Raw genomic sequence first — 144,179 nt, 5'->3', positions numbered from 1 at the left:
CTCACTCAAGTTTAAAATATGGTAGATGATCCTCAGAGAGTCTCTTTCTCTACCCTCCTTTCCTCTGGCTGCCCTTTCTAAGAGCTCAGGGAAGCAACTTCTATCTTTTGGTTTCTTAGTATCTCCCGCTCATGACAGATGAGTCAAAAAATAGAAAACTTGCTAATGAGGCTTTTCTTAGACAAAGTACAGAGTTTGTGGTATGTTTGTGTACATGCATGCATGTGTGTCTATATGTGTATTCTGGGGCAGGAGCAAGAGAGTATTTACTCTCATAATTATCACAATTCAGTCTTTTTTCCAGCCTGTATGTAAGCCAGTCTCATCTTTAGTCCAATATCCCAAAAGAATTTCCCAACAACTCAGTGAGGGTGGATATTGTATCTGATTACAGAAGAATAGGAGATATTATATATTAAATCATCCATATCATTTGTGAGAAAAAGGGTACAGATTCTGCTTTTCCCCATGACAGTATAGATTTACATTTTATAAATTTTTATTTTTAGTAAATTTATGGCTTTTAAAATATGTTTTATAACAAAACATAGAAAATAAATTAATCCTAAAGCCATAAAATGCTGTGACCGCCTGTGTTTTCAAATTATATGTCCACTTCTAGGCTTCTTCTTTCTTCCTTCCTTCCTTTATACCTTCCTTCTTTTTTCCTTCCATTTTGTTTATATATATAATTTTTTAAGGTCACAGATCTGCTCTACCCAAGGTTAAGACCATGGTTTTCACCATAGAATGGGAAATGAAATAATCAGAAGACTGGCTTTGAGAGAGACAAAAATCTGGAATATCGCATGAAGAGATGGTTGGCTGTGTTTTATAGAGGAAGAATTTAGGAGAGATTGGAAGCAACAGAAGAAGAGTAAATAGAAAACAAATAGGGGAAAGGCCGAGTGACTGGTTGAGACTGTCTGTATCAATGTTGGATTTTTTTCCTTTTTTTTCCCTGATTGGGCCATTGCATGGTAAATTTTTGAGTAGACTTATTGGGTTTGTACAAACAGGAGCAAGAGGCCCATTTGACTTGGGATCACAAAGGTACTGCCAGGAAACTGAGACCTGTGTTTTTTTTTTAAGGACAGGATTTGGATGTAGAAAGCCATGACTTTTGAATCCTGTTTTTAGACATGATCTTGGATGAATTCTTAAGTCTCAGTTGGTCATCTGCAAGAAACCTTGTGAAATAATTAAATGCATAGAAGTAAATGGGATTAGAGTGAGGGGATGCAGCAGGTACCAAAAGGGGCAGGGTGGGGGGGGGGGAGTGATGATCAGTCTTGGAGATTTATCACAAGTTTTGAGAGTCATTTGTGGCAAGGTGACATACCTTTATTTTTGTTATGCATAATTCAATCGGGCATTTAGTAATACTGGATTAATTCAGATCTCTGTATTGCCATCCGTTGGCTCCATCTATTAAAATGGAGAAAACTAGAAAGCCACCTTTGGTTGATTTCATTTGTCACTTCCTGACACTTTCCTGAAGAATCTTCAGGCAGCCAAGTATAGTTAAATGGTAGTGTGATGGTGTTCAAAAAAAATCATATATTCTTTAGGCTATCATCCCAGGGTCAATCCTGAGGGCTTAGAATGAATGAAATTACTCTTCTGAATTGTGTTCATTCCTCAGGATTGACACAGCGTATCTTCTGCCAGGAAGTAAGATTTGGAACTTAGAAAGTTTTTACTTAATGCATACTTTTGATCCCAGAACAATTTTGTTGGTTTCAGCTGTATTCCTCTTGTACATATTCTTCTTTTACCACTATGAATGCTGTCAACCTTCATTTCCAAATCCCTCTCCAATCCATTCTTTTTACTCACAGTAAATAAATATTTTACATATACATATGTATATATATATATATATATATATATATATATGTGCTGATGAACAAGATTAATGACAAGATATTTCATATTAAAGAAATATTATAAAGGGGAAATGTGAAAACACATCAGCTTTTCTTAGATAAATTTTGTAGAATATTTACCCTCTTGTTATTTCTTCTGTTGTTTCATAATACAAACACCTTTCCCAGTCCTTTGATAGAAATCTCATCCCACTGGGAAGTAACATCGAATGAACTCAGGCTCTTCTAAGCTCACTGGTATCAGTGCTGGGTGAGAAGCTTAGATTATTCATGCTCTTCAAGGGATAGGAACTAGTAAAGGGAAAAGAAAGGACCAGGAGAGACAGCAATGTACAGTAAACTTTACTGAGTGGCACTTGGATATGGATGTAGGAGAGACAAATGTTCTCTGAGAACATGAAACTACCCAGAGGCTTATGGTAAGGGAACCAGAATGGATGGAGCATAATGGCACTCCTAGGGGAGATGGAGATAGGAGACAAGGGTTATGTCTAGATGATACTACTCAGCTGCAAGGCAGGGAGTCTGTGTCAAAGAGTTCTGAAGGGCAGGAGTTGTGCCTGGAAGATAGTCTTATCAGTAGTCAACAATGCTGGGTGAGGTATACAAAGCGGGGAGGCTCTCAGTGGTTAAAAATCTGTTTATTGAGTTGTTGTTTTTTTAACATTGGGTGTGTGAGAAATTGAGTTTTGCACCTGCAGGCTTTGATCTGATGGGTCTCAATATGCAGTGAAGAAATAAACAACCTGGGGACCAGTATATTAGAGGCCTCATTTATGTAACAAATTTATAAAGAACTCAGAATACTGAAGCTGAGATCAGGTTCCAAGACAAGGAGTATTGGAAAGATCTTCTGTTCCTTTCATTTTATAATTTTTAAAAAAGGTTTTACTTCTTAATTTGACACAGAGAGAGTGTGTGCAGGTAGGTAGAGTAACAGAGGGACAGGGAGAAGCAGGCTCCCCGCTGAGCAGAGCCCAATGTGGGACTAGGTCCTAGCACCTTGGGATAATGACCTGAGCCTAAGGTAGATGCTTAACAAACTGAGCTACACAGGTTCCCCTCATTTTATAAATTTTAAGAAAAAATAAAAAGGGCACAGAATTTGGAGAAGGCTGGGGTTGACGTATTCTGACTGAATTTTAGGAAAGTGATCCTTTTTTGAATAAAATAAAAAAAAAAAGATTTTCATGCTCTTGTCAATATTGTCAATTAATAACACCCCCTAAAAAGTTTCTGAGTAAAATAATCATGGCATATATACCTGATTCTAACGGGCTATAACTTAAAAGTAGCTGGGGAGCTGAAATACACACTAAATACTGTGACCTTAATTTGGCCTCACATACTTTTTCAGTTAATATTCCTATCATTGCACATCAAGCAACTTGTCTAACAGTCTCAAAACAACCTAGGTAGATTTGTTATTGTTATTTTGGTTTTGGTTTTAAACAGTCTTAGCGCTAACAATCTATCGATACTGTCTTGGGATGCCCTTATGTGTCTTTCTTGGCAAACTCTTACTAATGTATCAAGGTAAACTTAGTAGTTACGTCCTCATAAAGTTTTCTCTGAATATCCCAGGCAAAATGAATAAACACATCCTCTATGTATTCATAACATTTTGCTTGTGATATTTTTATAGAACAACCCTGCTTTGTATTATAATCATTTTGTTATGTTTTCTGTATTGTAGACCCCCCTCATCCCATTTGTTGAAGGGTGTGCCTATCATAACTTTGCATCCCTATCATCTAGCACAGAGTCTGAAACAGTCACTTAGGATTGGTTAGATTAGTAAAGTAAGTGTATTAATTTTTTGTAACATTGCAAAATGTTTATCCATTCTAATGATAGATGACTATATAATAAGTTACACTAAAGGAGAAGCTCTTAAATGATTAATTATAACAATAATTATTACTTTATAGAAAGAATGTGTATACAAATTAACAAGACAAGTTAAAAGAATTCCCTATAAATGCCATGAGTGGATTCCAAAATATATAAAAAGTGTAGGACGATTTTGAAAATTCTGTAGCTCACCATTGCCTCTCTGGAGATGACAGAACTAATTGCCCAGAAAGTTCTATCCCATAGTTTAGTAGGGGAGCTTCTTTCTAGATGGCAGCAATAATTCTCCATGTCATGAAAAACCAATGTCAATGGGATTTGCCCTAGAGAAATCTGACAATTTTCAGAGTAATGGGGAAAAAAAAAAAAAAAAGTCATTCATGGGCATAAACTGCTATAGCATGTTACAGACCTGAGTATACTAACTTCACCTGCACACACTGCTTTTAGATTTTCTTTTAACTTACACCATCTGTTGGTCTGGATCCTGTATTGATTTGTGCATCCTTTTGGAAGGCAGAAGCACAACACCTGCCTTCACAGATGTTTCAAGACTCAACCAGATGCCCAGATGTAAACTGATAAAAAGAGAATTGGCTAAATTTGGGGTGAATAAAAATTAAATGCAATTTAAAAATTTCCATCCACATGTATGTAATCAGGAAATGGTTTATTAAAGGTCTTCAGGCCTAATTAATTTTTAGACTTGGTGCAATTATCTTTTTTCCCCATATAGACTATATTTCCAGATCATAGTTCCCCTTGCTTGATGCCAGAGTTTAAGTCTTTGAGCAGAGCCTTACTTGATAATGCATTTCCTTTTAGATAAATAGTATTTTTGCATAGTTTCTTTTTATGATATGCATGGCTATACAGCTACCTACTATGTGCCATTCATCCCTTTTAGATCACAGTAGACATGACTAATTAAGCCAAACCCTCCAGACAGGCATTACCAGTCGATCATAACATACACACTTATGTTAAAATCTAGTTATTTTCATATATGTGACATATGTGTGTACATCAAATCAAATAGGAAAATCATGACAGTTTCATTCTTCTCCTCTCTATTCAAATGTCCCCTATTCATAGAGAAGTCTTTGGTGACATTATAAAGTAATCCCACTCGCTAGGAACTATCTAACATATCATCCATTCACATGTTATTAATCACTATTTGGAATTAATATATTTGTTGTTTACCTTGCTTTATTCTCCATATGCTTCATGAAAATTAAGCTCTAAAAGATACAGACCTTGTCTTTCTTTCTCTATCACCTTGGTATTCCCAATATTGAGAAAAATACCTGATAACTAGCAGGGATTTAATGAATATTTGCTTGATGTATGAAGAAAATGTAAGACAAAATCCGAGAATAGAAATAAAACTGAGATGTGTCTAATGTATGTCCATTAGTTCTTTTTCTCTAGAAAAAAACTGTCTGAAATAAATATTATGTGATCCATGTATACAATTTTGAATTTCTAGTAGGTGAAATTATTTTCAATAATATATTCTCTGACCCAATATATAAAGAATATTAACATTTTAATATGTAGTTAATACAAAGTTGTTAGACATTTTGTATATTATTCATACTAAGTTATTGAAATATGGTATCTATTGTATATTCATAGCACATCTCAGTTTGGACTAGCCATATTACAAATGCTTTATACCCATATGTGGCTAGCCACTGCCCTATTGGACAATGTGGATCTAGAGTATAGAATCTGTGCAGGTGTCTCGTGAAAAAATAAGATCAGAAAAGTAGGGTTGTTGGTTACAATGTAGAAAGTTTTAGAATGAGATATTTGAAACAGGTAGACAAATGACATTTCAACACTGCACTTAAGGAAAAGCAATGTTATGCATGTAAAGAAAGGGAATAATAAAAAAAAAATTGGAGGTTAGTTGCCATTAAATAAGTGAGAAATAATAAATATTTGGAGTAATCTGGTGACATAGACTGAGAAAAATGGGGCAGATAAGTCTGATTAGACAAATATTCTCAAGTTTGCATCTACTCACTGTTACTTCACAAAATCTTCGTGATAATGACTATTTTATATCAATAAATATTTCCAGGTTTCATTTATAATGATTTGCTATAATAACAGTTAAGAATTATGACTCTTTTCACTCATAAAAGAAGTCTTATTGCACCTTTAAATTATACTCTACTGACAGCCAACCTGCTAAAAAGTAAATTGATAGGTAAAAAATGAACATAACATTAAAAATAACCCTGCACCTCATTATATCAGACTTAGTTGGAGCTCAAAGTAGAAGTATCTTTTGAGACTACATCTTTATGTTCAAAAGAAGATAGACGAGACTCTGTATAGTGATTGCCACCCAAATCCTGCCCCCATCATCTCTCCTTCATCAAAGCCAAGTCCGTAAAACTTACCCTTGTTTCCTCTGTGAATATAGAACATTTTCTGTGGGTCTATAATGCACCTGACAATGTGTACATTATCTGTCACTGTTAAAGATATCCCAGCTCCCCTCTATCATATTGTTTTCTCCCTTAAAGTCTTTTTTATTTTTTATTTTATTTTTTATTTTTTTAATTTGTCAGAAAGAGAGATAGAAAACACAAGCAAGGGGAGTGGCAGGCAGAGGGAGAGGAAGAGGGAGAAACAGGCTTCCCACCTAGCAGAGAGCCCAAAAAGGAGCCTAAAACAGATGCTTAACAGACTAAGCCACTTAGGCGTCCCTCCTTTAAGGTCTTAAGGGATGTTTATGTTCTTTCAATCTGTCCCTTTTTACTTAAAGAAAAAGTTTATATGTGCAGAAGACTTACATTAAATCACTGCATGTGTAAAACACCTAATAAATAGTGTTGTATTTATTCTTTGTAACAACCTTATAAAATAAGCGCTAGAGTTAACCCCATTTTCCAAAGAGAAAACTGAGCCTTGAGGGTGTTAATTGGCTTCCCAGAGTCAGAATAGAGAAAGTCGAGAAAGGTTAAGAACATCATTGATCTGCATTTTTTAAAACAATCATATCAGATACCCTTGAACACTGTAACTTCTATACTTCTAATATTAAATCTAACTTAATGTGGCCATCTTTAGGGGAATACCCATGAGAGTTTGAAGAAGGATGTTGTCAGTAACATCAAATCATACTGAGAAATTAAAGAAAATGAGGACTAAGGACATTTGTTTAATTGCATTTTCTGAAGAGATCAAGTTTATTTGGTAACTTCTGAAACAGTATTTTTGATAAGGAATGAGGAAGGAAAAAAAATGGGCAGTCATTGCAAAGCAGATAGTGATTGAGTAAGAAGGGATGTAAGTAATGAAGTCTCATCATGAACCTCCAAAACTCCTTCCTCCACCTCTATTCAGCTACCTAATTTGACTTCTCAGAGAAGTCACTGAAGATAGTGTTGACAGTATGATTGCATAATAATCACTATCCATTTTAAGCCTAATCTACTGGGTAATCATAGACCTTCAGAATCAGAAGTGATTTTAGGAGCATTTAATGCAACTTTCTACTATAACCTTCCATTTTCTCTGTCCTTTGGGAAAGAACATGAAATTTGGTGTACTGGGTGATCCCCCCACCTTTTTTAATTGTTTTTAATTATTATATAGGTATAAAATCTTTTAACTCTTAAAATGGGTATATGTAACTTTGTATTGCTGCTGTGATATCAAAAGAAAGGCACGATACATACATATGTATTTATATACTGGAAGAGTTACATATTTTGTATAATAGGTAGTGTTTGCCAATACAGTGCATACTTTCCTTTCCCCTTAAATATTCCTAATAATGACACATCCACTTATAAAACAACTCTTTGGTTTCCAGAAATCTTGTAAGGCCTCTGAGTTGCTAAAAATAGTTTTGAAAACTAATATTTCTTTGTAAGAGAGAAAGAGAAATTCAGTAACTCCTATCCATTAAATACAACTGAGATGCCCTTTCTGCAAAACAGAGTAGCACCAAAGAAGTTTTTAAAGTTGAATTTTCTTATGTCTCCACTCCAACCCCAACTCAAAGTGTTTTCTGTCCCAAACCATTCAGAGTAATTTCTATTAGTTCAGTAGATACTCATAATTTCAGAATCAGTTCTCTTCTAATCATTTCTTTCTGGCCACTTATTTTCAGTTTATTTGAGTATCGAGTAATAACTAAGTTGACCTGTTCTCAGTAGTTTGGAACTATCATCCCCTTCTCTGAAGGTACTGGGTTTTATTTAAAGTAAAAAACAAAACAAAACAAAACAGCGCCATTTGTCATGGGCAGCCAAATCAGAGTCATCCCAGTCAATCAACAAGTTCGAAGTTTGAGGTGTATACATACTTACTGAGTGGAAGCTAACCCTCTGAAAATGTTGCACATTAATATTTATCTCAAATTCATATATATAAATGAATTTATGTAAATGAGGGAGGATTATTTCTGTAACAAGAATATAATCACTTACCTGCGTATATGCTAGACATACCTAAGTCTTTATATATTAATTACTTTGTGATATGGGTCCTTCCCTCATTGCCCCTACCTGACCTATGGGGGCTTTGTATCATTGCTCTATCTTTTACAAGTTAATATGTCTCCCTTAGTCCCAATTACTAATATGCACCAAGTGCTATTTAAGGTATTCATGTTCCAGGATCATTGTGAGATGCAAAAGAAGTCCATGTACTACTTCTAGGGACTGTAATTTTCTATATAATTATAAATATTTGCTGCTATTATTAATAGCTATCAGGGTCATATAATAATATGTTTGATATGTAGAAGCTTAGAAGATAGAGCACAAAATTTAGGGCATGTGAAATAAGGGAGGTCACCATAAATGTAGCAGATCCTGTTAATGCCAAGTCTGTGTGACTTAAATTATGTGTTCAATTTTTTTTTGTACAGTCTAAATGAAATTGACATTTAGAAAAGTCACAGTGACTTGACACATTGATTTAGATCGACGTTAAATAAGTTTCTGTATTGACAGAGACATTTTAGCCATTAGTAATAGTTTGACTATTCAAAAAGGTCCTGGCTTCATGTGTGGGGATTTACTTATAAGAAACTTAAAGAGGAATCAAACAGAAGGTGATGATATATGCAGAAGAGGCAGGGGAATTAACAAATGTAGATACCACTTTCCATAACCAAAGCTAATAAATGGGTATTTAAGTAAATCGATCAGTGCTATTATACATGCTGGATGGGCTATCTTTTTTTTTTTTTTAAAGATTTTATTTATTTATTTGACAGAGATCACAAGTAGGCAGAGAGGCAGGCAGAGAGAGGGGAAGCAGGCTCCCTGCTGAGCAGAGAGCCGATGTGGGGGCTCTATCCCAGGCCCCTGGGATCATGACCTGAGCCAAAGGCAGAGGCTTTAACCCACTGAGCCACCCAGGGGCCCCTGGATGGGCTATCTTATGTGAATGGTGTTACTTATAAAATTCAAAAACACTAATCATAGTTAACAAAACAGTCACATGGAAATCAATTAGCCTTTGCACTATAAGAAATTACAAATTTGACTCATTATTCTTGTCTTACAGTCAGTTTATTTCCCAACCTTATATAAAATGACTCCAGTATACAATGAAAGCAATTACAACCCTTAGAAAAAGATTTTTGGGATTGTGTCTGGAAGCAAGCAGAGGTCATGATTATGAATAATGACTTCATTTTGGTCATTATCATTATCTGTGTGTTTTCCTAACTTAAGTTTCAACAGATTTACACTTAGTTTACCTATCAAATGGAACATTGTGTGTGCTGTGATTTTTGTGACTTTAAGTCTGCTTGAATATGAATGCATATCCTTGTATTTGAAATTTAGAGGATTCATAGTATAGCACAGTGAGTAGTACAAGAGGAGATTTTTGAAGTTGTAGTTTAGTTGCTCTTCTCCAGCACAAAAGAACTAATCTTTAACCCAACTTCTAAAGACTCCTTACATTTATATATTATACATCTCTGCACTTTAAAGTTCATGGAAGTGCCTTTATCAATTCTGCAATGAAAATGATGAGATATAATCTCTCTCTTTCTTTCACTCTTTTTCTCTCTCTTTCATAGACAATGGCTGTTCTTTCCTGGGGCAATTTCTGTTTGGTAATAAATTTAGAGACATTTTCAAAGTCAAAAAAGAATGAGGGGACTGGAGGATTACGACGTTATGAAATGCAAGTTGTCTTCTTAAAGCATAAAATGATTGCAGCGCGTGCCACTCCAGGGGAACAGTGCCTTGCTGCTGATTTTTGCTAACAGAAACATCTGAATGACTACAAGGGAAAATGTTGCTTCATGATTACTAGGGCAATGCTATTATTCAAAATCTCAGTCTGATTTTAACACTAAGGACACAGTTTTAATGCCCAGTGATGCTGAGTTCTCTTGGGTAATGAACAACTCTTAAAAAATTCAGCTAAAAAATTCAGATGTATCTGAAGGATCCCCAGCCCTAAAGTCTAGATGCCAGTATATGAACCTTAATTTTTTTCGTGAACTTGAACAAGTGATTAGATTCTTCTGAGCTTTTCGGAATTTTGAAGTTCCCTCCTACTGACAAAACTAGATTTCCTAGTAACCATGAATTTAAGAAATAATTATTTTTGCTGGATTTATTGATTTATTCATTCAGCAAATATTTGTGTAGTGATTTCTATTAGATTAGTAAATGCATGGCAACTCTGTAAAACCTTTACTACTGACTACAAGCTTTGGTTTAATCAATCAGTCATAAAATTTGCTTCAGCATACTGTCACATAACTCTTTGTTTTAACCCTAGTTAGAGTATATACTTTAAAGCTCAAGTATGAAGCCATTTTGCCCTTTGCCAAGATTATAGATTTATAGCCCATAGGAAAGTAAGACTCCTTCTAATACGTTATGTTTTTTTTTTCCTTTTTCATATCATATTTTTACATTATTGATTCTGTGGTATTGGCTATCACTTTAATAAAAATGGTGTCATGGTTTCTATTGAAAGCATCTTATATTATCTCTCTAATATACTGTTATCCATTAATTTCCCACACTCTTTTGATCTACTAAGTACAAAGTGCTGAGGAACATGGTGATATATCTGACATCAACTCTCATTCTCTTTCATTCTCCAAATAAGTACTGAGGACACTGTATGTTTTATTCCAGCCTTAGAGATATAAAGGCTAAAGGAGTCAAGATCTGTATATTTAGAATCTCATGGTTCAAAAAGAGAAGCTAGGATGTTAAGGCCACTACCGCTAATGCAAGGAAGAACATTTTGTTTACATCAGGCGATAATCAAAGAATAAAGATAGTTCTTCCAAAATAAAAAATAAACTGCTCCTGAAATTATTCATATATTTATTTGACATGCCTTACACATTTTAGTCAAATATATCCAACCTAAATAATTGAAAGTTTAGGTAACAAAATAAATCATGTGTATTCATGCGTCTTTCTAAATGAGGAAGTATCTTGGAATAGTCCAATATTAATGTATCATAAACTGAATTACAGATACTCTTTCAGTTTGTAAAATCAGAGAGGCTGATATAGTTACTATCAGTTTAGTTCAAATAAAGCTGCTTTGCTCATTTAGTACAGTATGAAAACCCCCAAAATTATCCTAGATTTCTTTTTATTTTATCAGGGCTAGGACAAACTACATAAGAAAGGGAGATTTTAACAGAGGAGACATTTTATTATTGTTATTTATTGAGCATCAAAAAAAAATTTGTAAATTTAGCCCCAGTGCTTCCCAAACGTACCTGCAAATTCTAAGTGCTTATTTATTTTAAAACATTGTTTTAAATCATAATTACATCGTTGAGTGTGCACTATGTACAAAGCTCTCTTCTAAGTATTTTTGAAGCTCCATCTCATTTAATCCTGACAATCAACATATGAGTCATTTTTTTCTCAGCTGAGAAATCTGAGTCATAGAGAGGTTAGCCAGCCTCCATGCACCCACCAGAGCTTAGCTAAATTTCAGTCTGAGACATTTCTTCCCTGGTAGATGAGCCACAAGATAATAAGTTGTGGAGGAGTTACAAGTCTAAGTTCTTAACCAACTGAAGCTGTTGTGCATGTGAAAATTGACCCAACTACTTTGTAGCCAAATCAGCATATTTCACAGTCACTTCTTTTTTGCTTTCTCTGCAGAATCCACACATGGCTCTGCTTAATGTTAAGCTACGCATGGGAACCTGGTTTAATTGCAACTGAAATGGCACTTTTTCCCACCCCCTCAGTGTTATTGCTACTGTAGTTTCTGTGATCTGTGATGTGCAGCTTATATTACTGTATTATGCTTCTATGTTACAAAGTCCCTAAGAAATTGACAGTGTGCATCCTGATCTTTGATTTGGTACTGAGATAGTGTATGCAGTAGACTTGAATATAATTGAACTAGTAACATAATGCAGCTCAAAAAAAAAAAAAAAAGAAACTCAAATAACCAATTCTTCAATTGAACTGTAAAATATAGTATTGTATATTTTATTACATTATTCTAGCTAAAATCAAAAGGGTGACTATCAAAATACTATTTTTAGAGTAGCTTTATATTAAACTTAGAATTCCATCATATTTAATATTCCTTAGGAATGTGCTTGGTAGAAAAATGACTGCATTTGTGGGAATTATTTTATTTTTATGTGTTAAAATTTGGTGCCAGATAATTTCACATTAGCACTTGATACTGTTCTGAGATTAGGAAAAAAAATCAAAACGTTATTTGGAATCTTAATTGAGGATACAGTTACTTAACCACTTCTGTGTGTATATAATCTATTCAGGAAAATAAGTACAAGGATTCCTCTGAAATCATTTTTTAAATGGTTGAAATATTTAAAAATTTGGAGATAAGTTTAAGAATGTGGCATATGTGAATATCTCTAACAGTACAAATTGAAATTGTCTGGGTCCAAATAAATTAATTAATACATGAGCTTCATATAATCCTTTTCTACTTCAAAAAATATCACATCTAAACTATTATCCAACCCCCCCCCAAAAAAGGTGCTCCAATGAAATGAATGAATTACCTACTTATTTAACTATATTTAATTCCATCTGTAAAAAACCTATTTCTGAAAATATACATAGTAATGTTTGTCACTTTATCATTTTTTTAAAGATTTATTTATTTGACAGTGAGAGAGAGAGAGAGAGAGAAAGAGAGCACAAGCAAGGGAAGCAGCAGGGAGAGGGAAAGGGAGAAGCAGGCTCCCCACTGAGCAGGAAGCCCAAAGCAGGGTTCAATCCCAGGACACTTGGATTATGACCTGAGCTGAAAGCAGACGCTTAAGGGACTGAGCCACCCAGGTACCCCTCACTTTCACCATTTATGAGTGCTCATAGCTAGTTGGGATATTCAAGTGGATTTCACTTTGGTAATTGTATTCTTCAGTTTTCATTGGGAAAAGGGTTAGATTGTTAAAAAAATAATTACTCATAGAGTAGGTAGAAAATCACATAAATTGTCAGATACTGGAATAAATTCTGCCATTCAAAGGTAATGCTCTCTAACTCCCTCGGGAAGGCAGGAGGGAACTGTAAACTTTGAGGAGATACTAAGATCAAGTGTATGGAAGTATATATTATATGAATTATATATATGCTGGACAGTGCTGTCTCCTCTTGGACCGCTCCCATCCAAAACAATATATTCTATTATTTCTCTCCTTCTACATCGTTGCAGTCTCAGATACTGGAACTCACTCACTTAGTTTATCTTACCTTACCTTTCCCAACTATTTAGTGGTGGTCTACATTAGCTCTAGCTACTCCACAGATGAGCATAGACTAGTCATCAACATAACTGATTGCCTTATATAACCAGGAGATAAAGAGTTTTATATTGATTATTGATTGTTAACAATGGTCATTTAGCCATGGTAGCGCATTGGGCTCTGGGTTTTCAATTCCCCTCTTTCAGTGTGTATGCGTCAGTGCATGTACTCACATTTGACTGCCCCAAATCATAATTACAAGTGTACTTTCCAGTTTTCAACAAATATTTTTGTGAGAGTAACATTGATATAAAAGGATGAGTGAATCATACTCATTAGTTCTTATTCCCTGGTTGCCTGTGCAAGTCTCCCTATCAGATTTGGTGGAGTTCCTTTTCTCCTCCTTCCCTACTGACATTCTCCCTTTCTTCTACTGACAGTGGTTCTAAAATGTTGGCATATATATATATTTTTAATGTAAACATAATGTAAATTTGAAACTTGTATACATATATTGAAACTTGTATTGAAACTTGTTGAAACTTGTATACATATTGAAACTTGTATACATATATTTGTGCATATATTTTTAAGTTATACACATATTGTTATACTATTATAGATCTTACTTTAAAAAAAATTCTTGCCTGATACCATGGTTTTACAATCTTAACCATGCAGCTTTGTGAACTTCTGGTATATTCCTTCCAGCAAACTTTTTGTTTAACAATAGCCGTTTAAGGAGTACCTGGGTGGCTTAGTCAGTTGAGTGTCCAACTCTTAATTTTGGCATAAGTCATGATCTCAGGGCCCTGGTACTATGCCCCACACTGGCTCAATGCTGGGTGTGGAGCCTCCTTAAGAATCTCTCTCTCCCTCTCCCTCTGCCCCTTCCCCAACTTGTGTCCATATGCTCCCTCTCCCCCTCTAAATAAAAAAAGAAGAAAAGAAAAAGAATATCTACTTAAGTGACGATTAATTCCTGCTGTACATCAAAAATCTCTTAAGAAATGTTTTCTTGTTTGTTTTTGTTTTGTTTTAAAATATCTATGCCAGATGTTCACCCTAGAAAATTCTCATTTGTAGGTCTAGAGTACCAAAGGTTTAAGCTTTTGTAATATTTTATAATATTTTGGTTTAGTCAAGATTAAGAACCAACAGTAGACTCTGATTATACATTGTTTCTTATATCACAATCCAAAAATTAAAAAACCTCAAAAATTCAGTCTAATCTGCTTTCTCAAATATTATTAGCACCCAGTCAGTGCTAATTATGTTTTTTTAATAAGGATTTTATTTATTTATTTAACAGAGAGAGATCACAAGTAGGCAGAGAGGCAGGCAGAGAGAGAGGGGGGAAGCAGGCTCCCTGTTGAGCAGAGAGCCTGAGCTTGATCCCAGGACACTGAGATCATGACCTGAGCCTAAGGCAGAGGCTTAACTCACTGAGCCACCCAGGTGCCCAGTGCTAATTATTTTCGTAATAATAGACTGACTTGAACTCTCTGCAAGATCTGCTATTAATTACTGCCTCTTCTCATTTAAAAGTTTATCTTATCTCACTTCTTTCTTTCTACCAAGTGACTGAGACATAGACTTGGGTGCAAGTAATTTTGGGGGGAATTTTTTTTTTTTTTTTTTGGAATGGAGTAAAGGCATAAGGATTTTGATTCATGGAAGGAATAAAGCCAGTAAAGGTACATTGTTGAACAATTTCCCATCCTGAAAACTAGGACCCATTCGTATTGCTGACCCACTCTGGAACCATGTAGAATGTCCCAGCAACATGTTACTTAAACTGATCCAAATACAGGGCATTAATCCAATAATTTCTGTATTGGTTCTGTTATTGGTTACAGGTCACCCCCAGAGGCAGTAAGTAAGCTTCCCTACCCACATGCTGTCAGGCTGTGTCTGTGCTACAAAATGTCAATTACTTGACATTGTTGAAAGCCTAAAAGCTATCATAAGTTCCTTGACATGAAATACTGGGAGTTTGTGAGATACTCTACCCTACAGCTATGGAGGCGTATGTTGTGAGTGTCACTTTATTTCAAAAGACTTTCTCTTTTTTCCTTTCCTATTCTTTGTTGTCCTTTCTTCTTCTTCCTGCTTGCACCTGGAAATTTAATCCAGGTACTGTGTAAAAGTTCAAATGGGAAAGACCCAATCATTTGCTATTAATCAGTGAATTAATGATTTACTGGGAAAAGTAGATCATTTCAATCCAGACTGGTAGTAGAGGGAATAAGGCAAACAGGACAGCTGAGAATGTTTTCCCTAAATCATCTTGGGATAGCCCTAGAAGACTCTTTGGATGGGCTTACCTCTGAGATGCATCTTAAATGATGCTTACAAGCAAGCCTATGACAAAAACAAGCCATTTCATTATCATGTACTTGCCATTTTCTTTTCACCTGCCTGAAAAAAATAAATGATTCAATTTTTGACCTTATCTCTTTTTACATTTCTTCACTATCATTATGTACAATTTACCTTTTTTTTTTTAATTTGAGTAATCCTTTGATTAATGTTCAGATCCCATAATAGACTGGAGACCACTAAAACAGATATCATGTCTTTTTTTTTCCCTTATTATCCTTGAATTTCAGGCCCTACCATAGTGCCTAACACACAGATGAAAAAAAACAAAGGAAGAAAAAAGGAAAGGGAAGAGCCAAGAGTTCAGTGCTTAAGTTTTCCCTTTACTGTAAACTTACATATAGTGTTGGGCAGATCATTAGTCTGTCATGGGCTTTAGTTTTCTCAGTTTGTCATTAGACTTAATGATCTAAAAGGGATCTTCTAACTCAGTCTTCTGTGACTGTAAATACTATGAAAGCAACTTGGGTATTTTTACATTTCAGTAAGTTGATGATAGCTATTCTTTGCAGAGGCATTGGCCTTGGAAAAGAAGTGGCTATCTTATGTGTACATGACCACAAAGTTTACTTCCTGTGACTGTTAGTCACCTTTACGAGGTTTTAAACCCCTTCTTCTCCTACCCTCCACATAAACTACACTTCTGTATAATCTTTCTCTAGAAAAGGAAACTTGTATTATTTGAAGGTTAAACGACATAAATATGAGCACACTTCCATTGGCTAAAGTCTTCTCACTCCTCTGGTCCCAAATAGCCATCAAGTAGACATATAATCAGAGTATATTTAGAGCTAGCATATCTTTTTTTTTATTTTAAAATATTTTAGGAAACAGGTGGGGTTGCTAGGTTAATATAAATCAGATAATACCAGAATTGAGACGTAGTGTCTGGGCAAGTCCTCAGCATCTGGAAGAGTCATGAAGCCTTACACCACCGTCACTCGAGCCAGGCATCCTCCAGCCAAGTTAGAGTTAAAACACACACATGTTCTGATAAATTCATTACAACACATGGTAACCACATACTATCATGGGATATTTTCAAAAGCAGAGTGTGTCCTCAGCAGTAGAAAGAAGGTTGCAGGATGATAGTCCGAATAGTCTTATTTCATGAATCCAAACCGCTGTCTCTTTTCCTGTACATCCATTTACATATTTGGAAGAGAGGTTGCACACCCATGCTGATGCTCTGTGTCCTTACCTTTATACAGAAGGGGGCACATGGATGCGTCCACAACTACAGAGGAGAGAATGCACTCTGACAAAAACTATCTAGTGAGCTAAACATTTTCTTCAAACTTTCTGAGTTGTCAGTAGAACACAGTGTCCCATGCTGAAAATTATGTCAGCCTTTCCCCCCCAGAAATCACTCCATAAAAATTTAACTCTGTACCATTTCAAATTCATCTGAGGAAAAGAGAGATAAAGTACCCTTAAATCAAAGAGATTTATGTATTCCAATAAAGCTGCAAGACTTCGTTTTGATAGCAATAATGCAAGAGCCAACAAATTAAATGCTCTTGAGGAATGATTATGGCTACAGGAGTTATTTTGTTTTTATCAGGATTGAATAGCTGTGTATGTTGTCTCTTACAGCTGTACAGATTGCTGTGGTATTGATAAGTGGCTTATGAGAAATGGTGTTGAATTGGGAAGAAAATATAATTTACTTTTAATTTGATTTCATTTAGTAAACCTGACTTTACAGCTTGAGTTGTAGTTATTTATTATTTACAAGCCATGATACAAAGTAACCTGCCACCAGGGTCATCAATTATGCCTCTTGTGAAGATCACTGTCATTGGGAGGAATGGCGCACACCCTGCCTGGGTGTCAGTGATGAGTAAATTTGAAATTGCCTCTGACCTCGGAGGGAGTTTCTGCTTCTACTCTCTGCTGCTGCCAGAGGCTCCTCTGCGTTTGGCATTCACTAAGGAGCCACAGAGGCAGAATGGACTGATCAAGTGATCCGAAGGCCAGTCAAGATAAATTAGATGCTTAATTTATACACCAGGCATTGCAGACAGACTAATTACACAAAGACAGTTTGATAAAGTAATGTAAGACTGTGAACATATTAGGCAGAGCCTGCTTCCAGGGAATTATTGCTGATGTATGCGCTCTGGGTTTTGCGATTTTGCATGCACAATTGTGCAGCAAGCACTATGAAACACGTTCTCTAAGGTATTACAACAAAGTGCTATCTGCCAACATTTTCTTTTGTTATTCGGTCCAGAAACAGACATTTTTCTCCCTTAGCACTGTGCCTTTTTTTTTTTTTTTTTAAGTACTTACTGAAATGGATATGAAAGAGTTAAAGAGGCAATTCTAAGGGTAGCGGAGAAAGGTGCTAAAAGTGAAGCAAAGGCAATATTCATAGAATGGATCACTAAAAAATGAGGAGAAAGCCTTTTGGAAAAGAATGATGGACCCAAAAGTTCTTGTCTTATGTCTTAAGAATTCAGGGACTGCACTAGTGGTCAGAGAAACAGAGCACAGAATGAGAGCTGAAACACAGTGCTAGAGAGAGAAAAGGGCCACAGATGTACTGCAGAATCACAGGATGGAGGACAAGCTTTATATTCTAGAACTTTGTGTTTGTGTGCAGTGGCTAATAAGGGCAACCAAGAGTTCATGTTCTTGGGTTGGCTTTAAGCATAACTGAAATGTACGCTTAACTCAATTGCCTAAGGGGAGACTGGGAATTGACTTCATTTAATATAAATACTAAAAGAAAAGGCCACTTTGAAATCAAGGGTGAGGCACATGGGATAATTTGGGGAGAAAAGAGTCTCAGGGTATTAGAGGAGACATGTAAAGATCTAAATAGAGCTAGAATAGAAGTTCATAATTATAGGTGCGTAATGTTTTTGAAAGTTCCCTGATATGGGGAGTTACCTTCAGAATCACACTGGGTGTTCAAGTTAACATGGCACATGAAAGAAATGTCTTGATTTATTTCTAGAGTAAAAATTTAAAATGAACAAACAGTAAGTATGCAAAAGCTCACTGTAGTCATTGTACTAGGGTACAGAATTTCTAGTTGGGATAAGCACTGCCTCTAGTAAATAGCAAAGGAAACCTGAATAAATTGTCTCAGGTTCTTCTATATGTTTGACTTTGTACAGTGGCTCCTTCCAGGTGAATGGTACCTGGAGTCTGGTATCTGGGTCATTGTATACACTCTCTCCTCAGGTTTCAAGAGACACTTTCATACCTATGTGAGCCTGTTAGAGTCAGAACCTTGTTCTAATTTCAAGTGGAAGGCTGCCTTGAGGTTCATAGAATTCTTGATATTAAAAACTCTCAAAGCAGCTTTCTCTAAAATTTCAGACGAAAGTTCCAGTTAACAATTTCCAATTTCTCTAGCGGGGCAAGGGTTTGGGGATGGGGAAGAATATGCACTAAATTCCCAAACATTTAAAGTCAGCTCTGAAAACTTACTACCACCCCATAATTTAGTCTTTCTAAGATGCTGTCTTTGCTATGGAGATTGATCAAGAAAATAATCATTCTCGTATGTCCCTGGACTTTATGACATTTGGTTTGCCAACAGTTTCCTTGGCAACATGCCTGAGTTATGTGTTCAACTCTATCCTTCCTCTATGACTTGCACTGTGTCATCATGAACTCACTTTAGCAGCAGCAGCAATGAAATCCTACATTTCAATTCCTTTTTGAGTCACAGATTACTGATTGTAAGTGCATATGGGGAGACAGTGTGGCATCCTCAATAAAAATAAAAGGTCTATAGGTTTTATTTAGAGTCAGATGTCTTTAGTTCAAATCCCAGTACTCTATTTTGCCACAGTATAATCTTGGACATGTTATTTTAAAAGTCTCAGATTTGCATTTTGTTAACATATTTGCCTTGTCAAATGGCAATAATCTTTGTATTATTGGACTATAAGGGGAACTAAATGGCATAATATGTGCAAAACATTTAGGGGCATGCTTGGATGCATAGTTGGTATTCAAGTTTAGTATTCTAAGTATTATAATATTAAGTTTATATTTATATATAAATATATACATAAATATTATATTATACATTTATTATATATTTTATATTTTATATGAAAATTACAATAAGTATTCTAAGTTAGTATTCAAATTTACAACTCATGTATACTTCTTACTAAACCATACTTTTCTCAGGAACATATATGGCTCATATTTAAAGTGAACTAGTGCGTACTTTAGGTTCTCAAATGTTCAGTGTTCATGGTTCACAAAACTTTCCATTTCTGTGTACTAGATACATGAATTTGGCACCTATGAGATATTTTTCCTTGCAGTTGACACAGTCTTTAGTTCAGTAATACCATTTTCTGTCTCTATGTCTTAGACATTTTTTATTCATGTAAAATTCAGGTGAAATACCTAATCTTCTCAATCCTTGCTTTTCCATGGGATAAATATTTGTCCTTCAATACTAAATTGGAATACTGTGACTATGAAATTCTGTTGAAATACTATATATTGAAATTCTATGACTTCCACTTAAAAGACTTATAAAACTCTCAGGTTTTTTTAAATCTGAAAATTAACTTCAGTATTTTATCAATTTCTAAAGTATCTTCATTCTTAATGTATTTACAAGTTGAATTTCTAGCCTAATGATATAGAAATAACTAATTCCTCTAACGCAAGAAAGCATCAGAAGCTTAAATATTTTGCCTGTATTCTAAACCTGAAATTGCTTGTTAGAAGTAAGAATTGAATGAAATGTTCGATTACAATCTTTAGTAAATTTATTCATTCATTCAAAACTTATTTGACTGACTGCCTATCATGTGCGAGATACTATGTATGGTAACTGCTAAATATATGTGTGTGTATATATATGTATACACACACACACACACACATAGTCTTTATAGTTCTATAAAGTGCTTTTGATTGAGATTATCTCATTTAACATAATAATCCAATAAGGAAGATGGATGCTCCATTTTAAGATGAAGATAAACTGATTATAGGAGAGACCAAGTGATTTTCACATCATTCCATAGTTGATGGAATGGACAGAAATCAGATATAGTCTATTAAAACTTTGTTATTTCTAATAAAAACATACTCATTCTTTTTTTTTATTTGTTTTACCGCATAGGGGGAAAAAAAAATTAGCTCAATACATGTCTTTCTCAAGACTTAAACCTTAAGATAAATAAAGTCTCCTGCCATTGCCTGTGTCAGCCTTAGGTACACTTTATTTCTGAATGACGAGTTAACACATAGAAAATCAATATGTTATGCAGAGTTGGAAGTCCTGGGAAAACCACTTGGTTTATTTTAGCTAATATATAATGATTTCAGGATGTCTGACTAATGAAGCGTAGAATGCAATGTTTCTCTCTAAATGGTGCTATTTCAACACTCAGCCTGGAACTTTATCAGAAATGCAGATTTAGACAAACAGCACTGTCTATGCACCTGCTGAGTTGAACAGTCTCTGCTTGTACATTCTTTCTTTCAGCAAACCTGTGGCTTTGAGAGCTAGAGAAAATGGTCAAGATCACATATTGATAAGAGATGGGACTAAATTCTGAACCATCGCTCCTCTCTTATAAATCTGAGTCTCCTGATTTGTTCTCATCTCCTTAGAGAGGGGACTCCATTTCTGCATTCTTAGTGCCAAGTGCACTGTGGGTTCTCAGTAACTGAGTATTAAATTCTCTGGGTCTCAGCTTTTCTTTCTACCACCAAATGTGGGCCTTTGCACCATATGTGTGCCATTTCATGGGGCTGCAGGTTTTGAACTGAAGGAGCCAGTCCTGGTTGCCTTGTCACGCTACACTGGATTGACTTTAAAAGGCTGCTTATAGGGCGCCTGGGTGGCTCAGTGGGTTAAGCCGCTGCCTTCGGCTCAGGTCATGATCTCAGGGTCCTGGGATCGAGTCCCACATCGGGCTCTCTGCTCAGCAGGGAGCCTGCTTCCCTCTCTCTCTCTCTCTGCCTGCCTGTCTACTTGTGATCTCTTTCTGTCAAATAAATAAAATCTTTAAAAAAATAAAAAAAAAAATAAAAGGCTGCTTATATCAGCCTAATCCAGTAAGTGTTCCATGCTTAACAAGTTCTCCGTGAACTTGTGATATCTGATGTGCTTGCACCCAAATGCACACACAAATGTGGCTTATGGTTATCTGTTTTAATATTATGAACTAAGAGATGTCCCTTAAAATTTCCATTCCTTCTTGTATATCTTGTGTTGGAAGAAACATATAATTTAATCATTGCCATATATATGGCAATGATTAAATTATATATAAATTTATATATTTCTATATAAATATTAATTTATAATTATATAATTATAATTTATATAAGTTTATATATTTATATAAATTTATATGATTTATGTATGTGTGTGTATGTGTATATATATATATATATATATACATACATACATATATATAAAAAATACAATGTTTTCCAGTTATAGTCCCTTAAATACAGGGCCACAGAGGTACTGTTTTCTTCTAAAAGTATCCTCCTTCCATCCGCATGAGCACAACACCAAAATCAAGGACATCTTCTGTACAATATCTCCCATGAAATTTCAATATCAATGGGAAAAAAAAAAAGATAGGGACAAAAGAGAATCACCTTAAGGGCATGTTAAATATTTAACTAAAACATTCCTTGGTATGTGTAGATAATTGCTAATAAAAATTCGTGAATATTTAAAAGTTCAATTGCCTAGACTTTTTCCAAGGTAAAAGAATGTTATAATGAATTTCCTGTGTTAACAAATTTATTACAGTTAGATATTATTAAATATAAAATTACCTATCAAAATCACAAAATTCTCCATAAATGTATTTTATTATATATAAATGCCTTCTATTATACCCAAATATATGGAGTATAATATATATTACATATATTGTATATATAGATATAGATATATGAATATATGGATATATATAGATATAGATATATGAATATATGGATATATATATATAGATATATATATAGAAAATGTTTCTTTCCCTCAAAGAAGATCTCTTACTTAGAAATTAAATTCCATAAGGGCCTTGATATTTTTCTCTTTTGTTCACTGTTACATCTTCAATGCCTTAAATATGCCTGGTATGTAGTAGATAATCAATATATGTTCGTTGAATGATCCGTGAAACTAAACTTAAGGATTTCTCATGGCAGCAATTGCTTTACGCTAGGTGCTAGCTTGGCACCCGTGATTTGAGGATGAACTTGGCCTGCTCTCTGTCCTTAAGGACCTAACAGGGTGTTCATTTTCATAAATTTCTCTAGGGTAGCAAAGCTTTCAATAACCCCTATGCCCAAATGTGGGAGCCAAGGCTGAGTGAGACTGAGGGATTTGCTCAAGTTCATATATCTAATTGGCTGCAGAGCCAGGAGTGGAACCCAGGCTTTCTACCAGAAATTTCTTCTAAAAATTGTCCTATTTGCCAAAGATTAAAATATATGTGTTTTGAGCCACAAACCTAAATGAGTAAACCTGAAGCAGCTCCCTAGTGGTCTCAGTAAGAGACCAAGTGGATAGTCGAGAGCGTCCTGGGGAAGGCACTCCTGTCACGTGACTTACGAACATTATAGGAGTTCTAGGGAAAGGATTTATCCTCAGAGTCAACAGAATTCTTGAAGTTATGAATAGACATCATGAGAAAGCCACTGAACCAGGGTTTTCAACTCTGGAAGGTCCTGGTCTTGAAGCCCAAAAGAGGGTCATGTGGTTTTATTGATCTCTAAAGATAAGAAAAAATGACTGTTTATGATCATTGCAAATTGAATTATTACTCTTGACATTTGTAGTCGCATCAATATGGTTTTATGTCCCAAAGGAAAAAAGATACTGATAAAATACTAAAGATGGAACAAGTGGTATTAAACCATACCTCTGTTAAGTAAATATGTTAATATATGGTAAATGCCTTATAAATGTACACATATCTTTACATTGTGTGTTTACATTTAGGAGCATAGTTTAAAGAAACAACCTCAAAGAAATTTTTGAGAAAATGGTATAATTTTATATATTATTTAAAAATAGTGGAATAAGATGGGGTGCCTGGGTGGCTCAGAGGGTTAAAGCCTCTGCCTTAAGCTCAGGTCGTGATCCCAGGGTCCTGGGATCAAGCCCCGCATCGGGCTCTCTCCTCAGCGGGGAGCCTGCTTCCTCCTCTCTCTCTGCCTGCTTCTCTGCCTACTTGTGATCTCTGTCTGTCCAATAAATAAATAAAATCTTTAAAAAATAAATAAAAATAAAAATAGTGGAATAAGAAAACATTCAATATAGTATGGCCCTGGTGTTTTCTAAAAAGTCTGTTTGTATACATATGTTCATTTCATGACTACCTAACAACCAACTAAAATAGTTCATTTCTAGAAAGGAAAGTTATCATTTCTTGCATAGTTGTCACTGGCAGTTGAAAATTATTTCATCAAATAAAATTTCACTGTCTCAAGATGCTGCTTCTCAAATTGTAGGTTCCTAGGAAGCAAAGGAAGTGTTTTCAGTGATTTGAGGAAATTATTTATTTCCCTTTGGAAGAGACTGTACATTTCTTAAATTTGAGAAATATTATTTATTATAAAGTGTAGTTCTCTGTGTGCGAGCTAACACAGAAAAACAAATCCAAAAAGGAGATAAACAAAAATATTGACTGCTATTTTATTTATAGAATCTTTTTTACCTTAAAGACTGTATGCTCCCCTACCACCAAAACAAATAAGCAGAAACCAGTAAATGCCATATTAAAGCCATATAAAATGTAGTGGTTATTCCCTAAATGAGATAGGCCAAATACATCCTGTTTGACTTAATGATCTTTTACTTAGGGTCATTTCTAACTGAAAATTTCATGTATAAGTTCTCGTAGCTATAAGTTACTCTTTTCCAGTTTACTAGTTCTAGTTCTGTGGAGAACATTTTATTCCTCTATAAAATTGTAATAGTATTACCTGATTAACTTCATGTTATTTTTACACAGAGTAAGATATTCCATATGGTCTAAATGGAAATATATTATTAAATGTAAATTATTTACTCTATTAATAATAATTTTAATTACAGCTTAATGAATGAGTGACTCTCTACAGGAAAAAGAAAAGGCTAAAAAGGAAGAGGTTTTTATGAATCACTTAACTTTTTATAGGATTTTATTTGTGAGATTATTATTTTTATCTTTATTTTTAAATAAGAATGTGAACACAGAGAAGTTAGCAACTTGGATCAAGGCTATACAGATTATATATAAATGATGCTGCTGAAATTTGAATATGGACCCTCTGTCTTGAAATTGATCCTTTCAATCATTACTGTGTACTTCTGCTTCTCGAATTCCTTTGAAAATAAGTCCAAGTGTCTTGTATTGTGCCATGCAGGCTCATTATTCTGATTGTGGGTTCTGCATACCATATCTCTTCATTTCTCCAGACTGTTCCCACCCAAACCAGCTTCTTCACACTCCATCAGGAGACCCAATCTCACCTGACATTTTTCTTCTCTTTGATTCAATTAAAAATAGTATTCATATATTTTCTGCTCCAGGTTTATCACTATAGCCCACATATATTAGATGGTAAGATAGATACAGTTAGGGTACAGATATTCTTCAGAGATATTTTCATTATCTGTTTTTCTTAAAATTACCTCTATTTTTAGACATTTATTTGTGAAAGAGAGAGAAAGAGAGAGAGAACAAGAGTGGGGGGGGGCACGGAGGGAGAGGGAGAAGCAGACTACCTCCTGAGCAGGGAGCCTGATGCAGGGCTTGATCCAAGGACCCTAAGATCATGACCTGAGCCAAAAGCAGATGCTTCACCAACTGAGCCACCCAGGTGCCCCTAAAATCACCTATTTTAAATATGCTCTGAAGATGAGCTGAATTATAACCTGAAACTTATAAAAGCAGGTTTTTCACTCTGAGTGATTGATAAAAGGGAGAATATCTATATTTCTATCTCTCTGTCTTTATTTCTGTCTCTCTGTCTTTATTTCTGTCTCTGCATGCCTGTATGTCTGTATTTTGCCATCAAACTTGTAAAGGTTCAAATCAGCACTGGCTTCCAGTGAATGTTCCTATGGTACTATTAACAAAGTCTTATTTCTACTGCCTCAGTGGTTATATATATATATATAGGCCAGCAAGACCCTTTCTTCTCATGCTGTGGGGTTCGGTACACAGCAGAGAGCAACTAAGGCCTCATTCACACCCATCTGGGTGCATTTCCACAGAGGTTACCTCATGAAAGAAAAAATTGGGAACCAGATATATATTCTTTCTTTATCTTAAGAGTCTCATGCTCTACCGACTGAGCTAGCCCGGCACATTCTTTCTTTATCTTAGAAAGAAGAACTTTTTATGTCTGCTTAAGGAATGAGTTGTTGTTTTTTGTTTTGTTTTGATGCCAAGAACAAAAGTCTGACACAAACATAATTTAAAAAAAAAAAAAATAACTCCACAGGGCTATCACCTCATCAGAACTTCCTAAGATGACAGCATTTTTGTCTGTGCCAATTCTGAGTCAGGGGAGAATTGCCAAAACCCATGTATTGAATTTGCATGGGGGAACCTTAGAGGATATGGGAATGGACATTGTGGATAGGCAGATCTGGATTTGTGTCAGTTCTGCCTTCCAGTAGCTGTCTTAGAGTGGGGTCTAGTGGAAGCAGATATAAGAATTCTTACGGATTTGAGCAAAGGAGAACCTAGGAAATTCCAGTAGGGAAGTGACCAAGAGAGATGGGAAAGTACAAGGAATTTACGAAGTAAGTATTACTCAGCAGTTCACACTCAGTTCCAGTTGTGTGTGACTGGAGCTAAGTTCCATTTGGAAATGGAGAGTGTAGTACATGCCTCAGTCTTGTCCCACCAGAAGGGCAAAGAAGCTAAAGTTTTTCTTCCAACTTCCATCGATCATAGTCTGAGTCATACTATATATATATGTATACATATATATATACTATGAGTCATATATGAGTCATAATTCCCTAGCCCTCGTGACCTACCCACTGAACGGGTGAAACACACGCGTGTTCACTCACACACATACACACGCACACACACACACAACTTAGGTGAGGAGTTATTATAGGACCCTATCAACACATAATGGATCTATGAGCGTAATGTGGTTATGGGAGGGGCTCCTCCAGGGCCTGCTACACTCGGTAGAATATTTAACTTCTCTCATCCTCATCTGTAAAAAGGACACAAAAATCACAAAGTGTTTTTAAAGGTTATTTGGAGTAGCATGAGTAATATCCCTAACACAGTGCCTAACACCAAAGGGCACACACAGAAAAACAGCTCTATTTCACCGGTAAGGGATGGTTGATGAAAGATACCTTTAAATATATTGAAGACTCTTTAAAAATGTTTTAAGGCAGTCAGTTCTCTGGGCCACATGATGAATGTTCTTGCAAAATAATATTTGAAGTGCTTTTATCTAGGGAAAGAAGTGCTTTATTTGCAGGTGGGGTTAGGGGTGGGGGTGAACTATGAATCCACTTCCTAAGTTGTAAATGTGTATTAACTCCTGGGAAAGGAAAGGTCAGGTAAAAGGAGGGAAGAAGTGAATTAATTACAAAGCATACTGCTAAGTAATTGTAAGAACCTAAGAAGAGACTGGAAGAATTATTATGGTGCCGCATTCTGATTATGGCCATGTCTATGTTGAGCAAGTAGGTCAACTTACTTGACTAAGAGAAGAAATAAAGGATACAAAGAAGAGGAGTTGAATTGAAACAATGAAATCTTTGGTTGCTCTCTTGCATATATCCATTTATCAAACAGTCATTTGTACATTGGATTAGGTAGTCTCTGTGAGTGCTTATATATGCAACGTCTTTGTTTGTATTTGTTTTCTTACTGTGCAAATAGAACTCTTTGGGGACCCCACAGTTATGTACCTTTTCATGTACAACAAAAACAGCAAAATGCACAATATAAAGTAAACCCCCATACAAAATAAAAATAACTTTAATAACATTAAAACAGGGTATTTTATTTGATATAACTAGGTAAATGCTCATTTATGACTATTTCAGCTTCAAACTTAAGACTTATCTTGGGCTTGAAATTTAATAGCATACAGGTCCATGTGAAATAGAAAAAAAAAAAAAAAAAGACAGAGCCCTGAGTTCAAATTATGATTGTGTAGAATAGAAATGATACCATAACATAAACTCTGCAAACCTCAGTTTCCAGGCTTCTGTGGTATGAGTAATAATTCTTACTTTGGATGAAATATGAGTCTGCCATTCCGGTTAGCATACTCCAGATCTTCCTGTTACCTGTAGCTCATTATTCTGAGGTAATTCATTTGATCAGTGCACGAATAGGATTTTTCATAGTCTAATGCATGATACATGAACATTTTTCACAAATAAGCTATCCCGAACACATTACTATGTGACATAACTTTATAACATACACGTGTAGAGTGCCAGGAATACCACAAATGTATTTGTGCATTCACAGTATTTATTAATGACTATCATATATGGGACTCATACTTTCAAAAACCTCAGAAAAAATACACGTAAGACTATGACCTAGTCATAGTCCAGAAGTTGATTGTTTTAATAAGAAGGGTGTATATACAGCTAACATTTAGCTCTAAAAGAAAAAAAGTGTTGGGGTATTTGGAGGAAAAAATATCAAGAATTAATGGTTATAATTAATATATATGGGTGAACCTAATAGAAGCAGTAGGGTATATGAAGGTAAAAACTAATTCAGAGCTAGTCTTTGGGTTTAAGCCCTAGTTCTGGCACTTACTGTCAGTATGGCTTTGGGAAAGCTACTTAACAGAAGTTAAGATGCTTTAGTTCCCTCTTCCTTAAAAGGGGATTGTTGTAAGGAGCAAATTTTTCTTCAACACAAGAAAAACAATATAGTGTACGGAATGTGGCAAAAGCTGATTGTTAATCTTTATTATAATACATTGAATTTTGGGTGAAGGACTTTCTGAACACCATTTAATCCTGTCAGTACTATTGAATTAAGGCTGGTGTCAACTTCATTTTATAGATGGGTGAATTTGGTCTCAAGACGTGTTTTAACTTGCCTAATTTTATACAGATAATATATGGCTGAAACGGGTTTTCTTCTGTATGACTCCAAAACAAGCTCATAACCATATTGCTCTTTGAAAAACCAGGCACAGCAAGAAGTAAAGTCAGGATAATGTCTTTTTTGGAAATCCAAACTTGGACAAATAAAGGATGTTGGCATGAAAAAAGAGATAAAGAGAGTTTATAGTCTTATATACTTGTGTCTGAAAAACAGCTTGCTAATTCATTAGGAAGGTCCTTTATGTTTGGTGTGATTGATAATGTAATCATGGTTAAAGATCAGTTTTACCTGACATTAAAAAGAGTTGAAAAAAATTACCCCCTTTTAAAAACAGGGGTTATATTGCCTTCCCCTCTGTATGGTAGAGATAATACTTTAAAGGATATAACACAAATGTCATTTTTTTTTCCTATATAAGACTCAGCATTAGCCTAAGTTCCTGAGATCAATAGATGACTCGGGAGATGTCTAAGCATTCTAAGCAATCTGCTGTGGGAGTCCAGAAAGGCAAATGGCTAATTCTGATTGGGTGAGACTAGAAAGATAATCATGGAAGGTTAGCTTTACCTTGAGCTGTGAAAAGATGTGTAAGCTACCATTCTTCTATAATGAGAGTTTTATTGATAGTAGATGTAAAACCCTTTGCTCAATTGCCTTTTATTTTACTTCCTTCAAAACTTTCTATTCTCTAGGTGGCCATCTACTCAGTTACCTGTTCCAGAGACAAGTCATTAAACATATCCAGCAGTAAATAGTCAATACACTCAAACCGGCCATCTTGCACAAAGTACATAATCAGCAAGTAAAGATGGGTTAATGGGACCTCTTGAATCTTGAATGGGGATTTTCCTTAGCTATAGCAATTAACGTGTTTGAAAATTATAATTAATAATCATATCAAGTTCAACCTCAATTACCATTACAAATGTTTGTATTTATTTTGCGGAACAATTGACATCTAATTAGCATGTTAAGAGCTACTTCTGTTTATATATTAATCAGATATCTTTAAAAAATCTTCTCAGAATTAGGTAAGGCGGGCATATGTGTAAGTGTAATTAACTTACACCACTACATGATTCACCTCTCACATAATTGCTAGAACCATAAACATACAACTCACTTGTTTATTCATTAATTCATTCAATAGCATGATGTATTGGAACGAATTATTCTCTAAAATATGTGAGGGTTATCTCCACCTCTCTGGAATGATATCTTCTCCTCTGTATTACTCCAGACTTTTGACCCAAAAGTCAAAGTTTTTTTTTTCAAGATGTGTCCTAGTAAACAAAATTATTCTTGCCTATAAAGCTTCTTCCAATTTTTAATACCCCATAACACTCTGATAGGGTTTTATTAATTCTTAATACTTTGAGTTATAATATTTGTTTATGAGTTCATCATTCAGAGTAAACTGTGAACTTCCCAAAAATGATATTGAAGACTTTATTTTAGTTTGTATATCCAGTGTATAACACAAAGTCTGGAAAGTAATAGACATCCATAAGGACTATTAAAAAATGAATTATCTACTGGTATGCTCAGTTGTTAAAAGGTACACTTTAAGTCTCTTTAAATAGTGTTAACTTATAGAAAATTCAGACTTTGTTATTAAACCTAGGGTGAAAAATATGACTTATTCCTACCCTAGCAAACATGGGCAAATTGTGTAATATCTGACTCTCGGACTTCTCATCCCTAAAACAGGAATTATAGAATGATAGTATTTCATGAAACAAATATAAAAGTCTCATAGCACAGTTTATGGCATGGAGTGAACACATGGGAAATGGAATTTTCCTTTTATTTATTTTTTTATGTAGAAACAAGACATACCTCAAAAATGAGATTGCGTTTGCAGAAAATCCACACCAGTCTTAAGTATTGGTCCAAGGCATAGCCCTCACCCAGCATCTGCTAAAAAGAAACAGTAAAGTGGAGACATTCTTATGTCTACTTGGAATTTTCCAGTTATATGGCTTTGGGGAGCAATTTCTTTGACTCTGTGGAAGTTTCTTGGCCCTGTTTGCATGTGGCTTAGAGAAGTTACTTGGGTTTCAGTAGCTTTGTCCTGTTCCTTGTGTCCCAGGAGTACAGTGTATTTTCTCTGACTCAGAACCAGTGCTTGGAAGGAGGTAAAAATAGTCTGGAAGGCAGTTTTTGTGTCGATTAAAAGAAGGTAGAGCTGAGCCAATTCCTGAGCTGAAATCAGAAAGCAAGCAACGGCAAATGCTAGTATTTCTGTTATTGCCTTCACTGGGGGAAACAGCCTCTGTACTGGCTAAGAAAGTAACAGAAATCTAAAAAGTTCATATCCATATGAGATTTTACTTCAATGCATCACAGCACAGACACTGCTTTTGAGAGAGAGGTCAGTCTACGTGTTTAAATTATCACCCTGACTAGGGCCTCAACATCTCATTTTTCAATGCCTTCTGTTTTTGGTTTAGTGATATGTTTACTTATTTGTTTGTTTGCTCTTTGTGTCTGTGCTCAGCAGCAGCTTCTAAGATGTCTCCCAGTAATGCCTACCTTCTCATGTTCATGCTCTTGTGTTAATCCCCTCCTCTCAGGAATCTAGGCTGGATCTAGTGATTTGCTACTAAAGAACAGAATATAGAGCAAAATAATGGGATATGACTTCTGAGACTAGACTGTAAAAAAAGTCTGGCTGCTGTCTTGTGCTCATTTGCTTATTCCAATGGAAACCAGCTGCCATATTGCGTGCTGTTTCGTGGAGAAGCCCACATGGCAAGGAAATGGGGATGCATCCAGCCAACAACTAGGGAGAAACTGAAGGCTCTCAGCTTAACAACCCAAAAAGAACTAAATCTTTCCAACAAAAAACATTTTCAAATAAAAAAAAAATGAAAATACAGTATGTCAAAATTTGTGGGTTATAATAGAACAGTGCTTAGAAGAAAATGTATAGCATTTGATTTTTATTTAATTTTAATTTTTCATTTTTTAAGATTTTATTTATTTGAGAGAGAGAATGAGAGAAAGAGAGCATAAGCCAGGGGAGGGGCAGAGAGAGGAGGAGGAGCAGACCCCCTGCTCAGCAGAGAGCCTGATGCAGGTCTAGATCCCCAGGACCCTAGGATTATAACCTCAGCTGAAGGCAGACACTTCCACACAGGCATCCTAACTTTTTATTTTACAAAAAAGATCTGTAATCAATAATATATGTTTCCAAACTTAAAAGAATTAAAAGGAAAAAACAAAAGAAAAAAGAAAAAAGTGGACTCAAAGCAAGAATAAAAGAAATAATAAATACAAAAATGAAAATCAATGAAATAAAAATAACAAATAGTATTAAGAAAATAAATAAAAACCAAAGTTGGTTCTTTAAAAAGATAAAATGATAAATATCTAGCAAGTCAGAAGTAAAAGAATAAATAATCAATATTAGGAATAAAAGTGCAGATATCTTTTTGAGATCCTGGTTCCATTTCTTTTGGGTATGTACCCAAGAGTTAGATTGCTGGATTATATGGTAGTTTTAGTTTTGATTTTTTTTTTCATTTTGATTTTTCTTTTTATTTCGAGTATGGTTGACACACAATGTTGCATTAGTTTGAGGTGTACAACTTAGTGATTCAACTTTATATGTTATGCTATGTTCACCTCAAGGGTAGCCACCATCTGTCCCATTACATCTCTATTACAGTATCATTGACTATGTCCATTATGCTATGTCTTTTATGCCCTTGACCTACTCATTCTATAACTGAAAGCCTGAATCTCTTACTACCTTCCACCTATTTTGCCCTTCCTTCTACCTACACCTACCCTCTGGCAATGATCAGTTTGTTCTCTGTATTTCAATGTCTGATTTTGCTTTCTGTTTGTGTATTCATTTGTTTTGTTTTCTAGATTCAAGATATGAGTGAAGTCATGTGGTATTTGTTTTTCTCAGTCTGACTTATTTAGCTTACTGTAATACTCCATAGATCATCCATGTTGTTGTAAATGACACATATCACCCTTTTTTTTTTTTTCCTGGCTATATAAAATTCCAACATTTATGTGTATGTGTGTGTGCATGTATGTACCACATCTTCCTTACCCATTTTTCTATTGATAGATATTTAGGTTGCTTCCAATATCTTTGCTGTTATAAATAATGCTATATTAAACATAGGAGCGCATATATCTTTTTATTTATTTTTATTTATTTATTTATTTTTAAAAGATTTTATTTATTTATTTGACATACAGAGATCACAAGTAGACAGAGAGGCAGGCAGAGAGAGAGAGAGAGGCAGAAGTAGGCTCCCTGCTGAGCAGAGAGCCTGATGCGGGGCTCGATCTCAGGACCCTGAGACCATGACCTGATCCGAAGGCAGAGACTTTAACCCACTGAGCCACCCAGGCGCCCCCGCATATATCTTTTTTAAAAGATTTTATTTATTTGAGAGAAAGAGAGAGTGTGGGGGCGGGGGGGGGCAGAGGGAGAAGAAAAAGCAGACTTCCTGCTGAGCATGGAGCCTGACATGGGGCTCCATCCTGGGACCATGAGATGAAGACCTGAGCAAAAGTCAGATGCTTAACTGACTGAACTACCCAGGTGCCCCAGGGGTGCTTATATCTTTTCAAATTTGTGTTTTTGGTTTTTTTGGGGGTAAATATTCCACAGTGGGTTTATTGGGTCATATGGTACCTCTATTTTTAACTTTTTGAAGAACTTTCATATTGTTTTCCATAGTGGCTACACCAAGAAAACTGGTGTAACCAATGCCACCAAGAGTGCACAAGAGTTTCTTTTTCTCCACATCCTCCCCAACACTTGTTGTTTTTGTCTGTTTGGATCTAGCCATTCTTATAGCTGTAAGGTGATATATTATCATGCTTCCGATTTGCAGTTCTAGTTTTGATTTTTTAAGGAACCTCTATACTGTTTTCCATACCGGGTGCATCATTTTTGCATTGCCATCAATAGTGCATATAAGCTTTTCAGTTTCTTTATCTCTTTGCCAACATTTACCTTCTTTTTTTTTTTTCTTTAATAATAGCCATCCTACTGGTGTGAAGTCATATCTCATTGTGGTTTTCATTTTCATTTTCCTTATGATTAATGATTTGAACAACTTTTTGTGTACATGTTGGCTATTTGTATGTCTTCTTTGGGGAAATGTCTATTCAGGTCCTTTGCCTATTTTAATTAGGGTACTTATTTGTGTGTATGTGTGTGTGTGAGAGAGAGAGAGAGAGATTGAGTTGTAGGAGTTCCTTATATATTTTGGGAGTTACCCATTATCAGTTATATGGTTTGGGTTATAGGTTGCCTTCTTACTCTTTTTTTCCTTTCCTGTACAGAAACTTTTTAGATTGATATATTCTCACTTGTTTATTATCGGTTTTGTTGCCTGTGCTTTGGTGTCACATCCATGAAATCATTTCCATGATTTCCATGAAATCACTTCTCTTATGTTTTTTTCTAGGAGTTTTACAGTTTTAGGTCTTGTGTTAAGTCTTTAATCCATTTTGAGTTCGTTTTTGTGTATGGTGAATGATGGAGGGGTGCCTGGGTGGCTCAGTCAGTTAAACATCTGACTTTTGATTTTGGCTCAGGTCATGACTGTCGGGTTGTGAGACTGAACCCCACACTGGGTTCCATGCAGAATGTGGATCCTGCTTAAGAATTTCTCTCTTCCTCTCCACCTGGCTCTCCCCATTATCTCTCTCGTTCTCTAAACAAACAAAAAGTTAGAAGTCTGATTTCATTCTTTTGCATTTGGACGTCCTGTTTTTCTAGCATTATGTTTTAAAGAGGCTATCTTTTTCCCAGTGTGTATTCTTGACACTCTTATCAAAGATCAGATGATTGTAAATGCATGGGTTGATTTCTGAGCTCTCTAATCTATATCCGTCTATGTGCCTCTCTTTATGCTAATATCATACTGTTTTAATCATGAAGCGTAATGACTCTGGCTTTATTCTTCATTCTCAGGATCACTTTGTATATTCTAGATATTTTGTTATTTCACGTGAATTTTTGGATTATTTTTCTATTTCTAACAAAACTGTCTTTGGAATTTTCTTGGTAATTGAAATCAGGACCTGCACTTGCTATATTTACTGCAGCATTATTCACAATAGCCAAGATCTGGAAACAACCCAAATATCTATAGACAGATGAATGGATAGAGAAAATGTATTATATGCATATAATGGGATATTATTTAGCCTTAAAAAAGAAGGAAATTTTACCATTTGTGACAACATAGATAAACCTGGAAGATACTATACTCAGTAAAATAAGTCAATCACAGAAGGAAAAATATTGCATGATTCCACTTATAGGAGGTATATGAAGTAATCAGACTCACAGAAGCAGAAAATAGACTTGTGATTGTTAGGGGATCGGGAAAATGGAAAAATAAGGAGTTGTTATTCAGTGTGTATAAAGCTTCAGTTTTACAAAGTGATTAAGTTCTAGAAATCTGTACAACATTTTGCCTATATTTAACAATACATAAAGTGTTGTGTACTCAAAAGCTAGTTAAGAGGGTAGATCTTATGTTGAGTGTAATTCCTCCCCACCCCACTCCCCCCAAAAGACACAGAAAATCTTTTGGAAGTGATTTTATAATCTTAGTTTATTATCTTGATTGTGGTGATGATATCAAAGTTGTATGCATAAGTCCACACTCATCAAAATTCATTCATTATATATGTTTAATTTTTATATCAATTATATCTTAATGAAGCCATATAAAATGTTAGGAATGAAAGAAAATAGATCACTACAGATCCAATAGACATTACAGAATTTTAAAGGACTACTAAAAACAATTTTATATGCGTACATTCAACAATTTGTATACAATAGGACTATTTCCTGAAATACCACAAACTATCAAAATCATAAGGATGATAGATAACTTGACTGTTGATAATTTGACAATTAAATTAGTATTTAAAGTTTCATTGTTTTTTCCAGAGCTTTTGCAGATGAATTCAGAACTTTTCCCATTGTACTGCCTAGTGGCCATTCTGGGAACTAGCAGTTGGTCTCTCCTGTAGGCTTATCAGTGCCTTTAGGGTCAGAGTGAGATAAGAACAGCTCATGGGTAATCCCAAGTGTTCCTAAACAACTGTATGTTGTCCGTTTCCCTGACTGCTCCTATTTCGGATTTCCCAGGGCTCTCCTTTGGGTCCTTCATTCAGAAACCTGGGGTTTCACCCTTTTTTGCTATATACTTCCCACAAAAACACCTGCTTTTGGGGTTACATAGCAAGGGGAAAGAGGAGGGAAAAAAGTGTTCAGGGGCTTCATCCCACCCTCCTGGAATCAAAGTTCCTAAAATCGGAGAGGAAATTTCCCTGACCTGAGAACTTTAGGCTCCTGTGGGCTTGTCTTGGGCACAAGAAAAAGGAGAAAAGAAAATAATAGAAAATAGATTTCTTTCACTCTCTGTGAGCATTTGAAGATGTCTTTCCTAATGATCATGAGAAAAGTATACTGGGCTTCTTTATTACCCCTCTTTGTCTGGGCAGAGGTCCACTTCTTGGTTTGGGGATGCTTTGAGTCCATGCTGAAAGACATCAGAGGGGAGAAAAAATGATAATTTTATTGTTTACTTTGATTCTTATCTTCTTTCTCAGTCTACCTGCTAGTCTGTAGTTTTCAGAGTCCTCAAATAGATGCTATATTTACTCTCCCCAGGTTTTGCAACTCCATGCAGTGGGGGAGAAACACATTTTTTCCCTAAGATTTATATATCTCAAAATTCAAGTATTTCTCAGTATTGTTGTATGTTGTGGTTTGTGTTAAAATAAAGAAATTTCTATTATGTCACCATTCAGAAACACTTTTAATATTTCTCTATACATATCCCATTTTCAAAAGAATGCATCTTCTACTTCTAGGGAAAATATAATATACAAATCCAGGATATGCACTAGTATGGCACAACGTAAAAATACTCTAAATATATTTGCAATATAAAAGTGCATCATAGTGTCTGATAAATAATGTGCTAGGCTTTGCTTGCCTATTTCCTGGTAGGATATAACCAGAAAGTGTAGAACTAAAAGAGGAAAATAAATGTATCACACGACCTTTGATGAATGTTTGTTATTTTGAGATTTATGATCAAGGATTCTTGACTCACAAGAGGTCTGGCTCACCCACTGAACTGCATTTACTGCCTGGATTGAGGCACCAAGCTTTAACTCAACAATAATATTCACCAGATGCTTGGGATATAAAAAAGAAAAGTCATCAAAATCAATATGAGCCTATTTTTATAGAAAACTATACTTCATAAATAGCACTCCCTTCATCTCACAAGTTCAGAACACAGAAGTTTCTTCATTCTAGAGTTGGTCAAAGCCTTTCTCTCATTCTCCCTTTCTCTCTCTTATACCTTATTCTCCTCCTTCTACAAATTTAAAATGCAGTTTGTTAAGGTTGTGTGCAGGTCAATACAATTATTTAAGGAGAGTGAATCAAAAGTCATGCTGTTGACACCTGATATATATCAAGAGATAAGGGAATTTTCTAATTCCCCCTTTTTTTTGTTTTTTTTTTTTATTAATTTTATTTTTTATAAACATATATTTTTATCCCCAGGGGTACAGGTCTGTGAATCACCAGGTTTACACACTTCACAGCACTCACCATAGCACATACCCTCCCCAGTGTCCATAATCCCACCCCCCTCCCAACCCCCCTCCCCCCATCAACCCTCAGTTTGTTTTGTGAGATTAAGAGTCACTTATGGTTTGCCTCCCTCCCAATCCCATCTTGTTTCATTTACTCTTCTCCTACCACCTTAACCCCCCATGTTGCATCTCCTCTCCCTCATATCAGGGAGATCATATGATAGTTGTCTTTCTCCGATTGACTTATTTCGCTAAGCATGATACCCTCTAGTTCCATCCACGTCGTCGCAAATGGCAAGATTTCATTTCTTTTGATGGCTGCATAGTATTCCATTGTGTATATATACCACATCTTCTTTATCCATTCATCTGTTGATGGACATCTAGGTTCTTTCCATAGTTTGGCTATTGTAGACATTGCTGCTATAAACATTCGGGTGCACGTGCCCGTTTGGATCACTACGTTTGTATCTTTAGGGTAAATACCCAGCAGTGCAATTGCTGGGTCATAGGGTAGTTCTATTTTCAACCTTTTGAGGAACCTCCATGCTGTTTTCCAGAGTGGTTGCACCAGCTTGCATTCCCACCAACAGTGTAGGAGGGTTCCCCTTTCTCCGCATCCTCGCCAGCATCTGTCATTTCCTGACTTGTTAATTTTAGCCATTCCGACTGGTGTGAGGTGATATCTCATTGTGGTTTTGATTTGTATTTCCCTGATGCCCTTTTTTGATTATAAGAACCTTTAGATCTAAAATTCACTCAACCAACACTTACTTAATTCTTTTTTTTTTTTTAAAGATTTTATTTATTTATTCGACAGAGAGAGATCACAAGTAGGCAGAAAGGCAGGCAGAGAGAGAGGAAGGGAAGCAGGCTTCCTGCCGAGCAGCGAGCCCGATGCAGAACTCGATCCCAGGACTCTGGGATCATGACCTGAGCCGAAGGCAGCGGCTTAACCCACTGAGCCACCCAGGCGCCCCACTTACTTAATTCTTATTCTATACCAGATGCTGGCTTGCGGCATCAGTCTCTACTGAGATAGATAGATAGATTGATTGATTGATTGATTTTAAAACAAAGATCAAAATCAAGTTCAAGGTTAAGTGGGATGCAGAGGATGAGGTGAAGTTGAAGTTTATCTGATAACTTGCATTCCTTCTACTAGTTTGGATATTCGGTCACTTGCAATCATTGAGTTCTGATTTATACATAAATCTTCATAGAGGAAGTAATGTCTGACTAGTATGTAGGAGGAGATACCTAAGGGTATTTCCTGCAGGGGAAACAGTGTGTACAAGGGCACTGGAACATTTTTCAGAAGCTATATATTTATATTCATATTCATATTTTTATTTTTATATAAAGAGTAGGAGAGACAGTCACAGTAGATCATTGGTAATGGCGTAATGGAAAGGTATGAGCAGAATGAAGCATGAGCCCCTTATCAGACTTTTCACTATAAAAGACTGGATATTAAAAGTGTGTGTGTGCTTTGGGGGGTGATACGTTTGTGTTCTTATTTTCAGAAGTGGAAATAATTTATTGGGTGAGGAGATGCAACAGTTAGCTTGATTAATAGATTATGAGATGATCCAAAATGACTAGGGTGATCAGTTAAGTTCAAAAGAACTTCATGTTACTTAAATGAACTTTTCAAGTAATTTTAAAATATTTTATTTCTTTTTCTTCTTACATAATAAAATTATAGAGGTATGGATTATAAATAATGAAGGTTTTTTTTCCCTACATTTATGCTCACTTAGGGGATTTTTTTTTTTTTTAAGATTTTATTTATTTATTTGACAGAGAGAAATCACAAGTAGGCAGAGAGCAGGCAGAGAGAGAGGAGGAAGCAGGCTCCCTGCCGAGCAGAAAGCCCGATGTGGGGCTTGAACCCAGGACCTGGGATCATGACCTGAGCCGAAGGCAGCGGCTTAACCCACTGAGCCACCCAGGTGCCCAGGGGATTTTTTTTTTTTTTAGATTTTTATTTATTTATTTGACAGAGAGAAATCACAAGTAGGCAGAGAGAGAGGAGGAAGCAGGCCCCCCGCTGAGCAGAGAGCCTGATGTGGGGCTCGATCCCAGGACCCTGGGATCATGACCTGAGCCGAAGGCAGAGGCTTTAACCCAATGAGCCACCCAGGCTCCCCTCACTTAGGGGATTTTTAAGGCATATTTTTATATAAAAATATCAGAAAAGCTATACTGGGGCAAGTGACTTTAACCCACTGAATTTCTGTTAATGTGTATCTCCAGTAAGGATAATAATATCCACCATCTGGACACCGGGAATGATGTCAGGGTTGTTTAGTTAGGATTAGAGTTTGTATATTTCTGATATTTGCTTATCAGAGCAGGAAAAGGAAAAGAAAATCATTTGAATCTTGGTCTTAGAGGCTTTCAGGACTGATCCGTGGAAATCAAGATGGGGACAACGTCAAAAGGGCAGAAGTGGGAACTATGAATGAAACCAGGAGCTAGTGGTTCAGTTCACAGAGTAGAAACAAGGGCAGTCCCAGAGCCAGCATTACCCTGGAAACTTGCATTGTTTGCATTGTTGCATTTTCCGAGAATGGCAAGATCCAAGGCTTGCCGATTATTTTTGCTAACAGGCTACCAGGAACATATATATTTTAAATTAGTTTAAAATTAAAATAGAAAAGATTTTAGAGGGAAAGCATTAATTATTCATCATGTCATTATGTGGATAAACTAAATCTTTGATTATAGGTTTGATTTAGCAAAGGCAAGTTACAGTTGGTGTTGTCATCTTTGTCATTTTTATTATATTAAGAGAGAAGAAACTATTTTTGTGGCTAAGAAAGCCCTTACACAACCAAAGTGTTATTCAAATAAACAAGACAAATATTGTGTTTAACTTCATTCATAGAAATCTCTGATATGTTTATCAGAGACTTTATGATTGTAGGCGTCTGACAATTTGTGTAAGGATTTTCTGTATCTTTTAAATCATGTATTATTGTTTCTTTGGCAACATCTATAAGATCTTAATAGATTCATTAGTTTTTCTGGAGAGTATGGCTGGGGTGAACTGGCTGCAACAGCTATGTTGTGGAATTTGGTTTATGATTTCAGTTTACTCTGGCATCTTTGTTAAGAACTCAGGTGTCAGACTTGTAGAATGGAGGCCTGCAATTAACATAAAAATGTGATTTTGCTTTCTATCTGTCTGGTAGGGCCCAGGAATCAAATGAAAAATGGCTTAAAAGCTATTTTGATAAATCTGCCCCATTCATTTAGCACACTTGCTAAAATTCAACAGACACCTCTCCTACTTGAAAAGTGCTCTGCTGTTTGACCATTCTCATTTTTACTGAAGAGTTATATTTTGATCCCAAATTTAATCAGTAGCTAAGAATATGTTTGAACACAAGTGTTCTAGCCTTACATTTTTGTTTCCCTTTCCCTAACCGCCACCCAGATTAACTCTTTTCAGTAATGAAAATATTGTGCTTATTCAGTGAAATCAAACCAGCCTTTTTCAGTCATTTCCTGGGAAACAGTTGCCGTCTCTTTGTAATTCCTGTGCTCACATCTGAAAAGCCGAAGTGTCCAATACCATCCCCTCCAATTTTTCGTTAGCTGCAACACGGTTACCTTACCTTACCTCTTAATGGTAAGTGGGTGCTTTTGCCCAGTACTTGGAATCTTGACTTGGAAATACAAAGTGTAGAGACAGTTCAGAATTCATTTTGAAGTGAGGACACCCACATCCATTACTTGAGATGAGAAGCAGGGCCAGAAGTAGTGATGGAATCTGCAGTGACCACAGACCGGCCCCCTTTAGTTCTCTTACTTCCTTATGCACCTTCTATTAAACTTACTTTCCTCTTGAGTTATCCAGTTGTCTTTTGTTGTTTGCAAACAACAACGTGATATAAATATGTTAGCTCCGAAAGAAGAGGCAAAATAACAGCATATGTTGCCAAATGATTCCATCTACAAGGATATATATTTTCAGGGCTTTGGTGGCACAAACATGATTAAGATACAGTCTTTGTCATTGACTTCCAGAATATTGTTTTCATCCCAAAGTTTTGAGTTTTACATACACCTTGTAGCTGAGATTAATATGCACATTATTTGTTGATTTTAACACATTATTACCCAGACTAATTTTAATGTGCGTGGTGCAGTGTAAATGACATAAAAGACGTGGATGCCAAATTACCAGAGTTTGTTTAAATGCTTGAGGAAGAATGTGTGTTTCTTTCATTAAAAGTATTATGTGATAGGAACTTATTTTCAATTGAGCAGAAATAGCCAGGCATATAATTATTGGATGACAGACACTAGTGATTTATGTCATTACTTTAAGGAAATGATTAACATCATCGACGGAATTGTAAGCACAAACATTTTTTTTGCCATCTTTTTAATTCCATAAAAAAATTAAGCAGTGCTTTCCAACCCATTGTTAAAATCATTAACTAACATGTATTTCAATCTCAGCCAGTGTCATGTATATATATAGAAATAACTCAAAGCTTTTGGATCAAATAAAAACATTATGAATTTAGACAAAATCACTTCATGAGCTCTAGGAACTAACAATAATGTGATTTGACATTTATTAGAACATTCTTTGTTGTACTAAGGACTAGCTGTGCCATGGGAAGAAACCTCTCATAGTACCTGGCAAATCAAAGGCTGAAATCTTGAATGACTGCTATGAAGACCCAGAGAAAGCTGAGAACCCAGGATGGTTGTTAAAAGCAAGCACTAGGGCATGACACAACACTGAGAGAGCTATCTGAGGCCCAGGTGCACTCACTCCTGTTTTTGCACTCACTCCTATTGCCGCTAAGTGTTCAGTAAGCTGTCATTCAACTTTCCCGATCTTAGTTTCCTCATTAGTACCATAGTAATAAAATATTTCTAATTAATATGCTATTTTGATGATAGTTTTATTTAAATAAATGCCATTTTATACCTACTCTGAAGTGCTAAAATGCATCACCACTCAACAGTTATCATTAAATGTTCCAATGAACACAAGGGAGTTCACATAAGATAAATTTCTAAAGCCATCAATAGTTAACACAATCCAGATTAATGAATATATGAATAATGATTGTTTCTACCAGAGGACATCAGTCCTGACTGAAAACTATATGAATAGCAGCAATTGAGAATAAAAATTTTGGGTCAGATATTATAGTGTTCCTGCAAATATTTTCTCTTGGGTAGCATAGCCTCCAGGAATGAATTAAAATGCAGTATTTTTAAAGAATAAGAACTGCTGACAAGTTAATAAGTACTAAGTAACATAGAATCAGGCAGAATTTCAAAAAAAAAGAATTCCTCTTTTTTTTCTTTTTTTAGTAAAATGAAATGAAAAAGGGAAAAGCCAGAAAAAGGCATGTTGGGCTTGTTGGGCTTCAACATTTATTACACAAAATAAACTCAAGTGTTCAGGTGGCATTGGCTCCCTTCTGTAATATTTATGAAAAGGTTTTAAATAAATGGAAGGTGGTCCCGGCTAAGAGGTAAAAGATGGTCAATATATAATTGACTTTAAAAAGGAAATATAATAAAGTTCTGTTAGGTAAATGGATGTCAGAAGCATCATAATGTTTTGTTTGGATGACTTTTTTTTTTTTTTTTTTCCCAGTCCATCCAAAGCACTTCTCCCACCCTCTTTCTTTCCCTTTTTCACTGAAAGGATCTATGATAGGGCCCAAGCCCACTTCTCAGTCAACACAAATAAATATACGGAGAGGAATTCTTGCTTGTCTCATAGAGTACACTAGACTTTACCTATCCCAAGTATTTGAGGCATGGTTGAGGCCTCTCTATTGCCAGCCAAGTGCAAGCTCTCTATTTTCTATCAAGCACCATATGGTCCAACAAGTCTCCTAAAAGACGGGTTTTTACATCTTTCAGCCCAGCTTTTCCATCTACAACAGTGCCAGCAAGGCATCCACAAATACTTAGAATAGTTTCATGAGATACAGAAGGTCTATTGGGAAAAACAAATCAATATTGTCCTTGAGTATCTGTCTAGGAAACTTTTTTTTTTTTTTTTTTTTTTTTTTAGGATTTTATTGTCAGAGGCAAAATGAGAGAGAGAGAGAGAGAGAGAGCGAGCAAGCACGCATAGGAGCTGCAGGCAGAGGAAAAACCAGGCTCCTCACTGAGCAGGGATCCTGATGCAGGACTTGATCCCAGGACCCTAGGATCATGACCTGAGTAAAAGGCAGACGCTTAACTGACTGAGCCACCCAGGCATCCCTGGGAAAATATTTTTTTAAATAAATGGATATTAAGAAATATTTTCTGTCCCAGAAATTTACAGTGTTTCTTAATCTCATCATGAGATGAGATTTGAGTCTTGGATCATGACTTGTCTTTGGTTTAGCCTTCCTAGGTGTCCCATCATTTTTAGATCTCAGATTCCAGGTCCTGCCCCTCAATTCTCAGATTCTGGGATCCTCCCAAACAACTTTAGATTCACTTAAATCCATGATGGAAAGAATCCTGTGTCCTCATGATCCTGATAGAGAGCACATTAAAAGACATCAAGTAGGCCCTTAGGATGAAATATATCCTATTGACTAATACTAATTATAGAATCATTAGGGAATACTCATATGTTTTTTAATTTTTTTTTTTTTTTTTTAATTTGACAGAGAGATCACAAGCAGGCAGAGAGGCAGGCAGAGAGAGAGGAGGAAGCAGGCTCCCCGAGAGAGCAGAGAGCCCAATGCTGGGCTCGATCCCAGGACTCCAAGATCATGACCCGAGCCGAAGGCAGCGGCTTAACCCACTGAGCCACCCAGGCGCCCCGAAATACTCATATGTTTAGGAAGTGAAAAATATATCCGTATATTAAACAGTGGCACGTGTTTACACACACAAACTGGAAAGCAGCCGGCGTCAGCATCATTTTATGGGTGAAGGAGCCAAGACTATAAAACCAGACCACAAAGTTATTTAGTGGTATAATCAAATTCAAACTCGGGCTTTCTGACTCCAGATCCTTGGGAAAATATTTTAACTCCATACCATGTTGACTTCCGTAAACTTAGAACTATCAGGATCCCTTTATAGTTTCAAAAGCTTCACCTTCCCTACCCTCACCCCCTGCCCCACTAAGAAAACTGATACCCAAAGAGTTAAAAGTCCTCTTTTTTAGATTATATAACACTAATATAATATTAATCTGTTTCTTCCTGGTCATTTTTATATTATCTATAAGGAGTTAGTCTCAAACACTTTATGAGAAATGTTTTGATAATTACTCTGAATAAAACCCTAGTTAATCAATAGCATGAAGTCTTTAGTTTTGATTGTACAAATGAGTATAACAGTATAGTTTATCTTTAAAATAAACCTTAATTTCTGGGGCACCTGGGTTGCTCAGTGGGTTAAGCATCTGCCTTTGGCTCAGGTCATGATCCGGGAATCCTGGGATCAAGCCCCACCTGGGGCTCAATGCCTGGGGCTCAGCAGGGAGTCTGCTTCTGCTTCTCCCTCCCTTCTGCCCCTCCCCTCAATATGCACACTTTCTCTCTCCCAAATAAATAAATAAAATACATTTTTAAGTGTAAAAACCTTAATTTCAAAAAGAAAAGCAGATTATGCCTCTACAAAATATAGCCTTAAAGGATCTCTTGCAGGTTTTGCCCTCCAAGACTGGGTTTTTTTACATAGCATAATTTCTTCAGGATTCATCCTTGTTGTAATATATGACAGAATTTCTTTCTTTTTTAAGGCTAAATAAAATTCCATTGTGTATATATACCATGTTTTCTTTATTCACTAATCCACTGATGGACACTTAGTTTTTGTTTTTTTTTTAAAGTCTCTTGTGTGTAATAATGCTTCCATGAACACAGGAGTACAAACATCTCTCTAAGATCCTGTTCTCAATTATGTTGGACACTGCATGATTCTACTTACATTAAGTATATAAAGTAGTCAAATTCTTAGAAGCACAAAGTAGAATGGTAGTTGCCAGGGGTCTGGGGAGGGGGCAAAGGGGAGTTGCTGTTTGATCAGTATAGCTTCTTATCATGCAAGACAAAATGTTCTAGAGATCTGCCATGCAACAATGTGTGTATAGTTAACAATATTGTACTGTTCATTTAAAAATTTGTTAAGAAGGTAAAAAAGAATCATCTGAACAGCAGATGACTTAAGTGTTGTCGAACTTTATGAACTGAAAGTTCTATTTTGTTTCAGTAATACAATGTAGAGGAGATACAAGAGGCTGTTTATATATCATGTCGTTGATGTATTTCCAAAAGTTACATCATATCTTTAATACTAGACATGAATGTACATCCTTCAACCTCTGTGCATTTTTATACCCATCTTTGTCCTTGCTCTCTCTCACCATTGAGGTCCCAGGCAATGGGCTATAAGTCTCCCTCATCCAGTAGGAGCTGTCAGCCCTCTTATTCTGAGGTAAGTTTAGGAATACACTTAATAAGTTGAATAATTATGTTTCTGTCCTTTTCCACAGCTTGTCTTTCTAGACATATGTTGAATAAGTTTTCAGTCATTGCCAGAAATTCTGAGGAAGTAAAACCCATTTGTTACATTATCTTAAGGGCAGCTGAAGGAGTTTTAATGTCATCTGCTGGAACAACAGCTGAATTGGGGATGTTACATAACAGTCCCAGCATAACATTTATTGGGTAACAGAGTCAGATGTAGGCTGAAAATGATAAAAATAAGTGAACTCATGTTTTATCTTCATATTGAATTCAGTCTTTGGTTTGGATCTGGCAGAATCTGTTTTATTTCTATTTTTATTTGAGTAATCATCATCCTTCACCTGTGTTTATGGTTTTATATTACTGGATATATGTCAGATTTACTCTGGGACTATTTATTGTTAAGTACTGAGCATCTATGTACTATAAATATTTAAAAATGTACACAGAAGTTGTAAATGTAAGTCAAAACTACTCTACATATATCAGCCAGGGACTCAGAAGATCTCTAATACTAGCTTTCTGTGTTAGTAAATTCACGTCTCTAGGTTTGATTTCTTGTTTATAAATGCAGGGAGCCTGAGTCAACTATTTTTAAGGCCTGTAATTGATCTAAGTTTTTTTGTTTTTTTTCCTCAGAAATTACATTTTATTGAACCCCATGTGCAAAACAGTGGTTTGGATATTCTGTGCACATTATAATGCCACAAGTAGCATTATAAGGAAGGTAGAATTACACTGTTCCATATCACAATGGTGATGGGCATCTCCAAAAATCAGTTTCTCATGCATAACAAAATGAGAAAATACAACCAGGCCTATCTGTCTTCAAAATTTAATTCTTTCTACAAAGTCAGATTTCTACTCACAGCATGCACCAAGAGTTGGGAAATGCCATGATTTTGTTCCTATTCTATCCAATTTGGGAATAGAAAGCATTCCAGAAGTATTAAGAAAATAGAAAATATCTGTTTTAATCTTGAACTTACATGTAAAAATTAGAGATCCCAAGTGAGAGGTTTTGGGGCAAGATCCTCTGGAAATCCCCCTAACATTCTTAGAGGCAGTGAATACTTCTAGTTGAATTCTGACCTTCAGCAGGAGGACTATTTTTAGTTTCTCTAATTTTTAAATCCCTTTCCAGTCAGAAAACCAGCCTAGAAATGCCCCAACTAATGGTTTGAGTTAAAGGAACTCGGCAGAGACCAAACATTATATTCTATGGCACTGTGTTGCCTTTTCCTCCTTTGCTTTTTTTTCACTACAGTGAAAAATGATTCATATAAAGGAAACCAAAATAGTAAAAACAGAAAGAAGCCATGAGAAAGACTGCTTAACAATTTCCAGTCATGGCTCGGGATCAGAGAAATTGAAAACAGGCCAAGAATGCTTACTTTTCAGCCATGCCCTAGAATTCGTTTTGGTTTCAGTACAAGAGAATCATTTTTGTGAAGGAGAGCTACAAGGAGACTGTGAGATCACATTTCTTTCCCTTGATCAGGAGCAGAAGCATTGTGAAGGGATCAGGCAGTCCCCGGAAAGCACCTGAAAGAAACTGATTATAAGAAACATAAAATACACTGGTTCTATCCTTACCCACCTCCCTGCTACCTCCACCCTCAGTTCCAGGGTCAGTGGAAAGAGGTATTTGAGTTCTGTGGGAGACGTATCCACTAACAAAAGAGCAAGATTGAGCCTTGATAATTCAGAAAAATGAGACTTGAAGAAGGTTAAGCTTGCTATTTCTGGGGGCAGGCATTCCTTCCAGAATATACACGATAGTCCTTGGGATGTCTCCCTCTTTGTACTCCTAATAGAGAAAGAAAGCTCTTGTCTTTCACTGAGTTAGGCTTTCATTACTTTTTTTTTTTTTTTTCCCATTCTTTGCCCTAATCTCAGGATGAGAGGGGGAAAAAAAAAGAAAGTGTGAAGGAAAACACAAACTGCTCCTTATTTAGCATTGTGGGGATTCCTTTTGTGTGTTTGAATCATTATTGTACTGAAAAAATGCCAAACCCACCATTTAGAGTAGAAAATGCTGTGGAAGGCTTTCCCACTTCTATCACCACCGTCTCCTCCCCACCCAAGTCACTGGGTAGACTGTAAGTGTATATTGATTTGTTAAGTTTAGTTCTTGCAGCAGCTACATCAAATATCACTGATAATCCTTTAAAAACTTTTCCACCCAAAGAACAAACTCTCAGACTCACTGAGTTATTCACAGTTTAGAAAAAAGAAATTCTTTATGATAACATATAAAAGTGTGTTGCCAAAAAAAAAAAAAAAAAACAAAAACTTGGAGTAAAAGATTAACGGGACAAGAGGAGTAGAGTGAATTAGGAACACTTCCCAAAATTACTTACTGTGAATCGGTACAGTTCCAAACTCTTGTCAGCATTCTATAAACATTATGTCTTTACTACAGGGAATTAGCTATCACTAGTACTGAGTTAGAGAATTCTGGAAAGCCAAGGTAGATATCTAGTCATTCCTCTCTGGCACAGCAGGGACTTTGGATTAAGAGGCATGGCTTATAAAGAACTTGTTTAGTGAAGAGGATCATAGGGGAAAGGAGGGAAAAATCAAATTGGAAGAAATCAGAGAGGGAGACAAACCATGAGAGACTCTAACTATGGGAGAGAAACTGAGGGTTGCTGGAGGGGAGGTAGATGGGGACAGGGTATCTAGGTGATGGGCATTAAGGAGGCCAGGTGGTGTGAAGAGCATTGGGTGTTATATACAACTGATGAATTACATAACTCTACATCTGAAACTAATGATGTTCTATATGGTGGTTAATTGAACTGAAAAAAAATTTTTTTTTTAAAGAACTTACTTGGAAGCACACAAAGGGTCCTGAGGAAGAAGGTTTTTTTGTTTGTTTGTTTTTGTTTTATTTTTTAGGTAGAGGTTTTTAACTATATTTTCTGTGAGAAGTATAAACATTAGATGGTACTCAGGGGAAAAAAATGGAAAAATCAAATAAAACTCTTAGGAGTCTGGCTAAACATACTGTGGTACATCCATACCATGGAATACTACTCAGCAATAGGAAAGAACACACTACAGATAAATGCAGTAAATTGTCTGGATTTCAAGGCCATAATACTGAGTGAAGAAATCACAGTCTTAAAAGGTTACATGGCATATGATTCCATTCATATAACATTGTCAAAGTAACAAAATTATAGAGATGGAGACCACATCAGTGGTTATCAGGCTTTAGGGAATAGAGGGAAAGAGTGTCCAGAACAGATGAACACAAGGGAGTTCCTCTGTGGTGGCGCGCAGTTATTTTTTTGATTTTTTTTTTAATTTCTTTTCAGTGTAACAGAATTCATTGTTTTTGCACCACACCCAGTGCTCCATGCAATGCGTACCCTCCATAATATCCACCACCTGGCTCCCCCCACCTCCCACCCCTCACCCCTTCAAAACCCTCAGGTTGTTTTTCAGAGTCCATAGTCTCTCATGGTTCATCTCCCCCTCCAATTTCCCTCAACTCCCTTCTCCTATCTATCTCCCCATGTCCTCTGTGTTATTTATTGTGCTCCACAAATAAGTGAAACCATATGATAGTTGACTCTCTCTGCTTGACTTCTTTCACTCAGCATAATCTCTTCTAGTCCCGTCCATGTTGCTACAAAAGTTGGGTATTCATCCTTTCTGCTGGAGGCATAATACTCCATAGTGTATATGGACCACATCTTCCTTATCCATTCGTCCATTGAAGGGCATCTTGGTTCTTTCCACGGTTTGGCGACCGTGGCCATTGCTACCATAAACATTGGGGTACAGATGGCCCTTCTTTTCACTACATCTGTATCTTTGGAGTAAATACCCAGTAGTGCAATGGCAGGGTCGTAGGGAAGCTCTATTTTTAATTTCTTAAGGAATCTCCACACTGTTCTCCAAAGTGGCTGCACCAACTTGCATTCCCACCAGCAGTGTAAGAGGGTTCACCTTTCTCCACATCCTCTCCAACACACGTTGTTTCCTGTCTTGCTAATTTTGGCCATTCTAACTGGTGTAAGGTGGTATCTCAATGTGGTTTTAATTTGAATCTCCCTGATAGCTAGTCACAAGATTGAAGCAGTGATCAAAAACCTCCCAAAAAACAAGAGCCCAGGACCTGATGGATTCCCTGGGGAATTCTACCAAACTTTCAATGAAGAAATAACACCTATTCTCCTGAAGCTGTTTCAAAAAATGGAAGCAGAAGGAAAACTTACAGACTCTTTTTATGAAGCCAGCATTACCCTGATCCCCAAACCAGGCAAAGACCACACCAAAAAGGAGAATTTCAGACCAATATCACTGATGAATATGGATGCTAAGATTCTCAACAAGATCCTAGCAAACAGGATCCAACAGCACATTAAAAAGATTATCCACCGTGACCAGGTGGGATTCATCCCTGGGTTACAAGGATGGTTCAACATTCGCAAATCAATCAGTGTAATAGAACAAATCAATAAGAGAAGAGAGAAGAACCACATGGTCCTCTCAGTTGATGCAGAAAAAGCATTTGACAAAATCCAGCATCCGTTCCTGATTAAAACGCTTCAAAGTATACAGATAGAGGGAACATTCCTGAACTTCATAAAATCTATCTCTGAAAGACCCACAGCAAATATCATCCTCAATGGGAAAGAGCTCACAGCTTTTCCTATTGAGATCAGGAACATGACAAGGATGCCCACTCTCACTACTGTTGTTCAACATAGTATTAAAAGTCCTAGCAACAGCAATCAGACGACAAAGAGAAATAAAAGGTATCCAAATTGGCAGTGAAGAAGTCAAACTCTCTCTCTTCGCAGATGACATGATACTTTATATGGAAAACCCAAAGACTCCACCCCCAAACTACTAGAACTCATACAGCAATTCAGTAACGTGGTAGGATACAAAGTCAATGTACAGAAATCAGTGGCTTTCTTATACACTAACAATGAAAATACAGAAAGGCACGCAGTTCTTTATCTCTATTATACAAATCTGTTCAGGTGATAAAACCTCATAGAACTGTACACACAAACTTACAAAAAAGAAATAGAAAAAAATCAGGGCATGCAAAAGTAAATGAAATCCAAGTAAGATCTAGGTAACTGCATTGTAGCAATACCTGTTTCCTTTTGATAATGTATAATATGCAAGATATTACATAAGATGTTATCACTAGGGGAAGCTGAGTGAGGATGAGTACAAGGAATATTTCTTAGTACTATTTTTGCTATTTCTTATCAGTCTATAATTATTTCCTCCCCAAATATTAACAAATATTTTTAGGGGGTGCCTGGGTGGCTCAGTCAGTTGAGTGTCCAACTTTTGATTTTGGCGAGGGTTATGATCTCAGGGTCCTGAGATGGAGCCCTGCACCTCAGGCTCCACCCTCAGTGGGGAACCTGCTTCCCCGCTACCTCTCACTTTGTCCCTCATGCCACCCCCCAAAATGGATGAATAAATCTTTTAAAAAATATTCTTAGGAGATATTTCTGAAAATCTATGTTGATTGATTCATTCATTTAAAAGACAATTTTTTTGTTGACCACCTTTTTTGTGTGTGTGAAGGTTCTGAATACATAGATGTAAGGCATGATAAAAACAACCTAATCTTAATATATTTGTGATGCCAATTTACACACAAATGCAAAATTAAACTGTACAGTAAAATACAAACTTATATAATATACAGTGTACATGGTTTTTTGAGAGCACAGAGGAAGTCATGAACATTCTCTGCCTGAGGGATTGGGGAAGTTTCATAGAAATGTGATGTTTTTGTTTGACATTTAAGACTGACTTGTTTGTCAGGCGGATTGGGGTTATAGCATTCCTTTAAACGGGATCCTTGCATTTTATCTCAATGAAGAGACACCTCACAGTTTATTTAGAAAAGTGATCATGCAGTCTTTTAGAAACTCAGCCATTTGCTGTCAAGCTGCCATCCCTGTAGAAATTTCCCCTGACTCCAAAGCAGTTGGAACTATAGCAATGAAAGATGTTTCACTCTAACACATTCTCTTCTTCCATAATGACCTTTTAACATAATTTTCTTCGTTTACCATCTGTATACATCACAGTTCTCCAGGGAAGCAGAACAAATCTCTATCTATATTCCTATTGATCTACCTATCTATCTATCTAGGAGACTGATTTAAAGGTATTGGCTCATGTGATTATGTGGTCTGCAAACTGGTGACCCAGGAAAGCCTGTAAGCTAGAGCCCCAGTGGTATAGATTCTAGTCCAAGCCTGAAAAATTGAGAGCCAGGAGCACAGATGGTTAAAGACCCAGTTGGAGGGCTGGAGAAAACCTGTGTTCAGCTCAAACATTCAGGTATAGGGCGGGTTCAACCTTCTTCTACCTTTTTGTTCTGTTCAGCCCTTTACTCAGTCTACCAACTCAGATCTTTTCTAGAAGTAGCTCACAAACACACACAAGAAAAAAATGTTTACGTAGGTATCCGGGAATTCCATGGCCCAGTTAAGTTGACACATAAAATTAACCTCTGCTTTAAAAAAGGCATTATATGCCTCCTTCCCATCAAATAGAGTAGGAGGTAATGAATGGTAAATAGTAAGTATATGGTCCATACGGCCCTCTTATCACCTTACTACTCCACCATAGGCTCTCAAGGAGACACAGACACCAAGAACATATAAAGATGAGGATAATAAAAATGTCTCCCTTGATATCCTCCATGCACACATGAAGAGGGTGTATTTGAACAGACAGTGTCACACTCAAAGACTGGATGAGGAGCCAGCCATCACATTCCCCCTTTGTTTTTTTGGTTTTTTTTTTTTCCTGTCTCATGATAAGGAACACCTAGAGACAGTCATATACAAAACGGAACTAAAAACATTTTTTTTAAGGATACTGGAAAAGCTGGGGTATAATTCTTGAAAGACTCAGTGCTTCTTGAAGATCTGACTGTAGTTAGACCACCTCTTACCCTGCCTTCCCACACACATATAAAAGACATACAGAATACAGTTTGTATGTATACTTTGTGCCAGGCTCTTTGTTGACTTTCATCTCAAATCCTACCTGTCCCATTGTACCACGTGACAGAGACCCAATACATGCAGGCCCTCCCAGTTTCCAATCATGTTAACATTTCAGATGATGGAACACATTCTCCCCTTTCATTGGTGCTCATCTCACCATTATTTCACACAGCTGAGTAGTCTTTCCTAAAAGCAATATGAATATAACATTCCCCTTACTTAAAACCAGGGTCTTAAGGGTTTGATAAAAGGGTTTGATAAAATATAAGCTATTAAGCTCAGTTTACAAAGCCATGTATGACTTAGTACTGCTTACTCCCAGATTTTATCACTTTTCTTTCCCATCTCTCAGAATTTATCTTCCTTCCGATTATTCCAAATAAACATACACAGTCCACAATGATGAACATGTATTTTCTCTCAGACATTTTCATGTACCATTTGCTCTTCATACATGCAGATCCATCAATCTGAAAAAGCCTCCTCCAAAACTCCACTGCCTTTCCCTATACTTACCTGCCCAGGTGTCACTTCTAAACAGGGTTCTTAGTGCTCCCTAGCTCCTTGTACATCTGTGAGTCTTCTGCATGAGTACAAAAGTGGTTTCTGCACATTTTATCCCTAACACCTAGAACATTCAGTAGCCTACAGGAAACTCCCCAAAATTGTATTTCTAATAAAAGATGATCAGTTGACAGAGGTAGACAAATTAGTTCTGATACCACACTAAAACATAAAGTGTCATACATATTGAAAGATTCTGAGTGACAGTACTGGGAAAGTGTCCATCTGCATACTCACAAAGGGGTGGGGTTCAGGGAGAGAGAGATGAGAGAGAGAGAATAACTAGAGATTACTGTGATGAAGGGTTTAGGAGACATGAACAACTTTCTATGGTCCCATGTCCACAAGTAGAAGTGTCACCTATGCATATTCAAAACTTTTATCCACACCTGCTTTGTGATCATTATTGAGGTTGCCCAAGGACCAAAAATCAAAGATATACCCCATGAATTCAAAGTACTGGAAAGTGAAGAAAAATGTTGTACTGACAAAGAGATACAACGATGGTGATGATAGGAGATGAATGAACTGTCTCCCACCTTCAAGAAACTAATTCCCCTGTGTCCAATAAATATAAAGTTGATATCAGTGTTGCTGAAGATGTATTCTATGTGGTTAGAGTAGGTATATGGTTTTGACAATACTTTTTTTTTTTTCATTTTTGTGTTCCCTTAACTATGGATTCTGTTTTCTGTAATCATTCACTACCTCATCCAGGTTGTTCTGTGAGGACGGGAGTGGGAGTACGATGGTGTCAGAAAATATAAGTCTGGTTCTAGCAAAGCTGATAACTGACTCTGTGAGCTTGGGCAGATTATTTTTCTTTTCTTGGTCTTAGCTGTTTTATCTATATAAATGTAGACTATCTAGGTCAGGGTGATTAAAGATATAGTTGTAAATAAGTAAAATCTTTATTGCCAAAAGAAAGTGCTCAACAAAGTTGAAAGACTTCACTTTTATTTTTTTCCCACTTGGGATAAAATTTAAAGCAGCTGTGGACTTTTGTTGACATTTATATATGTCTTTTTTTTTTTTTTTTAAATCTTGGGACAAAATGCTCTTTCTTTTCTCTCTTCTAATGTGAATGTGTTGGCATCAGTGCCTTCAGAATCCTTTGTTGCTTGTCCATAGAGCGGTATGCGCGTCCCAGTAACTCTCCATCTCCACTCCATGGCAATTTGTTGGCCAGATGTTTCTCTCTGATGTCCCTGTAATGGGAAATATAACACAATAATCAAAGAACAAATGTGTCCCCAGTACAAAGAACTTTTGCATGGTACTTCATTTCACACAAAAACTTTTAAAAGGTTGGAAGATGCTGAAACAAAGTGGAAAAAATGTGGAGAGAACTCAGAGAAGACAAGTGAGCTTTATATTATGTGGGTACATTTAATTCAACATTCTCGGGCTCTTATTCCAAAGAGAACATTGGCAAGGTTAGAAAGAGAGAGAGAGAAAAAGAGAGAGAGAGAAAGTGAAAAAGAGCTGTGTTTGGCATTGTTATTCACAAACTATGTGAAGTTGGGTGTTTTGGGGGAGCCTCAGTTTCCACAACTATGCAATAAGGCTATTGGAATAAAAGAAAGGGTATTAAGGCTGTTCTTGTAAACTTGAAAATTTCTGCACAATAAATATTAATTTGGAAAAATATATACACCTATAAATGCTTATACATATCACTATATAGAAAAAAAAAAAAAGACAAGTTTATGATTAAAGAATGGTGCCACCCACCCACCCACCACTAGGCATCTTGTTCCCAATCTTGAGCCATCCAGAAACACCTATGTGAATATATGTATAAGAGTATACTCTGTGCACACACACGTGTTTGCACGTGCACGTGTGCACGCACACACACACACACACACCCTATCAGTCTGTATGGTCAAAACTTTCTTTTTTTTTTTTTTAAAGATTTTATTTATTTATTTGACAGACAGAGATCACAAGTAGGCAGAGCAGCAGGGAGAGAGAGAGGGGGAAGCAGGCTCCCTGCTGAGCAGAGAGACCGATGTGGGGCTCGATCCCAGGACCCTGGGATCATGACCTGAGCCGAAGGCAGAGGCTTAACCCACTGAGCCACCCAGGCGCCCCTGGTCAAAACTTTCTAATCAGTGTTTGAATTAATTCTGATAAAAAGACTTTAAACGGTATAAGAACAATAACTTAAAATTATACTTTAAATAACTGTCATTAAGTTACTAGGTGTTAACAAACTGCTTCAAAAATGGTCTGATTTATGTTTTTTCTTATTAATTTATTCCCATCTTATAGACATATGTTCATATGTTACTGTTATTTTAATTTCCATGGACTTTTCTAGAAAGGTAAATGAACTTTCCATGTCTGGAGCACCTGAGTGACTCTGTAGGTTAAGTATCTGCCTTTGGCTCAGGTCATGATCTCAGGGTCCCGGGATCCATCCCCACATGTCAGGCTCCCTGTTCAGTGGAGAGTCTACTTCTCCCTCTCCCTCTGTCCCTCCCTTAACCCCTCCACTCATGCTCTCTCTCTTTCTCTCTCAAATAAATAAATAAAATCTTTTAAAACAATGAAAAATAAAGTTTTAAAAATTTCCATGCCTGGGGCGCCTGGGTGGCTCAGCGGGTTAAGCCGCTGCCTTCGGCTCAGGTCATGATCTCAGGGTCCTGGGATCGAGTCCCGCATCGGGCTCTCTGCTCAGCAGGGAGCCTGCTTCCCTCTCTCTCTCTGCCTGCCTCTCTGTCTACTTGTGGTCTCTGTCTGTCAAATAAATAAATAAAAAAAATCTTTAAAAAAAAAAAATTCCATGCCTTTTGAACTGTTCTACCTTTTTGCTTCTCTGAATTATTTTCAATACACTGAATGCATTTTCCTTTTTAGTATATAGTGTATAGATATACTAGATATAGTATATCTTAGCTATTACAAATATTTTTCCCTCGAATATATTGTTTATCTATTTCCTTTTTGTTGTTGTTGTATGTAACTCAATAAGATTTCTAATTTTTCTGTTGTCTAATAGAACTTCTGGTTTTCCAGATACAGTGGTTGTACACCAAATTCTTAAAAGAGCCTACAAAGCTATGTATGACCTGATTCAATATTCTGTTAATTCCTCTGCAATTTCTTGTAGACACATTGCCTACCTTGCTTTTTCTTAAATACCTTAGGCATGCTCTTACATTAGATTCTTTGTATCAGATTTGACTCTGCTTAGAATTCTGTTGCCTAAGGAATCTCCAAGTAACCAGTTCACCTTCTTCAAGTCTTTTCTCAAATGCGACATGTCCAATGAGTTCACTTTATGGAATTACTTAGTATTATAATTTGACCTACTCTCCACTCATTCACTCTGGGCAAAGCATTCATAATCTCTCTTTCACTGTTTTGCTTTTTTTTATTCCTTTCTTCCATAGCTTTTGTTACTTCCTGACAGAATAGAGCATAATTATTTATTTTGCTTGCTATTTATTGTCTTCTAGTCATTAAACATGGAGTTCAAGGTTTTGTTTATTTATATGCCTCATTCACCTAGCATAAAGTTCAATAAATATGTATTTAATGAATAAAAGATACATGCACTTTCTAGTTTTTCATGAGATAGTTTTGATATCCTTTTTATTATCATCATTTTTATATTTCTATTTTTAGGTGAGATCTCTATTCTAAGTAGGATTTCCTTTTCTGCACAATATGAGAGAGTGGTTCGCTTTTCTTTACTTCCAGATGGATAGTGGCTGTTCCAGCTCCATTTAATAAATAACACACCTCCCTTTCCACTGAATTAAAATAACATCTCCATTATGTATTAGAATATGATACATATTTAGGTTCAAATCTAGATTCTCTTTTCCTATGACTTTTTAAAAAAAATTTTCCTATAATGTTATACTGATCTGATTACAGTAACTTGGGACTATAACGTTTCTATTTAGAAGTACATCCCCTTTTAATTTTGAATTTATCCTTATCTTGCTTAATTTTTTCACCTCTGACATACGTTTCAGGTTATAGCATATCATACAATGTTTTTTATTGATTGTCTTTATTGTTATATTTAATTTTTCCTCTCTAGAATATGTATGCAGTAAGGTGAAGAATTTTGTTTCTTTTGTTAACTTATTTTATCCCCATGTGCCAATAAGAAGAAAAATGCCTGGTTAGTGCCCAATAATTACTTTAAAAAATAAAAGACTCTATTTTGATTCCCACATGTATATTGTTAAAATAGAAAAAAAAAACTGTTGTTTAGTATCTTTTCTTCATCAACCTTACCAAATATTGCATTAATTCCATATATTATTTTAAAATGTTAAGAGTCAACTTACCATCAAAACAAAAATAATTTTAATCTCTTCTTTCCAAATGTTTATACCTTTTGTAAAAATTTCTCCTTATTTTATTTGAGGAGACATCAACTTATCATCAAATAGTAACAGATATAGTGAATACTCCTGCACAGACAGACACTAGGTCAGTGCCTATCACCTCGTTAACACTCAGTAACCTCATAAACCTTTGAATGAAAGCTCCTGAAGGAAACTACTTATGATGTTATGCTAAATTAAAAGCAAGACATAACAAAATGTTGTGTGGAACCAACCATTTAAGAAAGAGTACATCCTGCATAATTCAATTTGTATGAAGCTCAAGAACAGGCAAAATTAATATATAGTGATATCAGAATAGTGGTTACCTCTGGAGACAGTGTTGACTTAGATGAGCAGGAGGAACTTTTTGAGGTTCTACAGATAATCTTTGATTTAGTTAGAGGACACACAGGTGCACACATATGTCAACTTTGTTCACTCTGCTCTATGAATTTTAAAATTTACTTTGAAAAAAAAACTTTGAAATAAACCATAAAACAGTATATATAATGACTTACAAATTGCAAATATGTGTGTGCAATGGTAATTAATTTAGAAAATACACAAACATATTAAAGGTGTTTTTCCTGGGAGGTTGGAACTGTGAGAAATTTTGTCTTTATGTCTTACACATTTTACAATTTTCTGTTATGATTATATATATTTTCATAAATAAAACCAAGGGCCTCATTTTATCATTGTACCTCAATACCTGTAGAGTCTGATACAGAATTGTACTAAAAAATTAGTATAGTCAGGACATCTGGGTGACTTAGCCAGTTTAGTGTCTGTCCCAGGGTCCTGGGATCCAGCCCTGTGTTGGGCTCCTTGCTCAGTGGGGAGTCTGATTCTCCCTCTCCCTCTCCCTCTGCCCCTCCCCCCAACACCTGTGTGCTCTCTCTCTCTCTCTCAAATAAATAAATACAAATCTTTTTTAAAATGAGTATAGTCAATATAACCAGTAATAGAAATGTTATTCTGAGTCAAAAATTTTGAGTAGAGAGAGATATTCCAGCTTACTCCATAAATTTATTTTAAAGTGAATTTTTTATTTTAGTATCCCCAGTGCCTAGAATACTTTCAGACACCCAGGATGCTTTTTAAATATTTGTTGAATGAATGAATGAATGAATGAATGAATGCCAAAATTCTCACAATGGATTTATGTATCACTTGGAAGCAGATCTTAAGTACCCTCTACCTGTGATAGAATTGTGTTTGCATCTGCCAAGATAAAATATGAATGAGTAATGGGGCATTCTCTAAGAGAAAAATCCTTTTACCTTCAATGACAAGTCATGTAGCAATAGCAGAAAAAAAAATGGATGAAATTTAATGTGTGGAAGATTCACTTGGAATCCTGATTTTGCCACATTCTCTTTTTATGAAGTTTGCCTCCCTGCCCAAATATTCAGAGCCTGATTTTCTTCATCTGTAAAACAGAAATGTTTCTGAAATTGAATGAGATAATAGTAGTCAGCCTCTCCTAAGCATTCACTACATTCCACCCTCTATGCTAAGAATATTGCATATGTTACCACATTTCTTGTATATGAAGTATGTAAATTACTTAGAGCTCAATAAATATACATCTCTTCACTATGGTGATTGAATTCTTAAGACATTCCAATTAACTTTCTTTATATTTTACGTTAATTTCTTTAGAATTTGTAAATTATTCTAGATCGTTCTCCCTGCCCCCCCCCCCCCCCCGCCCCAACCATTTCCCTAGAGATTTTACATTCTTCAAAGGAGTGGAGCACTCCCTTTTTGAGTTGTATAAAGTTCACTGAGTTACCAAATCTTAGTGTGACCTTCGATGGCATATAATCTTTTCTGCAACAAGTGCAGTGTTATCTCTGATCAAGGGTCATTGGATAGCTTTAGGATACTTTGAGTAAAATAGAATTATTTTCTTCTGATATACTGAATTCTATTTTTTGACAATTCTGTGCCTTCTACTCTTAGAACTTTTGTTCTGTTCTCTGAAATAGCATAGTTCTCTGACAAACTCAAGTTGGTTGAATATCAAAACCTTCATGAATATAACATGCAGTTAACAAGTAAGGTGACAATAGCTCTCTTCTATAAATTTAAACTTTGGGGGAATGGCATGTTAGATTTAAGCTTTCTTAACTCAGAGATAGGGGTGGAATTTGGAATAGATTCATATGGGGCACAAGAATGTTGGTTAAAGAAGGATTTCTGGGCCTCCAGGGACTTCTGCCAACATAGGAGCTACCCTGGTAAAGAGTGTGAAGAAGCAGTGTGCTGAGGAGGTGCCATAAGGGAGAGAGAGAGAAAGACTGATGGAGGCTTCTCCCTGAAATGTGGGTTCAGGAAATGTTACTGAGCAAGTAGTTGCGAGTTCATGCCTTAAACCACCTGAATAGTGTCCAAACAAGTAGGAATGTATGTCCCTTTAGTTTTGCCTAAGTTCATCCATAGCAAAGATGGATATTTGTGGAGTGTCTGCTATGTGTCAATCTCTATGCTACGTATTTCCAGGAGTTATATCATTTATTATTCAGAGTAGCCTCTGAGTTAGGGATTACTAACCCAGATGAAGAAATTGAAGCTAAGGGAGGTGAAATGGAAGAAATGAGGAAAAACATATAAAAGCTTCCCTCATCTGGAACACAAATAAGAACAAGGCATGAGTTTTTAAAAAGTACTGAGATTTCTCTCTCCACCTCCTCCCAGCTTTTTTTAATGTCCCCGAAAGGCTGGGATTAGGAATCCTCCCACAGCCCATCTCTCCTGAGAACTTTCATAGCACGACTTCTGATTAAACTAACAGATTAGACCCAATGGCATAAGGCACAGCTTCTCTCCTTTGAGAAAGAACAAATAAGAATGAAGTGTTAGATTGCAAAGCTAATTATATATTCTGTTCAAGTGTCAACCATCTGTTGCAATTGTTTAAAAAGCAGACATAAGTCAACTGTTAGGGTGAGATGTTTACCATTGTGAACACACAGAAAGTTTATGACACCACAGAGATTCATTGTTGTAGCACGTGCCTGGAGGCTGCAGTGGGATTCTCAGAATGTCTTGGGAAGCCCTCCTTCCTGTGAGAGGGTAGGTGGTAGCTCCAGGTAACTGATGATTAAGTACTAGTCATACTTACTTCAGAACTGGAAAGGCTTTTTAAAGAATCAGTGGTCTCAGTTCACAGATGGGAAGCGGAGATACAGTGAGGGCAAGGCACTGCCTATTTGTGCTTATAATTTCAGCACTTACAGTGTTCTTTAGAAATTTTGTGTTTGCAAATAGAGCCCTCCTTCAGGTGTACTAAGTCCCTAAAGGAAGCAATGGACATTATTGTCTCCATTTTAAATGCACAGAATACTACCCAGCATATCACAGTGTCTAAGATGTGCTGTAAAAATATAGCTCTAAGATGGGTGAAGGTTTTTCTAGCAAGGCCAAAATGCACAGAAAATGTGACATTTTCCAAAATCATGCCTTCTATCCTGTATCAGTTAGTTCATTGACTAAGCTGGACATTCTGCCAAACGGTGGTATCTGAGAATTCTCTAATACCAACAACTGGAATTAGACTGTAAGTTAGTTTCAGCTAATATTATTGGGAGAGTACTGAAACCCAGCTATAAAGAATGCTGCCCGAATAAGGAAAACCATTTTCTTTTGACTCACCTCTTTCTATTTCTGAGTGAATGAAGAATTCCTTTTGATAGAAGTGATTTTTGATCTTTTGTGTTATTGAATAAATCTAGTCTCCAGGAAAATCAAGGGAGAATGTTACACCATGGACAAGGCTGACCTAGTCCAATTTCACTGACATCCACGATTAAGGTATGGACTTGGGAGTCATTCTCTGGTATTGCCAAATTGGGGGTATGCATCAGGAATCAGGACTTTGCAATCACCCTACCACACTGCATAGAGTTTGTTGTCTTTCATTGATCTGAAATCTACCTTTTTATGATTTTATAGTTTTTTGCTCTAGCTTGGCCATAGATAGAAGGAAGTTCTTAGACAACTTCCTTCTATCTCTGTTGATCTTCCAATGTTGATAAGAATTTCAGTCTTCTCTTTTCTGTTAAAAAACAAAAACAAAGCAAAGCCACAAACTTACTTTACTTTTTCCTCATAAGGCTTACTATCTAAGCCATGGGACCGTCTCTTGTAGAAACATTCCAGTTGTCGGTTAGCCTATTAAAATGAAATGCTCAGATTCAGCCAGTGGAATTTGTGAGGAATATTTAACAGTGCTAATAGGACTCCCCCATCTAATTCCGAACTAACTGAATGCATACTTGGGGCATCAGGTAAGGATAAGTGATGATTTCATATTAGTTACCGTGCCAGGCAACTGTATTATAATCCTACCTCAGGATTTCAGTTGGATACTGATCTTTGCAGCTATCTCCAAGCCTTTTCAAAGAAAAGCAGAGGTAGAGAGTAAAAGGAAGCCCAGTAACAGTTATGTTCTCATGGGTCTTTAAAATTAAATTGGTGGTTTTTCTACCATGAGGACAGACCACTGGAGTTTGCAGAGGAGCAACGCCAAGGTGTTTCAACAATACTGGCTCCCTTTGGGAATTCGGTCCCTTCATCAGCACTTTAAAAACTAAAAATAGGTACCTTCTTGCAGCCTAGAGGGAAAATAAATGAAAACAAATTATTGCAAGAGAAGGCATTGATTTTTTTCACATTATGTCTAGTTTTAATATTGGAGCTGTTGTGTTAAAACTATAGCCACAAATACCTCAACTTCACAACTATTTTTATTCTGTGTTCTTTTAATGTGAGCACCACATCAACTCCAGGATATTCTCTCATACAAATACTTCTCAAATGACTACCTCACCCTCTTACCCTGGAGGATGCTTTCATAAGTCCTTATCCCTTTAGTTTCTAGGAGGATAAAGCAACTATCAATGTGTCTTATTTATTATGCTTTTGTTTGTATTCTGTTTTACCCCCTCAAAGATTCAAGGTGAACTACAACATAAAGGGATATGATAAAATTTTTTAAAAAAAGCAAGAATAAGAAAATAGGGCTAGAGAAAAATATTGAAAATAGAAATTCAAAATTCTCGTAACAAAGTGAAACTAAGTGTTATGGTCATATGGAGTTATATTATGGGCACTTTCTCACTTCTTATTTGGTCTCCATATTCTTGAAAGATAAATAAAATAAATTATGTTATTTTGTGTTATAAAAAATGAAGAGGATTGTTATTTTCACCTGGATATTTTCATCCTGATGTTGATTATAGTTTATTTTTTTTTTTTATTTGGGGTTCTCTTTATTATAGTTAAGACATTGTTGCAGCTAATGTTAAGAATACTTTGTGCTCCAGCAAAAATATACGATATGACAAATACAAGATACAGGAAATGAATGAGAATGGCAGAATCCATGTAGCTCAGATCTCAGAACTCACATCTTTGCAGTTCTCCCAACATGATCTTTTGTTGTCAGAAATGGATTACAACACAAAAGGGAAGACTGAACCTATTGTCATCACAAAGTCCAGATCCCTCTGGATCCCACTCAGTCCAGATGAGTATGACACTCTCACTGCCCCACTTAGGGCAGTGTGTTCTTCACATACAGGGTTGATCCTGTGGTTGGCTGGACCTTCAGGGAGCTTCGGTGAGGAGTGTCTGCACAGAGAATAGATTCAGAGGGACTCTGGTGAGGTGTTGAGAGACACGAGCTATACAGAGCAGAAAGACCAAGTTTTCCACTATGCTGTCAAGAAGTTGGCAGTCAACAGAGCAAAAGAATGAGGGAGAAGCTACCAAGGCTCAGGGAAACAAACAAACAAAACCTGTTCTTGTTATTATTAAAATGGAAAAAACAAATAATTATAGGTTCAGAGAAAGAACAAATGAAGAGAATATGTATAAATATATATAACAGAAAAACAGGACAACTGAAGCAATGATGATAAAGAACATGGAAAGTTAATGTTTGGTTGGATGGATTTACTTTGGATCTGGGCTGTCTCTGTTTTTTTCTGGGAAAGATATAATGTTGAGGATAGGAAATGACTCCCTCTTTCCCAACTCCAGACTCGGATGCCCTCAGGGTCTTGCCTGACTACTGAATCATCCACCATGGAATCATCCACAGTTACATGGTGGAAACCCATGGTCCTAAGTAGTAGTCTCTTCAGAACAGGACCTGAATCATTGCAAGAAACATCCATTTCCTGTAATGAAATTTTTTCACAGTTAGACAAAATACTTGGAGCCACAAAAAATTAGCTAGAGAGGGTTCAGGATAGATCTCTACTTTAAGAAGAAGTGGCACCTTAGGTGTGGAGACTTAAAAACAATCTTAGTCTTATAGAATGAGCCAGATCTACCAGAAATGAAGCTCCACTCTTTAAAAATAGTTATCATTTAGCTATTTACTTTTGGAGAAAGAGTTCCAAAGACATTTTCCTCATGGTTGCTTAGACCAGTGCAGGGCAGAGAGCTGACCAGAAGAAATTGGAGTTAGGAACAACATACAATGTGAGGCATTCAAATCTAACTTATAAAAAATATCACATTGGATCATTCTCTGTGAATTCCAAACAACATAAATGAACAAGAAATACAGTATTTTAGACACAAGGGAGTCGCATCCTTTACTGTATGAGCTGGGTGATTTTGGATTTTATTTTTGAAATATAAAGCTACTTACTAGTTTGAAGTATTTTAGCCTGCATTCATATTAAACAATCATACTTTAAACAGAGGTGTTTTATTAAAATATGTATATATATTTTGCCTTTAACAGAGAATGTAGAGAAAACTTAAAATTCTATCCCTGTCATTGGCCTATTCTGTAATGATGGAAAAACATTCTAAGTTTTCTGAGTGTCTCTTTTATTACACTTGATCTTAGTCAAAAAGCTGAGAAGCAATTGAGTGTCTCTTTGTTTGCAAAAATAGGGAAACTGGTGATTTTGCAATTTCACAGGCATTTTTTGAGATTAAATGATACAAAGTATATGAAAAGGACCGAACATAAATCTGCAGAAAATGGAATAGATTTTTGATCAAGGTGCAACGGGGTGAGTCTCATAATTCCAAACTTCCCTTGGGACGATGATGAAGGCATTAACTGGAAAGAAGATAAAAGAGAAAGTACTGACAAAAAAATCCTAGCCTCCTCCAGGAGAGCTCAAGGGGAAGATACCTATATATAGTTAGAACCATTTAAAAAAAATTCTAATGACTGATTAATAGAAAAAAAAAATCCAGGGATGAAGATTTCTCATTGTAGGAACTTGACTGGGTGACATTGGAATACTTCAGACAATTCAGAGTGGAAAACTTGAGGGTATGTGCTATGGTGAGTGCTGTGAAGTGTGTAAACCTGGCGATTCACAGACCTGTATCCCTGGGGCTAGTAATACATTATATGTTTAAAAAAAATTAAGAAATAAAAAAAAAAAGAGTGGGAAACTTGAGGGCAAACCATTTCTCTAATATCCCAGAGGGGGTGTCAACTGTAAGGCCAAGAAGGCAAGGGGTCAGTATCACAGCTATTGAGTAGCTGGATTGAACTGTTAGGGAGCCTCATGAGAAAGGTCAAGGCACACGATGAACTTCAAGGAACTGGGGTTCAGAGTAAGGAATGTAGTGCCTTAAATGCATAGCAAAAACAAAATGTATCATTCAGTTGGGGTAAGTGGTTATAAGCAATGCTCTAAGGCAGAGACTCAGTTACCAGCCAGAATTCAAGAAAAAAACAGACCCCAGTTACCCAGACTGAGGAGGGACTGGTCATATAGGGGAAGACATTATCATACAAGACAAGGAAATTATCAAAACCCAGAAAAAGCAAACTTGAGAGGTCTTTATTATAGCAGATGTAACCCTTAGTAGACAGGCACTATCAAACCTTGGCAACTCAACAAGACAGGAACCCTTTCTTGCTACACTGCAGAGTTCCTGATGATGGCTTTCAGTGGCCAAATCAAAGTGGTACCAGAGGGTAGGATAACTAACTGATGAGGTCAGACATATCACCTTCCTTAGCACAAAGCAGGTAAAGGGAATGGTATAGATAAGGAGGGATAAACAGAAAGTGCCTGTCCTGCATGCCCAAGGCGACAGTCAAGAAGAGGTAAAGGCATATTTTAAATCCAGGCAATATGACTCTATATGAGTCCCATTCCCAACCACTGTGCCATGCAACCCTCATGTAAGAGTAGGTAGGAGTCAGGGAACAGCAGTTTACATTAAGTTAAGCAGCTGTGAGTGTATCCTATAAGTAATATGTGTCCTAAAAGAGATTTAGGTTGGGAATTCTTATGGTCTGACTTGTTTTTGTGTTTATTGTTTGCTTTTTGCTTCGGTTTGAGGAAGATTACTCTGCTAAGTGGGGTGGAAGATGGAGAAGGGTCAGAATGTGTGATATATTTCAAGAAAATGTGTTTAAAGCTCTTGTGCTAATGCAGCTGAGATAACAACTCAGTCTCCAGGAATGAAGATGTCCAAAGAGTTTATAATTTATGAAAATTGGCAGGATTTACTTGTTGAAATCTATAGGTGAGTCTTTGTAGGCAGAGGAAGGAATCTAAGTAGATTTCCAGATTTCTGCCACAGGTAGTAGGATAAGTGAATGGTGATTCTTGTTGTTGTTGTTGTTGTTGTTGTTATTATTTATCTATTGTTGGTTGCTTGTTTGATTTTATATTTGTTTTGATGCTGCATGTATTATGAGCAGTACGAGCTACCTAGTAATGAACTGTTAGGTATACCGTTTTTAGAAATTAAAGGATAAATGGGACCAAAGACATAAATTGAGAGTTATTATAATATTGATACTAAAGATCGCCTAGGGGTATATGTGTACAATGAAGAGTACAATTCATACAATGAATATGTGTACAAGAATCAACAAAACAGAGAAATAAATTCAAGTAAAATGTCAGAAAAGAAAGGATAACCTTGGAAAAAACAGAGAAGGAAGAATAATAATGATAACAACAGTAGTAATAAAATATCATGAGTAGCGGGTAATATAAAACACATTTAAATGGCCTATTCTAAATTTTATCTCAATATTAAATCATTTCAATTTTATAAAAATGCTATGAGGTGGACACTGATATTAAACTAATTTAACAAATGAAACAAATATAAACTTCAGGACTATAAGGTGGTGTTTTCTAAGATTGTTTGGCTGGTCACATGCCAAATGGCCATCCAACCCCAGGTCTGTGTTTACTGAATTCATGAAACCTGCAATTTCTTTTCCGAAATCAACAAGAGAAAAAGAAAATATGTCATGAAAACCACAGTAAGATTTTCAAGCAAGAGGCCATTTCAGGAAGATTTAACATTACCCATTTCTAATAACTGCCTTCTCTTCCTCAGAATGATAGTCTCTCCCCCCTGTGTATCCTACCTCACAGCACTTCACCATCCACTGTCGTATCCCTAGACTTGTGGCTCTCAAACTATAGCCTGCATCAGACTTACCTGGGGCCTTGTCAGAGCGGAGATTGCTGGCCCCGTCCCCAGAGTTTGGGATTTAATAGTCCGGGAATTGGCCCTGAGAATTTGCATTTGTAGCAAACTCTCAAGTGATGCTGTAAATGTTGGTCTGGGGACAACTTAGAGAACCACTGGTTTAAACCATGTCTATTGCGGAGTGTTTTATGGGGACACTGCCTAAATCAATATGCCACTGAAACTCTCTGAAACTCAGCTTTCTAATCTGTAGAATAAGGAAAATAGTACAATTGTTTCACTCTTCTAATTTGTTAGAGGGTTTAAAATGAGAGAAAGTGCACAGCACACAGCATGTACTGAAGGCTCAGTATGTACTAGCAATTGTTAGCAAGTTGCAACGTCTCATTCTTTTCTATTTTCCCATGATACCCAGTATTCCAGTCAAACCAAAGTAATTAAAATTTCTCAACAGCAAACTCTCTCACATTTCTATGGATACCATGGTCAATGTAGGTGCTTTGATCCGAAATACTCTCTGGCAGCTTTTTTACTTCTTATACTCGTAATTAAATGCTTTTAAGACTCCAGTGCATTCTTGGAATGAACATTTTCACTTCTTCTTTCCAATGCCATCATACGTTTATCCAACTCTACCTTAGCCCTTATGACACTGTACTTTGCCTGCCTCTCTCACTGACTAGATTGTTATCCACGTAAATAGTGCCTTATACGTAGGTATAAGTAACTACAGGTTATTGTTTAGTACCTAGCTCTGAGTAAATACTCACTAAATTTGAGTCAAATGAATGAGTGAATTATTTCTAGGTTTTGTTCCTTAAGCAGTGACCTTGTTTTTCAGTTTTGCCTAGGACACTCAGAAAAACAGAAACCCAAACCCAAAATGTCAGGAACCATTAGAATTGCAGTGGTATTACACACCTCTTCTGTCACTGTTTCTCATTATCTGAATAAGACATACCACAAGGAAGCAGATGGTTTGGGAAGGCATAAAATAAACATGAGTAACACAAAACCTGCCATTCAATAATGCTAATCACACCACAGATTTTGGACAGTGGCATCTTCTCCACTTGCTAATAAAACTATTGTGAAACATATGTTCTGGGAAAAGTGAAAATAGATAAAGGAAAGTTAGCAAAATTTCAAACCTGCCTCTTGGCTTTGAAGTACTTGTTGTCTTTTTTGGAATGCTTTTCTACAAATTCAGTGAGTATACATGAAAATTCCATTTCAGAAGGGTCTCTGAGTATTTGCAACCTCTCTATCACTTACTTTAAAAACCAACCTGTGCTTTCTCTGAAGCCCTATCATTTCTTTTGCAAAAGTGTTTCATATTCTAAAGCTGAGATGATTTACATGGGTCTAGGGTTATTTTGTACAGAAGTGACAGCTTTTCAACACAAATATTTTGAAGCCATGATATATAAACATTGCTTTATGTTTTCTAAAGGATCATTTTAACTTGTAGAAGTTATACAGTTTTGCATGTTTAGAACTTCAATCTTCAAACCAGTTACATCAAAAGAATAGTGAAAAATTTTTATCCTATGGAGAAAGTCCTATAATATAATGTATTTGAAATAAAAACAGCATGACCCATTTTTGTATCAGAGAATAAGGCACCAGGTCAAATTCACCAATCCACTGGAAGGCATCACGATATAATTTTGCCCTTATTAAATATTCCATCTTGATCAGATCTTCACTTTTTACTTCAATCAAAACACTGTATTTCAAATACCATTTCATTTTAATGATGTGTAAAACTGAAAGATAACAATATGCCCAAAATTAATGAACATATTGGGATTTTAACTCACAGATATTGGACTCTTAGAAAAACATACTTGATAATAATACAAAATCTATAATTTTTCGGTATCCTAATGAAATTCAGCCTACAAATACTGAGTGCTAAATAAGTCTCTAGGAAAGATGTCAGAAAGAATGAGTTTGATCAACTCATTGATCAAACACTTATTCAGTATTTCCTATAACCCAGGCATTGTACTTGGCCCTGTCAATGCAGAAAAGAATGTCAGATTGGCCCCTTTGACTCATCAAAAAACACTGTCAAATGAAGAAGACGGGCCCTTAGAAAAGTAACTTTGCCCTGGTGAAATACGTCCTGTGGTGAAGATATGAACAGAAGTGCCATGGAGAATGACACAGACAATGACAGGATGAGCTAGGAGAGCATCAGAGTGAGTACTCAAATCAAGATACACAGCACGAGATTACTCAGTGAAGCTGATAGCAGGGTCCTACAAGCAAAGAAAATCATGCTAAACAGAAGTGAAAGTCCATGTACTTTGAGACAACACCAGGTTTTAAACTCCATGAGGGAGCAGCTGTGTCTTATTTATGTGCCTTTATTAGCATGATGCCGAGCACAGAGTCTACCTTGTTATTTATTTTACATGAAATACCATCTGAGAGTGTAAATGGATTAACTGAACACCAGTACTTGCCCTGTAACAGTGAAGGTGGTATTTGAGTATAAAACTAAAGATGGCATTAGGTCAGGAGTTTGCAGGAGTATCTGTCATAAAGATTCAGGATTTATCTTGCAGGATACAGCAAAATTACCAAATTAAGGCTAATATTTAAACCAAACTAAACCTTGAAATGATTAATCCATTCTTCCAACAAATTTTTGTCAATTTTCTTTGATGTTTAATGTTAACTCAATGAAGAACAAGTAAAGTATGACTCTTGTCTTCATGAGGGTTTAATTTAAATGGCCATTTTGAGAATCAGCAAGTATAAAATAAATGTTTCAACCATAATTCATGATCCGTCATATGAAGGAGAGGGTCAGCAAACTATACCTGCCTGCCAAGTCCTGCCAGCACTTACAAAAATAGAAACTTTTGTAAATAAAGTGATATTGTTACACAGCCATACTCTTTGTTTATATACTATCTATTGCTGCTTTGAGCAGGTGTGATAGAAACCTATGGCCTGTAAACCCTAAAATATTTACAAGCTGGCTTTTTACAGAAGAATTTTTCAACTCCTGCTATACATGAAACAAATGAAGAACAGAGAATTAAAAGAATGGATAGTAGCCCATTTTAGATGGAATTCCAAGAATAACCTTTGTAAGCACTGTTGTGACATTTAACACAGGTATAAAAATGAGAAGTCACCTGTGTGAAGATGAGGAGAAACAGGCATCCTGGAAGGGACCACAGTGGGAACAAAGGCCAGGGGTGGAAAGACCTTAGGATATTTGAAGTCCTTGGAGATGACTAATGTAACTGGAGGGAATGATCATGGGAAGAGGAGGAAGTGTTATGAGATGATGTTGGAGACAAAGCAGATTGATCTATCAATCTATCCACCCATCTATTTATCTATTGAGATGAACCTTTGGCAAGATGAAGAATTCCATTTAAAGGCAACCCAAATAGGTCTTAGCTTATCAGTAAATAACCTCTCAGATTTTGACTATGAATGTTGTTAACAGAAATAACCAGTATATTGATGAAAAAGATAGGCTCCTCTCCAACCATTGCAATAAAGCTGGCATGAAGAAGGTTATTTGTGAGGCAAAGCCAATTAAATCTGCATTTACGCTGATTTTGCAGCAATTCCAGGGTGATTTTTTTTTTCTTTTGAATGGCAGAGCTGGCAAAATGCTAACAAATTCAATGTACCATGCACCACATGCAGCCCAGAGAGTATTTCTAGAAAATGATGATGGTTTTCTAAACTAGTCGAAAAGGGGAGGGTTATTTTAGCCCTAATGCACTTCACTATATCAAGTTGTTTGCTTGAATTATTTATGTGTGTATTGCAATTTTTAAACTGGGAGCATCAGAGACATTTACGCCAGTGAGAAGTTAAGGACCTTGTAGGTCGTTCAAGGAGAATGTTAACTAGGGCAAGCAGCAGTGGCTAGAGAAATACGTCCAATCCACTTCACAAGTCACAGGGGCTTGGCTGTCAGACAGACCTGGATATAAAGATGGATTTGGCTTCTTTAACTGTGCATACTGAGTCATTTACGACTGCTGCCTTGAGCCTCAGTTTCTGTATATCTAACTTGGAGAGACTACATTCTGATTTAGTGTATTATTGTAAGATTAAGTGATGTATCTAAAGAATGCAACACATAGTAAATATATAATGAATCATAGCTATTTTTGTGGTTCCTATTATTATTATTATTATTATTATTACTTACTTCAGAAAATCCCAGTGAACTTAAAAATGTACTAAATACTGGAGTCTGTACTATGCACAAAATACCTGGGCTGTCTTAGTGATGAAGAAACAAATCCCATGCAACTTAAATTCCACAGGGAGAATATACCAGCATTTCATGAGTATATTTGAATGCTTGTTAAAATATTGGTTTCCAAGCCCCAGTCGAAAATCCACTGAATCAGAATCTCCAAGGGAAGGGCTACAAGTTGCCTGTTTAACAGATAGCCAAATGATACTAGCCATCTGAAAAGTTCTGAGTGATCAACTATGCAGACAAAAACATATAATACAGGATAGGATAGGATGGGTTCTTGTCTTGAAAGAGATGTAAATAAAATGTGTTAGGAAGTCCAAAGTGGGAGAAAGCTTGCTAAATGAAATACTCATTTTCTGATTTTGGAGAACATGTTTTAGGAAAAGAATAACTTAAAATTATTTAAAATTTTAATATTTAATTATTTAAATTATTTAAAAATTTAAATAATATTTAAAATTAAAACAATTTAAGATTAAACAATAAAATGAGTGAGGTTAAATAATTAAAAATAAATCTGAACCATGATCTGAGTATTGACTTTAGATAAGAAAGTATTTATATTCAGGCAATTTTTTTTCTAAGATTTGCAATTTGAAAACTAAGTTCCTCCATAGACTAAGATATCATGAAATTCGAATTGTGTGCCTTGTAAGGCAAAAGAATGTCTTTTAAATTTAAAGCTAAGTAAAATCTATAAGAAACCATGGAATTTCCTTTAGGACTATGTACACCAAGCTGCCCTGCTTTCCATGAAAATAGGCCATAAGAAGGTGGGTATCAACAAGTCAGGGTCCCCCAGAGTGGAGAACAGCACTGAAGTCAGCATAGCCACTAAGGACAAAACATTGGACCCCGATCTTTTTAAAAACCATCTGAACCACCCTACTACAAGTTTAAAGACAAACAGAAGAAGAGGTAGAAACTTACTGTATGGAAAAAGGAAGTCAGGTAAAAATAGGAATGGTGAGTCGGGGTTGTAGCAAACCAGTAGTAGAAAGTACAGTGATGTTGCAATGATGATGTTAAGCACTTACAAAATTCCAGTGCTAAAATCTTGTATGCAATATCTCCACTAACAATCTGCTTTCTTGTGCATGGATCTTAACATTGCACCATTTTACAAAGGAAGAAAATCATCTTTGAAGCGATTAGGCATCTTTAATTAGGTCACAAGCTTAAAAGGGATTGAGCTAAGATTTGAACCCATGCTAAATTACCTTTGAGAGCTGGTTTTTGTCTATCTCCATTTAAAATTGCATGAAGTAGGAATGTGGAATAAGGAGCCTGATTTTTTTTTTTTTTTAATATTTGACTGCTGACAGCTTTTAGACTCACCCATCCCTCTTACCCATATGCTCAACTGGACAAACTGATTAAAAAAAAAAAAAAAAAAAGCCCGGGTGCTTCCTCTTTGGGTTCTGGTACAAAATTCAAACCATGCAGGCTCCTGCCCTTGGGAAACATTTACTCCAACCTTAGCCCTTACACATAGTAAAAACTAAAAGAGTCTCCTTTCCTTGTTATCTCAGCTGCTTTGGGACCTGTTTGAGGAACCTGCCCTATTCTCCTCAGGAATGTCAATTATGCAAGCCATAAACTTTCTTATACCCTCTGGAGTGTATGGTGTGTGTGTGTGTGTGTGTGTGTGTGTGTGTGTTGGCATCAATCTTGACCTCCAAACTAAATTTCTGTGGAGGGGTCCATCTACTTCTGCAGGAGACCATAGCAAAAGTGTTACTTAACATGTCTTCAACTTTTCTCTCTTCTCTACATATGTTATTTTGATATCCTATACCAGTCACTGATCTCCTCTCCCTATTATATTCAGGAAAATTCTTTCAATAGCAGCAATAGCAAATATTGAACACAACACATCTTCCTTCTGAACAAAAGAAACCATCCTCAGTAAGAATGGTACCATTTCCCTCATGGATATGTGGCTGTTTTGGGTTTCTTCTCATCATTATTCCCCGCTCCCCCCCAGACCGCCCCAGACTTACAGGTTTGTTTTAGGATAGGCAGGGGGCTGGGGACATTCCTCAACTATAGTCTGGATGTATGAGATGCCCAAGATACAGTGGTTGCTGGAAAAACTAGGGAAAAGCAAAGTAAGACAGTGTCACAAAAGCCAGTGGAAAGGGCAGGAAGAATAAACGATGCTAGCAATATGCCTGAGATAAAATAGTGACCTCAGGGGGCTATACTTTATAAAGTTGAGTCCTGTGCTTTTCTAGTAAATGTTTTCTCATGATCCGATTTTAAAATAAATAAATAAACAATCAATGAGGCAACAACAAAACATTTTCCCCAGCAATAACCAAATAGTACCCATTAGAGGGACCCCTGTAGGTACCCTCACATTCTTGAGAAAATATCATGACATTAAGCTCAGGGTGTGACACAGCTGGCAGAATAACCCTTGAAAATGTTTTGCCTTTCAGCTGCAAAAGTTCTTCTAACAGTGGATGTTAGAAGAAGCTCCCAGGCACCCCTGGCTATGTCTATAGCTCATTATCTCCTCATTACAGGGAACCTGAAGGGGATGAGGAAAATGCATTCTGCAAGACGCATTCATGTTTTATTGATTGCCCACAGAGCTCAAGTCTCTGAATTCTCACACTTTGGGATATTTTGTTAGGAAAATAAGCACAGTAGGCCCTTGTTTACATGCCCTCTTCCTTCTGGTACAGTTGATTCTAGTGCAGCACAAAATCGAGCATCTTCGTCAATTAGGTTCTCATGGGTCACCTCCACACACAAGTTAAAGTGAGGCTTTCACAGAGCATATTCTTTATCATCTCAGAGGCCCGGAAACATATTTTACTAATTGAATCACCTCTTTTGATGATTGAGGAAACTGAGGCCCAGAGAAGTAGATTGGCTTGCCCACGGTCATATAGCCAGTGAGCGGGAGTTTAGGTTGGAACTCAGAGCTCCTGGTATCTTCATCACACCTTTTAATTATTCTAACATGTCCATGTATATATCCCCCCATTTTGAGAGAAGAAAATAATAAAGTAATAAACTCCCCTACAATGTTATGAAAACACATAATCCAGAACCATATAAGCATACTGAATAATTATGCTTGTGTAGAACCCAGATTCTTAAGAATTGACAAACTGGGAAGGCAGCTGTGTTGAGACTATGTCTGATAAGAGATTAGTGAAGGAACTTAGGATATTTCATTTTGACATGAAGACACAACTTAGTGGAAGCATGAGGGTTGCCTAGAAGACAAAGGAATTGATTAATTCTTGAGGGCAAAGTCATGTAGAACCAATGGGAAAATGATTATTAGTGTGGACTTTGAAATCAGAATGACTAGTATAACTTTGGGCAAAATTTTACAAGTTTTGAGCTGCTTTTTTTTGTGCCTGCAAAATGCAGATTACAATACTTATACAGTTGTTTTGAATACTGTATTAGTACTTATTAATAGTAACATTTTATCAGAGGATTATTATGTGTCAGGCAGTATTCTAACCATTTCACATGTGTTACTTTATAATTGTCCTCACACAACACTGTAAAGCAGATGCTTCATTTGACCAACAGAAAACTGAGACACAGAAAAAAGAGCTTCTTCTCAGCAGATCAAAGTTCTTTACTAAAGCAAACTGACTTCAGAACCCATGATGTTTACTGCTATTCTTGATACAGCATATTTTACTGAGTATATACTAATTCCTCAAAAAAAGGTAGTTGTATTATTTTTTTCTTTAAAATTAATGATGGTGGTGACGAGGAAGAGGAGGATAAGGAGGAAGGGAAGGATAAAGGTGAAAGGAGTAGGAGAAGAAAAAGGGGAAGAGGAAGAGGAAGAGGTGAAGATGAAGGGGGAGGGAGAACAGGGAGAAAAAGAAGAAGAGGAAGAGAAGAAGAGGAGGAGGAGAAGGGAGTGGAAGAAAAGGAGGAGAAAAAGGAGGGGAGAGGAAGAGGAAAAAGAGGAGGAGGAGAAGCAGCAGCAACAGCAAAGGAGTAGAAGATAATAATTAAGCGATGGCTCAAGGTCATATATGTGGTGTTTCACAAGGAAAAACAAGCTTATGCTGAGCAACACTATCCTCAAAATCTCAGTAGAAGAATATTCAAAAAATAGGTTTCTTGTTCATGCTCTCTGTCAACTATGAGTTAATAGAGGGATATAGGGAAAATCTACTTATCAGTCACTCAAGGACCCAGAAAAAGGGAGACATGATCTCAACATGATCTCACCAGTGATCACCGCAATTAGGGGGAGGGGTATGGCAAATCAAGCAGTATTCACTCTAGATACAAATCCTTTCTACTCACATTGAAGTGTCCAAGATAAACCTGAAATCACACCGAATTTCCAAATGTGTAAGGAAATTCCATCACACCATGTACTCAGAAGAAGAAATTGTACATTTACAGTCTTAATAACTTCTAGTTAGTAAGTAGGAGAGATAAAGTCAAAAATAAGAAGTCTGGGTAGATACTATTTGTTGTTGTTTTTTTAATTAACATATTGTTAAAAAAATATTACATTAGGTTCAGATGAACAGTGATTCAACAACATTATGTGATGCACAACATAGTGATTCTATACATTATGCTATAATCACAAGTGTAGCCACAATCTGTCACCACACAACACCATTACAATAAGATATTAGCTCTTAAAGAACTTTTAAATTACTTTTTCTAATACTTTCCATATTAACTTTCTATGGCTACATCACATATTACCACAAATTTAGTGGATTAAAGCAATTTATTATTATCTCATATATTATAAAATATATTTTATAAAATAATATAAAATATATAATAAAACATATAAATATATTTATAAAATGTAATACATATTTATAAAATAAAATAAAAACACTTATTATCTCACATTTATTAGATAAGAAGTCCAAGAGGTTACTGCTGGGCTCTCTAATGTCTCACAAGACTGAAGTCAAGAGGTCCTACAGGTTGGGCTCCTAGGTTTGAGAAAAGAATCTAGTTAGTTGTAATTATGTATCATTTCCCTGCTGAATCTGGAGGCAGGCCTCTCATTACTACCAGAGACTGCCTATATCCCTTTTAACGTGGCTGCTGCTTCCTTCAAATAAAGAATGGTGCGGCATGTCCATCTCAAACTTTTAATTCTTCCTGTTTCTCCTGTTACTACCATCAGATAAAACTCTGCTTTTAAGGGTTATCAGGCCCACACATATCCTCTCCCTGACGGAAGTCCATTGTGGTGCATAATATAACAGAAGCATGGAAGTGATAGCTCATCCTATTCCCAAGTTTGGGATTTAAAGCAAAACATCTCTAATGAGCCATTTTAGCAAATTTCCCTGCGATACCATTGACATTGACCATCGGATTGCCTTCTAAAGGACACATTCTCTTTACTGCAAGAACTATATCCCAGACAAGAAGATTATCTTTCAATTAAGTTGCAGAAAGGATGTTTTGGCCTGGAACCTAAATAAAATAACTTTCTGTTGACTCTTTTCCTCACATATCAGAAATTGCAGAAGCCGACTATACTAGTTTTCTATTGCTGTTTTAACACTTACATAGTGGTTTAAATAGCCCACATTTACTATCTTACAGCTCTGGGTATAAGAAATCTAACACAGGTCTCATCGGGCCAAAATCAAGTTGTCATCAGGGATGTGTTTCTTCCTACAGGCTTTAGGGAAAACTGTTGTTTACTTTTTACAGATTGTAGAGACTGCCCACATTTCTTAGCTCATGGCCCCTTTCCTCTATCTCCAAAATGTACAACAAGAGGTGGAAACTTAAAATTTCATCTCCCTGCTCTTTCATTCATAATTGTAGCTCTCTTTAGCCAAATATTCTTTAAATGTTCTAAAAGATTCTTTGTTTTAATCACTTGTGTAACTGGATTCGACCAACCCAGGCAATCCAGGGTAATCCCCAAATCTATACCCTTAATCATACACACAAATCTCTTTTGCAGTGTAAAGTGTAAAGTATTTACTGATTTCAGGGATTGGGGCAATAAGAAAACTTTGGGTGTCATTTTGCTGCCTTGCACACTGGGTTAACCAAATAAAGTAGAAATCTGTTCTGAGGGTTCATGTATTTCTCAGGAATTCCAGAAGGTTTTGGAATTATAAACCAGAAGGGCAGCTAGCTACTGTCTTTCCTCGTATATTTTCTGCTTCTCCCAAAAACCTGCTTCATTTTTTTCTTTCACACCAAAACCACATTTTCTGTTTATCTAGTCCACATAAAAGAACATGACTGTCACCATCTCCAGATTTTATGAACGGATCTAGCCACCAGCTAGACCCGCTGTTTCTCAGACCGTATTTCTGAAGGAACTCATAGCAAGGGTCCCTCCCCTGGTCTAATAAGTCATGCAAAATGGTGTAGGGTGCTCTGTAACCAATGAATGAATAAACAAAATGTAGTATAACCATACAATAGGATAGTATTCAGTAATAAAAATGGATAAAGTACTGATCCTTGCCACAACATGGACAGACTTTGGAAACAGGCTCTGTGAAACAACACGTGCACACACACACATACGCACACAAGAAACCCAGCATATTACTAATCCGTTCATATCAAATGTCTAGATTTGGCAAATATATAGACACAGAAAGTAGATTAGTGATTGCCCAGAGCTGGGGACTTGTGTAAATGAGAAATGACTGGTAATGGAGATGAGGTTTCTTTTTGGCATGATAAAATGTCATAAAATTAATCATGATGATGGATTGTGATAATTGCATAATTCCATGATTATACTAAAAACCAATGAATTACACATTTTAAATGTGGTAATTGCATAGTATGTGCTTTATGTCTCAAAAAGCTATCATATACTTTGAAAAGATATGTATATCTTTTATTATAATCAGTATTCACTTGTCTGAAAATTATAAAAGTGGGGAAAAAAACCCATTGGATATTTAATACGAATACTAAAACATAGATGGATTAAAGTTTACTAAATTTACACATTACATATACTTTTCAGATCTTACTTTACTTTATTTTCTCTTACTCTATATCCAAAGTTAATATTACCAAAGGAATATTAAAGGTATTAAAGGTATTAAATTAGAAGCTAGACAAAAGACCTTATGACATTAATGAGAAAGAAAAGGAAGTTGTCCAATTAACAGCATATAACAAAAGATAAATTCTGCAAATCAGTACTATAATTAGGGGTTATTTCTTTGCAGACCAAGCAACTGGCCACTCCACAGCAAATTATATCTGAAAAAGTTTGCAGCATTCAAGGTCGTTTCATCTTAACATTTACAGTTATGTGTATACTAAGGCATGGAGAACATAGATAGTTCAAAGCAATTTGCAGCTAAAATGATTGATTTCCAAGAAATTTAGATCTTAAAATTGGATGTGTCACCAGACACACTCACACACACACACACTAATATATGACATATATTAGTACTAATGTGATTAGTATTAATATAATTAGTACTAGTATATTAATATATTAGCACATATATTTATTACATAATAACTATATTAGCACACATAGTTATTACATAATACATATGTTAGTACATATATTTATTACATAGTTATCCAGTTTTCCAAATGAGGAAGATATCTTTGTTAATTCTTCCTTATGGGTAATAAAAATGGATTGGGGACGCCTGGGTGGCTCAGTTGGTTAAGCAGCTGCCTTCGGCTCAGGTCATGATTCCAGCGTCCTGGAATCAAGTCTTGCATGGGGCTCTTTGCTCGGCAGGGAGCCTGCTTCTCCCTCTGTCTCTGCCTGCCACTCTGTCTGCCTGTGCTCACTCACTCTGACAAATAAATAAATAAAATCTTTAAAAAAAAATGGATCAAATAGGAATATAGGAATGTCATCCTTATATAATATGCATGTGTTCAGTGGAGATGCCTCAAATTCTGCATGTGTGCATGTATAGGATCACGTGCAGGTATGTGTGTGTGTGTGTGTGTGTGTGTGTGTGATATGCAACCTTTATAGGTACAGAGATGCACCCTGAGAACACAAGCACTTGTCCCTACGGCATTCATAATCCAGGTCCAGTATCAATGCAGAATGTCTGGATCCTCCAAGTGAGATTTTAACACATTTATATAGAGGCGACATCTAGTACCTGGTGATTGCTATTGATTACATTTCTTGAACCTCTGTCCAGTTCAGCTTTCCTCTAAACAATCCTTCCCAATTAATGACTAGATGGTTTACAATATTTGGTATACAAAGTTTCTTGTTTATTTCTGAATGTGTCGCACTTATATTTCCCACAATAGTAACAACTTAAAATAATTTAAGAAACGAGAATACAAATAGGGTCCTAGAAATAGTGCTGAGAGACTGTTACTATGTGATCACACTCTTGGTTAAGTGTTCCAGATATTTGATTGTGAACAGGGAGGTCCAGAATTTCTGGGAAAGAGATTAAGAAATAGCGTCCAGTATTTTCCAGTTGTTTCATTATTTTTATTTATATTTCCTGTGATTTGTACTTGAGTATGCCTTCCAGTTCTCTCAATTTATGTTACATAAGGTTTATGACTCAGAGGTGGTGATCTGTGAACATAACTGACCTTCTAACAAGGGAACCTCAAATATTGTGCTGGGCCAATGAGCATGTTTGTCAATCTATATGAATATTGCCTTCCTTTGGGTCAGCTTGAAAACTGAGGAGCAGTACTGGTCATTTTTTTAAATACTTTCTTGGGGCCCCTGGGTGGCTTCATCAATTAAACTTCTGCCTTCAGCTCAAGTCATGATCCCAGGGTCTGGGATGGAGCCCTGCATTGGGCTCCCTACTGAGTCTGGTGGACTCCCCAGAGTTCTGCTTCTCCCTTCCCTCTGCCTCTCCCCCCACCTCATGTACTCTCTCTCTCAAATAAATAAATAAAATCTTTTAAAAATTGCTTTCTTATAATTTTGAATTAAAACACATAGAAATTAAAACTATCCAGAAAAGTACAAGAAGGAAGTAATATTTATATGTGCATATCACTTCTACCCCAAAGCTAAGTTATTATTATTATCATTAGCTGACCATCATCCACCCAAAACAACAGTATTTTAGGATGGGAGATTTTTCAGCTGCATGTAAAAACAGTGAAATTTTTAGGTAGTGCTTAGGTTCTTTCAAAAAAGAAGGAATGAATGTTTTCTTTTTCTATATGGAAGTTGAATTTTCCTTGACATAAGTATATAGTGGTTAGACTCTATATAGTGCACAGAATCACAAAATCTGTGAGATAGATATATATCTCAAAGATTTTGTGATATGTGTATGTATATGTGTATATATACACATATACATATATATATTCATATTTGTAAGTAGTAATTAAGATTATATATATGTCACCATGGAAAATAGAGCCTCTTCTGTCAACATGGAGAAATATGTACCTTGAGCATGTTACTAACTGACTTTCAGGAAATTATATCTCTTAACAAATGATAAGTTAAAAAAAATTTATCCCATGATTTTTAAATAGCTGCTCATATTTCTACTTCATTTCTGTCATGGAGAGATTCTAAAATGACCCCCAGTTAATGCTTGTCTTTTGGTATTCACACCAGAATGGATTGTATATCCCCTTACCTTTGAGTGCCAGCAGTATGTGTGACTCATTCTTAACCCATAGAATATGGCAAAGGTGATGAAATATCAATACCTTGGTTATGTTACCTTATATGGAAAAGGTGATGGGGAGTCACTCAATGATCGTACTACATTAAAGACTCAATATTTTATGCAGACCTGCATTAATCTCTTCACTCTCCTGATGCTGTTGAAGTAAGCTACCATATTGTAAATTGCCTCTGGAGAGAACCATGTAGCAGACATTTGTAGAACCACACAATTAATCCTCAAAACAACCTTATGTGGGATGTTCTCATTTTTATTTTGTAGTTGAAGTGATTTCTCCAGTCACTGTTAGTACATGGCACAACGGGAAGCTCTGATGGTTAGTTTTATGTATCAACTTGACTGGGACCCAGGGTGACCAGCCAACTGGTCAAACATTATTCTTGGTATGTCTGTGAAGGTGTTTCTGGATGTGTGTAACATTGACTTGACTGAGTTAAGTAGATTGTGTTCTCTCAAGTGAGTGGGTCTTTTCCAATCAGTGGAGGGCCTGAATAGAACAAAAAAGGCCGATATTCTGGGCAAGTAAGAAGAAATTCTTCCTGCCTGGCTGCTTTGAACTGGGGCTTTGGTTCTTTCCTGCCTTCTGACTTAAATTACATCATTGGCTCTTCTGAGTTTCCAGTTAGCTGACTATAGCCCTCAGGACCCCTCAGCCTCCCTGATTATGTGAGCCATTTCATTATAATAAATAAACAGAGAGAGACATACATACAGATATAGATGTAGATAATTCCATCTTATTGGTTCTGTTTCTCTGGCGAATCCTGACTAATATAGAACCCAAGCACTGGCCTTTCTAATCTCAAAGCAAATACTTCTTTTTTCTATCACTATCCTGCTTTCCTGTGAATGAAAACATGGTTGGTTTTTTTATGATAATACTTGGCAAGTAATAAAAATCCCTTACTAACTATACACCATAAAGTGTTTTTGCATGCATCATCTCAATTGCTTTAAAACATTTCTTCTTTTTAGAAATTTCCTCTTTTCTTTTTTTTTTCAAGTCTTGAAACTTGTAAAATGTAAAATAAATAGGAGAGAAGAAGGCTGATTGGAACAGGCCAGTTGAGGACAATTGAAGGCACTGATCACTCTCAACTCCTTCCCAAAATTCCAGAACCCCACAGACAGTATCTTGAAGAAATAGTAAATATTTAAACTAGTCTTCATTACACCTATGGGGATATGGAAGACAGGAATTATTACCTTTATTTAACATGGAAGGAAAACAGTTTATGCTAGACTCTCATGGCAATGACATGCTTTCAGTAAGACCTAAACAGAGGTATCATTATCTGGGGCCTTAGAATTCTGGCCTCATCTCTTCCTCGATGGTTAATGCCAAGAAAGTTGGATCTGCCCAGTTAAATGCTTATGCAAATCACTTCTAAGCATTTCCAGAATGCTTTAACATCTCAGATAGCCAACAGAAAACTGTATCAATTCTACTGATAATGTCTATCCAAAACAAACAAACAAACAAACAAACAGTTCATATGTCATATCAACAGCAAGGTGATCGTATTAAAGCCAATGTAAGTCTAATGGTTAACAAATATTTAGCTGTGTGACCTTAGGCAACTTACTCTGCTTCTCTTGTTGGAGATGGTGTTGGAATTGCTGTGACAATAGAGGTAACTATGCAACAGTACTTGCAATATGTTTAAGAGCCAATTGTATTAGCTATCAATGGATATGTGAATTCTTTGTAAGGTAAATATTATTTTAATTTTCAGATCTTCAACTGTATATATAGAAAATCAATGGCAGATTGTCTAAGTGAAGGGCAGTATGTTTTGTACAGTATAACAAAATAGAATATCAGTTTATCTTCAGAAAGACCAGGCTCTACCAGCATATTGAAGTGTCAGATACCAAATTATCTCAATCAGACCAGTATGAAATGTGTTGTGCTTAATAAAGTAATTGGTTTGTTGTTTGCATGTTAAATTTGACTTTGCCTACAAACTGAGTTTCACAACTGATGCTGCCTGGCAGTGAATGCAGCTCTATATAGGATTACAGATAAGCCGTCTCCCTGCCTTAAGCCTCCTGTCCTGTTTGTGGCCCATTACTTTCCAGAACATAATGAAGACCAATGCCTTGTAATATAGAAAACAGGTCAATCAGAAAGCACAGAGGCAAAACTGTGGAGTCTTCTTGTGGTTTTGGTGATGCCTCATCTCCTCATATAGTTGCATGCAGTATGGAGCAGGAAAAAAACATCTGTCTGACCCTAGGGGAAGTGGTTCTTGCCCTCATCACCAGATTCTCATTTTGGGATCTAAAGATTGATAGGTCACTGTCAGACTCCATGTACTTTCAGGAAACTACACTAACAAATGATCATCCCCACCGAGTTTTCAGTTAACTCATTAACTATCTTAAACACCTGGGTTGAGCCCCTACAGAGAGCTGTTATGTTCTCTGTTTTGGATCATAGCTCACATGGTTAGAGAATGTTAGTTGCTTAGCTCAGCATCCAAGGTCTTTCAGATCTAGCTCCTGGAAAAGAGCTATCTTGCTAAAATGGAAATGAATCTATAAATCAAGATATTTAGGTTTTAATTCTTGTACCACTTAACTCTCTTGGTCCCTAGTGCCAGGTTATGTAAGTGTTTCTGGGCCTTGGTATGCTTATCATGAAGTTGAAACTATTGCAATCCCTGTTCCAACAAAGAGGGAAACTGAAGGTCAAAGAGTTAAGGGATTTTGTATAAGGTCACACAGCTGGTGAGCAGTAGAGTCAGCTTCAAATCAAGTGTGTGAACCCCGGAGTCCATACTCTTAAACCCCTTCTTACATCTCCCAGTGTATTGAATGCTTATGAGATCATTCTGAACAGGTTTCAGTGTGAATCACTGCTTTCCAAAGAACTCAGTCTTCTCTTTTATTAAGTCTATAATCTCGGGCAACTTAACTACTTTTCTGAACTGTTTCCTCATCTGTAAAATGTAAATGGGGAATAATAATAGCAGTTAAGTCATAAGGATTTTTTTTTCAAGGATTAAATGGATTTTTATTCATAAAGTGCTTAGAAAAGTACTTCAAAAAATATTGGTTATCATTATTATTTTCTGGTTCTACCTGAAGACTTGAAGCAAAATGAGGAGGATAGCCGGTACCCCATGACAGATGTAAGTCTCAATTATATCTAAGTAAACAGCTTAATAAAAACAAAGATCACATGCCCATAAATGCTACAGTAAAAATACTGCTATTTATGGTTTTAGCAAAAGACAGGTTTGTGTTGAGACTGAAGCCATATTAACTTCTCAATGCTGAAATAACATTAGAATCACTTAGAAGCTTTAAAAAATATTCACGGCCAAGTATCCTTACGTTTTTAAAGCACTCCAACCAACACCAGTTGATTTGGAGTAGGGAAAGGACCAGTTTATGTAGGGATTTGAATTCTAAGAATAGTTAGTATTTAAGGAGGGGAATGGGACTAGAAAATGTTTTAGCCAGAGAGTCTATCTTTTCACTTTATCTGCTGCCTTTGCTGTCTTCTTGGGTCTCAGTAAATAAAATTCCAGCTTCCTCCATTGCTTTAAGTTGATATAAACACTCTTCCCCTGACTTGCTAATTCCAATTGTTATCTCTCACTGACAGCCACCTCAACCCTATTTAAAAGATAATCATTTTCATATTGACCCTAAAACTCTTTTTTTTTAAATTTTTATTTATTTTATTTATTTTCAGTGTTCCAGAATTCATTGTTTTTACACCACACCCAGTGCTCCATGTAATACGTGCCCTCCATAATACCTACCACCAGGCTCACCCAACCTCCCACCTCTCTCCCCTCCAAAACCCTCAGTTTGTTTCTCAGAGTCCACAGTCTCTCATGGTTCATCTCCCCCTGCTAAAACTCTCTTTTTTTGTCTGGTTGGCTATGTATTCAAGAAGTGTATTCAGAAATGTTATTAAAGATCTTGGTTTTTAAGATCATCCTGACATTACCAGGTAAAAATAAAAAGGAGAAGAAAACAAAATTTAATTTGCTGATTCTCAGTATAGCTTTATTTCTACAGTTTGAAACATGATTTTCTGTTTGTTTTCAGAGGAATAAGGACAAGGAGTATGTGTGAACTCAAAGATGGAGATTGACTTAACTCTCCCATCATTGAAATGTGTGCCATGTCCTTTCTCTGAGCAGAAACTACTAATCAGAGTAATCTTTTTTTTGGGGTGATTTGAACATTTCCTTGCAAGTAAGTACCCAGGGTCCAAGCTGGTAGGTGAAGTGGGCTAGTAGACTGTGATTGTCATTTAATAGGGAACCATTTTAAGATCTAAGTCTTTATATAGTCTTTGGTTCATTAAAGTCTGCTCTATATATGTAGCCCTGGTCAGTTCCCAGTTGTTTTAGTTGTGTTAAGTTGTTCATTTAACTTAGGCTGCTACTCGGTCAGGAATAATACAGAGCATGAGATGAAGGGAGAGTGGCTGTTCTGAAAGAGGTTGTGGTCCATCCATGCATGTTTGAGAGGGAGACAAAAAAAGAAATTTCCAAATGCATGACTGCAGGAAGCATGCCCAATATGGAAAGAAAAAGCTTTTCTGGAACACACTGAAACAACACCTAACTCACCCTCACTCAAAACCTGTTTACTATATTGAAAACATAAGAGGACAGCTTGTGCAGAGGTCTAGAGGGAAAAGAAAATGAGGTTTGTGTGTAGGACTGAAATAGCATGGGGTGGCATGAGTGAGTCAGTGAGATGGGCTAAGAACACATCCTGGGCATTTTTGTGATAGGAGATTGGCTTTTATTCTGAAGGTTGTATAAAACATTTCAAATTTTCAAGCAGGAGAGGGACATGATTTGGTTTGAATCTCAGGTGGAGAAGGTGCTTTTGAGTAGAGCACTTAGCAGTTATCTGGTGATGTCAGAAAGAAATGAGCAGATTGTTGAGGGAATTCCACATCTTATCATCTAAGGAACAAATGAAAGAACTGAGACAGATTTTAGGCTGGAGGAGGTAAGATCAATGTAAGACATCCGGACCATCTAGAAGAGGGAGAAAATTTTTTATTTGTAATTTCTAGGCACTGAAAGACCTATTAGTTTTGGGAGACATGTTTTGGTTCAACATAAATAACAAATCTGGGTATTGTCGCAAGATGAGAAGGTTTGAGAGTCGCTTCTGATTAATCACTGGTTGGAGATTTAAGTGCAAATATCCAGTTGGTATAGTATAGGCTTGGTGTATTTATGTCATTTGCAAAACTCTATGCCTTCATGGAGAACTTTGGTCTCCATATGCAGCCTCCATGAAATGTGCTGATGAAACAAACCAGAGAAGGGTCACTAGCGGAACAACCTCTCTCAAGGGCTGAGATGGAAGTTCAAATAATGAGAATTCTTTGTATTCATCATGGACACAGCCTTTCAATTAGAAGCAAATAACGAAGCAAAGGTCCTTAAAAATCTATGGCCTTCACCTTGTAACCGAAAAGACATGATTCAAAGAGTTCTTGATTGGATCCTCCTGGCAAGGGAACTTACATGTTTTTTCCTACCAACTATCATGATTCATAGGGCACAAATTCATCTTTACAATTGCATTTACTGAACATCTTTCTGTTATTTTTCTTTCCAGAAAACTGGAGGTAAAATATGACTCCTGAAATGCTACATTTTAATAGGATATTTCAAGCTGGAACAAAAAATAATAGTTGTGTATATATTTGTATGTATAATGATATATGCTATGCATAATATATGTCTTCAATATATCATCTTATGCTCTATAATATTCTAGGGAAGATAGGAAAGAATATGAATAAATAATCTATGAATATAAATAAAAACAATATTTATGGTAACTTAGAGAAATGAGGGAGGAAATAGTATTCAAATCACTCTTCCTTTAGTTTAATACCCATTTCAATAACAAACATGGGCCAGTTTGGTGCCCAGGTGAAGTGAGATACAGAATCATTTTACTTGACATTTCACTAGACTAAGTTTTCTATAAATCTTTTTTTCCCAGTTTTATTGAGAAATAATTGACATACATTACTGTATAAGTTTAAGATGTACAGCATGGTGGTTTGATTTACATATATTATAAAATGATCACCACAGTAGGCTTAGCTAACATCCATGTTATATCTGTCTCTCTTTCTATCTAGATATGAAGACTCCACATATAAGTGAGATCATATAGTGTTTGTCTTTTCTGTCTGACTTATTTCACTTAGCATAATGCCTTCAGTGTCCATCTGTGTTGTCACAAATGGTCGTATTGCCTCAATTTTTCTGGCAGGAAGAAAAGATTTTATATATATATATATATATATATATATAATTTTTAATCCATTTATCTATTGATGAATACTTCGGTTGTTTATATGTCTTAGCTATTGTAAATAATGCTGCTATGAACATGGGAGTACAGGCATCTTTTTGAGCTAGTGTTTTTATTCCTTTTGTATATATTCCCAGAACTGGAATTTCTGGATCATATGGTAGTTCTATATTTAATTTTTTGAAGATCCTCCACCATTTGGCATAATGGCTGTACCAATTTATAATCTTAGTGCATAAATGTTCTCTTCTCTCTACATCCTTGCCAGCATTTCTTATAGCTTATCTCTTTGATGATGGTTATTTCAACAGGCATGATATGATTTCTCATTGTGGTTTTAATTTGCATTTCCCTAATGAATAGTGGTGTTAAAGCTCTTTTTATATACCCATTGGTACTTATTGGCTTTATGTATATCTTTAGAAAATGTCTATTCAGTTCTATTGGTCATTTCTAATTGGGTTATATGATATTTTGCTTTTGTATGAGTTGTATGAGTTTATTATATATTTAGAATATTAACCCCTTAGAAGTGTGGTTTGCAAAAAACATTTTTTTCCCATTCTGTAGATTTTCTTTTCACTTTGTTGATGGTTTCATTTACTGTGCAGATTTTTAGCTAGATATAGTCCCACCTGTTTGTTTGTTTGTTTGTTTTGTTTTCTTGCTAGTACTTTAGTTGTCACATCCATAAAATCATTACCAAGACATATGTCAACAAGCTTTCTTCCTATGTTTTCTTCTACTCTGATGGGGTAATTTCCAATGTCCTTTCCTCCAGGTCATTGATTCTTTCTTCTGCATGGTTGAGTCTACTTCTGAAACTCTCTATTTAATTCTCCAGTTCAACTACTGCATTTTTCAGCTCTAGGATTTCTGGGTTTGGTTTGCTTGTTTTGATGGTTGCTATTTCCTTGTCAAACTTCCTTTTTTGTTCATGCATTGTTTTACTAATTGTGTTTAGTTGTCTGTGTTTTCTTGTAGTTCACTAAACTTCCTTAAGAAGACAATTCTGAATTCTTTGACAGTTCATACCTTTTATTTCCTTAAGTCAGATGCTAGAGCTTTGTCAGTTTCCTTTGGTGGTATCATATTTACTTGATTTTTTTTTTTTAATCCTTGATTGCATTTGAGTAATTGGGCTCCTCTTCCAAGATTTGTAAGATTTGCTTTGGCAGATACCTTTCGCCAGTCAGCTCACTTTGGGTTCCTGGATGTGTCTGCTGATAATGTTTTTGAGTGGGTGGGATCTGCTATTAAGGTTTATTTGGGGGCAAGGGAACTGCCTAAGCTCTGAGGACAGGGATTAGGTGGGTAGGGGCTGGCTATTGGCTGAGAACATTTAAACAGGACTGCTGCCTTGGTTCTCTACCCAAGTGAGGCTGCATAATGGACTCTATGGTTGTCTGAAGTCTCTGGTCAGGTTTGCTACATAGTCATGACTGGGTACTATATTCAGTAGTAGTTGGGGTTATGAATTAGCAGGGTAGTAAGATGGAACCCAGAGCCTTTACAGCACAGTGTTTGGAGACCCAAATCAGGCCAGAGCATGCACTGAATCCCCTGGTCTCGTGAGGCTACTGGTTTTGCTCTGCAGATGGGGGTAAATGGGGGGGGGGAGAGCCATGGGCTCTGCTCTCTGTCCCAGGCCACTATACATAGGGCTTTTGAATGAGCTATGCAACTTCCTGTATATTCCAGTTAGATTCCCTGATCACAAAAGCTGAAGGCTGTATTCAGCCATGAGTGGGGCTATGAATTGGATTCCCTGCCCAGGTATAGTGGAAGAAGCAGCTTTACAGCCAGTAAATCTCTTTGTTCTTTGTCTTAACTCAAGCTGACCCATGCCCCAAGTTCCCTGGCTGAACAAGGCCACTGGCTTTGTTTTGCAAACAAAGCACTCTACATGCCCTTCTGTAAGCTCTAGCCTCACTGGGCTGCACAGCTTCCAGGACTTGTTACCAGCCCTGTGGTCCGATTGGGTGGGAAGACACTTTCCATAGTGGTTGTGATTCAATTCCATGCCTGGGCATGGGCAAACAGGCGCTAGGGCCAGCAAAACTCCTCATTTGAGGATCTGAATCAGGCATATCCCTGTCAAGTCCCCTGGTCAGATAGTGACCCCAACTTGGTTCTGCCACTTGACATTGTTCATCAATTTACTTTTGTAACTGTGGAAACAGTATCAAGTTGCATGTTGTTGATTTAAAATTTTTTGAGCACTGTACTTGGGATCTGTTAGGTTGAATCATACAAAGTTGCCAATATTTAAGCATTTTAACCTAGAAAATGGCAATTTTTATGGTTTGAGGTAAGAGAAGTTTTGTTTACTTTTGTTTTGTTTTAAGATTTATTTATTTACCTGAGAGAAAGAAAGCAGGAACAGGAGGGGCAGAGAGAGAGGGAGAATCTCAAGCTGTGTCCGTGCTGAGTGCAGAGCCTAACACAGGGGCTCAAGCTCATGATCTCTTAGATCACTACCTGAGCTGAAACTAAGAGTCAGACACTTAACGGACTGTGCCACCCAGGGGCCCCCAAGAGAAGTTTCCATTGATCTTTGCTGGAACGCAAAGAGGCTTGAGGATTAAATCAGTTAATGCAACTCTTAGAACCTAAATTTTCCTTATCTGTTAAATATAGACAATAGCAACAACCTGTTAGAGGTGTGGTGTGGATTAAATGAGACACCAGGTGGGAACACGCTTCGAAACGGTAAAAGTATTTGGATTGTATTAACATCCTCAAAAACCCCATCGAGGTTGTTGGGTTTTTAAACTTTTGCTCCCTACTGGCTAAGTGATTTCTTGGTTAGAATACACAGGAGTTTACATGTTTTTATTTCCTTTTGGATGTGATCTGACTTTTCTTTCATTTAGTGTTTATTCTCAAAGCCATTTTCCTCCTTCCTCAGATTTACCAGACAGATTTCTTCTGAATGCGTAGGATATTTATACATTTCATTAACAATATGTACTCGGGCTTTCTGTTTTGTTCATCCAGTAAAGGCTCAATAGAAAATGTGCTTGAGGATGTTCCCTTACCACTGGGGAACGGAAATTAATTCTCTCACAATTTCTAAGAGCTTTAAGCATTTGTTTTGTTTAGGAGTCAAACAGCTGTGCTGGTTTTTAGTATTGTTAATGTGCCCCGGCCCTTTTTATCCGGACGATACATTTTATAGACATTTGTCAGATGGAACTTTCAACAAGTCCAGTCTTGTTCGAGCCTCCTAGGAGGTCTTTTGATCATCATCTTCTCTCCCCATTCACAGCTGTTGTCTAGCTTACTTCCAGAGTCCAATTTCTAATCAAGCATCAGATTACAACATGTACTCTGTAAGAAGAACCTTACGTGACTCCAGTGCTCCAAGGGTTAAGGTTGTTGTCTCATTCTCTGGTTCAATGTACATGGCCTCCTTAGGATATAAGTTGGTGACAGATTATCTCTGTGTCTTCCCTCCAGTAAAGAATGCAAGTTACTAAACTCTTCACCATTTTCTGAACACTCTATCACAAGGTTCTCTTTGCCTATTCACAACGCGGTCCTCTACCAGGAATGACTTTTGTCTTCTGTGACTAACAAAATCATTGACTTTTTTGACTAGCAAAACCATCCCTAGAAGACAGCTCAAAGACCATTGCTCTATGAAGTTCTCCTCTCATCCCTGAGGCAATCAATCATTTATTCCTCCTTGTATCCCATAGAGCTGTGCTCATGCTTTTTATGTATCATACTTTTACTTACCTGTTTCTCTCTCTCTACTCTGTGACCTGCTATAAAGCGAGGACTCTTACTTATTCATCTTTGTTTCCCCAGGGCCTCGATAATCACTGAATGTTTTTGAAGGATAAATGAAGGGTAAATTTCTACTGTTAATACTGCCTAAAAAATTCACAGTGAAGGTTCCTGATTACTCAGTGAGTATTCAAAATGTCCCACAGAGGAAAATTACTGAAGATTTTTCAGGAGAAAGGGAATTTTAGATATATAATTTCTTACACTCTGGTGTGTATGTGGGGACCACTTCCCCAAATCTGCGCATGGATAGAGCATGGGGATGACCTATTTTGGTATCTGAGAACACCTTCTAGCATATGAGCTTATCACTGGCTTAATGAGATGTTGTAGATGTTTGGTGTTATTCAATTAATAACAGCCTCAGTGTATTCAGATCACAGAGAATGATTGTGTAACTGTATTCTCCCTCAGGAAGAACCTATCTACATTTGTTGTTTTATTTCATAGGTTTCAGTTTTCAGAGGGACATTATTGAGCTACAATTGGTCCATAAATGAAAGACCAGAAAGAGGAGGGATAGACATAGCATATTAATGTAATAGTTAAGCAAACTGGAATAATTAGATGAAAGTGAAGAATAAAAGAGTGTCCATGGATTCAAATTTGGGCCCACATATGACATGTTGACACATGAAAGAGGACAGGGATGCATGCTCCAGTGTTCCAGAAGGGAGGAACATTCAGTACAGCATATCAGGGAAGCACATTTCATTAGCAAATGAGCATCTGAAACTGGTAAATGAAGTAGTTCCCTGACCCTCTCTGCAGGAGATGAATAATCATATGTATGGGATTTCTAGTGGAGAAGATTTGACAAAACCAATGTTTCACAAAATCATTATGTGTATAAATTACCTGGGGTCTTGGTTAAATGCAGGTATTTACTCAGGAGATCTGGAGTGGGACATAAGAATCTTCATTTCTGACATTCTTAGGTAATGCTGATATAGCTGGTCAGAGGTCTATACTCTAAATAGTAATGGACTAGATAATATGGAAAAGTGACAGTTTTTTATAATTATTAGGATAATAGATTCCAGAGTCAGAAAGCCATGATTTTGAGTTTTAATCTGATAGGCCTTAGGTAAATCTGTGTATCCTATCTGAGCCTTATTTTTCTCACCTGAAAATAGGAGTGCTTCTTCACATTGTCTTGGTCTAGATTAAATGAGATATACATAGACTATTGGGTGCAATGCAGCACATAGTTATCACTGTATAATGTTAATGATTATATTTCAGCTTTAACAATATTGTACCTTCCATTTATAGGATTGTATTATCCATTTCCAAATATCAGAATAGTAAAAAGACCAAAACTACAATGTGAAAATCAATGCAGGTGCATTTTATTGTTCTGATAATGACTTTAATAAACTTGAACCAGCCTCAACCCAGCGCAGAATTATCCTTCTGGTGAACAACTCTTTATTCTTCAAAATTCAACTCAGAGATTCAATGTACCATCTATTCTGCACTTTCCCAATCACAATGAGGAAATTATCACTCAAATGTTTGTTGCCTCTGCTATACTTAGCACAGGCATCTCTTAAAGCATCATCATAAAGTTATGAAAGTAACCACTTGACTGTATCTCCTCCTCTGAACTGGGGATTCTTGGAATTTAGGGACCAAGTCTTATCACACAGTATATCTCCAACATCTCTAATTAACATGTATCATGATAAATAATTGATCTTTCAGAACAATCAATGACTAAAAACATAGATGAATATTCAAATCAATAGCAAACTGGGAAGAGTCAGTCCTGGGGCTCACATTTTCCTTTCAAATTCTTCCTTCCTCGTTCTGGAATACTCTATCTTATTGGGGTGGAGTTTTGCTTATAGATGCCATAATGAGACTCTTTATCAAGATGTTTTCAACAAAAAGATTTAATACTTATGTTTGAGGAGTTTGCATTTTAACCCAGGTCTGTAGGATATATGCAGCTATGTCACTGTGTGAGAGCAGACTTGGGGGGCACCTGGGTAGCTCAGTGGGTTGAAGCCTCTGCCTTCGGCTCAGGTCATGATCCCCAGGTCCTGGGAATGAGCCCCACATCGGGCTCTCTGCTCAACAGGGAGCCTGCTTCCCTTCCTCTCTCTCAGCCTACTTGCAATCTCTGTCTGTCAAATAAATAAATAAAATCTTTAAAAAAGAGCAGACTAGGAATTAGCAGAGGGGATACACATTGGCAGCACATGCAGGTCAATCCATATGCTTTCTAAATAATGAATAATCAACACCATTTTTTCATTAAGTTACCCTGCACCAATTCAAAAGTAAATATTAGTGGTTAAGAAATTACCCCCATCTGTACTTTCCCTATTGTTTTATGGGAAAACACTTCTTTTTTCGGCACCAAGCATAGGTATACTCTGTCCATTCACCCAGAGACCCTTCTGCAGAGTATAAGTGAGCATCCCTTGAGAAAATCCATATGGCTGGGAAGTTAGATAATTCATTTCTAAGGAATTTTTGAGGTTATCTTACCCATCCCCTACCTCTAGAGACAAGAACTTTCCTGATGCAGGGCAGTCACATGCTCAGAGCATCCTGTGAACTGAGAAATTTTGGTTTACAACTCTTTAAAAATATATGTTTATTTGTTTATTTATTTACTTATTTATCTTAGAAAGGGAGAGTGCACAAGCAGGGGGAGGGGCAGAGAGAGAGAGAGACAATCCCCAAGCAGAGTCCCCACTGAGTGGGGAGCCCAATGCAGGGCTTGGTCCCAGGACCCTCAGATCATGACCTGAGCTGAAATCGAGAGTTAGATGCTCAATCGACTGAGCCACCCAGGCACCCCTGACAAGTACTTTCAACTAGTGCTAAATAAATAAATAAAGCAAGCAAGCCGGGCATAGTACCACCCTTGTCTTGCTGGCAATGGCAGCTACTAGAATTGCAAACAGAGTAGAAAGATCAATCTCTGTATCCTCACAAGATACACTAAAAACAGTGGAGAAAAATATTTTGTTTTGTTGTATTTTTAATTCTGTAATGTTGATGGATGATGGTGATGCTAATAATTTATAACAGTTACTGATGAGGGAACAGAGGTAAGCTGAGGACAAGGCAGAAGCTGACACCCCACAACCCCCACCCCTCCGCGGGATATATGTGACATTCCTCATGCACTCCTGGCTGCCCTAAAGCTAAGGAAAGAAAAAACAAATAGTTAAACTTAATAGAGATCACAATCCTGTAAGACAAGAGTCTCCCTCAGTTCACAACTCTCTTAGCGAGCTACAAGAACAAAGCATTTCTATGGATAACCTAGCTTCCAGAAGGAAATATAGATACAACGTATCTCTTTGAATCTTAAATATTAACAGCAACGGTGATTTTTCTCACTTCTTAAGGAAATACCTGTGAGGTAAAATCAGCACATTTCCCTACATATCTCTCCAAAGGTGCTCATGGGGTTTCATTCTCAGTGCTGGCGACTAAATTCTTTAAATAACCCTGCCTATGACTCATGGTTTTCCTTGTAGTTCCCTTCCTAGGGTCTATAGGCTGAGATTATGGGAACCAGATGGCTGAATGTGAGGTTAACCCTTTCGTGAGGGAGTCAGCAAAGTCCAGCATTAGAAGCTGTAATAGCCATCTCTTCTGTGGCTTTTCTTAATAAAGCTCTTGAGCTTTTCCCTCTCCCTTGAATGAAAAACATTTGGATTTTTTGGGTATTTTCTTTTCCTTTTCTTTCTTTCTTTCTTTCTTTCGTTCGTTCGTTCGTTCGTTCTTTAATGTTAAGTACAGCTGAGCCCATTGAGAGTCTGGCAGGCCCAATGCCCAAGTTTGTAATTGAAATTGGATGGCCTGGCTTTATATTTAACTGGTACATTTTTTTTTTTTCTCATGTCTCCTTTTAGAAAAATCCATAAATGGTTTACGATGCCTTTCAGAGAGATTGAATGAGTGGAAATCAGGTTTATCTATATTATTATGGCAACTAACAACACTGGATTCTCAGGGACAGATGCAATTTCCAATATTTTATCTTGTCCCCCAGTTGTGTATTAGGTCAATATTTCCTGATTTTTGATTAGGGAGATATATTTTCCTCAGCTAGCATAATAGAGAAGGTAGGCTGTATGAATATCAACTTTTGGAAAGGCATATAGAATTAGAGAAGGGTGTGGGGGGTATTTGTACACGTGTGTATGCATGCATTTGTACACATGTTTTATGCATATATCACTATCTGTCTATGCAGATAAATGCACTTCTTATTATGCTCCCACACACAAATGGGAAAATTGAAGCTCACAACTTCCTTAAGACCAATTGCTTTTGATTAGCTAAAATTTCAACCTTGTAGTCTAACTTTAAAGCATATGGTCATTGTTCTCCATCTTCCTACTAACTCCAACTTTTCTTTTTTTCTTTAAAGCAAAATTTCTTTCTTTGCCCTGGAGTATTCCTACTGAGAACATGCCCCCAGGCTTCTGGTGCTCTGAGTACAGATGCCTGGTGAAGGGATAGCATCTTGTCCACAGCCCTCTATTTTGCCCACCTCCCTACCCTTCTTAGTCCTTTCTAATTTCTTAAATTTGTGCTCCTGGGAGATGTGAAATCAAACATCAGACACCTGAGCTGGTGCCTACATGAAGAGCCATGATTGATTGGTATGCACTAATTACTTAGAAGATTTGGGAGTGAGTGCGAGAAGAGAGATGATCACACAACAGTTAAAAAGAGATTGCTTTTTTTTTTTGCTGCTCCCCTGTCATGTGCAAATGTCTGTTGGTTTCCTTTCAGCCTGTTTGTGATTAAGAATCCTGCTGAGATGACACTTGGTGCTTTGAAGAGCCAAGTGTTGTGCCTGTATTTCCACAGGTAATTTTGCTGTGGAGTCACAGGAATATCATCTGCATTCTATAGGAAGAAGTTTTCCCATAACCTTTTAAAGAATCTGTAACAATTGCCATAACTATAATAAGGTGAAATTTTCTGGTGAGAATATAATTGATGAAATGCTATTTTGTTTTTCGTTAATGTGTGCTTCGACTCTCAGGTTTTCACTTACCTTGCAACTTCTCTTAAACATATACAAGAAAACCATCCTGATGATATTTAATAACCAAGAAAGTAAACATAGCATTTAGGTAATTTATTTAGCTAAATTCAGGTATCACCATTAGAACCTTTATATATATATATATATATATATATATATATATATATATATATATATAAAATCACTGAGAGAAGAGTTAAAATTAAATTGTTCTAAGGAAAATAACCTATACAGGTTCACAAGATTTAAAATTGTAAGAGTGACCCCTAGTGACTATGTAACTGCTTAAATCTTTACTGAAATGCAGTGCAGTGTTAAATGTGAACATTCAGAGAAAAAGAGGGCATACTTTATCATAAAAAACAGCTATTCATTTTGATTTCAGTAGTTATATTTTGAAAATAATATGACAAAATATTGATTTCTTCCTGCTAAAATATATATGCACTTTTCTATTCATCCTTTAGTTCAAATCAGTGCAGGCTCACTGATTTTTTTTTTTTTTTGTGAACCTACTAGGTGAAAAGAACAGTGAAGTCTCTGAGGGTGGTGAGATGAGGGTCTCCTCACTGTTTCTGTGGTGCTCACAGACTCCTGAGGAAAGGGACAGGCAAACCGGACAGGGGAGAGGGCATAGGAGGCATCAGCGTGGCAACAGAGTTTCACGACAGGGCCTCTAAGAAGAGGACTATTGTGCAATGGCTGCATGGCGGGTCCTGCAGAGTGTGGGTCAGAGTGAGAGTTCACCCTATGGGGAACATGAGGGAGCAGGTCTACCTGGACACAGACATAAGAAAGCAACACTAGTCTATGTAGGAAAAGTATTTGAGCCTGGCTGGAGCATATAGGACTGTTAAGCTATGCAAAGTGGGCTTGTGTCATGGGTGGGAGCTAGCTCAGGAAAGGCCTTGTGTACCATTCCTGGGCATTTTGCTGAAGGCAATGGGAATAGATTTGAGTAAGAAAGTAAAATGAATAAATTTACATCTGCGAAGAAGCATCTGTCTTCAAAGAAGAGCATAGTTTTTAGATGTTCAAGTTAGAAACCAAAGTGGCAGCTTCCAGCATCCCAACCATGGAAAATATTATGGTTCTTCTGCCTTCAGCCTGATCACAGATCTCTGGACAAACACTTTACAAACTTCATTCAAATTTGCTAGTAGACACAGAATGTCTTAAAAATGTACAATAAATGAATATGAACATTAATTTTCATCCAGTGTAAAGGTACAAACCATATCTATGTGTTCATATTTGCATCCTATAAACACAAACACACTCACACTCACATATACCCATTTGATATTTAATAATGAAAAATATGTATTTTGGTTATATAGACAAAAAGAATTGATTCAGATATAGTAACTATGTAAACTACAAAATGACATTTCATTTGGAATCGGACCTTTTAATAATATTCATTACAAGGAGATTTTTAAATGAACTATAATGTAGCTGTAAAAAGTGTTGTATCCCTAAATTGTTCAGACACTGGATCAGAAATCTGATTCTAAAACTGTAGGCCTTGTATTGATGATTGAGTCTTCATCTTTCTGATACTTGAGAATACTTAGTTCACCTTCTTGCTCCTTGTCTTAATCTGCTAGGGTTTCCATAACAAAATACTACAGACTGGATGGCTTAAACAACAGATATATGTTTTCTCACGATTCTGGACACTGGAAGTCCAAGATCAAGGTGGTGGCAGGTTTGGTTTCTCATTGTGTCCTTGCATGACCTTTTCTCTGTACATGTGGACCCCTGATGTCTCTTTCTCTTCTAAGGACTCCAGCCCTATCTGATTACCGCCCCCCCTTATGCCCTCATTCAGTCTCCAAATAGAGTTACATCAGGAGTTGAGACTTTAACACATAAATTTTGGGGAGACACAAAATGCTTTTTCCAAACTCATACTTTATGGAAAGGTCTTGAACACAGTAAGAAATATGGTTTTTGTTAACAGGAAAAGCAATTGCAGTAGAAACAACAATGGAGGCTGTGGTGTGTTACCATGATGCCACCTTCGGGATTAAGACACTCATTCCTCCAGCTTCTGAGTGTTACCAGCTGGCACCTAAGTTGAGTCTTTCTTCAGAATTTCCCAAACATAATGTAATTGCCTTCCCCAAAGTTATATCCCTTGCTTGGTAGCAGTCCCTACCTGAAGACTAGTCAAATTAGGGACCCTAATGTTCAATATTGGACGCAAATGTCTGAAGGGACATCCAAGGTCTAGACCACCTCATGATGTTGACTTAATTCTTTACTGAGATGGCATTGAAGTCCACTTATGTCTTGTGTCCAATCCTGCTTTCTATCTTTTGTTCCACAAGGTGAACAGAGAAGGAGAACATTGTGTTGCCCCTGAAACTGAATGCAAATCTGTCTCATTTTTCTCTAGGAATTCAAGTAAGTTTATTTCAGACCTAGAATGTCAAATAGAACTAAATCCATTTTAATACTATCAAGCTTTAGAAATCAAATAAATAGTTGATATCCATATTCTGCTTTTAATTATTTTTTAGTATTTTCTAGTTACTAATTTGGTATTACATTCCTCTGTGATATAAGCATCTCACCTTGAGAACAGGAATTTTATTAAACTAGTCCTCTAATGCATTCATAACAGCAAACAATATACCTAGCATATTGGGGATATTAAAAACTATAGCAAAATTATGGTTTATTGTATCTCCTTTAGAAAGCAAATGAAAATCTTGGTATATCTTTGAATGTGCAATGATAACATATCCATTAAAACCTGGGTCAAAAGCTATTCCTCCATGATGTTTTTATTGATTTATACTGGGTTAAAAAATCAATTCTCACTGATCATTCTCTCTTGCTCCTTTGCACTGTCTTACTTCCTACCACCTATTTAGCTCCCTTTGCTACCGTTTTCATTAGACAACAAAGTGGAAAGTTGAAAGAGGGGAGTAATGCCCATTCCCTTTTGTAAGTCAAGAAGATGTGGAGGAGGTGGGCCAGATGTGGATAGAACCTTTTCAAAGCACGAACATTTGGATGCACCCTGGGATTTGGAGCTCTCTCTACATTGATCAGGAAACATAGCTTTTATTATGGTATCCCCTACTGTGTCTAAGAACAGGTTCACTTCATGTTACAGTTAACTTCTAATGGCTTTAGACTTTTATCCCTTCTTCCTGTCTTAAATTTCAAATAGTGGAATTTCAACCCTCAGCATAAAGGTGGACAGGAGCTCTTTCAAATAACACAACCATATCCCTGATACTAACCTCTTCTCAGAGCTAATAAACCCTACCCACTTCTATTCTGACAATCTTACAGATCAAGGGCACTGGGTAATTTTACAGCAGCCACTTTTGTCTGCCTAATCCCACACCCTTAAATCTAGCAGGCCCATCTATGCATGAAGTGGCAGGAAGGAGATCAGTACAAACTTCACATTAAGAAGTGCCAAGTCGAAGCCCCTGCACCGATTCATGCTTTCGTCTAATTCTGGCCCATGTGCAGTTCTTGAGATCTGAGATCCTTTTTTCACAGAACTGGTCTTGCCATGGAGCATTAGTGGTGGAATTCAGTTCCTGTGTCTGAAATGCTCAACTTTCTGTAGGACATGGTTAGAACTCATTCTGACTTTCTGTGCTCTATGATATTTGAGATAATTAGCTGTTTTCAACTAAAAAGAACAGTGACTGTTTGTTCGTTAACTTCTGTATTAATTTGAGTTCCCAGAAATAGATGCTGGGATAGAGATCTATATGCAGGACTTTTATAAATGAGTATTCCCTTCAACATTGTCCTAAATAAACTGGCAGGGTGGGGAACGATTTTTATGCTTCTGCATGGCAATGTCACTTGACATTGAGAGCAGGCTGCTCTCCCCAGCCCTATTGGAGACAAGGATGTAATCTTGACACAACTGTCTTTGTCTGAAGCAACTCCCTCCCATGGTGCTTTCCAGCTGAAGGTTGTCCACTGAGGGCAGTGCCAGTCGCTAAGTAATAAGGCTTCTGTCTCAAAGGGAAATCTGGATGGTGTCCTGTGTGGTCCATTATATTTGGTAAAATTCAAGATTCTTTCTATAGGGACAAATGCTTTAATACTTTATTATTTGGAATTGCATCTTAAGAAATGTTCAGTCTGGTGACCTTCTTGGGAGACTAAGATAATGACCACAAAGTGTGATGCTGGAAGCACCACCACTAAGGGGAAAATATTAACCCTTATTTAAAATGGTACCCCTCAGAAATACTAAGTAAGAATCTCTGGAGATAGGTTCGAGGATATTCTGTTAATTAGTACCACCCCCCACCCCCCCACCAACCAGATGAAACAGACCCTTCTAAATTCTATGGAAAGGGCTGCTGTGTAAGGGTAAGTCCCCTCTGGGTCTTTCCTAAGTCAGTTGTCTTTGTTCGTAGTCTGTGTGTGTATTATGTGAGTTTTGAATGAATGGTAATAATTCATTTTGATAATGCATCACACATAGTAAATTTAAGAGCATGTGAGGTTTTTAAGTTTATTTTGATGAACAATTTTGGTATTCTGAGGATCCGTGGTATTTTTTTTTCAAAATAGACTTTGAATGAGTGTTAAAAATGAGTGTATTCTTTGAATACAGAGAAAATCCGTTGGAATATAAAGCATTTAGCAATATCAAGCATTCAAAAGCAACCTCAGATATACAAAGTTATTTGAAGGGCTTTAGAAATTGGGGATTTGATTGAATAGTGGACAAGAGTGAATTGCTAGCTAGTGACACTCAGCTAGTAATAACCTAGGATCTATCTTACAAAATGGTTTTGTGCATGAAGACTCTGGGAGGTGATAAAAATTTGTCTTTCAGAATAGGTCATGATATTACTATTATTATCACAAATCATCTTTATTATCATTAACATCTCAGTGCTATCAGCCCCCATTCCTTCATATAGCTACTCAATACTGGTGACTCTAAATTCCCATCTTTATTCCTAACATCTTTGCTAACTTTTACTAGATTTATTAATTCAGATACCTAAATGAAATCCCTACTCAGATATGGAGTTTCCTCAAAAGGTTAGAACTACCCAATAATCCAGTAATCACACTATTGGGTATTTACCCCAAAGAATATGAAAACACTGATTTGAAAAGATATGTGCACCCCTATGTTTCTAGCAGCATTATTTACAATAGCTAAATTGTAGAAGCAATCCAAGTGTCCATTTGTCCATTTATACATGAATGGGTAAGGAAGATGGGAATATATATAATCCCATCATATGTCTATATATGTATATATACATATATGAATATATGTGGAATGTAGAATATTACTCAGTCAAAATAAATCATTTAATCTTGCCATTTGCAACAATATGGATGGAGAGTGTAAAATGCTAAATGAAATAAGTCAATCAAAGACAAATACCATATGATTTCACTCAGATGTAGAATTTGAGAAACAAAACAAATGAACAAAGAAGAAAAGAGGCACACTAAAAAACAGACTCTTCACTATAGAGAAAAAACTGATGGTAACCGGAAGAGAGATGGGTGAGGGGATGGGTGAAATAGGTAAAGAGGTAAGAATACTTATCATGGTGAGCACTGAGTAATATATAGTATTGTTAAATCACTATATTGTACACATGAAACTAATATAACAGTATATGTTAATTATTAATACCAATTACGAGCAATTTAAGTGTACTATTACATCCCACCCTTATATGACCTTATGAAATGCCACTATGCAAATAGAGAAAATTAGAGTTGTAAGATATTATAGTTTTATCCTGTATAATTTTATTTAATAACTTTTTGTATGACTTTCATTTTTAAAATTTATATCATTAAAGACATGAAAGGGTCACTAATTTTTTTTTTTTTACCAAATTTTACATCATTTTATGATGAAAAGAATATGCTTGAGTTGTATTTGCTAATTGGAGTATTCATAGAGAATCCAAACATATTCCTTGGACATGTCAAGAGGCTACTTACTTGAAGGAAATTGATCAATATCTGGAAGAAGAGTACCTTTTAGTCCTACACAGATCTTTTGTTAATGGGGTTTATTTAAGACCTTTTAACCAGAGTTGTTTTCTTTTATTAGTATAAAGTATTGTGAAAATGTTCTCAAATTGTTGTGAAAAATATTTCACAGAGGAAGTAATCATTGATCATAGAGCCTCATTGAGAAATACTGTTGGAAAACAAATTCATATATATTACAGTGGGGGTACCTGGGTGCTTCTGTCAGTTAAGCATCTGCTTTCTGCTCAGGTCATGATCCTGGGGTCCTGGAAGGAAGCCCTGAGTCGGGCTCCCTGCTCAGCAGAACACCTGCTTCTCCCTCTCCTCCCTGTTTGTGCTTTCTCACGCTATCTCTGTCTCTCTCAAATAAATAAATAAAACCTTAAAAATAAAATGAAATAGATTACAATAGTTTATTGATGGTAAATAAATGCTCCAGTAGTTCTTACCAAGTTTTATATGTTTCTAGAACTTGAAGTTGTCAAAACTAATCAAAAGTACCCCATTAACATTAAAGTATTAAATAGAGTTGCAGTTTTCTAAATTATCAGTTTAGTGAAGGAGGTATCATGTGGGATTTTGGATTACACATTCCTCATGACTGTTCACTCAAAAGAGTCATATGACCCTCCATCTTGACAATGCAAACAAACATAAATTGGTACCTTGGAGTTGGATTAAGATACCAGGAGTTTCTGATAAATTCCCTGTATGTTAGCTAACTATATGCAGTGTGCTATCCCTCCAGATATGTTGAATATGAAATGTATGACATTAATTTGAGGAAATGAGCTTGGAATTTAAGTATGTTGTATAATAACTAGATCGAATAACTAGAATTTTTTTTTTTTTTTTGAGCAGTGGCAATAAATTTGCCTTAACCCAATAGAATCTGTAGAATCTGGGATGGGGGGGAGGGAGGTAAATAACCAGTTTTTATCTGAATGCCTCTTTAACCTTATTTTTTTTTTCATTATGTTATATACAATTGATAATATTAATAGAAGGAGAGACTGGGCACTGAATTCCACATCCTCTCAACCATTCTGTTTAGTGGATATCATGATCCACAGTCATTAATATAGAGAGTAAGGACTTGGATAATTAAGTAAACTCTCAAACAAGATACAAAACTGAAGTTCAAATTCAAGTCTTCATACTTTAATCGCAGTGTCCATTAGCAAACACTGAACCTCAATCTATGGTACTTCTTGGCCTGTTCCTTACCTTACTTTTTCAACTTCTTTTTATATAGGTTCATGGCAGCAGTACTTAGTGATATCACTGTGTCAGAACCTGTATGAAGTACTCAAGACATAAAAATATACAGTTGAATCTGATTCATAAATTAGTGTTGAAAATTAGGGGGGCCCGGGTGGCTCAGTCAGTTAAGAAACTGTGTTTGGCTCAGGTCATGATACCAGCATCCTGGGATCAAGCCCCTTGTCATGCACCCTGCTCAGCAGGGAGTCTGCCTCTCCCTCTGACCTTCCCTACTGCTCTTGCTTGTGCTCTTGCTCTCTCTCCCCTTCTGTCTCTCTCAAATAAATAAATTAAAAAGTCTTTTAAAGCATTTGTGTTGAAAATTAAACACAATTTTTTTGGCAAAATGCTGTAGTCATTGACTAGAATTCTTTAGCAAATAGTATTCTTTAGCAAAATTTTTAATTTCTCTTCTTCCTTCTTAATTATTATTAGTATTACTGTTATTATTACTCAGGAACTATTCTTGCCTTCAAGGAATTTAAATAGAATAGAGATAACAGGGGCGCCTGGGTGGCTCAGTTGGTTAAGCAGCTGCCTTCGGCTCAGGTCATGATCCCAGAGTCCTGGGATCGAGTCCCACATCGGGCTCCTTGCTTGGCGGGGAGCCTGCTTCTCCCTCTGCCTCTGCCTGCCATTCTGTCCGCCTGTGCTCGCTCTCTCTCCCTCTCTCTCTGACAAATTAAAAAAAAAAAAAAAGAATAGAGATAACAAACAAATCAAATCATTATAGGAAATATATCTTAAAAGATTTATTTATTTGAGAGAGTGCATGCATGTGCGTGAGCAGAGGGAGAAGGAGAGAGAGAATCACAAGCAAAGTCCCTGCTCAGTGCAGAGCCCATTTCAGGGACAATCCCAGAACCCTGAGATCATGCCCTGAGCCAAAAATCAAGATTCAGTCATTGAACCAACTGAGCCAACCAGGTGTCCTGATAGGAAATAATTTTGATAGACATAAGAGATGGTATGACTGAGAAATGATTCTCAGAGTATTTTGCTTAAGAAGCATCCTAAATTTTGACAATGATTTAGTTTAGTAGAGAACAGGGAAGCCTCAAAATTAAAACTTTCTTGAACAAAGAGACCACAGAAACTCTCAGGATTCCAAATCAGATTGCCCCTGAAGATAAGGACTTGATGCTGAATAGATGGTGGTAGAAGACTTCTCTCCAGAAGATTATGACCTTCCCCCTCACCCCCAAGAAGGCCAATCAAGTCTTCCGAGGTTGATAAAGCTCCTAGAAGAATCCAAGTCAATTCAGAAGACCCAGATTTCCTTGTAAGAGGAATAAAAAGAGGAAACTTTGTGGTGACTCACATGGTTTCCTCTTTCCCAAGATACCCTTTAGATCTAAAATGTTCTGCCCCTGATTCAACGAGGGAGCTTGTTCTATAGCTTTATAGAAGCAACAGCACCATTAATATCTGTTCTGGACACTGCTTCTGTGAAACTGTCTGGCATTAAACTGTCAGATCTCAGTCTTTCATGTCCCTACCCAACCGTGGTGACTTGCAATGATTTTTTTTTTTTTTCCTAGTCACAGATTAGTTCAGCTAGGATGAATCTGATTTTCACTTAAGTCTGTGCAGATTTCCTCCTGTGAGCTTCTTCTGGGTCTGCTGGGTTCCTGCCAAAGACGTTTCCTCACCTGGAATCTTGTTTAGAGTTTCAGGCAGAAAGTTGGCAGCTCAGATGTTTGTAGTCGTAATAACTCCAGGGGAAGATTAGAGATGTACGCACGTGAGAATGTCTGGCCTGTGAATGTGAGATTATCTTTCTTGATTCATCCTTCTATCCATTCATTCATTGATTCATCCCTAAAACATTCATTGAGAATCCCTACATGCCCTACACTGTATTTGATACTGGAAATGCTGAGTTGTAAATTATTTAGATGCTGCTGCCTTTGAAGAGTTCAATCATTAATTGGTCACTGAGGAAATGTGTCTGAGACTTGTGCATCATCCCCCTACTAGGTATCTCCTTGAAATGCAAACAAGATGAATAGGAATTTTTGCCTATCTATATAGTAAGTGTTGTCTAGAAAATCCAAAAGAAATGAGTAGCCACTATACAAAGACCTCAGTGCTCAATGCCATATAGATTATTTCTAATCTACTGATATAGTCACAAAAACAAACAACTTTAATACAGTGAGAGAAAGAACACATAACTCTTTAGCAATGGTTCTCAACCAGGGACAATCTGGACCTACCAGCTAAATGTCTGGAGGCATTACTGGTTGTCACAAGGCATCCTACTCACATGTAATGGGTACATTACATCCTCTGATGCACAGATTAGACCCTACAATAAAGAATTATCTGGCCCCAAATGTCAATGTGTGGGGGGTGAGAACCTCTGTGTGTAAACAGACACACAGGAATGCAATCAAAGGTTTGATTTGCTGTCTTGGGGGAAGAAAATTCTGTCCTAAGGAAAAAGCATTTCAGTTGATGATTGTGGATTTATTTCATCATAAATTCTCATGGGTGCTTGTGATCCTGAAATATTGTATATTAAACACTGAGTGACAAAACATCCTTTTTTGTTTATTTTCACCAAAATTACTTGGGAATATTTTTCTGTGTGATTTTCTGAGGTATTCCCAAACAACCCAGTGAAGTATACAGAACAGATACTATTTTCCTGTGGAACTTAAAAGTCACAGTGGTTATGTTTTGTATATTTATATTTCTTTTCCCTAAGTCTCTTCTGCTAGTAAATGACATTGATGGCCCCAAATATACCAGTCTACTCGATCATCAAAGAAAAGAGGAGAGCTATCAGAAAAACCAAATAAAATAATGATGTCCTATTAGACAGCATTTTGCATTTTAAGGGGATTAAAAACCCTTATTTGTAACTTGTGCATTTTTTTAAACCTCACTGGGGTCCTTCCATATTCCAGGGATACCCTGGTTGAATAAATCCCATCATTTTGAATACGGAGGACAATTAGTGTTGCCTTTTCAGACCCTTGAGAGGGATGCTGACTTCCCTCGACATGGCCAAGAAAAACACAGAACTGTGCAGAGATGGGCTTTGTTAAAAGACTGAATACAGAGAGAATGTAGTTGAGCTTTATTAGACATTTCTCAAATGGACTTCCCACCTGTAGCCATCGCAGGCATTTATCCGGTAGGTCACTCTTCAGAGACCTTGAACCAACTGGAAGTTTGGCTGAGGCTCAGAATCATTTGGCCACTTGACCATTTGTAGCTCTTTCCCTTCTAAACAAACTACTAACATCTCCTTATTCTAAACATGAATCTGTTTCTTAATCCCTGCTGTCAAGTGCACACCTAGTTTTGGCCACTGACTACCATCTCTTTCATATTTTCCTAGCCCACAGAACAGGCAAACTATTATTTACCTAATACATTTATCTAAATTCAGAAACTTAAATCCATTATTTAAAAAGAAATCTTATGTTCCAATTATGAATGGAAAACCAGCTTAGGACAGAAAAGAGAAGATAACCTTAAAGTAATTACAATTTTTTTTTTTAAAGGAGTTGTGTAATTGCAGCTGCAAACCAGTGCATAGAGGTCAGTTCTGACTGCTGAGATGGGGATTAGCAAGTTTTAGAGAGGTGTGACCAGCCACCTCCAAAGTGAGACCTACTTTAGGTAATCAGAAGGAAATACATTATGTAAATGGTGTTATTTTTAACCTCTGCTGCACCCTGTAGCTTATCCCATTGCCTTCTAGTAGTATGGATGCCTCATTTCGGAAAGTGCTGGGTCAGGGCTTGTCATCTTAGCTTGGATCATGGCAAAGCGTTTCAATTCTCTCTGTTTGTGCTCCTTCAAAATGTCTGCCACACTGTGGGGGTCACATGACTTCTCTTTTCCAGAAGAGCAGGGATTCCCCCCCTTTTTCTTATTTACCATTATAACTTCAACATCTAGTTCAGTGGTCTTATACTCATGGTGTGTGTCTACAATAAAATTTATTACATGCAACTAGACTTTTTTTTTTAATTTCTGAAAGGTGTGATTCAAGTTATTAAAAAGCATGACGGGAAGACTGAAAGGGATGAATGTAGCTTATTTTTAGCCACAAATAATTAACATTTATAATGTAGAATATATTGATAATATTTATAAGATAAAACAACATCAGAAAATGTTCTAAATAGTCGCATCTATTAATACATGAATCCTATCAGGAAACTGGGATACAGTGAGGTTAAGTATCTCACCCAACATTTCATACTTAGTAAGTGGCAGAGCCAAAATACTGCTGGTTTTACATACCATCAGGCTTCTGAGTCAGTGCTTTTAGCCATCTTCTGAGTAGCTCAAAATTGAATTCATCCCATTAGAATCATTGTTTTGGTTAGACACATTTACTAGTTTTTCATCCCTCTCAGACTTTGGATAAAATGAGGGACACTGACACTGAGCACCAATCCTTTGTGAAACACACAAACACAGATACTCAGGTTTCTGTGAATTTGGTTAGCAGTAGGCCTGCTCTTTTATATATCAGTATATATCATGTATATATATTTTATGTATATGTATGTATATGTGTATATATAAACTATAGAAGAGAAAGACAAGAAGGAAAGAGTAGCTTAGCTACATTGCATATGAATAGTATCTGGCTTTTTATATTATAGAACTAAATTGTTTTCATATGTTGGACATCCATTCTATAAAATGCCATTGGGTTCTGAAACAGGCTTCCTGTGGATTCTATAATATGGGCTCTTGTGGGGTGTGCCAGACATGAGAAAAAGGATTATATGTTTTCAGGCCCATCTTGAAAAGAGTTTATAATATCAGCAGTTCCTCTTTCTCATTTTCAGAGCAGAAGGAAATCTAGATTTCCCCTTACAAGATACAGCTTGTTACATATGCTAGAGTAAACATTCAGAAATAAAGGTGAGCTCCAAGGAGAACACTAAGCTTACAAAGGCCAATTTGAACCCCCAGTCTTGAGTGCTACTTTCTGACAGACAACAAAAAAGATGTCATTCTCCAAAAAGAAGAATTTATTTATTTGGGATGTCACTTCCATATCTATCTTCCTCCCTCCCTCCCTCCTCCTCCTCTCTTTCTTTCTTTCTTTTTTTTTCTTTCTTTCTTTCTTTTTCTCTTTCTTTCCTTCTTTCCTTCCTTTATTCCTTCATTTTTCCTTCCTTCTTCCCTCCCTCCCTCCGTTCCTTCCCTTTCTTTCTTTCTTTCCTTCTTTCTTTCCTTCTTTCTTTCTTTCTTTCTCCTAACATTTTCTTTTATAACAAACATTTCTGATAGCTCTTCTACCGTTATCCATGGAAATCATAGAGAAGTTTCAGAGGCATCATTGAGTCACAGTTTGCTGATAAATGATACCATTTGTGGAGAAGCCATACGGAGTTTCCTTTTTTGGATAATTATTGGAATTTTTTTTTAAATTTTATTTTATTATGTGAGTCACCCAACACTATTGGAATTTCTTTGGAACAACCAACAGTATACAGGGCTTCTTCAGAAATAGAACTGGAAAGCCATAGAAAGTCCAGCTAATCCCAATCTTTGTTCTTCTCTTTTCTGCTTACTTCTAAATCTGTACCTCACTCTTATTTGCACAAACTGCCTTTTCCCTGTTGCTGCACACACGTAGCACATCTTTACTACATCAAATTGCCTCTACTCAGCAGTTAAAACCAAGCTCAATGACAGCCTCTCCCTCATAGCCCCAAATTTCCCAGAAAGACAATCTGAGTGGCCCAGCTTGCTTGAGATAGAATGCCACTGTTTAAGTAATTTCTTGAAAAAGAGCTTTCTTCTCCCTCTGGATAATCACTTGTGATAGAGAAGTCCTCTCCTCTACTTCTGCAGTTCTGTCCCAAAGCTTCACAACGTCACCATCATCACCACCACCCAGATCATCTGATAGAATCATGTCTTGCCTCTTCTCCACACTTGCTTCCCCCCTCCCATACCCATCCTAATAGATTAATTTGGAGCCGACATGTGCTAAGTTCTTGGTAAAGCATAGTGGTGGTGATGATACTACCATCAGCAACTATCTATATCTGTGTGTGTGTGTGTGTGTGTAATTTTCACTTGACCTAATGTTCAGAATTTGAGCACCTGCCTTTATGAATCAGGAAGTCTATGTGTAGCACTGGACATGAGGCATATGAGCAAAGCAGATATCCAAGCCCTTTTAGAGCTTACAAGATAGTGAATGTGGCTCATAAGCAAAGAAACAAAAAGTATATGGATCATTCATAGATCTTTTAAGAGTACGCCAAGTGGTGTGAAGTCAAAGCTCAGGAGCAATTCTCATAGTATACGCAAGGGTGTAGTAGCTTTAGCTCAGCAAGTCAAAGACGTTGTCCCAGTACAAATGCTATTTAAGCCAAGAGCACAGGAATGAGTACATGTTACCAGTTAAATAAAAAGGAGAGAATGAACTTGAGGGGAGGAAGAAAACGTACAGTTATACTAAGTTTCCTTTATTCATATACAAACATTGATTGAGTGCCCACTTGATCCTGAGCACTATTAGACACTAGAAACTAAAACAAGACCAAGCTATGAAAATCTAGCTCCATTGAAAATTAAATTCTAGTGGGGAACATCGAGTGGATGAGTAAATGAATAAGGACATCATGCCATTTTGGTCACTGTCTTGTATAATGAGGGAAGGTTTCATTAGAGCCATTTGATGTTCACGTTGTAATAATTCACTGAATTTTATAATTGCTACTTGTGCTTTTTTTTTGTTTATTTTTTAAAGATTTTATTTATTTATTTGACAAAGAGGTCACAAGCAGGCAGAAAGAGAGGGGGAAGCAGGTTCCCTGCTAAGCAGAGAGGCAGATATGGGGCTCGATCCCAGGACCCTGAGATCATGACCTGAGCTGAAGGCAGAAGCTTTAACCCACTGAGCCAGCCAGGTGCCCTGTTTTGTTTGTTTTTATAATTCAGTTTAAAAGCTTAATAATACAGGGATGCCTGGGTGGCTCAGTCCTGTTAAATGTCTGCCTTAGGCTCGGGTCATGATCCTGGGATCCTGGAATCAAGTCCCACATAGGTCTCCTTACTTAGTGGGGTGCCTGCTTCTCCCTCTGCCTGGAGCTCCCCCTGCTTGTGCACTCTCTCTCTAACAAATAAAATCTTTAAAAAAAAAATGAAAAATAAAAGCTTTTAATACAAATAAAAAAGATAGTTCACATGATGGCAATAACCCAGGTAAGGACCTATTATAACCCATACCAGAAGGTATAATAATAAATAAGTAGATTAAAAAGATATTAATGTGGAAGTAGAAAAGCTTAGTGATTGATCAGTGAAAAATCAAGGGGAATCAGATAATTTTCACAATTTTGGCTTAAAGTTGTGCTGCCTTCCTTTTTTGTAAGCTTCTGAAAGGTGCGTCTATTACTTGTTCCTCTTATCCTCGGGGTGCCCAGCATGACAATTGGCATGGACTAAATGTGCAATAAATGTTGAGTAATAAATGAACACCACACATTCCAGTGACAGTGGAGGCACTTGGAATTAGGGGATAAAGAAAAGGAGGAAAGCAGGGCATTAAGCTGTGGTGTTGCTAGTTGTTATCTCAATCACGGAGAAAAGGAATGTAAACTTGTTTAGAATAGCCATGGCAGTGACCCCTCCCCCCCCACCCCTAGGTCTCATATACACAGCAGTGAGTCCCTCCACAGTTAAGGAGACCATCTCTTGACAGTTAACAGTGATCCTAAGCCTTTTAAAGTTTTCTGTGGAACCCAAGATGAAGTAAAAATAGCAGTGTATTATTCTAAGTCTGACTGATGGGAACAGTTGCATAAAGGTTTCTTGTTAAGTGCATTAAGTATTACCCTTTGTGTAACTTTGGTTTAGTTTGCTAGTCTGATTAAATTCCATTCACCAGCAGAGAAAGTGATTGGTATTTGTGTCTGAGGCTGCTTTGAGTCTGGCCATCCTAGACAATGTGGATATTTCTGGAGAGAGACAGATAGGAAAGCCAGGGCTTAACCACTGGTCTATAAATGGTCACCAAGACAAATAGAAATTGGGTTGCAACACGGAGCGCTGTCGGGTTCAGTAGCACTGCCTGCATCTGAGCTGTTCCATGATGTCCTCTCTTCTCCCCCTGTGTGTATAACGCTTCCAACAGCCAAGTCTCAAAACAGTTTATTTTTCCTTTATGGTAAGTGTAAGTTTTTCTATAATATATTAGGTGCTTAACCACTTTCCTAAAATGCTGTTTCTCTTAAGATGAAAGAATATGAGGGTCTTGATTCTAAACAACCATTTTCCAACCTTGAGCAGTAATGCCATGGGATTTTGGATGAGGCCAATAAGGTTTTATATCTTCATACTTTCCCTTGTAATGAACATGCAGACTTGTAGACAGGTGACACCTGCAAAGGTATTTGCCTTTAAGAGCTTTTTCCTCAAATATAAACTTGTGAGATTAGTACATACCTAATAGTTATTTTTTTCAGTGCCCCAATATGGAAATAACACATATTTAACCCTTAAAATGATTCCTGGCATTACATATATACTAGCTTCCTTTGCCCCTATTCTGGTATTGGATTATGATTCACATAATATGGGCAGTTGTGTTTTCTCCTACATCAAAAGATTCTGATTTGTTTCAACTTAGGGATATTAAAATAAATTTTAAAGTTTTGCTTTCAGTTATCATATTCTCTTCATCAAGTGTCAGTCTTATTACTGCATTTTGGTGGCTGTTGGAATTCCCATTTGTTGTTTGTCTTCTATGAAATCATGTACCTGCCTTTACAGGAACTGTGTGTAAAGGAAGAGCAGAGTCTGGCTTCATGCCTGAGGAGCCCTCACAGGGCTTGCTGGGACTTGTACAGCTGTTCCTTTTGGCTATTTCTCTTTGTTTCTCAGGGCTGAAATCTACATCCTCAAGAATTCTTATCCAATAAATGAAGTCTTATTAATAAGTTTTGGAAGTTTTTCCTTGAGTCACATGTATGTGCATGAGGGATAGAAAGCCCATATAAATGTGTATATAAGGGAACCACAAAAATCCTGAAAATAAATGTTGGATGTATTTGGGGGGATGGACACTCTGCTATGCTCATTTGGGAGAGACATCAAGGTCAAGAATAAGTTCACATACCTACATGATAAGAAGGCAAGAGGCTGAAATCATTTGCAGTCAGGGAATATGATCCCACAGCAGGTGGTTCAATAGAAGAATCTGATTGCGGCACTAGATACGAAGACGTTAGAAAAACTAAAAGGCCAAAAGGGCAGAGTGGGTGGTGAGTAGTGAGGAAATCAGGATATAGCAACAACTAGAAGTTGCTACCACTCCAGGAATAAAGGAACACATGCCATGTTCTGGAGCCCACAATATGGTTCCATCTAATGAGAGCTTGAAACCTCAGTGCTAGGAGCTCCCTGTCTGGGAGGACATACAATAGTGGAAAATATATTCCCACCATCAGCAATGCCTCCCAAAGCATAGAGAGGAGAGAAGTAGGTTATCATCTTCCCTTATCTGATCCTCCACCTTTCCTCCCAAGGCATTCATTGCCTACACAGACCCAGATGTTTGCTTGGTGAATGTAATGTTCAGGTCTCATAGCAAATCAGTTAAACAAAAATGAGTAGACCTGAGAGAAAATAGGTGAGTGGTCATCCCACTGTGGAAGATAATTGTTTGTAATCAAGGGGCAACATTTAGGCAAATTCTTGTGCATATCAGGGAAATGAGGTAGCAGATTGGAAATGAGGGTTATCTCTATGATTCCTCACAAATGGAGTAATACAGTGAATTTGAATTTCCGTCTCGTGTATACATTATTTTTCATCCTCTTGATGTGGTCAGAGCTCAATTCAAGAGGACAGGAGCTATGTTTATGACCTTAGTTCTATGAAATGATTAATGTTAACGTCTCCCTGTCTGTGGAGGCACCGAGAGATAAGTGTCTGTTGGTCTGCTGCCTCTTTCCTTTCAGATCCCCAATCTCTAGAGGGTGGATAAAGCCACAAATCTGGCAGAGCACCCAGGAAAAGCAATTAGTTCATTTAAGACACATTTAAATATGTTGAATAAACAATTTTGTGTCTTCTATAGGGCCTATTGCACTTGAGCTTGAGAAGCACTTATTAATAATTTTTGGTTAATACCTACTTGAAGCACTCTAAATTAGCATTTCAAAACAAGGCTGAGTCCAAAGGGTAGAGGGTTGGCAGGCACATGACAAGGAAAGCGAAATCTCAGCATCCCTTTACAAAGTTGAGGTCTATAGAGGTTGGCTTTGGCACCTACACTGGAAACTTATATTTGGATAACCATCTAATACTCAGCCAGTTCTGACTTTGCCTAGGATTTGGGTGTGAGCCACTAAATTAGCATGATATTGCTAGGAAAAAAATCTATCTAGGCTAGGAGTCAGAAGATACAGAATAGATGCCAAACCTACCTTTATTAGCTATGTGGCCTTGAGTATGCCACTTAAGATAGCTGAAGTTTGGAAGATAGGGCAGTAGGGGTATGTGGGTGTGTGGAGGGTAGTGGGAGATGTGTGAGGGGTGGATTTACTGAGGACAAAAACAAGTCTTCTACTGTCATGGACACATCTTCTGGCCCTGGAAGACACATGAAAGGGACACAGAGATGTGCATTTAAAATACACCATTTGCTACAACAAGTTATCATAACAGCTTGATCGTATCAGACTTGGTCTTGATTTTTTCTTTTTCAGAAACAACATTAGCTGGTAAGCAAATTTGATAACATAGTGATTAAGCATATGATCTCTGGAGTCAGACACATATAGGCACAAATTCAGATCCACAACTAAGAGAACTTAAGTAAGTTACAAAGCACTGGGAGGCCTCTCTTTCTACATTTGTAAAACACAAAGAGTAATAGCTCCTATCTCAATTTTGCCTGCACTGAATGAGAGGGAAAATGCATTAAAGCTCTTAGGACAGCACCTAACCCAAAACCTCAATCATTTTTGGATTTTATTATCACTGTGAATTATTAATATTTTAATCAATGTAGTTATTTCTGGCCAGCTCAAGGTCCCTAACCATCTAGCCATCTCCTGTGAGATGCTTTCACCTGGGCTATATCTCTGGCTACTGGATGATTCCTAGGTCGCATACATGAAATATAGTAAGTCCTTGGAAGCCTCTTTTAAGGTCCATCTCCACTCAGTTCCTAACAATTTCTACCTCCTTTCCAAATACCCAAGCTGGGTTTCTCAGAAGGAGCCATCAAGAAAAGGATCCATGACCATGTAGATTTAAAACAAAGGAATTTTCAGGAAAAACAGTAGGAAAGCAGGGAATGGCAACAAAGAGATCACACAAGTATGTAGCACCAAACAAAAATCCCAGGAAGGAAACTGTTGGCCCAGTCCTACAGGTAGGCTCTAGAAACAGCATGGATTATACACAGGTATACACGTAAACTGCCTCCCTGGAAAAAAATGGAATTACCCCAAATAGATGGAAGGATAACTGGCTATATTCATCATTTATTGTGTGAAGGCTTCCCCAGGCACTTGAAGTTCTCCTTACATTAAGATGACTACTGATATTCTGAGGGCAAGCTTCCTATCCTACCAAGAAGTAGGAATGTTAGCTGTTATTGGTAAAAGTGCATTTGGAATTGATATACAAAAGTAAATCTTAAGCATTCTCCACACACACACACACACGTGCACACACACAGCACAAATATGTGAGGTGATGGATATGTTAATTATCTTGGTCTTGGTAATCATTCCACAGTGTATAGTATGTCAAATCATCACCTTGTATACTTTAAATATACACAATTATATTTTTCAATTATTCTTCGATAAAGTTTTAAAAAGGGCGAGAGTAAATGAATCTAATGGAATTGCGGCAGTGTCTTTCATAGCAGTAACGCTAATATTAAATAGTTACCCTCACCATAACACTTTGCCTCTTAAACTTTCAGCTTCATCTTATGCAGCTGATTGTCCAATGACATGATGAAGAAAGTCTCATCTAGCATATATGTATATATGCACACACATAGAAATAAATATAAATTTATGTTTAATAATGCATGATATTTGGTCTTTCCATTAAAGCAAGTCATTTAATGGGATTTATACAAATTTATTTACATTATAGCCCTTTAAAAAAAAACAAACAAAAAAGGCTTTGATAAAATGTATTTTTATTTAATTTAATTAATTAATTTATTTATTTTTAGATTTTATTTATTTATTTGACAGATAGAGATCACAAGTAGGCAGAGAGGCAGGCAGAGAGAGAGAGGGGAAAGCAGGCTTCCCGCCGAGCAGAGAGCCCGATGCGGGGCTCAGTCCCAGGACCCTGGGATCATGACCTGAGCCAAAGGCAGAGGCTTTAACCCACTGAGCCACCCAGGCGCCCCTGTATTTTTATTTTAAATATTTAAATCCCTGCTGAGTCATGACAGCTCAGTCATCAGAAGTTTTCAAAGATGGGTTGCGTAGAAAAATCCCAAAGGAGTGAAAAGCGAGTGCTTGTCTTTCCTCTGAGGGAAAGGCATGCACTTTGGTAGTATTATAGTGCATGATAGTTACTGTAATGTTGCTTATTAGAACTTCTTCTCCATAATACCTCAGCCGCTGTTGATTTCCAATTACACATGTAAACAGCTGAGTAGAGAATACCTGGACTTCTGCCATATGTTTCCATCTCTCCAGTTCCTGCTGATCTGTTGACTCTCTCACAGCAAGGAACGGATCAAAATTGGACGTGGATATAATGGCCCTTGGAGTTCCCCATTTATCAGTTGCTAGAATGAGGAAAGAGTTGGGAAACACCTAAATTCCTGATACCCACTGATTCTGGCATGCGCATAAAGTGAACTGGAGTAACGAGGGTCATATAAAGCTCCTTTAGCCATCAACACATCACCTTCTCTCATGGGAAAAGAGAACCAGACAGTGGGATCTTGCTCCCCGACTCCTGGAACCCCAGCCTGCCTTTCTTTTCATCTGAGTTAAGATGTTTTGGTTGCCTGGATACAGCTGAGCTTGTGGAAAAATGTCACTGAGCTGCTGTCATGATGGCCATTTTATTACCATGATTTATAAATGGATTATCTGTGAAAATGGCTCTGGTTTTAATCATGCCCCCTGCAGGATAAGGTCTGTTCCCATTGGCTTGTTTCAATGACAGATACAGCTATCCTGATATTTTACAACAGTTGGCAGCTGCTTTACTGCAAATGATATCCATCCTCTAGAAAGAATTAGTTAACTTCCAATAGCATTAACCTCAGCATGTGTATTCTGCCCACCCCCACAATCTTACTCTTTCAGGGTATCAAACACCTCTTAGTTTTCCATTCCATTTTCCTCTCATTCTATTTCAAGAAGGAAACAATCAACAACAAAGTGTTTCCACAATGTTCCACATATGGGAATCAGTCTTTGACGTTTTATAGCAAATGGATTTCAAATGGGAAATGGGAGAATAGACACAATTTCCTCTATTTTGCTTCAGCAAGAGGAAGTGCACCTGGAATCTATCATATTATTACCGCTAATTTATTGAGTCTCTATATCGCATGCTGATATCATTGCCTATGTTGATTCTAGTTCTTCACACAGTGTTTCAAAAAAGGGATTGTCTTCCTCACTCACAGTCACAGGATTCGCTTCGTTAAGTGACAGAGTAAATGATAGGAGTGAGCATCCAATCAGGTTCCTAGGATCCAAACCTTCACTTATTTTCATCATTCTCGTGTTTGCTGACATTTGTTCCATAGAGTACTGGGCCAGTATGACCTCCAAACCTCCACCTCCCCCATCTCCCTCTCAGAAAAGGTGAGGAAGGAAAGTAGTGAGGGAGGAAGAGTGAGGGAGGAAGGGAAGGAGGGAGGGAAAACAAAGGGAAGGGGAGGAAAGAGATGGGAAGGGAGGGAGGGAGGGAGGATTGAAGGAAGGAAGAAAGGAAGGAAGGGAATTGAAGGGGAGGGAAGAAGGGAAGGAAAAAAGGAAGGAAAGGAAAGAAAGAACAGACATTTCAGGGAAATAGTCTTGAGGAATCAGGGTATATACTATTATTCTGAAAGTTCTAGGAGGCCTACTTACTGTAGATCATTTTCTTTAAGTAATCTTTTCCCAAAACTTAGTCTACCATGAAATATGTGTTTGATTAGCACTTGCTAGCAGAATCTTGTGGGGGAAAGCTCCACTAGATTACATTTCAGTTCCTATATGGATTTTTTTTTCTTTTTAAAAAATTTACTTATGGGGCGCCTGGGTGGCTCAGTGGGTTAAAGCCTCTGCCTTTGGCTCGGGTCATGATCCCAGGGTCCTAGGATCGAGCCCCGCATCAGGCTCTCTGCTTAGCGGGGACCCTGCTTCCCTTCCTCTCTCTCTGCCTGCCTCTCTGCCTACTTGTGATCTCTGTCTGTCAAATAAATAAAATCTTAAAAATAAAATAAAATAAAATAAAATAAAAATTTACTTATATTTTGAAGTTTTATAATTTTATAAGCAAAATACATAAACTCTAGCATTTCTTTCTTTTTCCCTCCTGAATACTCTTCTTTCTCTCTTCAACTCCTTATCCTGTTGCTCCCCACTCCTTCTTTTGTCTCTTGACCATCATCATCATCATCATCATCATCTTTTATTCTTCATCACTGTCATGGTCTCTGGTTGAGCACCAGTGCCACATAAGGACCATATTTTTCCTCATGTCATCCTAACTCCTTAATGAAGATCAGAGTAATTATATATTTTCCCAAGATCACAGAGCTAGAAAGTGGCCGAGAGAGTCAAACCTTTGAATTACTTTTGAGTCTTGGCCACAGAATCACAAGAAAGTGGGCCTACACATTATTTAATCCTAGTCCATCCTTTGCTCTTGGAAAATTGAGTCTTTGAGGATTCGAGAGCCCAAATTCAAATGTCAGAGCAAAACAGCAATAGAGTAATGAATAAAACCCAGGCCTTTTGATCTTCAGGGCGAATCTATCTCTAGACAGAATTTAGTGACACTTCTGGCAACATATCAAGTAGATTTCCTACCACCTCCTCATTTTAAGGGTTCAAATATGTGAATCAGGGCATCTAACATGCGATATGGTTGGCACTCTAATGGGTTTTATAACTAAATGGAAACTCCACTTTTAATTAACTACCAGTGATTAGCATATCAGTTACTCTAACTCATTACAAACAAATTGGACCAAAACCCTGACCATATAAGCATGAAATAAGCACTATTAAATTTCTATTTAGATAGAGATTCAACTAAACTGCAGTTCTACTATCAAAAAGCAAAATTATCCTTTACTAAGATTATGCTTGGAATCAGTATTAAAAACTGCCTGTAGCTTTTTTTTAGGATATTATTCTCATCTCTGTGGAATGGTCTGATCACCTGAATGATAATTAAATAAAACCAAAATGAACCTTATGTTTAACTATAAGATTTTATCAGACATTAAAAAAAAAAAACACACATCTTAAAATGTGAATATTTGTAAGATTTAAGATTTCCTTTAGGAACAAAAAAAGGAATATAGTCATGCTGCTTTTTAGGAAACACAGACACTAATCTGACCTACATTGAGATGTGTTTATTTTCATTTATTAATACTCATTTTTTTTTAAAGATTTTATTTATTTATTTGACAGGCAGAGATCACAAGTAGGCAGAGAGGCAGGCAGAGAGAGAGAGAGAGGTGGAAGCAGACTCCCTGCTGAGCAGAGAGCCCAATGCGGGGCTCGATCCCAGGACCCTGGGACCATGACCTGAGCCAAAGGCAGAGGCTTTAACCCACTGAGCCACCCAGGTGCCCCAATACTCAATTTTTTAGAGGAGTTTAAGTATGTTATTTACACATAGTAATGCCCTTGAGCATCACAGAATTAGTGTGGATTATTAATTGTGTCTGCTGCTAAAGAGCAGTAAATAGGACAGAAGATGCCTAGGCCACCCAGATGATGATGAGCCAGAAAAATGGATCCAGGTTTACAAATGTAGCCCAATGACATCCAGTAGGAAGCATATTTGATTTACTATGTAGAAGGAGGTAGTAAAGGAAAGACAATACGTAAGTCTTGAAGTATAAAGATCTGAGTTTTTGTTGTTGTTGTTTTAAGATTTTATTTATTTATTTGAGAGAGAGAGCACAGAGGGAGAGTGAGAGGGAGAGTCAAACTCTCCCTGAGCTGAGATCCCAAGGCAAGGTTTGATCCCAGCACCAGGAGATCATGACCTGAGCCATCTGCCGATGCCTAACTGACTGAGCCACCCAGGTGCCTCTGGAGATCTGGGTTTAAAACCTGTTCCTCCTCTGGGTCTTCATCCTTTTCACAAGGTTATTATCTGTGAGCCTTTAAATATCGTCATCTAAAATTCACAGAGAGATTGTAATTCCTCTCTGATCATTTTACCCTGTAAATTAAAGATAATTAAAGTCTAAAAGAAAGCTTACACAATAGGAATTCAACAAAGGGTGTGGTAGTACATTGTCTTTTCTTTGAAGTTTGCATGAAAATGATATTGCAAGACCCTTGGTGTCCATTAGGTTAGGAAATGAGCAGAGAAGTGCCTTTGGGTTGAAGGTTTGAGGGCGTTTGTTTATTTGTCTTTACAGTTTGTGTTGACAGTTGATACCTAAAGAAATCCAAACGTATTTACTTTATTCACAGGCTGTAATCTGATTTGTGCTAATCAAATTGAAACCACGGCATTATATTTTAAGCTATAACAATTCCTTGTGAATAAATCTATGATTGATGAAACCGTGACTGTTACAGGTAACAGTCATGGAATAAATTGAGTTAAAAATGAATGGCCCACAGCAGATTATCACCTTTGAAAGAGAGCAAAAGCAGGACAGTTAAAGAAAATATCATGAGATGATTTAACTGTGAGATCTTTGCCAATGCACTCATGTTCCGATTTTTAGATTGCTTACAGGTCAAATGAGACCAATAAAAATAATATATGAACTACATATATACATACACAAACATCTTTAGAAAATATGAATTGCTAATAGCTATTAGACATTAAATTGAGAATTATGTCTATTATTATTCTTAAAACAATAACATTTGGACAGGATATCAGGTTAATATCCCTCATCTTCTGGTTTGTCAAGATGAGAACAATCTATACCAAAAGAGGAGAGTGTTTAACATTAATAAACCAAAAGGAGAGAGGATAAAATAGTCTAAATCACTAGTAGTAAGTCACTATTAATGTTACCATCGTGAAATCTATTTGGTCAAAGGCCGTATAAGATGCTAAGTCCTTTTATACAAATCCTAACAGTTGGTTCAGAAGTTAACTGCCCTCTTGGGTCTCAGACCTGCCTATGCCATTACTGATTCTTGGTATTAAGGTTTATATGTGCACACACACATACACACACATTATTCAGTTTTCATATGGAGTATTTGAAGCTTGCACTTCAAGTCAATAATTTGAGTCACTGAGTTTAAAAATGTAAATTAAAATTTGAATCCTAGAAATGACTTCAGTGTTTCCAAAGATCATGGTTCTGATACATTGGAGTAATCCTCAAGTTTTTATTTTATTTTTCTTTCTTTCCATATATTACTTATCCTATAGGTTCAATAATTAAAATTAAGATTTTTCAACATTTTCTATCATTTTGTACTTCTCTGTACCTATTCTATCTCTTAAATTAGTATGAAGTTAACCCTTTAAAGAAAAGGAGGTGTGGGTGAACTCTTACTGAGAATCTATAATGTGCCAGGCATGAATTGTACCATGTGATGTGTGACAGTGATGATTTTATTGAATGTTCACAGCCATACTCTAGGATGCATTTAATTTTCCTCATGTGACAAGTGAGTAAGCTGAGGCCCAGAAAGGCTTTTGTGGACCCATGAATACTGGCAGAGCTGGGCATTGAACATGAGTTTTAGAGATTACAAACTTCAGTGTTTCCATACTTGCTTTTTCTGGATGTCAGATATCATAATTTCTTTTCTATTTAAGTTGTCAGTCATATAGAATGTCTAACTCGGTTTTTCTCATAGAGCCTCAATAAATGCCTGTTAATGGTGATAAAATAGGACTGAGTCAATGAAATCACCATTAAAGCTTGGCTTTGTTTTATTGGTGAAGTTAATGAGAAACTGGAGTGAACAAAATCAATGTATTGGCTCTTCTCTGAATGAGAAACTCACATGGAAACTTGGCAGTCATACAGAGGAGGTTTGTTTACTGGTATGATGTAGGGCCCCTGTGGGGCCTTATTTCTCATTTATTCCATGACAAACGCCTAGCCATCCTGAGATCATTGTCAACATAAGGTAATAATGCTGAATCCTTCCTCATTGTTAGGGTCACTCTATTGAAGGTCACCGGAAATGACCTTCTCGTCCAGAGAATCAGTGAACTTTAAGTCACCTTAGAGTGTTGCTTGAAAATTTTCTCTCACAGGTTCCTGTCATTGGAAAACTGACTATCCTATTTTAGGGCCAGAGATATTTATTGTCAAAATGATCAACACATTGAATGTCCCTGCTTGTGATTTATTTTGAAAGATAAGACATAATTTTAGAAAGTACTATATATGCCACAAAGCTGATACTTTAATCATAAACACATATACAGAGAGAAGGATGCATGTTTCTTTACTCACACCACTTGAAATGTCCTAGGTTTAACCATGTTAAAAAACTTTTCAGCAGTAAAACTTTTTTCCCAGCTCATTAAAATCATAATATGAATGCATGGAAAATGTATCTTTGCACATAGGATTTTCTTCTATTCCTGGAATAAGCCTGAATTCTCACAAAGTCAGTATAATTACACAGAAGGCGCATATGAATGTACATGGCTGTGATTATCCATTAAGTTTGAGATTTCTAAACAACACGTGCACAGATTTTTATGTGGCAACATGAAGCAGGGAGTTATTTCTTACAATGAAATGAAAAGACGGGACAAGCTAATCATCAAAAGGAACAGAGTAAATGAAAAAGTTCAGCTTCCTCTAAGGACTGAAGCATGTTTGTTGCATGTGCTCTGAAAAGTTTAACAATGTCTAAATCTACCTGAGCCTGCTGTCTTCCTCGTTAAGCACCTTCAGCTTCTGGGTAATCCCAGCATGTTAGCCTGGAAGTTATCTTTATCTCTTCTCTTTGCAGTTCTGAGTAGTCTAGCAGTATAAAAGGAGTGTACTGTAGCAGCTTGAAGCTCTGCAGAGCTCACCCTCTGCAGTCAGACCAAACTTTATTATATCCTTCAGCTACTTGCCGATAAATTTTTATGTTGACTTTTAACAAAGTCTCCTTCTTAGCAAAAAAAAGCAAACAAACAAACAAAAAAACCACACAAAATATTCCTCCCTACCCGCAATATAACTGTAGATGAAATTCCAAACTCATTTTACATCTGTATCCTAGTTTTTTGTTTTGTTTTAGGATAGAGGTGAATAATGATAGTTACTTCACAAAATTATTTAGAAATTAAATTATAACATCAGTGTAAAGCCCTTACCATAGACCTTGGTGTTGAGCAAGGATTCCTTAATGTTAAGAGGTACAGTAGTAGAGGTAGTAATAGAATAGTGGTAGTAATGTCAGTGTTAATACACTTGTACACAATAGTGTTGTTTTTACTATTGTTTTCATTTATGAATAACCCTGGCTGTACTGATAGTTTCCAGCAGAAGGAAAGAACTGAATATAAATGGTTCTGGAATCCCCTTGCAAACCAGCACAGTGTTTCATTTCAAGTGGGCATTGAAGACAGAAAGGCCTTAGAGTTGAGAGAATGATTAGGCACCTGCATGTTGTTCAACGCTAATATGCCCCCATAATAGACACTTTTGCTAGTTGAGATTGTTCTTTTAAGAAACAGGATTTTTTTTTTTTTTCATATAAACCTATGTAAGAATGAGGCAAAAAGAAGAGAGGAGATACTTACCAAGTACAGGTAAGAGACTATGAGATGGAAGGTTTAGAAGACACCAATCAACACATTAGAAATTACCTGTAGTAGGGCAACTTAAATGGTAAAGGATCAAAACATTTGTACCATTGGAAGAATACTTAAAGTCCTGTTAATTTGGTGATGGAAACCCAGAGCAGGAAGAAGATCTGGCTACACCTTTGTATAACTTTAGTAAATTCAGTCATAGTTGATATTAATCTGGCAGGCAGATTAAGCTGCAGTAAAAATTAATATGGTCTAATACAAGAAAAAATGCTTTAATAGTGATACTGATCCATAGATTTAATGTGCTACCTAGGAAGCAGAAAGCCTTCATCCACAGAGTTATTCTAGAAATTAAGTATTCATTGTTTATAAATAATCTTGGGGGGGGGCAAAATTACATATGGCAACAAGGGAGAAACAAACTTTCAATCCAAGATGTCCTTGAATGCAGGCCTGATGGGTTTGGATCTGAAGAGTGCTAGTCAAGTCTCCTTGGCAATCATAGTGGATTCTTGTGTTGTAATTTTCCAATGAGATCAACTGGAACGGCGTTTTCAAATTCTAAATATAATTTTAGACTCATAGACTTTTGAAGCTGGAAGGAACCTTAAAAATAATCTAGGCCAGTTTCCACAGAGAGGTTTTGCCAACATGGCTATCCGGGATGGGAAGTTGAAAAGGAACCTGGGACTCTGTTCTGCCTCTGCAGAGAGAGTGCCTGATCCTGCAAGAGAAGGTGTCTGCTTCATTAATAATGTCTGAGACCTGCAGGATGAGGGAAAGCTTCAGGTGCCTGTGTAGCATCCTTGACCAACATGTGTTGTTTCCTTACCTCATAACTGAAGCTCAGAAAGTGCCAGAGAATTCCTCAGTGACAGTGACAAAATCATGAAGAAGGCACGAGGTTTTAATCAGGTATCAACAAACTGACACTAAGCAGCATTTCTGTCTACCTTTTTGTTAGCTCTTTCTCAAGCTTGAGTACCCCATATAGGCAGAACCTGACATGAGAGCACTCACTGTGTGTTTGCATGAATCTGTAGGAACAGCCCTTACTTGGCACTAATAATGCGTCCAGGTTTCTGCTGAGTATTTTCCTGTATTTAGCTCATTTGATCCTCATAGCGGCTTTCTGAGGTACATTTTCATTTTGATGACTCCCATTTTACAGATGAGAAGCCTAGACTGAACAAGGTTAAATATCTTGCCTAAGGCCCTATGACAAGCAGAACTAGTTTTTGAACCCAGGCACCCCAGACTCAGAGTCCAAGCTCTTGTTTTGTTTGGTTTGGTTTTGGTTTTGTTTTTTTTAAAGACTGTATTTATTTATTAGAGAGATCACAAGTAGGCAGAGGCAGGCAGAGAGAGAGGGGTAAGCAAGCTCCCCACTGAGCAGAGAGCCCGATGTGGGGCTCGATCCCAGGACCCTGAGATCATGACCTGAGCTGAAGTCAGAGGCTTAACCTAATGAGACACCCGGGCACCCTCAAGCTCTTAACTGTTTTACTGACTTGCTTTTAGGGATGCTTGTTAAGCTAATGAGTAATTAGTAGTGAAGCCTCTTGGTAATACATTAAGGGTGTCTCCGGATGTATTGGTGGGATACTTCTGGATGCTCCAGTGTTGTACTACCCTTACAAAACCTTAAGTATCAGAGAAAGAGATATCTAAAACACCCTGAAGAGAGGCCGCTGATCATTGTCAAAAGAGCTTTAAGAATTTATTTATTTATTTTTTAAAGATTTTATTTGTTTATTTGACAGAGAGAGATCACAAGTAGACAGAGAGGCAGGCAGAGAAAGAGAGAGAGAGAGAGGGAAGCAGGCTCCCCGCTGAGCAGAGAGCCCGATGCGGGACTCGATCCCAGGACCCTGAGATCATGACCTGAGCTGAAGGCAGCAGCCCAACCCACTGAGCCACCCAGGCGCCCCGAGCTTTAAGAATTTAAAAGAAAAGAAATTCCCAGGTTCTTCAAGCCAAATAAAGACAACCAAGGGTTCACGAGGAAATAAGACAAATGAGGTCAAAACCAATCCTAAAGTCCTTTCAGACTTAATGAAGAAAGGCATTGGCACAATAAAGTGTACCCTCTTCCTTTCAACATTCACTCATTTCCTTAAGAAGAACTCCTCTTTTGACCCACTGTGTTGCGAAAATTATTTTTTTAATTCCATTTTATTTATATATATATATATATATATATATATATATATATATATATAAACCTTTTCTTTATAAAGGACACATGCCTTAACCACAGCCTTTCTCCAAATTGTATGCAACATGCTAATTACAAAGAAACCCAGGTTTTGTTAAGTATAGGCTTTTAATGAAAGAAACATAGAAGACTAGCAGCAGCTGTTGAGGAAAAAATAAATAAATAAAAAGTTGAAATAATAGGGTGGACTGGAAAAGAATGAGAGAAATAAATCTGCTGGCAGTAAGATTTGTGGATCTGTGCCAGCAAAGTCAAAGGGAGGAGTGCTCCCAATCCAGCGCTCCCCCTCCTCCCCAACCCTGGTTTGAGGACAGCAGCGTGCACGTGTGCTTGTATGAGGACATGCAATCCCCGACTTTACCAGCATCAGTTCACTAGTCCAACTCAAGCCTGGAGTAAAGAAACCCTCCTCATTCAAAGAGCAGCGTCTTCAAGGGTATGAGAAGCCAAGGACACTTCATTTTAACAAGAATCATGAAGGGTTTTTAAAAACCGTGTCCTGAACAGAATACCTAAAGTATCGGGACGCCTGGGTGGCTCAGTTGGTTAAGCAGCTGACTTCGGCCCAGGTCGTGATGCCAGCGTCCTGGGATCTGGTCCCACATTGGGCTCCTTGCTCGGTGGGGAGCCCGCTTCTCCCTCTGCCTCTGCCTGCTATTCTGTCTGCCTGTGCTCACGCTCTCTCTCTGACAAATAAATAAAAAAAATAAATAAAATCTTTAAAGTATCCAGGAGACACAGCTGGGACACAAATGCCATCACAAAGAAAGCAGATAAGACAGTATTTATGGGAAATACAGGAAGGATTTAAAAAAAAAAAAAAAATTCTCCTTTAGAGCACCAGGAAGTGCTAGAGGAAAATAGATACTCAGTTTTGAAGAATAACCATACTTTCTACTCACAAGCAGGTAAGGTTAGTTCTAAAAATCGCTTGGTGCATTTTTTTTTTTTTTTTTGTTTAAAGAAACGGGCATCAGAGTTGATTAAAAAAAAAAAAAAAAGAAAAGAAAAGAGAGAAAAGCTGCCAGAATCTCACCCAAATAAATACATTTGGAAAAGAATCCATCTCTCTGCTTATGTGAACATAATGAAAAGATGTGCAGCGATGACACATTTCAGGAATAAATTTGAAGAGAATTGTTTCATATAATTTCACAAAGGGACCTCAGGGAAGGAGAGCCGATTCAGTAATTAAATCGCTTGTCGCCCTCACACATTGGCAGAGCTATGGAGATGTCACTTCAGGGAATTTGATGACTGCTCTCCCACGGGAACGCTTCGCTTTGGGGAATCTGCAGCTTTACTTAAAGAGGTCATTTGCTCCATAGATTCGAAGAGCGATTACAGCAGTGACAGGTTTTCTTGTTATTGTAAGATGTGGCACACCCTTTCATTTATTCACATATCAAGCCAAGTTGAATTTGTTCTGTGGGTGTAGGTATTTTTTAAATGCTTCAGAATATGGATTTCAGATATATTTTTAAAAAATAAAGCTAGGGAATGGTGCTATTTTTATGTTCTCTGAATCCAGCCATCAGTCCTGCATATTATTAACGTTGTCTCCAGGACACTGGGAAGAACATTCCTGGTCATTGGAGAGTGTGAGACTGAGGACCAGAGTGCGAAGATTGTCTGTTCAGTCATGGGACAATGTGGTGCAGAAGTGAATAACAAGAAGATACGGCATCGGAGAGGGAATGATGAACAAGGAAAGGAAAGAAAAGGCCAGTAACTGGAACAGACTGGGAGAAGGCCAACTTTTCTTTCCTGAGTTTGAGGATGTGGTGAGGAAACAGCTTCAGTTTGGGTTTTACAGGTAGCCAAGATGACATGAGGCGATGGCCTAGGTGTACTGTCAGAAACGGATATTTTGTTTACACTTCCCTTTTCCCATCCATTTTATTCAATAGGGAAATACTTGATAAAACTGGTATTATAGTGGCATCAGATCATCAGGCCTTGGAATCACATAGACCCTAAATTGATGCAACTCTGAAATTTAGCTCCTTGGAAAATGTGCTCAGGAACTCTCTGTTATTAGTTTCCTTATTTGTAAGGGATGATTGAAAATGTCAGTTACCTTAAAAGATGATAGTGAAAGTAAATAAATATTTTCTAAGTGCTTACTGTAGTGTCTGGCACAAAATAAGACCTTAACTTATGTTAGCCGCTATCACCACCACCATCATTGAACTTCCTACCACTTTATTATTATTATTTTTTAATATTTTGTTTATTTGAGAAAGGGAGAGATGGGGGTAGGGAGGAAGCACAAGCAGGGGGAGTGGCAGAGGGAGAAGGAGAAGCAGGGTTGCTGCTAAGCAGGAAGTTGGATGTGGGGCTTCATCCCAGGAACCTGGTATCATGACCTGAGCCGAAGACAGACACTTAACTGACTGAGGCACCCAGGCACCCCATAATCCCTACCACTTTATATAGCACCTTTCTCTCCTGTACCTACATGGTTCTATATACATTTATTATTTATTAATATTCAACCCAACAGAACATGGGCTATATATTCAAGAGGTTACAACTTAGGTGAAAGATTCCCTTCACAACATTGCAGAAAGTTCATCAAAAAATGAAATGCACATTACAGAATTTTCATTAGTATGAACTTTAATTCAAAATTGTACTTCAAATGCAAAGCCAAATGAATGTTTACAGAAAACAGGGCAGGGGATAGGTGAAGGGGAAGCTAAGTAACTCAGTAACTAGAGATTTGTTCATATAGAAAGATTTTAACCCACCTTAATCAGAAGGCCATGTTTACCATTTCTTATAATACATGTGTAGAAATACATGCAATTGACCTTGCTTTGTCGGATGGTGCCCACTTTGTAAAATAGCTAGCTCGTGTTAGGAAGAGAAAGTCTGGGTTCAAGGAAAAATGCAAAGGATATGAGTTGATGGGAAGATTCAAAATTTGAGAGAGAGCCTTGCAGTCCACCTGTTACCAGCCAATTTGATCTCAACATGACGTGCTAAATCACTACCCATCACTGCCTCCATATCTAATATACCTCCTGTGCCCCTCGAAATACTCAGTAACACTTCCATCAAATCGTGAACCACAGTGTTTTGTAGTAGGCTGATTACAGGGGGTTTCTCCCCAGGACTTTTAGTTCCCCAAAAAACTAATGGAATATATCAATGGGTTATTTATAGTTATTGGCAAGCCCTGGGAAAATACCTGTGGAATACAGATAATCTCTCATCAACCTATGAACTGCTTTGATCACATAAGCTACAAAGACAGGAAATCTGTCTTAATGAGTATTTCTAAGACAAGAAGAGATGATAGTAGATTCCTCTTATGTGTCAGAAAATGCTAAGATGGTAGGTTTCCATCTCTTAACTTCTCTGTGTTAACTTCTCTGTGACAGAGAAGTTAAATATGGATAGCATAATCTGCAAAAGGCCTCTGCCAATGGAGGGAAGAGGAATAGATGTTAATCACACAATTTCCCTGAATTTGTTATTACCTTGAGTCATTAGCATTTGAACTGTTATGTAACCTGTATACAACTTGTTAAAATCTATAGTAATAATGTTAAATCAGTTAGTAATTGGGATTGATGTTGAATGCAAATTTAGACATTTGGGTTTTTTTGATTCTCCTAAATGATAAGTCTAAAGATTTATAAATGATTCTCAGCCTATATTTTTATAGATCTTTAATTGGTGATTAAATTTATAAGTATAAATTTGCTTATCCAACATGTCTTATAATACCTTTAGAGCGTAAGAGGGATCATGATTTCTATTAACCTGTAGAGAACAAAAATAACTGCATTCTAACATTTTCCTTAAGTAATGGAAACAATAGACTTACATTGCTTTTTTTCTGTCAAGGATAAAACATGAAAAGGCAATACATTTATATCACAGAACTGATGATATTTATAACCTCAGCTACTTTTAGATTGCCTCATTATAATTTTATCCTCAATTATCCTATATTAGATTATGTTTAAAAATTTAAGCTTAAGTCTCATTATTCTGGAGATAGGACATGAATCCTATATCAATAATGAAAAATATTATGTCTTTGAGAATATTCTCTTCAGAATGAACTGAGTTTTTTTTCATACCATAAACATCAACGGTATGTGTTTTAGTCAAAGTGTATTCAGTATGGAAACAGCTATTTCCTTAAATAACTGTATATATTGATTTTCTTTTCCTTTTTACTTATACTATCTGGCTTTCTAATTTCCTAATATAAATATTAGGAATAGAGGATCTCAAATATTTATCATTAAATAATTACCAAAAGCCTATTTAGAAAATAATATTATTTTTCAGAAATAATGGATAATTTATTTTATTCTTATATTTAGATGTTTATAATTTTATAATTTTTATAATTTACTAATCTGTCAAAACTATGTGGAAACTTATTAAAATCTCTAAGAAATTTGTTTCTATAGTTTACCTCTTTATTTAATAGTTCTCATTTTAAAATCTACTTGGATCCTATTGTTAGGTACATGAAGTTTTCTAAATGTTATATGGTTGTTGGGTTTCTGTAAATTTTACAAAATAATGTTCCTTGTTCATTTATACTTTGATGACTTTCTGCAAAAATACTTTTGCAGAATTTTTCTCTTATTGTAGTTGCCTAAAAAACTTACTGTAACTTTTTAATGTCCTCTACAGTTTTCTTGTATCTCTTCTAGGAAAATTTGAGCTAAATAATTTTCACAAATCTAAGACTCTTGGAGTTTAGGAGATTTTTAAGTGATTTACATTTATTTAAACAAATGTAATTGATAGACTGCTATCATTTTAGTTTACATTGCTTATGTTTTATCTTTGACTATTTTTTTAGGTTTTGTTATTTTTCTACATTTTGTTATATGCCCTCTTTGGTTGCTGTTTACCTCTTCATAAGTTTGAAGAAAGTTTACAGATTTTAATTTTATTATTAATGGTGATTATCTTTAGTATTTTTGTGAAATAACGGCATTAGTTCATTTAATTTTTAAATTAATTTTTGATTATACGTTTGACTTCCTTCACTCAAATTGGGTAATTTAATTAAAAGTAGGGGATACTACAGCTTAGTCCTAATCAAGCAGGCTTTGGAATCAGAGGCTTGTTTGTTTTTTTTTTTTTAAAGATTTTATTTATTTATTTGACAGAGAGAGATCACAAATAGACAGAGAGTCAGGCAGAGAGAGGGAGGGAAGCAGGCTCCCTGCTGAGCAGAGAGCCCGATGCGGGACTCAATCCCAGGACCCTGAGATCATGACCCGAGCTGAAGGCAGCGGCTTAACCCACTGAGCCACCCAGGTGCCCCCAGAGGCTTGTTTTGATTAAAACTTTCTAACTAAAACTTGGATGAATTATTTATTCTTTCCCACCTCTTCTTACATGAGTGATTGAGAAACCCACACATCTCACATGGTCGTTGAAAGAATGAAATGGGGGGCACCTGGGTGGCTCAGTGGGTTAAAGCCTCTCCCTTCGGCTCAGGTCATGATCTCAGGGTCCTCGGATTGATCCCTGCATTGGGTTCTCTGCTCAGCAGGGAGACGGCTTCCTCCTCTCTCTCTCTCTGCCTGCCTCTCTGCCTACTTGTGATCTCTGTCTGTCAAATAAATAAATAAAATCTTTAAAAAAAAAAAAAAGAATGAATGAAATGGTGTGATACATGTTAATTATTTAATACACAAAATAGCATATCTAAAGCTCTTAATAATAATTCGATATTATTAAAATTTTGAAATCATCAACATACTTAACATTGTCACTTTTTTTCCTGCTTTTTCTCATCCCTTTAAATCTGCTTTACCTTTTAGAAATATTATGAGGGTTTTAAAATCAGTTTCATGATTTTGTTTTATATGTAACCTTGAAAATTTCTTTTTTAATGTGTTCTTTCCTTCACACTTTTGGGGAGCCTCTTTTTTCCAATAGCCGCACAAATAAAAACCTTGCAATAGTTATTTGAGGGCAGGAGTATAACTAAATTTCTCTTAAATCGAGCTTATTTTTCCTCTGCTCCCAAATATCAGGCACTTATAGTTGTATCCTGTTATATGCTGTGTCAGTTAAATATTCAACATTCTCCAAAGATATATAAAGTTTTGTTTTTTACTTTATGTATCTTTGTTATTAAATCTAGGCATTGTAAGAAAGTGAGAAAATATAAAATACTATATTGTTTTCTTCCCATAATTTACTTAGAAGAAGATTGATCACATAAAGCAAAAAACATGACAATGTACATTAGGGTTTATAATAATATGCAACTATTGCATAGAGGAAAAGGGAGTGTTGAATGGGTAAATGCAATTGTACTTTTGTTAAAGGATTACATTTGTGAGGTGGGAAGCAGGAAGAGGGAAATGACAGGTGAAGTGTAAAGCATGAGAAGATAGAATGGTCTCTAATGGGTTGAAGATACGTTATTGTTTAGAATTAGCTAAGAAGTCCATAGAGTAAATAAAACAGAACAATGAAACAGTTTTGTTTTGTTAATCAATCCAAACAAGCCATTAAAGGAACAACCAATCAGAAGAATCAAATTGAAAACATTTGGTCAACCTGTATTCTGATGTATCAAGGATTTCTTTAAAATCAAGTGGACTAAATGCTTTAAAAGAAGACAGAGATGGTCAGATTTGGGAAAAGACAAAATCAAATAAATGAGAACAAGAACTCAATTGTGTACAATTTATGAGAGATGCATTTTTCACATAAAGATCCAGATAAATTACAAGTAAAAGGAAGAAAAAAGAGACCATGCAAACAGAAAGCCTAAAAAAAATGATTCGGCTCTACTAATAGAAGACAAAGTCGACTTCATAACAAAGAGTACTGAGTGTCAGAAAGGAAAATTACATAATGATAAAAGAGTCAATTCACCAGGAACTCATGACAGTTCTATATAACTTTTTACCTGATGAAAGGTCATCAAGATTCAATAAGCTAAAGGGTAAAACAGATACATTTTCAAAGATATGTGGATATTTTAAACCCTGATTTCAGTAATAATGGACCTAGTTGCCAAAAAGAAAAGAAGGGAAAAAAAAAGCCAGTAAGTATATGAAGGAGCTAGGCAACATTATGGATTTTTTTTTTTTTAAAGATTTATTTATTTATTTGAGAGAGAGAGAGAGTGGAGGGACGAACAGAGGAAGAAGTAGAGAATCCTTAAACAGACTCCCTATGGAGTGTGACACCAGGCTCTATCCCAGGATTCTGAGATCATGATCTGAGCTGAAATCAAGACTCAGACGCCCAACCAACTGAACCACCCCGGTGCCCCTGAACACCATTATCTATAGAATACAACATGTATAGAGCATTTAAATCAAACTTCGGAGAATGCATATGCTTTTCAAGGGCCCATTTAATTATCTTCAAGACAGACTGTATACTTCCCCCCAAGATACTTCCAAATGTGTAGATATTTGCAAATTAAGTACAAGTTTCTAAATGACTTTTAAGTTAAACAAGAAAATACAAGGTAGATGGAAGAAGAAATTTCTTATAAACAAGTTACCAAAACTAATGGCAGAAAACAGGAGATCCGAATGTCCTAAATTTATTAAAAAAATTAGATTTCTATTAACAAAATTGCCTACAAATCTGCATGAATCTGAATGTTATCAAAGAAGGAAGAAGTAATATCAATTTTACTCAAACTTTTTCAGAAAGCAGAATAGGAATGGACACTTCTGTAATTCATTTTATGAGGCCAGTGTTACCCTTACACACAGTCTGACAGTGACAAATCAAGAAAAGAAAATTACAAAGTAATGTCAAGAATCTACATACAAAATCCCTGTATAAGATGTTAGCAATATATTTTGGAAACACTATACACACAGACACACACACATATACTATGTATATATGTACATATGTATGTATATGTATATATGTTTATATATATATATTTATATATATATATGTGTGTGTGTATATATATATATATATATATATATATATATATATAGCATTATAGATCTACATCTATATCTGTATAAACTGTAAGTGGGGTTTACACCAAAAATGCGAGATTGACCCAACATCTGAAAATCAATCAATAAAATATAATGTATTCTCAATAAAAGAGAAAAATATGATCAATAGAAATTGTTAAAAAGTTGGGGCACCTGGGAGGCTCAGTCACTTAAGCATCAGACTCTTGATTTCAGCTCATGTCATAATCTGAGGGTTGTGGGATTGAGCAGTTTGTGGAACTCCTTGTTGGGGGCACAGAGCCTGTTTAGGGATTCTCTCTCTCCTTCACTCTCCCACTGCCCAACCCCCCTCTAAAATATTTAAAGAGCTCTTGATAAAATTCAGTACATATACACCATTAAAATGATCAACAAATTAGAAATATAAAGAAACTTTCTTAATCTGAAAAAGTCATTAAAAATGAATCAGACATCTAACAGCAACATTCTTAATGTAAAAATTTAGAAAGATGAAATTATTTTCCCTGTGACCATAAATAATATAAAGATAATCCCTTTTATCCTTCTACTCAATACTACTCTGGAAATGGTAACTGTAAAACCAGGCAATAAATATCATCATCATCATCATCCTCATCTAAAAAAAATAAAGATTGTTATTCCTAGAAAAGGCTTAAAAACTGGAAAAAAAGAAGTAAAACTCTGTTTACATTTTAGATGACACTGACATATTCTCTACATTGTAAATCCTGAGGGATTTATTTTGCAAAATCCATAAAGGATTTAGCTTGGTCACAGGCTATAAAGTTAAAATACAAAAATAAAATTTACTTTTGTGTACTAGCAATGAGCAGTTGGAAAATAAAAATGTAAAATACCTTTCACAAATTATCAAAATATGAAATACTGAGGGATACATTTGATAAAATATGTGCAAGGTGAAAACAATGAAAAAGTGTAAATCATTTTTTAGATAAATAAGGAAAATATAAATGTAAAATATCATGTTCATGTATTAAAAATAGACCTAATACCATTGAGATGTAAATTTTCTCCATATTGATCTGTAGATTCAACTCAGTTCACATTGAACTCTTAACAGGATTTTTTGTAGCAATTGACAGGGAGACTCTAAAATTTATGTGGAAATACCAAGGACATCAAATAGTCAAAATAACTATAATTATATTAAAAAAAAATAAAGTAAGGACTGACAGTATCTGACTTGAAGACTTATTCTCAAGCTTTAATGGTCAACATAGAATGATATTGATATAAGGACTGATACAGAGATCACTGAAACCAAATAGGCCAGAAGTAGGCATCAACATACATCATTAATTGATATTTTTTTCAATTAATGGCCAAAGTAATTTAATGGAAATTAAATAGTATTTTCAACAAATGGTGCTGGGAAAAAAACCTGAATTTCCATATGTAAAAAAAAATAATTGACTTCATAAAAATACATTAAAAATTTCAGAATAAAAATTAACTCATAGATCAAAATACTGGAAGTAACAGTATAAAATCTCTAAAGAAAAACATAGGAGAAATATCTTTTAACCTTGAATTAGACAAAGATTTCTAACATGGAACTTAGAAATCATTTAACATAAAAAAATAAAGTTCAACTTGATTAAAAGTAAAAACTACTTTTTAACAGGGTGCCTGGGTGGCTCAGTGGGTTAAGTCTCTGCCTTCGGCTCAGGTCATGATCTTAGGGCCTCAGATCAAGTCCCACATTGGGCTCTCTGCCCAGCAGGGAGCTTGCTTTCTCCTCTCTCTCTCTCTCCTTGCCTCTCTGCCTACTTGTGATCTCTGTCAAATAAATGAATAAAATCTTAAAAAAAAAAATTAAAAACTACTTTTTAAAAAATGTCATCAAAAAATTAATAGGCGATGGAGATGCAACATGGGGGGTTAAGGGGGTAAGAGAAGAATAAAGGAAACAAGATGGGATTGGGAGGGAGACCATAAATGACTCTTAATCTCACAAAACAAACTGAGGGTTGATGGGGGCGGGTTTGGGAGAGGGGGAGTGGGGTTATGGACATTGGGGAGGGTATGTGCTATGGTGAGTGCTGTGAAGTGTGTAAACCTGGCTATTCACAGACCTGTAACCCTGGGGATAAAAATATATGTTTATAAAAAATAAAAAAATTAATAGGCGAGTATTGGATGACAACATTCTTAGCACATATATCATCTGAAAAAGGACTTAAACCCCTAAAATATAAATCACATAACTGAATAACAGAAAGAAACAAAAACTAATTTTAAAATGAGCATAACTCTTAGACCCTTCACTTGGGAAAGTATGCCAATGGCAGAAAAGTACATAAAAAGATGTTAATACCATTAGTCATCCAGGTAATGAAAATTAAAATCACAATGGGATGTAATTTCACATTTAATAAAGTGGTCAACATTTAATAAAGTGGTCAAAATAGAAGGGGACATGGAATACCAATGCCAGACAACAGTATGTCACAACTGGAATCTCATATACTGTCAAGAGACTGTAAAATGGTGCAACCACTTTCAAAAACACTTTTGGCACATTCTTATAAAGAACCATACACTTATCATGGTAGTTTCTCTCCTAGAAATTTTCCCAAGAGAAATGAAAGCATAAAAAGATTTGTACACAAATGTTCATAACAGATGTATTTATAATGGTCCAAAACAATTAAAATCCTAAATATCTGTCTGAGGTGAATGGATAAACAAATTGTGATACATCCAATGAATGGATTCTATTCAACAACAATAAGGGACAACTACTCATTGGTTTAATCTCATAGTTCCAATGCAGAACAATAAAAGAAAGAAAGAAAGAAATTTCCCACAAAAGAATTTGTCCTGTAGGATTCCATTTATATGAAATTTCAGAACAGGCTAACTATATTAAAGAAATTCTGGGTTGAGGAATAGGGGTGGAAAGAAATGAGTAATTTTCTAGAGTGATAGAGGTGTTCATTATCTTGATGTGATAATTACTTTAGGGCATACATTTGTCAAAAGCCACCCATCTTTGTGCTTAATGTGTGTGAATAGTTTTTGTACATAAAGTATACATTAATAGAATACATGCACATGCTTGCACACACACGTGCACAACACTAGGCTAGACTTGTGGCATTTTGAAATGCTCTGCATGGCACCACATTATAAAACAATTAAGATCAATCCAAGGTTAACCCAGGTTTCTAAAAAGGTGAAGATAAGGCAAGTAGCGCAAATTTAAAAAATTATAGAATATCTATTAAAAACCCCAAGCATTTAAAACATAACAAAACTTTTCCTTCTTGCTCTTGCAGTTAGGAAAAAAAAAATCAGAAGCAACCTCTTAGCCACTTAATCTTCAGGATCATAAAGTTTTCATGGGTTTTGTGTTCATGGGTTCATGAGGTGGCTGTGCTTTTGTTAGTTCACTTTTAATTTGTTTTATTTTCTGATTTTTGCCTTCTGTTAAGGGGTGGGACATATCTAGAAAGTGACATTTGTCCAGGTAAGGGAATATGCTCTCCCTTATAAGGAGAGCAGGTCGGTTTGTAGCCTCTGAGCAATTTCCATCTTCCTACAAGACATTGTTATATCTGTATCTCTTGCCCTGAAATGGCGAATTCTACCTTGCTACTTGTTTTCTGAACAAAAGGAGTGTGGTAAAGCCAGCATTTCTATCAGACTCCTTTGTCTTGAACCTCTAGTGTGTTACTTGTAGGGGATGCTTCCTTCGAGGACGCAAGGGACTATTACCAACATTTTCTACTCTCCAAGCAGTTGTTTTCTTGGGACTATTTTGTCTGACTTGATCTCCTATAGCAAATTCTAGTTGTTAATAGAGAAGCAGTTTTCAAACCTTAAATACTAGTAAGCATTATGTACAAGGACCAGTTATCAATATGGATTATAGTGTCTGTCACAGGTAGAAAGTGGGGAAAGGCTTGTTCTTTAGTCTTGAAGGAGGCTGGGTTTGTTTTGTTTGGGTAGCAGTATGTTTACAGATCAAACACTATATTTCTCATTCTTGTGTGCTTCGTATAGTTTTAATTGCATAATAACCAAACCATCTATGAAACACCTATTATAAGGAAAAACAAGATTTGTTTTGTTTGGACAGCAATGCATTTATAGATCAAACACTGTATTTCTCATTCTTGTGTGCCTCATGTAGTTTTAATGACATGATAACCAAACCATCTATGAAGGACCTATTATGGATAAAAACAAGAAATTAGAGTGGTTATCTACAGCATCATACTTTTGCTTTAGTAAATGTAAATATTCGTTTGTTCCCCCTTCTATAATATTCTTTATTTATTTAGGGATGTCTGTTTTTTCAAGGATACAGAAGCCAGTCTATTTTGTGACCAAAAAAAGTGAATAAAATCCTTGTTTTATCTATAGAGGACCCTCTATACAGTACTACTGCTGATAGCTAAGATGTATTGAACCTCTATTATATATTTCACTATGGTCCACTGCAATTCAAGATTAAACTGATCCCACATGAAACCAGAAGGATGATTTTCTATTTCCTCCCTCTCCCTCATTTTGGGAAAGGGTCGCAAATGGAAAATGAATCTTGGCTCTGATTTGTTTATTGAGGCACACTTTGTACTGTAGGAAAGACTTTAGGGGACTCTGAAAATTTGGGGAAGTTACTTAAATCCTGAGTATCTGGGGCGCCTGGGTGGCTCAGTGGCTTAAGCCGCTGCCTTCGGCTCAGGTCATGATCTCAGGGTCCTGGGATCGAGCCCCGCATCGGGCTCTCTGCTCAGCAGGGAGCCTGCTTCCTCCTCTCTCTCTACCTGCCTCTCTGCCTGCTTGTGATCTCTCTCTGTCAAATAAATAAACAAAAATCTTAAAAAAAATAAATAAATAAATAAAATAAATCCTGAGTATCTGATTATATAATAAAGGTGATAATTCCTATCCCATGGAGTAATTGTAAAGAATATTTGAGGGGCACCTCGGTGGCTCAGTTGGTTAAGCATCCAACTCTGTTTTTCGGCTCAGGGTCATGATCTCATGGTCTTGTATTGAGAGCTAGCCTGGGTTGACTCTGTGCTTACTCTAGAGTCCTCTTCAGATTCTCTCTCCTTCCCTGCACCTCTCCCCCAACAAGTGCACACGCCCACTCTCTCGCTCTCAAATAGATAAATAAATAAATAAGCAAATAAATAAAATCTTTAAAAAAAGAATATGTGACATAAATTCTGACATTTAACACAATCTTCAACAGTATAGGTAAACCTAAAAAAAAATAGGTAAACTTGAAATATTGGAACATGATGTCTTCTCCATTATTAACAGTTAATATTGTACTTGATCATTTATATTTATCTCTATGACATAAAATTAGGGAAATAACCGCTTTATTATAAAAAGAGCTATTTTATTTCCTATAGAAAAACTTTATTCAAATAACCCCCCTCCTTTTTATATCTTGGGAAATAACGGAATTGTTATAACCAGGACTCATTTTACTTTTTTCAGAAGGGACAGACCTCATCTGTGGCTTTAGGGTTTGTGAATGTGAACTGTTTATACAACATTGCCAACCAACACTTCCCACATTTGTGGACTCCTAGATGAGTGGCCCTCTTTTGGTTTTAAGGGGATGGAAAGACTCCAGTGGACTAAAACATTGGTATATATTTCAAGTGATTTGTCAAGAACTTTAAAATGAAGTGAGGATGGAAGCCAAATAGGGTCTCTTACTCTGCCATGCTAACTGGAAAGTTCTTGTAATTTTCTTCTTGGAAGACCACCTTGATTCCTGGGTGTGATTGACACCAATATAATCATTATAACATGGAGAATACAAAGGGAAGTTCCAGTTTAACCAAATCTGTATTATTAAGATACAATCCTTGATACATTTATTATAGTCTTTCAGAAGAAAAAGTCAAGATGATTATAGGTTCTAAAGGTACCTTTTAGTAGAGTACATGTCAATCCAGAGATCATTTCATGTGTTTTCTATTAAATATAAACATGTTTCAATGATGAAAGTATAAGTACTATGTATTTATCGAATGTACTTGACTTCACTTAACTGTTGTAAAAACAGTTAAGTTGTAAAAACTTCACTTTACTGTTGTAAAATTCTATACTTTCCCTCTGTTAGCCTCTCCTATAGAGTCGCTGATAACATTTTGTAGATTATTTTAAGTACTTATCCGTTTATCATATTACTTTTCCTTGGCCAAGTGGAGTATCCTGAGCCCTCAATGAAATACATGAACTATGCTAAGTATCTCAAAACAGGGATTGAAATTTCTACTTCTTCTTCAGATATTCTGAGTGATGATATCATTGTCTAGCACCGTTGTTTTTGATCTGTACCAATGTGTTTCAAATGGACTGTAAGCTATATTTTTAATTTTCAGTGCCTGGTCCTTTTCTCTTCAGGAGCCAGGCAAGAACAAAACAAGATAATGACACAATGTTTCCTTAGATAAACAGATCTCTAAATCTGTGTAGTAAGTGCTGAACTTAATGGTGCTTTCCTATTAACCAGACTTCTTAGAAAATCAAAGGAATATAGTGCAGGTAACAAAAAACAATAGACGTCTCCTAAGAGAAACACTTTAAAAATTCTCCCTCCTGGCAGTACTTTTTGAGAAAAATAAATTTTAAGATTTGTGGAACAGAAGTATAGGCTTATGTAACATTGCAAGGTGAAAGGGTAAAATGTTGCCAGATGACTAAATGCATATGTTTTGCTCTACCAGAAGTGTTGCTGAAATCATAACAGTTCCTGACCATTGATAATTTCTTAACACAATTCTAAGCACACTTATATAGTTTCTGTATATGTGTATGCTCTATGTGTGCTATAAACCAGGTCAGTGTGACACAAGTACCTATCACTTATAAGTATTTGATTCATCACCTTTAATCAGTATATCTAGGTTCTACTCTTTGAGCCAGAAGATGCCTCTTCATACATATATGCTTCTCCATATTCAGTTCAGCCCCCAAGCATAGGTGTTGGATCTTCATCCAACCAATCCCTTAGGTTTTCACAGATCTTTTTCTGTGCTATGGTTGTCTACAGCGTGCAAGATTTGCAGGTGGAAGCTGAATGGAGACTTACAGCCGGAATTTGGAATAGGCAGTGTAATGATTCCATTCACAAGAACACTAGAACATTATAGTCAGCTCTTGGAGTCTATAAGAATTCCTCAAAGAAGTCCTCCATGTGGCCCCCCACCCTCACATTTCTAACAACCACTCCCCTGGCTCAGGTCCTTGAGTATTCTAGCACATATAATGTTTCAGTGAATGTCTCCAGTCATGATATCTTTGCAAATAATAAGAACTGATCTCAGGATTAGGTTTTGGTACCTTAGATAACTAAAGTATTTTGGGCAATGAGAAGATGTTAGTATTTTCACTAACTCGATTGAATTTTAGTGGGAGATCTACACAAGAAAAATCCTTTTCCTGGAGTCCTTGAATAGTTCTGAGTACTTTCAGGTCCCTGGAGACACAGTCCTGATCAGTCACCACCAGTGAAGTGCAGTTCCAGCTATTAAGTTCCAAATATAGAAATGAAAGTAATTCCAGTGACAGGTTACTCATGTTACATAAGTAACCTCCCTGCACTCATGCAGATGCCCCCTATATTAAATGCAATGGGTACATCATTTGCACTTAATAGTATACATCATCTTAGGGACAAGGAGCACACAAGCAAACAAAAAACAACCAATCAACCAAATTGATAATAAAGTTTTCTTTCACTGCTTCCCAAATCAGAAGATGGTGTTTGTGGTTTCTGCACAAGAAACTGATGACACATTCAACTGGAGTAATTGAGAGAATTTTCATAAAGGACTGTCTCTGAAGGAGTCTGCAAGTCACGGCACCTTGAGACAAGCAGCATTGATAAGCTGTTAACACCCTTAGCTTACACACAGGACCCTATTTTCCAATCACACTCTTGCCAATCAGAGACCCTTTCTAAATGATTTCATGAATGCCGACAAACAAATGCAAATGTTTATGTAAGACGGAAGGAGGTTTCAGATGCCTAAAAAGGAAATATGTGGCTCATTCTATCACAGTCTCATGACTTCTGCTCTCCACTCCCCTACAATTTCTCTCTCTCTCTCTCTCATAGAACTTTTTACATTCTTACAGTACTTCTCTTTTTAAAAAATTTTTTTTAAAGATTTTATTTTTTTATTTGAGAGAGAGAGAGCATGAGAAGAGAGAGAGGTCAGAGGGAGAAGAAGTCTCGCTGCCGAGCAGGGAGCCCTAGGTGAGGCTTGATCCCGGGACTCCAGGATCATGACCTGAGCCAAAGGCAGTCGCTTAACCAACTGAACCACCCAGGTTTCCCAGTACTTCTCTTTTTTAGAGCAGTCATTTTTACATTTAGAAACTTTGTCTTCTCTTCATCTTCCTGTTGATTCTACATAATTCATACATGGATTTCCTATTACTATTCTGAGGTGTGTTTATTTATTTGTGTACATATAAATTATACTCTGTGCCTACTGTGGTGTAAAGTTGCCGCTTACCGAATCACAGTATCTCCTTAGTTTCCAGCTCTGGAGTTGAAGATTGACTTAGCTTCCCGTCTTTATCACCCATGGTGCCTAGCAGAGTGTCTTACACTTGCTCTTCATGAACATTTGTTATCTTCTCAACTAATACAGAAACACCTAGCCTTGGAAGCTATTTTGTGGTTTTCCAATAAATCTCAGACTCAAGAGTCATTCCTTCTAAATAGCTTTGTACTCATCAACTTTCCTCATCTGCATTTAACTTCATGTAGTGATGCCTGGGTCATACCTTAGTGGTTTGGCTCATGGCTTGGCTTGCAGTTAGAGAGTAGGTCTCCTTTTGGCTCCTTCCCACTCTCTCGAGGTCTCCTTTAGTAGTTAATGTATTTCTTTCAGCTGAAAATACAAACACACAAAAAATGACCCTATTAGCTTGTAATTGTCATCTCCTGGGGTTACTGTCAGTGCCTAATGGGGAATTTTTGCCTGTAAGAGAGATCTAATTTGGTCCTATTGCCCAATATGAACCACATGCTCTAGTAAATATCTGTGCCAGTGATTAATAGAACAGCCATCAGTAACTGTAAGGTGAGTGGCACGTTCATAGACAAGTACCCCATCTGTCTTTCCTATTGTAACCTACTCTTAGAGGGAATTTTTCAAATTAAACCCTTAAAGGAAAATAAGTTCTCCAGAGATAGTCAAGCCATCAGAAAACATTGCAAGAAAAAATTGTGTTCTGTTAGGTATAAAATATTTTTGAAGTGGGCACATTTTATTTATTCCTCTCATCTTATTCCTGATTCTAACAGGCATAAATTCAAAGGTGTCCTTGTCTCTTACCATTTGTGAATGTGCCCAATTTTGTATACATTGGGCATTCACTGAATGTGACATCTACCTGGTTTCTAGCTAACGTATACAAATAAATCTAAACCAAATTTAAGAGTGCTTTCAACATGCTGGGTCCCATGCTAACATATAGGACAAGGTAACGTGTTAAGAACTTTAAGGCAGGTCAAAACAATTATATAGGAATTTGGAGAACATACTGCCTTATATCATGGAATAAATAGGGATTTTTTTTTTTTTTTTAAGAAAATATAGGTTTAAATCCACCCTGTGCTGCTGACTAGTTGAGGACTTTGGGTAATATAACTGCCTTTCTTTGCCTTTGTTTACTGAACTATGTAGTGAGAAATGATGTTTGGTGTCAAGAATTATGAGGACTAACCTGAAATGGCATTTATTGAGAACTTGGCCAGAACACTTGGCCTATAGTAGGTGACCAATAAATGTTAGCTAGACTATCTATGTTTTATTTGTTGGCCTCAGAAGATTTCCTGTAAAGGAGTAGACATGTGAACTGGATATGAAGTATATATAGGGTTTCAGAGTATAGACAATGGTGTTAGAAAGTTTACAACATAGGCATACTTGATACTAAACTTTTCATTACCACCTTCATTTATTAAAATGATACGCTATAATGTGGAAGAACAGATAATTCTGCAGGTATTCAAGAAGACTACAGTGTAATACCTTAAATTTGACTTTTCCTTGTTCTCTCTCTCCCTGTCTCTTAACAGATAAGAGGGGAAGAAAAGAAGGAAGTTAAAGACACTTCTAATGACAGTGCTCTCTTAGCCTTTGTATACATATTACAAGGGAAATCATTCTAATTATGCTGGTGAGTAAGCACTATGAATGGTTGCATTTGTGGGAGCTCAATAACCATTTGTACCACTATATTAAAGACATAATAATTATCTTCTCTCTTCTTATGCCTGTGACCCAGTGCCTAGCTTCCTGCCTGACCTCATAACCATCATTCTCTAAATGTTTGCTGAATGGGTAAATTTGGTCTTGGATTTAATTCTTCTTCTC

The sequence above is a fragment of the Lutra lutra genome, chromosome 17 (assembly GCF_902655055.1).
Source record: "Lutra lutra chromosome 17, mLutLut1.2, whole genome shotgun sequence".
Taxonomy (NCBI): Eukaryota; Metazoa; Chordata; class Mammalia; order Carnivora; family Mustelidae; genus Lutra; species Lutra lutra.
This window is presented reverse-complemented; position numbering follows the sequence as displayed.